A 144,179-nucleotide genomic window follows, 5' to 3' on the forward strand; every position below is an offset into this window, starting at 1 on the left:
AATATCGTGATATCAAGAATAATGTGACCTGTGGCGAGTTGTAAGTTGTGGAATTAATTCCTCTTCAATCCCGAGGGTCCCTGGGAGCCAACTAGCCCACCAGGTACCTCCAGTATGCACCAGGGAGCTGTGTTTCAGAGAAGTGTTCAGAGGCCACGCCCCTTTTTACAACACTCTGCAATGCAGCTCAGTGGTGCTTACTGGAAGTACCTGGTGGGCTAGTTGGCCCCCAGGGGACCTCAGGTTTGAAGAGGAATGAATTCCCCAACTTAAAACGCGCCACAGGGCGTGTTTGCACACATGTCACCTCAGGCCCCTCCCTTCACCACTGTGCAAACGCGCCCCATGGCGCGTTTTAAGTTGGGGAATTAACTCCCCTTGAATCCTGAGGGTCCCTGGGGTGCAACTAGCCCACCAGGTACCTCCATTAAGCGCCAAAGAGCCACTTTGCAGAGAGGTGTAAAAAGGGGCGTGGCCTCTGAACACCTCTCTGCAACATAGCTCACTGGCGCATACTGAAGGTTCCTGGTGGGCTAGTTGGCCCCCAGGGACCCCCAGTATTCAAGGGGAATTAGTTCCCCATCTGCAAACGCGCCCGGGGGCGTGTTTGCAGAATGCTGCAGGGAGGGGGCGGGGCCTCCGGTAGGATGCCGGTCTTTTTTTTTTTTTAAGAAGGGGGGCTGTGTGGCCCCCCTTCTTTTCCTATTTTACTGGCCCTGGGGACCCCATCCCCCATGGCCTGACCCCAATTTTCTTTTTTTTAAATAAATTGGAAGGAGGCCGCGTGGCCTCCCTCCCGAGGCCATATTTGGCCCCGGGGACACCCATCCCCCAGGGCATGGCCATTTTTTTCTTCTTAATTTATCTGGAGGGGTCTGCGTTGCCCCCCTCCTCAGGCCATATTTTTTTTGTTTGTTATTTGAGGAGAGGGGCCGCGTGGACCCCTCCCGGGCCACTTCTGGCCCCGGGACACCATATCCTGGGACCGGCCCTATCTTTTGGGGACCGTAGGGGGGTCCCCAATCCCCCCACGGTCCCGCCGGCTCCCCACATCCTGCGGGAACCGGCATTGCTTTTCCACATGGGACGCTGCTAAGATGCAGCTCCCCGTGTGGAAAAGCAATCAGCTTTGGTTTTTGGAAGAGAGAGCAGGTTGCCTGCTCTCTATTCCAAAAACCAAAGCAGAGTTTGCTATGGCAGGGCAGGAGCTGCAAGACTCCCGCCCTGCCATAGCAAACTGCAGTGTCCCGAGGTGGGCACCCTGGGACACTGCAGGAGCCGGCCCTGGGGGGTGGCAGTCCCCAGTGCCATCGAGGGCTCCAGGAGGGGGGCTGCACGGCCCCCCTTGCACCATTTACAAAGCCCTGGGTAGGTGGTGGTCCCCGGGGCATGTGGGGGGCTTGAGCCCCCCCACACAGGTTTGTTTCTTTTTTTTAAAAAAATAAGCCCTGGGGGTGGCGGTCCAGGGGCTGCGGGGGGCCATGTGCCCCCCGCAAATATTTTAGAAAAGCCCCGGGGGTGACTGTCCTCAGGGCTTGGGGGTGCCTTTGGGCCCCCCACTCATTTTATTCAAAAACCCAGGGGTGGCGGACCCCGGGGCTGTGGGGCCCCTTTGGGCCCCCCATTACAATATAAAGATTGCCCCCTGGACTTGGCCCATCCGGGGGCTAAATAATAACGAAGCGCGGAAGCCTGCGCTTCCTTTTTTTTTTTGCGGACAGATCCGCAGATCCTCCTCGCATCCCGCGATTTGAAAAAAAAAAAAATTGGGGGGCCCTGGGGCCGCTTGTGGGACCCCCTGTGCAGGCCTAGGGGGTCAGGGTGTTTCTACCCTGCCCCCTTTTCATGTTTTGCCTGTTTGTTTATCTCTTTTCTTGTGCCTCGGTTCTACTGAGGCACAAGATGGCTGCAAACACTTCCTGATTTGGAGTGTTGACAGCCAATTAGCATGAAGCTCGTGATCGGGAGGGTGCGCGGATCCTCCATGCCTCTAGATATCACTATATTTATTTCTTAATTTCTCAAGAACTACTGAACGGATTGACACCATTTTTAACAAGGTCGCTTTCTGAGCCAAGCAGTACCTTTTTGCCAAATTTGGTGTAATTCCGTTTAGCAGTTTTTGCTATAACCGTGCCTAAAGTTTCCTACGGGAAAATGATTTTTTGACCACTATTTTTTTAATATCTAAGGAACTACTGAACGGATTTACACCATTTGAAAAAGTGGCGCTTTCTGAGCCAAGGGCTAACTTTTAGCAAAATGTGGTGTAATTCCGTTCAGCAGTTCGGGCTGTAGCCGTGTCTAAAACTTCCTATGGGAAATAACATGGGGAAAACGCATTTTGGGACCCCCATTTTTCTCGGCCCCTGCTTGATGAATCACCCCCAAACTTTCAGTATAGGAGCTGACCGGAACGGGCCATTAGTTTGGAAACTTTCACGAAGATTCGTCTACCGGCGCCAAAGTTATTCGGAATAGAATGATACTGTTTTCCTATGGATAATAGGTCCTAATATATGTGTGTGTGTATTACCTACTGGCAGTCGCCAGTAGGTAGTTATAGTTAGGACCTATTTTCCATACAAAATCAGCAACATTCTATTTGGAATAACGTTGGCACCGATTGACGAATCTTCGCGAAATTTTCCAAACTTTTGGCCAGCTCCGGTCTGCTCCTATCCTGAATATTTCACGGTGATTCGTCAAGCGGGGGAAGAGCAAAAAGGGGGGTCCCAAAACGTGTTTTCCCCATGCATTTTCCCATAGGATCTGTTGACGCAGCAACAGCCCAAACTGCTGAACGGAATTACACCAAATTTGGCAAAGAGGTAGTCCTCAGTTCAGACTCGTGCCTTTTGCTTAAATGGTGTAAATCCATTCAGTAGTTCCTGAGAAATTAGAGTTAAAAAGATATATATATCTGGGCGGAGCCTAACGACACATCTCATTGTGAGATCTGATTGGCTGTCAGTACTTCATCAAAGAAGTGTTGGCAGCCATCTTGGGACCAATATACATGATAGCACCTCATTAAAAAGCATTGCAGTTAATAGAAGGTTTTAAGACTTTAGTTACATTATAAATCATTTGTTGATGGTACCATACTCATTTTAGAAATTGTGATGTGTTCTAAGGTGATTTTACCATGTGAAAAAGCCTTCTGCTGTGATATCATGAATCATGTTTGAGAGAAAACTATTTTCTCATGCTTTTCCCACACAGGTTTGGAAGGTGATCTATAAGCTAAACTGAGAGCATATTTTCTGTAAATTCACATTATCTTTCTCAGTCATGTGAGAATGAAGTCTGACATTCTCAGTAAAACATGTACATCCAACAAGGGCAGAGACTGTCAGTGGATTCTTTTGTGTTCTACTGCAGCTTCCCAGAGTGTTCTAAAGAACAACTAGAGCGCTAACAGTCCTACTTATGACAAACGTATTGCACACCTGAAGCCATCTTGATTGGAATAAAGTGGTAACTCTTAGTACACTTAATTTAAAAAGGAATAAAATGAGGGGGTTCATTTTGCCATAGAAGTATGATTAGTGCTGCAGAAAGAAAAATTAGGGCACATTTTGAGTGACTTCTCAAATCCTCTTCTATTTCATAAAAAAATTCTGACATGCAGACTGAAACATGCACTTTCAATACCAGCAGCAGACTTCCCTGGTGAGCAGTAGCTTTACTACAGTGATCTAATAAGCAACTAGAGCGCTAACATTCTGAATTTATGGCAAATGTGTGACACATCTGAATGCCTTCTTGATGGAACCAAAATAAAAAACTGAAAGTATTTCCTACTGAGGAGACTGCAGTAAATGAGGAAATTAGGAAACTTCATAACAAATAAATCTCCCAAGATGGCCACCAGAGACAAAAGAGCCCAAATGCAGCACAAATATCACCCAGATGTAGCCCACATGTAGCCCAATGACAGAAGTGTGCAAAACACTTATTTTTTGTGTATTTGCAGTTTTATATAGTGCAGACTTGTCAGGTATTGGAGTGCATAATTTTGATGCAAATAAGACCCTCTCATATATGTAATTTCTAAAGGAAATGCTCTAGGTATTACAGTTTTGATTACATCAACATGACGTCAGGCGTTCCACACTTTTGTAATCAATATAGAATGTTAGCAATCTAGTTGTTCATTGGGATACAGTTGAGAGGCCGAGGCCAGGGGCACGGACTCTGAAAATTGAAGGCAGGTAGGAGAGTGCAGAGGCAACAATTTGACCACACTGGGCAGGCAGGAAGGGCAGTGGCAGCACAACAGACTATGGAGGGCAGCGGAAAGGGAGGCAGGGGCAACAAACCAACAATACAGGACTGGCAAGAGAGGCTGTGGCAATATAATAGACCATTGTGGGCAGAAGGAAGAGGCAGTGGTAGTACAACCATACATGCCAATAGACCCGTTTCAGCCAGGAAATGTCCAATGTTTTTAAGCACAAATGGGCTTTATTTGATCTGCCTCCTGTCTACAATCTCCTCTTTTTCAATGTAACTCAAAGGGGAAAATCAATACCCCAGTTTTTTTTCAAAATCTCCCTCTTACCAAGTTCAAAATGTTCGCAAGTATGGTACATTGGATCATGGTAGGCAGGAGGAATTGGGGTAGGGACATGGACTCGGATAACAGAGGACAGGAGGGACATGGAGGGGTGCACCAAACTGACCCTACTGGGCAAGCATCAGGGTTTGCAGCAGCACAATACACCACACAGGGAATGCGGGACAGGAGTGCAGCACAACAATCCATAGAAAGCAAAAGGGAGGGGACAGGACCATGCACATGGACAACAGAGAACAGAGGGGAAAGAGGCAATGGTAGCTAGCTGGCCATAATGGACAGACAGGAGAGAAAGCTGCAGCATAACAGACCATAAAGGGCAGGAGGGACGGATCAGGGGCATTACAATGGAACAGACAAGCCAGGAGGGAGGGAATAGGGGTCTGCACATGGAAACAGAGGACTGGGGGCAAGGGGGCAGGGCAGGAGAAGCAAGATGACCATGGAGGTCAGGCAGGTTGGGCACTAGAAATAAGACACACCTTGGAGAGCAACAATGAGACTATGATGGCATACACACAGACCATGGAGGGAAGGTGGGAGGGGGTCAGGGGCAGCTAGCTGACCACACAGGGAAGGTGGGAGGGGCCATGGCAGCACAGAAGACCATGCATGACAAGCGGGAGCGTTAGTGGCAGCACAACGGCTATGATGGGCAAGAAGGAGGGTGCAGGGGCATGCACAAAGGACCATGGAGGATAGAAGGGAGGGTCAGGACCTGGACACAGACAAGAGAGCTCAGGGGAAGGGGCCTCACAACAGACCGCGCGAGGCAGGCAGGAGGAGCAGTTGCAGCACAACAGACCAGAAAGGGCAGAAGTGTGTGGCAGTAAAATGGACCATGGAGGACAGGAGGAAGGGGATGGGGCATGGCATGTGGACATGCAGGGTGGAGGTGGCAGGGACAGGTTACAGTCATTGGACAATGCTAGGCAGGTGGGAGGGTGAGTGGCAGCTCAACAGAACACTCAGAGTAGATAGGAGTGGCAGGTCCATGGAACATGGTGGGCAAAAAGGATGGAGCAGGGGCATGCACAAAGACATCGGAGGACAGGGGGAAGGAGAATAGGGGCAGCAAGCTAAGCACAGAGGCTAAGCAGGAGGTCAATGATGGGCCATAGAATTGGGCAATGGAGGGCAGGAGGAGTGGACTGGTACATCATGCTAAATGGAGGGCAGTGGCAGCACATCAGACCATGCATGGCAGGAGGGAGGAGGCTAGTCCATGGATTCAGACAACAGAGGATAGGGAGGAGGTGGATGGGGCAGCAAGCTAACTGTTCAGAGAAGGTGGGTATTAGGAACTTTATTGTTTTTAAAATGTGTGTCTGTGCAAACTACTTAAAATATGAACAAGTATGCACCATAATCTCACTTTTATTCAGGAAGAAGAGGACTTTTGTGACTGTGACTCCGAGCTCACTTGGCAAAAACCCCCCCTGACCCTCCACCCCATCGCAAAATGTAATGTTCGTGAAAAGGGTAGGTGGACTCAGTGTTATATAGAACATAGTCCTGAGAGCACGATTGAAAATGAAAACTAGATATAGAATATGGTATAAACTATGCACCAAAAAGTGTAATATAAGATGAACCGGGCGTGAAATATAATATGCAATACATTGTGCGCAATGACAGATTCTTTGGAGAGCGCGAGATAGAACAGGCACTAGCGCGTGCTATGCGATATGCGCCTTGAAGTGTAATATGCACAGGGCAGTGTTGTGTAACCTAACTAGTCTCTAAAGTTGTAATATAAAATATGTGCTGGGGAGTGTAACGTGCATATGCACTGTGACAAAGATATGGATCCCAGATTGTAATATGTATGGCATAGCGCTGTGCGTTATAACATAGGCATCGAGGAAGGCATGTTAGATGGGGCAATATAACCCGTGCGAAGGCAAGTGTGGCATGACATATTCACGGGGTGGTGTTACAGTGCACATGGGCTAGAGAGTGTCATAGCATACGCACTAGCTGGTGGAATACAACACAGAGGTGTGTGGCACTCGGCAGGCACTGGTGGGTGTAACACAGCATTGGGCTCTGCCAGGAGCACGCTGTGACTCTCAAGTGAGGTTTGTCTCCTTTCCAGAGAGTAAAATAAAAAGTATTACACATTCGGCGGTGGATGTGTGTTTTACTAACCGTGAGGGGGGATTCTTGCATAGTTTGGTCGAATTTTTGTCGAATCCCCTTTGAATGGCTTGGTATGCGTGTGTATTAAATGTGCCCGTCAATAGCTACCCATGTTTGTATAAATAAACGACAAGGATGTCTACTTGGAGAGTACCCACTGGCGGGGACGCCGGGATTAGGCACGGTAGGGCGTCGGACACGTCAGAGCTTCACTAGCGGTGTAAATACATTCCACGTGGATTCATTGTATGCATAGTCGCCTTTTAATGAATATCACACAAATCGTCATGGTGATAGGTACATACGGTTTGTCCAGCATGTCCTAATTGGTTCTATAAATATATTTTTTTTAAAACATAATAAAAAACAAAGGCCGGGGAATGGGGTCCCCGGGGACATAAGTGGCCTGAGGATGGGGGCAACGCAGCCCCCCTAATAAAGAATTTAAAAAAAAAAAAGGCCATGACCCGGGGGTTGGGGTCCCCAGGGCCGATTAAGGCCTTGGGAGGGCCAAATGTATTTTTTTCAACAAAAAAAATTAGGGTGCAGAAAAGAAGGGGGGCCACACAGCCTTCCTTCTTAAAAAAGTAAAATAAATACAAGACTGGCATCGCGCCGGAGGCCACGCCCCCTCCTTGCAGCACTCTGCAAACACGCCCCCTGGCCAGTTGTAAGTTGGGGAATTAATTCCCCTTCAATACTGAGGGTCCCTGTGGGCCTACTAGCCCAACAGGTATCTCCAGTATGCGCCAGGGAGCTGCGTTGCAGACAGGTGTTCTGAGGCCACACCCCTTTTTACACCTCTATGCAACGTTGCTCTGTGGCACTTACTGGAGGTACCTAGTTGGCTAGTTTGACCCTAGGGACCCTTAGTATTCAAGGGGACTTAATCTCTCAACTTAGAACGGTCACAGGGCGCGTTTAAACAGTGGTGAAGAGAGGGGACAGAGCCTGAGGTGATGTGTGCAAACACACCCTGTAGCGCGTTTTAAGTTGGGGAAATAATTCCCTTTCAATCCTGATGGATCCTGGGGGCCAACTAGCCCACCAAGTGCTTCCAGTAAGCGCCACTGCGCTGCGTTGCAGAGAGGTGGTGCAGGCCATGCCCCTTTTTACACGTCTCTGCAATGGCGCTTACTGGACGTACTTAGTGGGCTATTTTGCACCTAGGGACCCTCAGGATTCAAGGGGACTTAATCTCCCAACTAAAAATGGCCACAGGGCGTGTTTACACTGTGGGGAATGGAAGGGACGGGGCATGAGGTATGTGTGCAAACACACCCTATGGCACGTTTTAAGTTGGGGAAATAATTCCCCTACAATCCTGAGGGCCCCTGGGGGCTAACTAGCCCACCAGGCGCTTCCAGTAAGCGCCACTGAGCTGCGTTGCAGAGAGGTGGTCCAGGCCGTACCACTTTTTACACCTCTCTGCAACGCAGCTCTGTGGCGCTTACTGGAGGTACCTAGTGGGCTAGTTGGACCCTATGGACCCTCAGGATTCAAGTGGACTTAATCTCCCAACTTAAAACGGCCACAGGGCGTGTTTACACAGTGGGGAAGGGAGGGGACGGGGCCTGAGGTAATGGGTGCAAACACGCCCTGTGGCTCGTTTTAAGTTGGGGAAATAATTCACCTTCAATCCTGAGGGACCCTGGGGACCAACTAGCCCACCAGGTGCTTCCAGTAAGCGCCACAGAGCTGCGTTGCAGAGAGGTGGTCTAGGCCATGTCCCTTTTTACATCTCTCTGCAACGCAGCTCTGTGATGCTTACTGGAGGTACCTAGTGGTCTAGTTGGACCCTAGGGACTCTCAGGATTCAAGTGGACTTAATCTCCCAACTTAAAACGGCCACAGGGCGTGTTTACACAGTGGGGAAGGGAGGGGACGGGGCCTGAGGTTGTAGTAAGGACTCCCTTAATACGTACATACATTGTTAAGTTAGCATAACCACGTTAGAAGTTAGAAAGCCATCTTGCTGCTTTTGCACACGACACTGCGTTCACATGTTATTGCTTAAACAAACTGCTGACTCGAGTTTTGCCTCACACGAGAGCAATCTGTTGTTACCATCCCGAGCTCTGCGAAGCGACCTTGGTCTGCACACGATGTGACAAACAGTCTGAGTTGTTAGACAATGCATGTTTTCCACTCTAGGTTGATCGACCCACTATTTAGTCATAACACACGAGCAGCTGCACATACCTGAAAGTTGGTGCTTTTAATATCACGGACATCATGTTTATTATTCAGACCGAAGACGAGCCTTCCTGCGAGAAGACTCCTGATGCTCCTGTGATGTGATTTCACTAAGCTGATCTTTGAGGTATGGGGTCCCCTATTCAAGCCTAAGAGACCTTCTGTTAGTCTAATAATAATATTAGCTTCTTAGTAAAGGGAAGGTGGTAGTATCCACTGTCATTATAACATGATCACCCCTTTTATATTCTATGGAATTGTAACTATGCTGATGGTTTTGATTTTAATCATTTGTCTGCTTGTATTAGCCAAAGTACTGCATATTAGGACACGTGGTCTATAAAAATAAACTCTTTTTATTTTCACCGTGTCTCTGTTGATTCTTGTTGTGGACTGATGTGAGAATAATATACGAACAGGTATTTCCGATTCCCACCATTCCTGAGTATGTACTGAGTCGCTTGTTCTGGGTTGTCTTTTCATTGGGACCGCCGAGCTAAATCTCGGATAACGAATGGGACACTTATGCTAGCCGGATACTGGGTTCTGGGTTCTGAGGTGAGTTTCTGGTACACCACAACTCACTGAGGTCCTGGGGTTCTACGCATAGTTCTGTGTATAAGCAGAATCCCTGCAACATGGCGCACCTAACGTTTGGTCTATGAGTTGAAACGCCTTAGTAGTGCTCGCGTTTGTCCACAACACCCTCATTCTTGTTTCCGGATAACAAGTCTGACGGATTTAAACCTACCTAGGTCTATTGATATAGGTTCTTTCAAGCTTGATAATTAAAAAGGTTATTGAACCCTTGTGCTACTGATAGTTTCGAGTGTGTGTTGTCCTAATGTCGGTGGATATTGCGGCGCATAGCCGTGCAGCTCTGAAATGTCATTTGACGCAGTATGGGGTGCCGGACACTGGTATGAACGTCATCTTTGTGGTGGGAGCCGATGCGGCTCATCCCTATGAGTTGTTCTACTCTTGGGTGACGATTCCGGCGGTGGGGGATGATGACACCTTTCATTCTTACACTGCCGCTGCCGTGCCAGCGAACTATACGCCGTATAGGACACAGGAAATACCAATATCTGCTTGGCAGCATCTTATTTGGTTTAATGGCGCCCTTCCCCATGTGGTTATACCGCCGAGAATGGGCCCTTTATCAATTGCAGGGGCCACTTGGCCGGTACTAGCCGGATTTACGCCTCATCCCCGTTACCTCACGGTGACGGTAGCTGAGTTGCGTGTACTACACACTGCCCTAATTACGGTATATAGGGCGTTGGTGCAGTACGTGTCGCGCAATATGCAGGCGGGGGCACCTGCTGTTGCGGGGCAGCCTACTGATCATCACGCGGTGGTCATTAGTCCTGTTATGGTTAATTCTGTTATGGGCAAGCGCCCCCAAAATAGGGATGATTTCCCCTTTTGGCTTGCTGAAAAATTTGACCAAATAGAAGCGGTTTACCCGAATACTACTCCTGTGGAGAAACACAGGATCCTCACCATTAGTTTGCCTAAAGACTTGGTCCCCCACATAGATGATTGTGTAAATTGGGGCAAGGTCTTTGCAGCGACGTACGCGCAGTGCTTTGGCACTCCGTCTATGTTGCAGCTGCCCTCCGTTATCAAAAGGGTTCAAGAGAACCATGGTGCGGAGTCTGCGATAGAGTTAGGGATGCGGCTCCTCGGTCAATTTGACCTGGTGGCTACCATGATAATTGGAAACCTAAAGGGTGATGCTTTGCATTTCCAGGTTCGTAATGAACTGAAGCGAGTTGCTGAGGAGGACAAACCGCAGGAATTTGCAAAAATAATCGCAGAGGCATATCGGGATTTGGGTCGTAGCTCTTTAGGGGTTAAGCCTGTCATAAAGAATCCCGATCTAAAACAGCAGGGTAAGGCAGAAACGTCTGGTAAGGACGAACGACCCATTTTTCCAAAACAAAAATGGCAGTTTAAACAACAGGGCAAGCAGCAGCAACAGAAACAGGGCTCTCGGCCTGCCTCTCCCGTACAGTCAATTAGTGAATGCACTTATGATCTGCGCGATCGTGCTGCTATAAAGTCTCCTGATAGATTTCAGGTTTCTGAACAGCGCTCTCCTCGTTCTTCACAGGAAACATCGGCTACACAGTCCGGTGGCGGAGGCGGTGGCAAAGGTCGGGGTGCTCCACAACAGCGTGAACAACCCCGACAGACTGAGGGTAAAGGCAAGCAGGACGAATTTGCACGACAAAGACCCCCGTTTCAGAAGAAGAAAGTGGCGGCTCTGACGGCAAGGTATGCCTCAGATAGTGCGGACACAGCTTCGGAACCGGACATGGGCGCTGACGCTCCTGGACAGCGCAGCGGAAATTACCATAGTCCGTCAAGCTCTGTGTCCATTTCTGGCGGTGACAGCAACTGATATCTCGGTTACTGTTGAAACAGCTGACACCAGAGTGGCTCCCCCTGACAGACTTTATGAAATAGTCTTATTAATTGAGGGTGACATACAACGTACAATAAAAGGGATTTTTTAGGATAATCTGACCACCACCTATGATATCCTCCTAGCGGAGGCAGATTGGCCCCCAGCTTTCATTTTAGAGGCTCCTAGAGGGGAGGAAGTAATCCTCCCGTCCTTTGCGCACACAGTGCCTAAGGACCAAGCTGAAGTGTATGCTGGGGAGTTGGCGCTTGCGCTTGCGCCGGCGGTGTATCGTACTCAGGTGGGATGGGACAGATTGTCCCCCTGCCATGAGATTCCATTACGGTCTATGCCCCAGCCTCAACCTCAATATCCTATGCGTCGTGAAGCGAGACCCCACGTCGCGGCAATACTTGAACAATTGGAATATCAGGGTGTTATTGAAACATGTGTGTCCCCTATGAATAACCCTTTATTCACTGTAACGAAGCCTGACGGCTCGTACCGTTTAGTTTTGGATTACCGGCACCTAAACTCCCATTGCCGGACCTGCGCGGTACAAAATACACATAGCTCGGCTTTGGTCGACAGTCTCGTGCGTAAAAGATTTAAAACGACACTTGACATTTCCAATGGCTTTTTTAGCCACAACCTGTCCACACTGAGTAGCCAGTGGACAGCGTTTACTTCGGGCGGCAAACAAAAACAGTTTACAAGATTAGCCATGGGTTACAAAAATAGCCCTGGCGTCTTTTCTGCTCGCGTGGTTTCTCTATTAGAAAGAATAGACCCCGACGCATACTCCTATGTTGACGATATCTATCTTACGGATGATGAGCTGATGCCGCATCTGTCTCGAGTCGACAATATTATCGTGAGTTTTGCTGACTATGGCTACAAATTCAATTTTGCGAAGTCACACATCGCAGAATATACGGTGTTGTTTTTGGGCTACGAGCTCAACAATGAAGGTAAGGGGTTAGCCCCCCACTTTCTGGAGAAGTGTGCACGCTTAAGTGCTCCTACGACACTGAAGAAATTACAATCTCTGCTGAGTTTTCTGAATTTCGGCCGTACGTACATTCCTGATTATGCCCAGCGTATCAAGCCGCTTTACGCCTTGGTACAACCTTCGTTTTCGAAGTCTAGCTGGCAGCTAGAACACTCTGCAATTTTACAGTCTTTACAGGCTGACCTTCTTGCTTCACAATACTTGCTGACACGTGATAACCGCACTAACCTGGTAATAAGAATTGTACCAGGCGCCGTGGGGTTCACGTATTTGACGTTTAATGAGGGCGACACAGTCCCCATTGCGTACAAATCCCACTTGTACACCTCTGCTGAATTACGTTTTTCCACGGTCGAAAAAGTTCTGACTGCTGTGCAGATGGCGATCCTCAAGGAACGCGCACTGTCGCATGGGAAACAGATTCTGGTGGTAACACCATATCCTGCTTTAGAGGCAGTGACTAAAGCAAGTGTACCGAATTCTAAAGCTTTGCATCCACGGTGGATACAATGGGCCACAACACTGACGTCGCCAGATGTCACTTACATCTTTGATGCCTCATTACAGACTCAAGAGTACTTGCAGTATGAATTCGTTCATCCGGCACCTCTGTCTTTGCGCCCGCTCGAAGAATACCATTGTGTCATATACACTGACGGGTCTGCGCAACCCGCTATTGGATCGAAGCACGCTTATTCAGCGGCTTGCGCAATTGTCGTAGGTACATTCGTAAATGGTGAATTCCAATCTGATGCAGTGCATACGCAGTCATTGGGTGATTGTACCGCGCAATTAGCGGAGCTCCGGGCTCTGGTGCTTGCACTGGAGTTTGCTGATCCCCGAGTCACTACTCTTATAGTGAGTGACTCCTTCTACTGTGTCCAGTCCTACAATGACAATTTACACTTCTGGTCTCAGAATGAGTATCGAGACACTAAAGGTAGCACAATTAAGCATAAAACGCTTTGGGTTCGAGTGGCAGGGCCCGATTCACAGAACTAACTAAAGACAAAATCCTAAACTTACTACTTTTGGTATTCACAGAAGTTAGGATTTTGTCTTAAGTTTGTCTTAAGACAAACTTAAGACATACTTAAGACAGACTTAAGACAAACTTAAGACAAACTTAAGACAGACTTAAGACAAACTTAAGACAAAGTTAAGACAGACTTAAGACAGACTTAAGACAGACTTAAGACAGACTTAAGTTAGGATTTTGTCTTAAGTCTGTCTTAAGTCTGTCTTAAGTCTGTCTTAAGTTTGTCTTAAGTCTGTCTTAAGTCTGTCTTAAGTCTGTCTTAAGTTTGTCTTAAGTTTGTCTTAAGACTGTCTTAAGTTTGTCTTAAGACAAGCTTAAGACAAAATCCTAACTTCTGTGAATACCAAAAGTAGTAAGTTTAGGATTTTGTCTTAAGTTAGTTCTGTGAATCGGGCCCGCAGACTTTAAAGAACGTCTCCCTCTCGTGAGTGTTATTCACACTCTGGGTCACCAACGACTTGGTGTCCATGCTGTCGGCAACAGCTTAGCTGACGAGGCAGCGAAAACAGCAGTGGCTACATACTTAGTGGCAGCAGTTACACGATCCAAAAGTAAGATTGATGATGACATCTTGGCAGCTATTGCTGCTACAGAGAAGGGAGGAGATTACCCGAAGGGTTTTCCCTCTCGTTATATTTATCATTTAAGTCCTGATAACGTCCCATTAGTGAGGATTAACGACGTTGGTGACAGAATTATTCCCAACGCGGACTGCAGACCAGCACTGATCCTAGCTGCGCACGAGGGGTTGGCGTCAGCCCACGCCGGTGTGTCAGCTACAATATCTCTGCTACAACAACGTTACTGGTGGTTTGGTTTATATAAACAAGCGCGCGCTTATGTTCTTGATTGTGACATTTGCCAACAGATTAAACCTTCTACTGTTGCGCGCCCACCACAGACACAGCTGTACATCTCTAATAAGCCATTTGGTTGTGTTTATTTAGATCACTGCGGTCCTTTTTCTTCTGATACTGCGTACAAGTACATCTTGGTTGCAGTGGATTCGTGCACACGTTTTCTATGGGTATGGCCACAAAGGAGTGCTGACTCGCGGACTGTCATCAGGGATTTGCGTGTCTTTGTGGGAACTTTTGCGTGTGGTACCTTCCATTCTGATCAGGGCCCTGCGTTCGCCTCTAAGGCTTACAAGGAGGCTATGAAAAATTTGGGGGTCCTTGTCAAATTTTCGTCTCCCTACCGACCTGAGGGTAATAGTGTGGTGGAGCGAATGAACCGTGACTTAAAGCAATCATTGACAGCCCGTGTTTTAGGCACAGGCCGGAACTGGCTAGCCCATTTGTATAACGTCCAACGTGCACTTAATAATCTCCCTAGAAGGTCTCTGGGTGGGCGGACCCCGTACATGATGCTCTTCGGAATCAGAATGTTTGTTCCAGACCTTGATGGTCTAGACATTGCGGCGTCGACCGCACCCTTTGACGTAGATGATCACTGTGCTGTTTTGCAGACTCTACAAGAAGCCAGAGACTCTCTTTCGAAAGAACATTTGCCCTCCACATCTGAAGCAGAGGTTCAGATTCCGGTAGTCGGCTGGCTACCCCGAGTTGAAGATCTGGTCCGTGAGAAGGTGGAGAACAAGAAGGAGTTCGGCCCCTCTTATCGTGCACCGGTTCCAGTGCTTGGAGTGCAGGGTACAAGAACAGTCATTTTACCTCCACTTCCTGGTCGCAAAGAAAACAGGTACATCTCTATTGACAATGTCAAACTTCAGCGAGTGGCCGATACTTCTTAGTATGACTCCGGCAGTTTCATGCCAGACGATGCAAGGACATTCAATGTTGGTTCCTGCTTCTACCACCTTGTCTGATGTTGCCATCGAGATGCATTCAGTTACTGATCCCTTGCTGTTACCACCGGCTGGTGGTTTGCCCGAAGAGACTGAGAATGCTTATCCTACACGTGGACCCTCGCCTGTTTTACAATCTACAGCGCTTGGCCAGTCCCGTTTTTCCTTTGACACTAACTCTTTGCCCTCAACTCCCCCATCAAACATTGCTGTTTTTGTAAGTTGGTTTAAGAAACATTTTTTGATAGCCCCTTGGACATACATCTGGTTGATGCTTTTTGGTATTTTTTTGTTCATGTCCATTGGATTTGTTGTAGTTTTCTTCCGTTTGGTGGATGGCCATTATCTCAAAGAGAGATCGACAATTAGACTTATCAATGGAACTTTGGCCCCCCACTCCTCATCCCACATCATGAAAAGGGACCAGACTTTTGTGAATATTACTGCCTGGCCCGTCATGGATGGAATCGCATGGGATGCAGTTAAATTTCAAATTCATGGGCCTACAGAGGTCATTAATGTGCCTAATGTATTTCGTGTTTCTATGGGTGATGTAGTTAAACAGAACATACGTTCTGATGATTGGGATGTGCACGCCATTGAAGCACTGTTTTCAGATTTGAAATATTATGCCGCCTTTGATGCTGAGGATTTGTATGAAAATGCGGCTAATTATGCGGAACAGTATTGTTTTCAACATTATGGCAATCATTTCCTGCATAAATCGAATTCGTTTAGAAATTTTGTGAATTTTACCCAGTGGGAACATTGTCCCACCCCCTCGTTTGGCAGTTCACATACATTAGTTGATAAGTTTACTTATTTTACTGATTTCGGTGTTTCAGCCCCGGCATCCTTTTATTTTAAAGTTAAGCCTGAGTCTGCCTCCAAGGTTAGACTGACACACACCAAATTGCTATATTCTAAGTCCTTTATGGATGAGTTGTCAATCAAAGGTTATGATCTATGGAAGGCTACTATTGATCTTAAGTCGGTTTGGGGTTCCAAACCGTGGCAGGTTCAGGGAACTGAAGCTTTACACCGTGCCTGTCTAGTACCAAATCATATGTTGTTTTTAAATGCAACCATCTTCCAAACCACCTGTTTCGGATTGGCCACTTCTAAAAAACTAAATTCGCCTTCTGTGCCAGATCTGGGTGCTTACCCAAATTGGAATAATCACACAGATCTGTCCCTTCCTGCTTTGCAGTTATTAGTTTCTAATTCATCTTTCAATATTTCGAAATTTAATAGTGAGGGATGGTTAATTTGGCAAAGCAGTTCTGATACCTGTCAACGTCGTTTTCTAGGACTGAAACCGGGGTATACTCAAGATCGCGTGGACCCCCGGTTTGAGTCGTCACATACAGTAACTACATACTCTGTAGGGAAATTATGTCAGTCCTGGCTGCGACATTCCACCTTGGCATCTGTCAAAGTTCATTTATCAAAGTTACATGACAAAATAGATTTGAATGATTTTGTTAAAGGTCCTGTGGGTGGCAGATCCAAGAGATGGGCGTATGCTATTTACAACGAAGTATGGAAACTGTCGCAAATTGAGGCAGCTTCAAGATTGAGAGCTATTGATCAGGCTAATATGGAAAAAGTATTAGCAGTTATTGATAACAGCATTAACACTATTTCTTCTCGCATTTATACATTAGATAATATTGTTTCTTCAATTGTGGATATTGTGCAGGATGATATGTCTGTGTTGTATCATGGTCAAAACCAGTTGCGTTCTGTTATGCAGTTTGCATGGACATTACAAACATTGAAGGCAGGGAAGGTCCCTTGGGACTATCTGAATACAACATCGTTATTTCTTCCCTTTAACCTTACTGACAAACAGCAGTTCATGTCCATGAAGGATGCTACAACTTCCTTGCTCCATATTGAAAAATTGGAGCCGTTACCTTTCTCTGTAGCGGAAGTCGACTCCGCTGTGTGGCTCTTACACGGATTGATAACTCTACCGTTCGCACTTTTTAAGTTTACCTCTTGTATGAAACACTATGCTCTGGGTAGATATGAACAGCTGGGTACCGCTTTCATACATGAAGTCTGGTCCCTCCCCTTTACGTATAGATGTACAAGGGACGGTACTGAGGTTTATCTGAAGGGTGAAGAATGTACAACGTCACCTGATCATTCTGTTGTATGTAGGCACATTCAATTGCACGGAGCTTGTAATGTACACGCTCCGAATTTGGCCTGCGTCCTCAAAGGTATCCCGGTACCAGTGATTACGTCATCTTTCACGCTGCTTGCAAACGGTAGTTATTTAATTTTAAACAATGAAGCTTGCTGCGGGATGTTAGTAGGGATCCCGTATATAGTAACTGTATCACAGAGGGTTGTCTGCTGCAATAACGTCCTGTTTCCACCCCCGCATGGGAGGCTGGATGCTTCCATCTGGCCTTCGATTCCAACCTTGAAAGCAGAGTTCAACAAGATGAGCAGAATAAGAGCGCTATTGTCCCAAAAGGAGGTGCCATTGACTTCCTCCCGGGAAACATTTGTCCTTCACGTAGCAAATACGCGCACTGAGGTACAGGCGCTTTTGAATACTGACCTCCCCCTGCATTTTGGAGCTTTGATCCAAACAATTTTCAATGCCTCGTCCACAACTGGCCTGGCTCATTTTTTTAAACTTGTGGGCTCGGGCCTCGTGACCTCTTTCCAAACTATTTTTGGTGTGATTCCGGCATTTTTTCATTCTGTTTTCTCAAGCGTCTTTGGAGGTGTCCCGTTAATTCTGGCGCTAGTGGCAGGTGTGCTGCTTTTACTTTTCATCTTGCGGAATGGCTGCTCTTTCTGTGCCACACGACAGCCTGTCCCGCCTGCAGCTTCTTCGTGACAGGATGCTTGATTACTATGGTGTCCTGCCGTTGGCGACTTTGAGCCTGGCATATGGATTATCCTTCCGGTATTCCTACTTCACCTGCGTGCAACCTGTCTTCCACTGCCTAGATTGTCCCTTTGAATGGCCTATGGATTTGTGCTTATCCAACATGGTGTCTCCGGACCCGGATTATGATCGACTGATGAGGCCCTTAGTGTCTCACGAGTCTGCCTGTTCTGGTGTTCGGATTATGGCCTGCGGTGCGGCGCATGGTATCCTGGGTAATTGGGACATCGTGAGAGCGGCATATGACTTCTTGGATATGAGTTATTTGGAAGTACACGCTGGTTGCCCTCTAATGGTGCTAGAGGCTCCGCTAATAGAAGAACACGTATGTTCCTTTTCTTTACTTAACTGGATGGCTGAAACCTTCAGTGGCCGTGCCAATGATTTTCTGCTGGAAGCAGTGGCCACATATGCTGCATATACTTTCATGGATTGAGTGAACTATCGTCCACTGTGTTTTCCTCACGTGTCTTGAACTGTCCCTGTACGTCTGCACTTCTGCCCGGTGAGGCGTTTTTTCATTTTTTCACCCCCCACGACACGTTTGAGGTTTTTTTTTTTGGTTTTTTCCTTCCATTTTTGGTTTTTTCCTATTCGGACTTTGCCTGAACTGATCAGTGTTTTTTAAATTGGATACGCCTTGTTCTGCTCTGTCGCGCTTGAACTCTGCGTTCTCTCTTTTCTTGCATACTAAGTAGTGCTTCGATCAAGGGGGCATGTAGTAAGGACTCCCTTAATACGTACATACATTGTTAAGTTAGCATAACCACGTTAGAAGTTAGAAAGCCATCTTGCTGCTTTTGCACACGACACTGCGTTCACATGTTATTGCTTAAACAAACTGCTGACTCGAGTTTTGCCTCACACGAGAGCAATCTGTTGTTACCATCCCGAGCTCTGCGAAGCGACCTTGGTCTGCACACGATCTGACAAACAGTCTGAGTTGTTAGACAATGCATGTTTTCCACTCTAGGTTGATCGACCCACTATTTAGTCATAACACACGAGCAGCTGCACATACCTGAAAGTTGGTGCTTTTAATATCACGGACATCATGTTTATTATTCAGACCGAAGACGAGCCTTCCTGCGAGAAGACTCCTGATGCTCCTGTGATGTGATTTCACTAAGCTGATCTTTGAGGTATGGGGTCCCCTATTCAAGCCTAAGAGACCTTCTGTTAGTCTAATAATAATATTAGCTTCTTAGTAAAGGGAAGGTGGTAGTATCCACTGTCATTATAACATGATCACCCCTTTTATATTCTATGGAATTGTAACTATGCTGATGGTTTTGATTTTAATGATTTGTCTGCTTGTATTAGCAAAAGTACTGCATATTAGGACACGTGGTCTATAAAAATAAACTCTTTTTATTTTCACCGTGTCTCTGTTGATTCTTGTTGTGGACTGATGTGAGAATAATATACGAACAGGTATTTCCGATTCCCACCATTCCTGAGTATGTACTGAGTCGCTTGTTCTGGGTTGTCTTTTCATTGGGACCGCCGAGCTAAATCTCGGATAACGAATGGGACACTTATGCTAGCCGGATACTGGGTTCTGGGTTCTGAGGTGAGTTTCTGGTACACCACAACTCACTGAGGTCCTGGGGTTCTACGCATAGTTCTGTGTATAAGCAGAATCCCTGCAACAAGGTGACGTGTGCAAACACTCCCTGTGGCGCATTTTAAGAGGTAGTTTTAATCCCCCCTGCCCTATTATATACTAGGGGCTTACAGAGGAGGTCATGCTAATCACAGGGGGACCCCAACGCATAGTGTTCCCTAGGTGCTTTCACTGTATTCTGAGTGTCTTTTAACATAGCACTGGCTCTAGGACTGGTTAGTCAGACTCAGTTACCACCAGTATCCGTCTGAAAAAGTTGAGGGTACAGGATGATTTTGCAACAAGGCTTCTTTCTGCTCTTCTGTTTGCTCTTTCTGCACGTTATCCTTCTTCCTGCACTTTTCTTTGTCTTTGAGGACTTCTGTTGCTTCTTTCTGCACTTCTTTTTTTTCTTTCTGTGTGTTTTTTCTTCTTCACATGCCTATCTCTGTAGGCATAGTTGGAAATTAGCATTTAAAAAACCTTTGAAATTCACTGAAAAAACCATATGTTTCAGGCACGTTATAGTTAGGAATTAGCATTTAAAAAACCTTAGAAATTCACTGAAAAAACCATAGGTTTCAGGGGCGTTATAGATAGCTGGACTTTTCACTCGTACAAAACCATTGAAAATCCCCCATTATAGTTAGTTCAGCTAACTATAACTCGCGCACCCGCAATGCACTGCTGATGACGTCACATATTACATCACTCATGACATGGTCAGTGACATCACTGATGACATATCAAAAGACATCACTGATGACATCACTGATGACATCATCCAGTGAATGTGTGTTTTTCTGAAAATTAAATATGTTTTAAATATGCATATCGCAAGGTCGATGGAAGAATAAATGGGCATATAAGTGTCTAAATGGATGATTTGTTTTTGAAAAATTGATTGTATAACTGACTGATTAAGTGTATCTTAGTGAACACATGGCTTAGTGAGTAATATTTAAATATATAAATATCTGTATCAGTCTCTCACTTTGTGTATAAGTGGCTGCATGCGTTGGTGAGTAGCTACATGAGTGTCTATATAGGTTATTAGTTGGTTTTTTGAGTATCAGTCAGTGTCTGAGTGTCTGTATGGTTCGGTGGCGGGTATTACCTAGTGCATAGGTGCATGAATGAGTGACTCACTGTTTGTGTGTGTTGAAGACAGCATGTGTGCAGGACTGTATGGGTGGATGAGTGTGTGCATGGGTGTGTTAGTGAGTGAATGACTGTCTCAATAGTGTCTTTATGAGTAACTACATATGCAAAATGTAATTTTTTTAAATGATTGTTTATGTGCAGGAAGGGACACCTTCCTGTACATAAACAATCACCAGAGGTGATTTCTAGAGGTTGGCGGCAAATTCCGTTCCGCTTGCGGAAATTGCGAAATTTCGGCATTTTCACGTTCTGCGCAGAACGCGAAAATGTCGAAACGTCCGCGATCCGCGGCGGAACGGAATTCAGGGGGCATGAGGTATTTTTAAACCTCACCAGGAAGTACTTGCATTAGCCCAAGTGTCCACTTCTCTGACTCCCACCCTCCCTCCCTCCCTCCCTCCCTCTCGCCATATTCGTAACCCCCGAGGCAGCCTCTGACAGCAATGAAAGCAGTTTTTCCATAGAACAGCCTTCACGTTATGCATTGCAAACCTGCCAGCCGCATAATGTAAGGTTTTTATGAGGTGTTTTGCATGCATTAGAAGTGCTTTACATTTGTAGAGTAACAACCTAGGCAATTCTTGTAAACAACAATAGTCAATATTTTCCTTTTTGTAGACAGACCAGTTTAAACAGTGAGACGAAACGGAAAATAAGATTGTGATTCTTTTTTAATTAGAAGTTCTATATACATTCACAATTAAAAACAATTTTATTCTATACATAATAAAAGAATTATAACAGATGTTAAAATAAATAACGGGTTACATAAAGATAAAAGATAAACAAGTGTAGTGGCACAGATTTTTATAGTTCGACGCGCGTTTCGGCGCAGTTTACGCCTTCGTCAGGAAAACTAAGGCCACAATTCCTGTAATAAAAAAACAAATAAACAGATTCTAAATAATGTTTCGTCACTGTTTTTTACAATTTTTACAATTTCTCTCATTAATTGGGTTTAACATCTCTTAGGTCTGACTTGATAATTCAGGATGATAGATATAAGGTATGCCTTCAGTCACATGGTTATAATTATGTATGATCATAGACAAAAAAAAGAAGTGCTTTACATACATGACACATTAAGTAGGGCGTGCTTTTATCTTGACCTAACCACACTCTGCCAACTTAACTTTAGAATCTCACCTTCAGGTGAGAATGTCTAGATACAAGGGCGGCGCTTTCAGTATCGGATATGGTTTGTCAGTCCCTCCCTTTCCGCCAATAAAGGGCGAGTCCAGCCTGCCAGCGTTCTGAAGTTATCCAGAGTAATCAGCGTCTCAGTATATCAACACGTAATAGGGATTTGTCTGGGCCATAGTCATCATTAGTGCAGCAAGTTTAGTAAACTCTGGGGGCCAGGACTTGGAAAGGATCACAGAGATGCAATTGTGGTTGTCTTTTACAAATCCATCAGTATTAGGATGTGTTACGGCCCATGTTACACTTGATACTGAATTGAGTCCCAAAAAGGTCAGAAATGCCACATGCCACATGTTTGCGTATTCCTTATGTCAGTCTTACACGTCGTAGGAGAAGGAGGGACATGTCGGTTGTGAATATGTATGTAAAGGCATCATGTGACCGCCTCAATAACCCTGCAGGTTAACTAAGATGGCTGATGCGGTTTGCAGGAGTGCATTGCAAGTTGGAAATGTGTCAGGCTACCCATGGAACGCCCCATTCACGCAAAGTGCCACGTGTAAAGGGCCCGTATTTACAAGGACCGGAAAAGCCAAGCAGGGTGGCAGGAAAAGGCACAAAAAGTGACACACTGGCGGCGCAAATATTTTGGCAGGGTTCAGTGAAAGTCTGATTTTTGCAGTGGGGTTTTCCCTAAGTGTGTACATAATTATGACAACATGCGTATAGATGGGAGCATTTATGAAGATAAGTCGCCACGCTTTATATTATTACTGTAGTAACTTACATTATATGTTTTAAATGATGACCTCTCGCAACATGATATTTTCAGACTCTCTTTGCTCTGAGCTCTTGCTTGAGAGAACTTTTCACACGATCAAAGACTAAAGACCTGATTTATAGTCAAATTAAAATATAAAATCTCTTGATTTCTGGATGAATTTTAAATACTTGAGATAAAACCAGTTAGATTGTTCTGCACCATACAGCCTGAGTAGTTGAGTAAACTTTGCCCAGCAAGTTCTTCAACAGAGAATCCTTCATTTAAACTTTTCTATTTTTCAAAATACTTTTTCTCCACTGCAAACATTAATGAACATTTACTAGAAACATTTTTTATTGCAGTCCTTTAACATATCAATATTTTTTTGGGGTGGTACAGTATGGTTGCTCTATTTTGAATTAACCTTCTTTGTCTCTCGATATGTACTTGACTGTATATTGCATCTCTTGCTACTTCCTCTGACGTATAACCGTTGATTTTGGCCAAGTGAGCTACTGGTAGGTTAGGAAATGTCAGTTCGAATGTAATTATGAATACTTGAGTCCAGGTGTTGGGGCGCTTGATTACTCACCTATATATTTCTATAACATAAAATAACATGTTTTAAGATGGCTGCCATATTTTAAATGTAAAACTGGATCATGCACTACAATGAGAGATGATTGTCCTTTGTTAATGTCTATGCCCATACATTGCTGTCCTTTTGTATTTAAATGAACTTTATATGTGGCTCAGGCATCGTGAACAAGGCTGTGAGGTAATGTTTGAAACGCGTTGAGAAGTTTTGAAAATAACTAAGCCAGATAACTAACCTACAGAGTGCTGATTCCGCTTTCATTTGGATGATGAGAGAGAAAGCGCTTTTTCGATATATATACCATGTGATCAAGGCCTTTGGAAGGCCGAAACGCGTAATGGCGGTTGGTGCGGGGCACAAAATTAAATAAAACAAAAGCACCACTAATTTGGGTCTGAATCGTCTTTTTCGACAAAAAGAAAGGTGTGTGAGACGAGCAATCGGGAAGCAGCGGATACACACCTGCTCCTCACTATGGCTGAACTCAACAACGTCGAGATCAATTCCTCAAACGAACCTAATGACACACGATCCACACAGGACAGGCTCTCAACCCTCATCAATGTCGATTCTTGTGCCGGACTCAGCCCATTCAAAGGGAAATCGAACTTTACCCCCATGATGCCAAAAGACGCCGTAGACATCTTCCAGGAGATGGTCACCAACGATTTGAAAAACCTCTACAGGACGATTAGCCACAAAAAAGCTAAAATTAATCAACAAGAGCTACAATACAAAAATTTAATAACCAAACTCAACAACAACACGAACGTAATAATCTGCACGTCCGACAAAGGAGGTAACGTAGTCTTATGGCCGAAGAATGAATATGAGACCGAAGCTAGAAGACAACTCTCTGATGGCAGCTGTTACGAGAAAACAAATATCAAGAGCTATAACACCGCCAAAGAATCATTAAGAAAGATGTTGCATGCCTATAAGAGACAGGGATTGATCTCAAACAATGAATTCAATTTCTTACATAAAGAATTCCCCACAATCCCTACACTTCGTCTCATACCAAAAATTCATAAAGGAGTGAGGCCGGTTCCTGGCAGACCCATTATTTCGGCCATTGACAGCATCAGTGAAAACACCAGTAGGTATGTGGATTATTTTTTACAGCCTCTAGTCCAGAATGTATCTACCTATATCAAAGACACAGGTGATTTCATTAGAAAATTGAACAATGTCAAATGGCAAGAGGGATTTCTACTAGTGACTCTAGATATAGAGTCACTATATACAAGCATTAATCATGTCACCGGTATGGCTGCCACCAAACACTATCTGGAGCACAGGCCAATCAAATTTCATCAACACAACGCTATGCTTTTGGAATTAATTGACTGGGCCTTACACAATAACTATTTCATGTTTGGCAATGATCTATATTCCCAAAAGAGGGGAGTCGCCATGGGAGCTTGCTTCTCCCCCAGTTATGCCTGTCTACATGTGGGCTGGTGGGAGGAGCAGGTTCTCATGGGTACATATGCGGACATCTTTGATTCTCAAATTGTCACTTGGTATAGATTTATTGATGAAGTTTTTATGGTCTGGAACGGGGATTTTAACAGTGTGATGAATTTTATTGAGGTTTTAAATAACAACACTTTTAATCTCAAATTCACCTCGCACGTTGACACCAACTTAGTTGAGTTCCTTGACACTAAGGTCATGATCATTGACAACAAAATTGAGACAACACTCTATAGAAAACCCACTGCTGGCAATTCCATCTTGCACGCCAGCAGTGCCCATCCCCAGCATCTCATAAAAAGTATCCCCTATGGGGAACTCCTCCGCATTAAGCGCATTTGCAGTTCATCTGAGGAGAGAACTAGATGCTCAGAAGAAGCTATAATGAGGATGAGGGAAAGAGGGTACTCTGGGAAGATCTTGAGGGATGCCTACAAAAAAGTGCAGAGTCTGCCTAGAGATGCATTACTAATTGACAAATCGAGCATACCCATTTTGAATACACCAGATCTAGGGTCAGATGATCCATTCCCGGATGCCCCACGTCTGATCATGACTTACAACAAACAACACCACAGAATCAGGGCCATTATTAACAAAAACTGGCCCATTCTGCTCACTGATGGTGTTCTGGCCCCTATGCTACCCCCTAAATCTATAATCACATTCAGAAGGGCCAGGACTATGAAGGGAGATCTCATGAAATCAAGCAAGGACAAACCCTCAAACAGTGCATGGCTCAAACCGAAAAATGTTTTTTTTAAGTGCACAAGCTGTAGGGCCTGCAAATTCGGTCAAAACACCACTGAATATTTTGTTCCCTTCAGTCCCAGTGCCAGACAAATCAAGGGCCACTACACCTGTAGATCAGAATTCGTGGTGTATGTTCTCAAGTGTACATGTGGCTTAAATTACATCGGTAGTACTAAACTCCAAGCCCATGTCAGAATCCTCCAGCACTTGAGAGCCATCGTCAATAATGATTCTAGCTATCCCGTAGCGCGACATTTTAAAAGGTGCCACAACAATGACTTAGGTTGTCTTAAATACTTTGTGGTTGATAACGTCCCTGCATTTCGCAGAGGGGGCAACAGAGAAAAAACCCTAAGACAACTCGAAACAAGGTATATCCTTGAGTTCGACAGTAAGGCACCCACGGGACTTAACAATACCGAAGACTTATACAACTGTATCTGAAAATAGCTATACTAATATTTACCAGTTTCACAATTTGACTCATGATGATGCCCATTGATATTCTATTTTTATTTATGTGATCAATTGTTCCCTGTTTCCAGTCCTTTTATCTCTTTTATCTCTTTTATCTTTCTATTTTTATCTCTCTGTTTTTGGTTGTTAGATACATCTTTCCTGATACTGGTGTCTTCGGCATTTCCAATTGAACTCCCATACAATTTGGCTTTTGCAGTATTTACCGCAATGTATTTGGGACCATCGCTACCGAAGACACGCTAACTCAACATCTGGTTGATTACATTTGCTTATTGAAATGAGTTTTTTGTAATTGAATTTATATATGATGTTCTTTGTAGTATACTTCAATATTCTGTTTATTTCACATTTATCAATACTTTCTCCTTCTGGCTTTTAGTCTTTTTTTCATCCTTTCATCTCATTCTTCACACATTTTTGCACTCAGTTCACTTTAAAAACAGGTATTTATATACCGAAAAAAACAAATACGAATTCGACCGACATATTTGTTACCAGTATAGTAGCCTCTCTGGTTTATGAACAGAAGGATGCGTTGTACTCCTATTTTTAATAATCATGAATAGGGTCAACTTTGCCTCAACAACTAGGTCTGGGTTTTATTATATCATATATATTTCTGTATTTAGATATGGTCATTTTATGCACATACCTTATATGACTAGTTGCATTGTGCACTTTATTGCGTATTTTGCACATAGAAATTCTTGCGATCTGCATTTTAATCCAATTTGCTAGATTTTGCACAATAAGTATCTGCATTTTATAAGAACTCATATTCATGTATTTGTACACGTGCGCAACAATTTATCATGACAAGTGATAACTTCTGTTTTTAATTGAAAAACGATTAATCCAGATTTCTTTTATGTCGTTTCACACCACTCACCATGTGATCACTTAGTGCTGTATATATAAGGATGTTCAGTATGGTTGTTATTCTATGTGATCAAGGCCACCTGCTGGCCGAAACGCGTAATGGCATGTCACGCCGATGCTGACTCTGAATAAATCTCTTTGAAGCACGACTAGGTGTCCGTATGCTTTCTCCTCGCCTGCCTGGAAGTGGATGAATGCACCAACTACAACAGTAATGATTGGATCACACACAGAGATTCAATATTAAAAAAGAATCAATAATTTATGCAGCAGTAAGATAGGGACAGTAGATGTGAAATAATACAGAAATAATTCCATCGTAAAAGAACAACAACTTGTGGTATAATGACACATAATCAATAGATCTGAAATAATACACAAAAGATTATATCATAAACGCTCCATCAGTTCTAGTGCACTCACATAAACACATCAAAAGCATTCAGCATGTGCACAGCCACCGATAATGTGTGCTGTAGACAGGCCGTACTAGGAGTAATATCTGTTGCCATCAACACTGCATCATCTGCAATATCGATTCAATCTGAATTATGAACACTGCTGTCTGCAGTGTAGGCCATAGAGAGCGGTCACAAAGACCCACAGGTACGTAAAGTGACTTCACCTACCCAGTTTGTCATCAGCGAAGCAACAAAAGAGAGTGTGCAAAGCCTGCAATGATACATATGCATGGTGCAGACAGTACACACTGGAGCAATGTCTTTTCCTACAGGACTACCTCATCTACAATAGCGACTCAATCTCAGTTGTGAACACTGCTGTCTACAGTGTAGGCCAGAGTGAGCGATCACAAGGGCCCACAGCCACATGGCATTCACTTGACCTCTACAGTTTGCAATACACAAACTAAAAAAAAACGTGTGCAGAACCTGAAATGATGCACATGAGTGGTGCAGACAGAGCGCACTGGTGCAATGTCTTTTCCTACAGGACTGCATCATCTACAATCCTGTCTCAATGTCAAATGTGAACACTAAAGTCTGCAGTATAGACCAGAAAGAGCGTTCAGCAAGGACCCACAGTCACGTAGCATTAAATTAATTAAAAGCAGTAATCACACACTCAACCATCAATACTTTTTCTCACTCCCTCTTTATAAAATAAAACAATATAAATTACAGAGAACTCTACAATGAATAAATCAAAACAATTCGAATTGGGATTTCATCTCTCCACAGTCTACACTATTTACTGTCCTTTGGACTTCCAAGATAAATTTGGTCATTTCACTAAACCTATAACTGATATAAAAAAACTTCTTGAAGCAAGTATACTAAAACAATATTGTGTATGTTTCAATAGACGTTCTAATTACTTAACTACTGGATTCTGTAATTAAACAATCACCACACAATCTAAATTGTGAACCCTGCGAACTGCAGTCTACACCAAATCCAGTAGTCATTCACAACTCACAGCCACAAACCGTTGGATTCGGAAGCACAGAGTTGGTTGCACCTGATCAGAGGGGGTACACAAAAATCATCACAGACTTTAACTTATGACATCCTCAATCATAGAATCAAGACCCCATTTCACTGTTTGCACCTGCTGTACCACAGTATACTCCACCGACTACTGTCAACCAAGCCCAATAATCATGTGCAGCAGTTAGCTATGGAATCACAGACTGCACCTCAACACACAAACTTCTGAAAAAAGCAAGCAGCAGGTAATATCGGACATCATCTATTGTGGGATCAAGACACCGTTCCACAGTTGGGACCTAAAGTTGGATGAACCTGATTGAAGAGAGTACCTTCATCGCCACTCTCAAATGCAGTTCTAATATCGTCCATTGTGGAGTCCACACACTGTTCTACTTTTGGAACCTAGAGTTGGTTGCAGGTGGTAGAAGGGAATACCTCTATCTCCACTCTCAGATACAGTTCTAACATCACCCATTGTGGGATCAACATACCATTCCACTGTTGGGACCTAGAGTTGCTTGCACCTCATCGGAGGGGGTACACAGAAATCATTTATTTATTTTATTTATTTAATGCTATTTATAGAGCGCGTACAATTACCCTTAGGCGTCTCGGCGCTGAAATTGCATAGAGGTTTCGCCCTGGAAGAGAAATGCGGAGATGGAAATCACTGATTGAACAGCCAAGTCTTCAAGTTTTTTCTGAACTGAAACTGTAACTTCTAACATCCTCAATCATATAATTAAGACCCCATTTCACTGTTTGGATCTGCTCCACCATGGTGTATTTCAGCAATACCAGTCAACTAAGCCCAGTTACCATGTGCAGCACTTAACTACAGAAGCACAGAATCTGATGCACCTCAACAGACAGAGTTCTGTGAAAAACCAGCAACAGGTAATATCGGACATCGTCCATTGTGTGATCAAGACACCATTCCACTGTTGGTACCTAGAGTTGGTTGCGCCTCATCAGAAGCTATACACAAAAATCATCACACACTTTAACTTCTGACATCCTCAATCATGGAATTAAGACCTTGTTTCACTGTTCGAACATACTGTACCGCTGTGTACTCCAGCAACTGCAATAAACCATGCCTAATAATCATGTGCAGCAGTTAACTATAGAAGCAAAGAGTCTAATCCACCTCAACGGAAGGAGTTCTGTAAAAAGTAAGCAGAATGTAATATCGGACATCTTCCAATGTGGAATCAAGACAACGTTTCACTGTTGCAACCTTGAGTTGGTTCCACCTGGTCAAAGGGAGTACCTTCATCTCCACTCTCAGATGCAGTTCTAACATCATCCATTATGGCATCAAGATACCGTTCCACTGTTGGGACCCAGAGTTGGTTGCAGCTGGTCAAAGGGAGTACCTCCATCTCCACTCGCAGATGCAGTTTTAACATCGTCCATTGTGGGATCAAGACACCGTTCCACTGTTCGGACTTAGAGTTGGTTGCACCTGTTGGGAGGGGATACACCGAAATCATCACAGATTTTAACTTCTGACATCCTCAATCATAGAATCAAGACCCTGTTTCATTGTTCAGACCTGCTGTACCGCGCTATAGTCCAGCAACTACAGTCAATGAAGCCTAATAATCCTGTACAGCAGTTAGCTACGGAAGCACAGAGTGTGATGCACCTCAACGGAGGGAGTTCTGTGAAAAGCAAGCAGCAGGTATTATCGTACATCATCCATTATGGGATCAAGACACCGTTCCACTGTTGGGACCCAAAGTTGGTTGCAGCTGGTCGAAGCGAGTACCTTCATCTCCACTCTCAGATACAGTTCTAACATCGTCCGCTATGGTATCAAAACATCGTTCCACTGTCGGTACCTGTCGTACTACTGTGTTACTATTATACAGAGCACTCCACACTCCTGGGCCTCAGGCTAGGCTCAGTGTGCCTGTGTCGCTGTAGCTAGCGTTAATCTCAGGAGCCTTCCGAGCCTGCAGACCTCGGCCAAGGACCTTCTGCCGGCACATGGTCGGCCCTCTTTCACATACAGCGGTGTCGAAAGGTGTACGGTGGGGCATATATGTGTCACAGTGGCCATGACAGTTTCTGAGTACCAGCAGGCTGAGAGCATCATTCACGCACCCATCTTCGCTCACAGCATCAGCCTTGTGGCGGCGTAAGCTGCGCAGACCTGGCAGACACGTTCGCCAAGCCGGAAGAGAACCACATCCAAAGAAACGTGCCTTTTATTCATACCCCTACGCTAGCCTTGTGTACGGTGAGCCAGTCCACTTCCCTAAACATCTGGGGGGGAGGCACGTACGCACTACCATTCTGGAATCTTCCCTACTGACTGTACTATCATGGTTGCGTCCACTGTCCACTTCACTCAATAGACCATCAGTGTATGTTGACATGTACATGTCTGTGCTCTGCATACTTAAGTCTGTCCGGGACATCCCCTCCAGACTTTGCATTGTATACTTTTATAATGAGAATTACTTTCCACCTTCGCACATACTTTGCTCTCATCTCTCCCCGCATTCTGCATAGTGAGGCAGAGGTGCCATGCCATGTTTAGTTTGTATACATGGCTAGCCATGATTCCCACAGTATGTAGTGTCATTGAGTCTGCTACGTGCACATGTTGTTTGTCATGTTGAATATCATTATATGAGGTAGCGCGTTTATTCACGAGCAGTGGATTATTCCATTTACATATCGCTGTCTTAAAGAGCATACAAACATTTTTCTCACAGGTTAATAGTGCGACCACAATGGTAGTCATTCATTACTATCCAAGAATGTCCAACTACACGGTGCTTCTAAGCTTACAACCCCCTATCTTGCGTCCTTTCTTAAAAGGACGCCAACTCCCACAATCACACTAACATTCACACAGCTTTCTAACAACAGTTATCTGCTTCTCAATAATATACACTCATACAGAATATGAGCTTGCATACACCATGTCCTTACTGTTTCAAACACAGTAACTTCCTGTGGCAATATCTATTCCCACCCACACAAACTAGCTCCCAAACTTCAACTTGGCCTTCAATTCCTAGTTTGAAAACACATTTCAAGAAACAAACCAAACTAAAAGCACCTTTGTTCAGAACAGAAGTCTCCCTCACTTCTGCAAAAGAAATTTCTCGACTGCAGATACCACAAACTTCAAATAAAATACACTCCCTTTTAAATACCAACTGCCAATTACACTTTGTGAATTGTTACACAATTTTCAACACATGTCACACTCAAGGTCTGGCACACTTTTTTAACACGGTCTCCTACAGCCTTCTAACACGCTTTCAAACTGTTCTTCTTTTAATACCAGACTACATTCAGACATTCTTTCAATCATCTCTGGAATAACAGGAACAGTGCCCATTATTCTCACCCTCTTTGCGGCCATCCTACTACTAATTCTACTTCTAGAAATGGCTACTCTCTCTATGGTAACAACTATGTCCGACAGAATACGCCTCTACGCCAAGCTACATCAATACTGTAAAAAAACAGAAAAACTTTTCGGCTGCCTGCCTCTATCAATTATCGGAGCTAGCTACAACATAACATTTATCAACACTTATGCAATATGCGTACAACCATCGTTTGATTGCAAAACTTGCCCATTCGACTGGTGAATGGATGTATGCCTTGCCAACATCTCAACAATCGCTCCAGATATCCAGCAGGTAATGGAGGATCTTGAAAACCATGAACGGGATTGTTCTGGCAGTGGAGCAATGGCGAATGCAATGCAAAAAGGAATCGCAGTGCAATTGGATTCCTGCACAGCCGCGAAAGATCTCCTGCAATGTGCGACCTTTCACAACATCGCAGATTGCCTGCCCATTCAAATTACTGCTCCAACATTCGAGGAACATTACTGTCCCTTCGAGGATATGAATTGGATCGCTTCGCTTTTCTCACACAATGGCAACAATAGCCTCTTGGAACATTATGCATCTCAAGCAGCTGAAGAACTTCTGGACTGGAATCTGCAAGACTTGTAAGAAACTCGCATTATTGTTGAATGGATTTTTTTCCATCTTTTTTTACTTTTTCCTTTAAATTTTTTATAATACACTTCAATCCTAGTACTTTGATATAATTACTTTCTAAGTATACTCAGACATTTGAACTCTATCCTCATTATTCCCCCTTACGTCTACAGTCTAACCAGGAATCGGTGATGTATGGCCTATGCAAATACTCTATTTACTTTCAAAATTAACCTAAACCCCACACCCATTTAGAAACCACATCTATTCTTTGTGCACACAGCTCTCTGCCTGCCTGTTATTCACAAAGCCCTTTCACACAATTTTACTCAAAGTCAGCCTCTGCTCAGAACCTCACGATAAAAATGTAAAAAGACGACTTTGTTTAGGAACTGGTTGGCACAGTGTGGTAATCGTAAACTACCTTTATTTTCATTATACAATGTATTTATTCATGTCTAATAGCTGCTCTGTAGGTCACATAGAACTGTAACAAATAATGTGCAATTCACTGATGCAGGAGCTTCGATTTGACTACAGCAGAAGCAATTGGAGTTTGTCTAAGCTTGATGCCTAAGCTCTCTACACAAGAATTTTTTGAAACAGCTGAAGACAATAATGTACAGTTTGACTACAAAGGTACCGAATGTGCTTCTCAGAAGCGAAATGTTTGTATTCATCCTCAAAGTTCCAATGTGGGTAGAACTAGTACCAATTCTGACATGCACTACATTGAATCTACTGTACAACAGATTGCTAACTATTCTACTGTTGTTAATTTTCAGTTACAAAAAAGCACTGCCAAGGTACATAAAAAGTTTGATGACTACATTTTGCAATTTCATTTTTCTTTCTTTCTTTTCTTAAATGATACATGTGGTAATCGTATCCTACCTTTCTTTTCTTTATAGAATGTAGAGTCATTCAAGTGTAACAGCTATTGTTTATTTCACATGCAACTGTAACATGTAATATACAATTTACCGATGCCGGAGCTTATGTTTGAATACAGCAGAAGTGGTTCTACTTTGAATCAGCTGGATACCCTAGCTCTTGCACCAGTGGGTCCAATTATGTCACTTAAATAAAGACACTTCTATATAATTTTCAAACTCCATCCCTTTATTACACACAACCACTTTCTTAGACACAACTCATTTTACCATTTTCCTTCTCTGGCATTGCAACATTCTGCATTATATTCTTCACAATTATTCCTTCATTCCTGTTTCCCAAAACACTACCTTTGACTCTTCAGACCAATAGGGATGAGTAGTTCATTTCACACTCCCTGTATAGAATAAACGCACACTAACACTACTTACACAGGTATACTACAGCGGCCAGTATCCTACAGCACCCACAGCACATCACTTCACAGTAATAAACTCACGACTTACCCTCACAGTTTCATCCCAGAGTCTTCATACCAATACCACTAAGTACTTTGCTTCCCACTCCCGCTATACTCTAAACGCATACTAACACCACCTGCACAGATATGCTACAGCGCCCACTATGCTACAGGGCTCAGAGCACATCACTTTACAGCACTCAGCTCACAGTTTAGACGCACGGTTTCATTCAGAGTGTACCGGCACCTCACCTTAGCACCATCTCACAGTGGGCAAAACATCACTTTCACACCAGTAGGGATAAATAATTAGCTTCACACTCTCTCTTTAGCACACCCTACCCACCCTACAAACCTCACAGCGCTCCTACCCTCATCTTTCCCACTTTTTTCCCCTTACTTGCTTCAACAGAATCACAAAATGGCGACCAACACTTCCTAGTTGCAACCGCTCACATCGCTCGCAGCCAATCACCACCAAGCTCATGCTCGCAACGCCTCAGCCAATAAGATGGCAGAATTCCCAAATATCGCTATCTGTAAATTTCGATATTTCTCAAAAACTACTGAACGGATTTACAACAAATTAATAAAAGCGTGCTTTCTAGACCAAGACCCTTCTCCCTTCCAAATTTGGGGTAATTCCATTCACCCGTTCGACCTGCAGCCTTGTCTAAAGTTTCCTATGGAAATTAACATTGAAAAAACACGTTTTAGGACCTCCCTTTTTTTTCGGCCCCCTCTTCACAAATCACCCCCAAACTTTCAACATAGGAGCTGATCTCAACAAAAAATTAGTTTTGAAAATTTCTCGAAGATTCGTCAATCGGCGCCAAAGTTATTGGGAATAGAATGTTGCCATTTTCCTATGGTAACTAGTCCTAACTATAACTACCTACTGGCGACCGCCAGAAGGTAATATATATATATATAATATAAGAATACGCCATTGCAAAGCAGGAGACAAAGGGCATCCTTATAATGCACAGCAGCAAGATCCCTTCCTTGGAAAATACATATGGCAGAGTAAGTGGCTTAATAGTGCAGAAATCTATGTGGATGCGGCTACTAACATATTCAATTGAAGAGAAAAGAAGTTTTCATTATTTATATTTGAGGAATGTACTGAGACAACCAAATGTAGTCAAAGCCACTGTCAGATAACCACACTCTTACCTGTTCAGATGCGTGGTTGTGGTTCCGCAGAGACGCAATGAGCCGACTTCTCTGATTCCTATACTATAACTTATGATTTACATAATCCACTAAAGTTAAGTGATAGAAACTGGAGAGGAGGGCCGGATACTGGACGTTTAATGATGGTTTCTTGCTGTCGACCTGCGAGGCAACAAGGAACAAGACTAAGTAAAATTATAGGAGATTTTTGTGCCTTTTATAACTGATAACTGTGTGATTGATTTTACTATAAACTTATTTAAGGCCTACCTGTGATCAGAATCTGAAAGACCTAACGTCCGAGTATGTCTTGATGTACTGGTTAGCGGAGCAGGAGTAGGATGTATGTGTGTCTTTGCTTCTTTTTATAAGATTCTTCAAAGCTTTTAAAAAGAAAGTAAAAACACCAATATGAGTCACTATTCACCCCAAAAAATTATGTCCTTTTTTATATGACCACATATAACAGTTTATAGTTGACAATTAAACTTAAACTTACATGCGTTTCTTGTTGTGCCCTTTCTTGCATCCTGCTCCTATAGAAATTAGGATATAAGAAAACTATACAGCACACATCCTAATGTTATTCTAAAAACATTCCTTCTGTTTTTAGTAGTCCATGACCAAACTCTTTACATTGTTTTCTAAAGAAACACTGATGCGTATAAACCTAGTACTTGTACATCAACTGTTTAGAGTCCAAACAGGGTAAAGTCCTTTTTTGCAAGAATTACTTGCAGTCGCTATGCTTTTTAAAAAGGTTCCAAAAATTAGTCATTAATTTTAAGACAATGTTCCTTTCTTGCGTAGGGCGCCAAAAGTAATCTTGTACTTAGCTTTTTGTTTTGTTTTGCAGGTCCTGATGTCACCGTGGAGAACCGAAGATTCAACACGTGGAGTCAAGATCACTGCCGAAGTTGATCACGCAGCTTTCCAGGAATGTAGGAGAGAACATACACGAGCTCCACCTCAGCAAAACAAATGGAAGGCTAAGCGCCTTCTAGAACAGAAGTGGTCTTTTATACTCAGACCACACCCGAGCTTCCTCACGCTCTTTCACAATATTACGTGAAGACGCATGCGGCCAGATTTTCTCGCCTCCGGTAATGATCAGTAGCTCTGCCGGGACCACGATAATACCAGCATATTTTTCAGTCTGTGTCAAACGCGCTTCTTTTCTTCATAGTATGAAGAAGTTTTCACATCAAAAGAAGCAACCAAGTAACAAGATTATCTGCCTATCATTGTTACAATTATATGACATCTCTATTTGTTGCAATCAGCCATATTTACCAAATGTGTGGAAACATATACATTCCTAGAAACACCTTTACTGAATATACATCTTACACAAAAGCTACGGAGTGCTGGTGCATGGGATAGGGGTGGGTTTTTCTATAAATTAAACTCCAATTGATACTACAAGAATATCAATGCGTCTGGATGTGTTTTCAGGATACGCACTTTGCCCTAATCATGACAGCCACAGTCTGTACTGTGGAAGGGACAGGCTAGAGTTTAGAGATGTAATTACTCACTACACATCACACCATAAGGTTATTTAACGTGACAGCCACAAACCGTAAAGTAAGCACAGACATTCATGCTCTAGGGCAGCAAAAGGACACACATTTCTAAAGAACAGTATGCTTAGTAAAATTTACCTTTCCTCGCCAGCTTTGTTTATTCTTGCATTTGCCTGTGGTTGCAACCTTTGGTCAGTTTTGCGAATGAAACGATTACCTCCTCGTCCATTTTCCTCACCACAGTCAGCATACCAGCCTCCTATCCCTCCAATATGTCTTACTCCATCATCCACCATTGAAATAAAATGAACAGCCCCCCACAAAACACCCTGTAACCAAAGCTGCAGGAAAGATGAAACCTCAACACAAAACACTGCAGGAAGAGGATGGGGTGGGAAAGTATACTGTGGCGAGGAGGACCAGGACTAGTACTCGGAGCAGTGAATATTACCAGTAAGTTACCGGGGAATGTACTCAGGGGCTGCTCCTCCGCTAAGGCAGAGGATCATCGCCCCATTGCTCTTTGAGCAGGAAAAAAAACCCGATAATAACACAGTTATTATCATTATAATTTTCTCAGGTTCAGGGCTGGGTTAAGGTGGGCGGGGCTAGAGGCACAAGGGAGGAGTGGTTTGCACACTTCAAGTGCCCATGACTGCTTGGCTGGCAACCTCGGGCCGGCCAAACAGACATCCGCACTTTGAATGTTCCCCACCAGGCTGCTTTACACAGCCTGGTGGGGAACATGCCCAGGCCTTGAGTTCCCATCTGAGTGCCAATTCAAGGCACTCAGACCAATCACAACGCTGAATTGCAGCGTTGTGATTGGCTTAAGGGAACCTGTGTGCTTTCTGGTTCCAGGACTCACCAGAAGCTGAAGGGAGACGCGGCCCGCAGAAGAGGCAAGTGAACACATACAATGAGCAGTAGTACATGTTATTCCTGGCTTTACTAGCATGGTCTCTGTGTCATTGCATGAAGGTTAATGGGACTATTATTAACCACAATACATACTTGCTCCTTCCATTTTTTATCACGTTTCCCTACAAGCCATCTTGATCTTAGTGGCAAAATTGGTAAACAGGACTGTCATACATTACGTATGTATTTATCATAACTATTACAACATGAATCACAGCCACCCACAATAGGACAACATGTTATATGCACACAGAACACAAAAGTAATAACACTTTTTTAAATGCACAGTAGAACGTTGGAATGTTGAGAGTTCCACTGAAGACCAATGGAATGGCTGAGGACCCATAATGGCTTGAACAGTCCTTCTGTTCATTATTTGTCTTTCTTTTACTCCTTTTTAAAATTGAGACTATTCTAACCCCAGTAGGGTGTATGTGCTAATGGTTTATAGTTCTGCCTCGGGGTTCTACAGTGGATCACGGTTAAGGGTGATTAACAACCATTATTGCACCCTGCTGCAGGCTATTTATGTTAAACGATATTTAATAGGAAATAATGTTAATATGCTATTTGTTTTTATATAATACTTTTTCATCTAGTAATATTTTATGAAAATCCTTAGACCAAGTACTAGCATAGTGTTCATGATTTATAAAAAGAGAGGTTGTCAAGACTTTACCAAACTGAAAGGAGTTATGATTATGGACTGATTCACAAAGTAGAATTTAGTTGAAAACACCTCTATTTACCTAACAGAGACTTAAAGGAACCCTGGGACGTCAATGCAGAACACTCAAAGCTGGTGAAATGTTGCCATATGCCTTGCTTTTTTACTACGTTCCAGCACTGAGACATGCCACCAAGGGAAGTGGCATGATTGGGAATACCCAGGTAGGCAGTATTCCCATAATTAAGCAACTGAGGATATCTTTTTACTTAAATACCATGCGGGGGAAAACATTAGGAAAAGCAAGATTTTTATTCAGCTGACTAAGGTGACAAAAGGGGTGACTGATGACAGATACTATCACTGGTAAATGCAGAATTCACCCAAATTTTTTTGATCCTTCTGACTGAGATAGGAGCAGCACATTGTCTTGATTATTTACCAGTAATCCTCATTACTCTTAATCCTACTCGTCCTTGACCCAGTCATCACATATGAGATATATTCCACTCACAGGAAACAAAACAGGAAACGCTTGATGGCTCCACCCACCCTCCTAAAATGGTAGTCTATAATAACTTAGCCAGCACAAAGCACTTACTGGCATACCAAGCACAACAAAGGCTAGACACAGGGAGGGTGGGTGGGAAATATGACTGGGTTAAGGACGAGTAGGACTAAGAGTAATGAGGATTACCGGTAAGTAATCAGGACATTATCTCTAAGTCCCTCGTCCTCGACCCAGTCATCACAGATGAGGTATACCAAAGCAGCCCCCAAAAAGTGAAGGCCTTTGCAACACTGGCAGAAAACAAACCAGGCAACACACAGGAGAGAAGCACACCACAGTGAAATCTTTAATGGCATAAATGAATCAACGAGGAGCAGCCGGCTACACAGCACGCAAAACACCACACCTAAAATTCAAACGGTCATTCAGAGCGCAATTCAACCTGTAATGCTTTATACAGCTAGATTCAGAAGTCCAAGTCCCCGCACCACAACAGATCTCATCCAAAGACACTCCATGAAAGACAGCCCAGGAAGCCGAGTTACCCCTCAAGGACCAGGCCTGCACACTCAAAGGACACGGCAAACCAGAGCCCAGATAAGCCAAGGAAATAGTGGACTTGATCCAACGACCCTGGGTCAGCCAAGATGCAGCCTTTCCAAGGGCAGCCAGTACAAAAATAACAAACAGTTAAAAGAAGTGACCCGACTAGGGCCACCCGGGTCACTCGGAACCACCTCTCAGCTTTCCATACAAATGAAGTCAGACAGTAGAGAATACAAACCAAGTATATTTATTCAGATAAACTCAAGTGGAGCCCAGTCTGCCCAGTCTCTATGGATTGCTGCAGAGGGACTGACATCAGCAAACATGGTGATACATTATGCACGATTCAGAACCAATGAAGGCAACAAATGATCTTCAGGAGAAGAAGGGGAAGGGCAGAAAGAAGGCAACACCAACTCCTGAGATGTATGAAATGTAGAACGTATTTTAGGCAGAAAACCAGGATCCAAATGCAAAATCACAGCATCCTCCACAGACATAAAATAAAGTGGAGAACAGCGCAAAGCAGAAAGCTCCCCTAACCTCCGAGGTGATGGGCACCAGGAAAGCCATCCTAAAAGAAAAGAACTTGACATCAACAGACAACAAAGGCTCAAAAGAAGAGGACTGCAGAGCATGCAGGCCCAGAAAAAGATCCCAGGCAGACACCTAAGAATGGACAACAGGATAGGAGAGAGAAAGGCTCAAGTACAGATCAATAAGTAGAGGACAGACCATGATCAGAGCACCTGATATTGAAAGAAGACCAATGTTTAGAATAGGAAGACAAAGTGGACCTCCTACGCGAGGCCTGCTGCACAGAAATAATGTGTCCAGGCAAACCCCCGCCACCTAGCACCTGCCGTTCAACCTCCAGACCGCAAAGGTGAGAGGGACTAGCAGGAGAGGAGAGGAAGACCTCAGAGGAGGTGGGCATCTTGGCATGATCCAAGGAGGACCCACTACGAGACTCAACAACAACAGGAACCAAGCCCTCCAGGGGCCAGTGGGGCAACACAGCACCCACCCTCTGGACTTTCAACAGGAATGCAGGGATGAGGGGAAAGGGAGGGAAGGCACACAGCAACAAATGGGGCCATGTGAGGTATAAGTCCTCCACACCATATGCTCCCTGCTATGGAATCTGGGAACAAAAGAGGGTCAGGAGAACATTGGTCCTGGAAGGAAACAAATCCATCTTGGGAGTCCCGAACTGCTGGCAAATCAAACTGAACCCTCTGGGACACAGACACAAAGTCAGAGAGGACAGAAACCTGTGACCCAGGGTATCCGCCACCATGTTGTCCAAGTCCTGGATGTGCAGAGCCGCAATAGCTTGCAGATGAAGCTCCGCCCAACCTGCAATAGCACAGGCCAAAACGTTCAAAGACTGGCTGTGAGTACTGCCCTGATGATTTACGTAAGTGACAGTCACAGTGTTGGGGGATCGCACCAGAACATTGCAACCTAACAGAGCATCCTGGAAGTATCGAAGGCCCCATTCCACACCAGACAGTTCCTTCCAATTGGACGAACGGCATGGCTCAGATTCCTGCCAACGAGCCTGCATGGTCCACTGACCCAGAGTCACACCCCAACCCAACGCGCTGGCATCTGTCGTCAGAACGACTGGCAGAGAAGGATGCAAACACATGACTCGGGAGAGATTGGAAGAGTCTATCCAACACTTCAGGCTGATCACCACCTCCGGACACACAGGAACTTCAAATGAGAAGTCCTGAACAGGGAAAGGAATAAAGAGGTGAAGATGCCACAGCAAGGGGTGCTGATTCAACCTGGCCCAAGGAACAGTAAACACTCAGGCTGTCATGTGCCCCTGTACCTCCATCCAATGAAGCAGGGAAGCCAAAGTCCGTGATGACAGCGCCCCCAACAACGACTGCAGGCAAAGACTCCTGGAAGGAGGCAGGAACAATTTGCCCAGAACGGAGTCAAAGTACACCCCTATAAACGACTGCCTGGTGGCAGGATGAAGATGGCATTTTGGAAAATTCAGGAGAAAACCGTGGCCCTCTAGCGCATGAATGGTCAATTCCAGATGCTGAGACATCAGCAGGGCAGAGTGAACTTGCAGAAGCCAATCATCCAGGTAGGGAACCACAGACACCCTCAGGAGGTGAAGGTGAGCCACAAAGAGAGCCACCACTTTAGTAAAGACCCTGGGTGAGAAACGCAGGCCAAAAGGGAGGACACAAAACTGCCAATGACGACCACCCCCAGGCAAAACCTCAGAAATCACTGGAACCCCAAGGCCACAGGCACATGCAGATACACATCCTGAAGGTCCAAGGTAGACATCCCCCCGCTGGCCTGAATCAACAGGATCATACGCTGCAGGGTCTCTATCTTGAAGGGTATCCTTCAGAAAAACTTGTTCAGGGGACAGAGGTTGATCACGATCTGGAAGCCTCCTTTGACCATTGGCACCAGAAAGATGAGCAATTTTTTTCCCTGGCCCCACTCTGATCAAGGAACATCGCCGCGACACCTTCTTCAGAATCGGATTCCTCACACTGCAAGACACAGGGGAGAGACAGGAACTGGATCTGATAACCTCAGTCCAGGGCATCCAGTACCCACTGGTCCATCGTCATGAGACGCCATGCCACCAGGAAATGGTGCAGTCTCCCACCAACCTCTGGCAACACTCCAGCAGGACCGCAGTGGAATGCAGCAAAGTCAGGAACACTGATTCCCAGGACCAGCATCGGGAGGAGACTTCCTCTAACTTCCCCTAGAATCCCTACCCAGGGCCCTTCTGGTTCCTGAAGGAATTCCTCTGCAGTCAAATAGGCTGCCAAAAACACTTAGCCGAGGAAAAAAATACCTCCTTATGCCGTTGCTGATGCCAAAAAGAAAAGGAATGTTTCCGTTCTTTGAACACCCAGTGCAACTGCTCCTCAAGGTCTTTACCAAAAAGACAAGGACCAGCAAACAACAAGTGCAAAGCCATGGACCACTGATCAGCATCAGTGTTCCAACCCTTCAGCCATAAATTACATCTGACAGCAATGGAAGTACCACAAGACAGAGCAGAAGCACGAAAAGAGTCAAATGAAATGTCAGAGAGAAACTCTGGCTGACGTTCCATGGATTACAACAATTCAGGGCAATGTCAACCATCCTCCATAGTGGAGAACAAGGACTTGAATTCGGACAACAAAGACTGCGCGAAGTAAGCACCATACACCCCAGAATGGATGAGGCGATGTGTCCCCGCATAGGTCTTCTTCAAAGAAGAGTCAATCTTTTTATCCACACCGTCCTTGAGAACAACGGGCCCGATTCACAGAACTAACTTAAGACAAAATCCTAAACTTACTACCATTTTGGTATTCACAGAAGGCACTTACTCATTTTGGTATTCACAGAAGGCACTTACTCATTTCGGTATTCACAGAAGTTAGGAGTCCTAACTTTAGGACTCCTAAATGAATTTGGATTTTTCTCAATTTAGTAGTCCTAAGTTTAGATTTAGGACTACTAAATTGAGAAAAATCCTAATTTGAAGACTTTCGGTATTCACAGAAGGCATTTAGGAGTCCTAAAGTTAGGAGTCCTAACTTTACTACTACTAAACTGAGAAAAATCCTAATTTTAAGGCTTTCGGTAGTCACAGAAGGCATTTAGGAGTCCTAAAGTTAGGAGTCCTAAATTTAGGACTACTAAATTGAGAAAAATCCTAATTTTAAGAATTTCGGTATTCACAGAAGGCATTTAGGAGTCCTAAAGTTAGGAGTCCTAACTATACTACTACTAAACTGAGAAAAATCCTAATTTTAAGGCTTTCGGTAGTCACAGAAGGCATTTAGGAGTCCTAAAGTTAGGAGTCCTAACTTCTGTGAATACCGAAATGAGTAAGTGCCTTCTGTGAATACCAAAATGAGTAAGTGCCTTCTGTGAATACCAAAATGGTAGTAAGTTTAGGATTTTGTCTTAAGTTAGTTCTGTGAATCGGGCCCATTATCTTCAGCCATGGATGGACGCCCCACCAGACTGGCCACAATAGAGTCAATATGACCGACTCCGGAATAGTATCCTCCATGTCGTACAAGGAGTACAGCTTAGATATGAAACGAGGCATCATTATGCAGTCGGGATCCTTCTACTCTTTCAAAAGAACGTCTATTGCAAAAGGATGAATGTGCAATGCTGTAGTGGACTGCTTCTAAAACTGGGGCAAAACCATATCCCTGGACGTGCTTGTAACCTCCTCATCAGGGAAACCCATGGTATCACTCACATGGAAAATAATTTCCAGCAACATATCCTTAGATATATTTCCCCTTAAGGTTCTCAGAACTCAGGGAAGAACCATCAGAAGACTCCGAGCTGGAAATATCCGAGTAGAGGTCATGCTCCCATCCAGAGCAAACACCAGCCACCTTTTTAGAGGACTTTATAGCAGACAAATTCTCCAAAATCAGTTTCTTCAGTCGTGCATCATCACACCCTTTACACTTCTTCAAAGGAGGTGCTGAATCCACACTGCGGAAGTGGGCGAAGAATCAGGAGTGCAATGTCTGCATTTCTGTCTATGCTTCCCCATACTGAATCATAAGTAAATGACAGAACAAACAACAAAATGAACCCACTTAAATACATTTTCCCCTTACAGAAAGCAGAAAAAAACCTCCAGTATCCAGCCCCAGTACGCACTGTGACAGGGAGATACAAAAACTTGCTGTCAGTCACTGCGCAGCATGAAAGGAATGCAGAGGCGTGGTCACAGAACGACACGCCGCAGCCTAAGCTAGCTAAGGAAGAGCGGACAATCTGGCCACTGAAGGCCACACCATACGGGTAGGGGCTCAAGCCACACTGCACACAGAGGTGGGCCCAGTCAGAAATGCACGAGGCCTGGTGCAATCAGAAAGTCGAAGCCGGCCAGTCCCACGAGCCACTCAGGAACACGTCGGCACCCCCACAGTCCTCAAAGAAATAGAACCGTGGGAGGTGTCGGCAGGACTTTCACATAGCGCACTTCAATCAATCAATCAATCATAGCATTTATAAAGTGAACTACTCACCCGTGAGGGTCTCAAGGCGCTGGGGGGGGCACGAAGCTGCTACTGCTCAAAAAGCCAGGTCTTGAGGAGTCTTCTGAAGGTCAGGAAGTCTTGGGTTTGCCGTAAGTGGATGGGGAGGGTGTTCCAGGTCTTGGCGGCGCGGTGGGAGAACGATCTGCTGCCGGAGATCACTCTTTGGATGCGGGGGACTGTGGCGAGGGCGAGGTCGGCAGAGTGAAGCTGGTGGGTGGGGATGTAGAAGCTGAGTCGTCTGTTGAGGTATGCTGGTCCGGTGTTGTGGAGTGCCTTGTGTGCGTGGGTGATGAGCTTGAAGGTTATCCTCTTGTTGACGGGGAGCCAGTGCAGGTTTCTCAGGTGGGGTGTGATGTGGCTGCGGAGAGGGATGTCGAGGATCAGGAGTGCAGAGGCGTTCTCAATGCATTGAAGTCGTTTCAGGAATTTGGCCGAGGCTCCTGCTTAGAGGGCGTTTCCGTAGTCCAACCTTCTGTTGACGAGGGCCTGGGTGACCGCTATTCTCGTTTCAGTGGGGATCCACTTGTAGATCTAGCAGAGCATGCGGAGGGTGTTGAAGCAGGAGGAAGAGATGGCTTTGACCTGCTTTGTCATGGAGAGGGTGGAGTCGAGGATGACCCCTAGATTGCGTGCGTGGTCGGTGGGTGTTGGAGCTGTTCCCAGTGCTGTCGGCCACCAGGACTTGTCCCAGGCCGTGGGGGTGGATCCGAGGATGAGGACTTCCGTCTGTCCGAATTCAGCTTCAGTCAGCTCTTCTTCATCCACTCGGCGACGGCTTTCATTCCTTCGTGGAGGTTGGTTTTAGCGATGTGGTGGTCCTTGGTGAGGGAGAGGATCAGCTGGGTGTCATCGGCGTAAGAGATGATGTTGAGGTCGTGCAGTCGGGCGACGTGGGCGAGCGGTAGCATGTAGATGTTAAACAGTGTTGGGCTGAGGGATGAGTCCTGGGGTATGACGCAGATGATCTTGGTGGCTTCGGAGCGGAAGTGGGAGGCGGACGCTCTGTGTTCTGCCGGAGAGGAAGGAGGTGGTCCAGTCCAGGGCCTTCTCTTGGATCCCGGCGTCGTGGAGGCTTGTGCGCAGTGTGCGGTGGCAGACCACGTTGAAGGCGGCTGACAGGTCCAGGAGGATGAGGGCCACGGTTTCTCCATTGTCTAGCAGGGCCCTGATGTCATCGGTGGCGGCGAAGAGGGCAATTTCGGTGCTGTGGAACCCAGACTGGGACGTGTCCAGAATGCTGTTCTCCTCGAGGTAGCGGTCAGTTGTTTGGTGACGGTCTTTCTCGATGACCTTCGCTGGCAACGGGAGCAGGGAGATGGGCCGGAAGTCCTTGAGTCCCTTGAGGTCCACCTTGGGTTTCTTGAGTAAGGCGTTGATCTCGGCGTGTTTCCAGCTCTCCGGGAAGGTTGCTATATCGAAGGAAATGTTGATGCCTTTCCGGAGATGGGGTGCGATGGTGGTGCTGGCTTTGTTGAAGATGTGGTGTGGGCATGGGTCTGACGGGGATCTGGAGTGGATTGTGTTCATGATTTTGATGGTGTTGTCATCGTTTATGTTGGTCCAGGAGAGCAAGCGGCCGGGACGGACAGTGGTCGTGGGGACGGAGGTCTCAGTGGTTGTCGGGGCAGTCGAGGTGTTGAAGCTGTCATGGATGTCTGCGATCTTGCGATGGAAGAGGGTGGCAAGCAAGTCGCAAATGTCTTGCGAAGGTGGGATGTCGTTGGTGTTGGAGCCGGGGTTGGAGAGTTCCTTCACGATGTTGAAGAGCTCTTTGCTGTTGTGTGCATTGTTGTCGAGGTGGTCTTTGAAGGACTTCACCACAGGTTGCGGCTGCTGGAATGTGGAGAAGGACGTGTTGGCAAAGCGTTACAACAAACAGAAAGCATCATAAAAGGAGAAAGAGAAGGCTAATGGGGACCAACCAAGTCGAGCAAGACAAGCATCTAGCAGCAATTCACAGAGTCCTGGAGGCCTCAAACCGTGTCCCAACCCCAGCCGCTCCCACAACAGTCTAAAGGCACTCCCAGAGCCCAGCAGAAGGAGAAGCCAGGAGGTAACACGATGGAGCTAAGAGTCCGGCAATTACCTCAGCGTCCCCTGTCATGTCCACCGACAGGAAACAAAACAGGAAGTGCTTTGCGCTGGCTATGGTATTATAGCCCCTGGCAGGAGGGAAGGTGGATCCATCAAGCTTTTCCTGTTTTGTTTCTTGTCAGTGGACTATACCTCATATGTGATGAGTGGGTAGAGGACAAGGGGCGTAGAGGTAATGGGCTGTCGAAGACGTCTAAAACAGATTACCACAAAGTTTAACGGGTCGATGTCCAGAGTTTCTTGGAATTATTCTTTTCTATTATCTAGTCCATTCTTCCCATTTACTCAAATTAATCTGTTTAAAATAATGACAGCATAGGAAATAAAATATACGTCTGTACAGAAAAAGCCTTCCGATGTGTACATTAAATTATGTAAATCAGATATTGTACAAGTTTATTCGCAGTGTTAAAACACAAACACTCTTTTGTATGAATTCACAAAACAATACCCTTACTCTTGCTTTCACAGGGATTCACTATAGTCAATTTGATTTCTTAATATCTCCTGATGACACAAATCCGCCGACTTGTGTTTTACTACTTTATTTTACTCAAGGCAGTGAACTATAACATAGCAAAATCTATTTAAAATGATGTGGATAAATAAACTTGGGAGGCAGATTTTCTAAAAAAAGTCACCCAATGCAGCGCAGCCCCCGCGAGGCTGTGCCGCGTTGCACACCAGGACGAGAGCAGGAGAGGGCCATATCTTCAGAGATATGGCTCTCTCCTCCCCTTTCCCTTGTGCCGGCACTGATTCCAGCGGCTGTGCGCCATGCACACACCTTAGCGCTGTAGCGCTACGGTGTGTAGCGCTACAGCGCTACACACCGTAGAGTGTGTAGCGTGTAGTGTGTAGTGTGTAGAGTGAATAGAGTTAAAATACACATCTTCATCACTGAAGTTGAGAACCTGCCAAAAGGACTTTGATGTTCTACAACTAACCAATTTCCTCCTTATCTGCTCTCTCTACACTGGTATTCTCACTTGACCTATGAAAGAAACTATTTACCTACTTTTGCAAGAAAAACATCACTAAGAGAGACTACATTATGATGTCTCACACTTCAAAGGAACAAAGCAGTGCAGGGGAAGGGAACAATAATATATGACCTGTGATTTTTGGTATGATGCTGTTAAGGATTTGATGCTGTTAGAGATTTTAAGTGTGATGTGTTAAAGATTTTTGGTGTGATGCTGTTAAATCATTCGGTCCCTCCTGCATCAGGCAATTCATGGCAGAAGCTAGAAATCACATAAACAGAACATGACCTGCGACAGCACAGCTTACAAACAAGGAGCAGTGGCTGGCGTTTCCATGAGCTGTGCTGTGTGCAGTTCTTGCTCTATCTTGCAGTGCCTCGAAGCTGGAACATGCACTGTAAACAGCACGATATAGATGTTTAGGTGCGTTCTTAGCTGTTCTTAAAACTGGAGGGCAGGTGGACATTGTTGAAGGGGTCTTCAGACACAGAAATAGAACCTAGCACCTATTTTAAGAAATTTCACGCTCAACAGGGAATGATCTATCTTGACAGGTGTATGACTTGATGAATGAACTGAAGACCACTCTTTGGAATGAGGAAGCAGCTAGATTTAAAGAGCAGAGTCTCGCTCGAGTTTTTGTGAGTCCACTTTATTAGTTATTTAGAATGTGAGAAAGAGGAAGCGGATCCCTGTACATGATCTGTGATTTCCGTGGAGAGCACAGTTATGACCAGCATACTTTTCTTTGATTGGATTGGATAACCCCAAACTCGCCCCCAAACCATCTCATTTGGTGGGAGTTAAGTGAAAGCGCTTTCTCCACAGCGAAAAATTGTTTTTTCCCTCGGATAAAAATAAATTAAAAAGTGTGTGTTTGTGGATAGAGTTCCCTTTCCTTTCTGTGGAACTCCACACTAAGGGTTTCTAAGGACCTCGTGACCAGTGTCACATGACAGTCCCAGGAGTACACCCAGTAACTGCATGTGGTTCAGCCTTCTAGGCACACTCCTAGGAAAGTTAATGAATAGAATAAATCGTAAAGGTATGTAAATGACTGCCTGTTTATTTATATTTTTTCCTGAATAAACTCGTCCGTAAAAATCTCCAGTGCTCCTCCCTCTGTTGAGTTCCCTTTATCTCTTTCTCTCCCATGTCAGATTGTAATGGCTTCCGAAAACCATGGGTGAATGATTCCGCTTATTATTTATTTCTGCTCCGGGCCTACAAGAGACAGCGGTGGTTGTGTGGTAGCTGTGATTTTTGCGCATGAATATTTCAGGTGGTGCTGGCAGACGAGGACCTGCTGTAGCGCTCATCTTCCCAACGGCACTAATTAAAAAGCAATAATGTTGCACTTGAGAAATGTTTGCCTCTTACCATTCTTTTTACTACTGAGCTCAACACTGAATTCGAGTCACAAGCAGAACCCTTTTTTTCTTACTTTGTATTTTGTGTCTCATACACTTGTCACTCCTAAATTGTTACTCCTATGAGCAATTACCCCAAAACAAATGCCAGAGTATATCCTTTGCATGGTTCTTTAATGAAGAATTATTCAGATAATGTTTCCTAAGATTTCCTCGAAATTTGGCACCCTTTTTCATTACACTATTTGGCAGAATTTATATTCTTCATTATATTCGATGTGTAACTGTGTTCTGAATTTAGAGATGTGTGCCGGCCCAGCAGACGTCTCTTATCCTTTGCAGGAAAGCTATCATGTACTTCTCAACGTTTCAAAAGTTTGACAGACAGTAGCTTGTCAAACTTTTAACATTTTATTGTTTTTTCAAAAACAAAATCCCAAAGCAGGAATTTGTTTTTGAAAAAACAAAAAATAATGAGCTCCCACTCCATGAGAGATTTCTTCCATGATGTGGTGGCCATTTAAACATTTTTACTGTCCATTACTGCCATGTTTTTCACAGCAGTAAGGAAAAATAAAAAATGACCATTCAGCTGCCCGCTCTAAATTGGGTGAGAAGTCGAATGGCCAAACCTCTGACGCCCTTAATTCATCGGGCTTATGAAGCGGAAATTTCATATTGTTTATTGAGGTGCATCACAATCATGTGCAGTGCGCACTCGCATATAATCTTGCAAAAATATGAAACATGAAGTGCTAAATTTGGAATGTATTAACAATTTTGTGACATGTGTTAGGCTATCGACAAGTAGCATGGAGAATTAGTGTGGAAAATGAATGTCATTGGCGTAAACATTAATAGGGCAAACTCGTGTTGTGAAACTGACAACTACTCATGAACTAAATGTGTTTATTATTTATGACTTTTAATACGTAGGTAAATGTACTAATTGAAATTGCATTAATGTTTATGTGCATTCATAAAGCTTAATGTTATATCCTGAGTTTTACTTAATTGTAATTAGCCTAGGTCTTCCTAGCTGCTCAGCCAGAGTGAGAGATGGTTACGGAATGTTGGTGTGACTGTGATGAATGGAATGCCTGGGTGCCTGTGTGGGTGAGTGATGACAGTTGGAGATGGGCTGAGCAGCTAGGCAGGCTGCTCCTGGTGGGGCCGTGATATGGGCTGTTACATGGGCTGACATAGAGGCTGTAACAAGGGCCTAAGATAGGCTAATGATGAAGCTGGTACGTGGCTGAACCTTGTCTGAAGTGATCTGGAACTGGAACTAATAAAGAAGGCTTTGAAACCTACAACATGGCTACAAGCGTCATCCTGTACAGATTACAACATATTAATTTTGCAAAAACGACATATCATAATATAACATGCATCAACATTACCCATCCTCCCTCATGAAGAGTATTATAACAATTTACAACGCACCTAACACTGCGTACTTTGGGGAAGACATAACACTGTCTAACTAGCAGTGACCCCTCCTTCTTTCCCCTGAACATACAAAATACACGTAGTGAAAGGTGAACACACCACGACAAACACCCGAGGCCATAAACAGACATCAAGGGTGAACCGACACTACAAATACATGTGTACCACAATATGGACCACATAGAGGGTACACAACAGTGAGGCGCAGGGCGACTTACACACGACCACAACTGAAGCGCAGGGCGACTTACACAGGACAACACGTGATGCACAAGGCGACTTACACACACAACAACATCTGAAGCGCAGGGCGACTTACACAGGACAACATGTGACGCGCAGGGCGACTTACACACATACAACATCTGAAGCGCAGAGCGACTTACACAGAACAACACGTGAAGCGGAGGACGACTTACACACAACACAAAGAAGTGGGGAAACCACCCACCAAAACCAGAACCACCCTCATGTAAGAGAGAAACAGTGACATACACAAACAATGTACCCTTGTACATACATCAGGAATAACACCCACTGGTAAAAAGATGATAATCCATATACCTACCCCCATGTAGAGGACACTAACTGGGACTAAAACCCAACCTCACCCCTATCCCTAAGGGATAAACTGTGATGACCACCCACCATGAGACTAAGACGTCCCAACAAATCATCAACGCAAAACTGTGGCATTACAACAAAATAGAACACTGTGCCCTACACCGGTGAGCGATTTCTCACCCGAGCTGTAATTCTGCATATCACCAAACCCAAAGCAAATCTAATACACCATATATTTTAAATACCACATCGAAATAAAAGAACATGCCCCTCCTAAAAACTCATGTGTCCTTATGCGACACACCGGAAGTAAATACCTAACCCGAGAAGCAAAACTCATAAATATATATCAGACAAAAAGAACAATACTCCAAAATGAATGCTAAATATGTGAACACCGGAACACCCCCATGCTGCACTAGACCTTGCTATAAAGTCTTTTTACATTACACATATCCAGGTTTTTTTCCCAATAACACAGCATCGTTGACAAATCCCTCGAAACAGTCTCTTCTTGTTTTGAGCATCAAAACATCCTTTGAAAGCGCCACAACCCGTTTAAAGAATGAAGAACACTGTGTTGAAACCGGACACTCCACACGCTGGATTCCGTAACCACCCAGAATCTGTCAGCTGAATAGATAATAGATGAATGTACCTTTAGTTTGCTGGAGACGAAAAATCTGCTTTAAAGCTGACACTCGTAAACAAGTCCACGCCGCAGTAACAATCTTCTTGACTAAAGTCAATGACATGTTCCTCGTGTTGTACCCAGACGTCATCAAGTCTCAATATAACTTTATTCAGGTAAGCATGGACAGCGTGGTTGGCAACATGGTTGGCAGGCGACCACAAGATGGCGGCACGCTGTTTTACGTGCTTGCAGAGTGGCATAGGGTGCGTCCGTGCACTAAAACGTCACAAAGCAGGAAAACGCCATGAACAGCCAAGACATCAGAGGGCTCCATCGTGACACAGAATTGAGGCACGTCAGGAAAATAACGGCAAGTGTGTGCGTGCTGACTGAGCCTCATGTGCGCGCGCTGTCTGTGGCTCGCGCTTCTCTATTTTCCTATTACACACCACTTAACTGCCTCAAGCGATGCACATCCAACCCAAAAAAATTTGACTCACCAGAGATGACACACTCTGAGAACACACCTGCATCGATCTCCTCTCCCGTGCAGCAAACAAAAATATTGCAGATTGATTGCAGACTACCTGACAGGATTTTTAAACCTTCACAGTGCAATCGTCTGAAACATCGTGTGTGTGAAACTTCTTCTCTCATATTGAGCAAGCGAAACACCATAGATGTACTTCCTTTCGCACTAGAGTCCCAGGCAACCAAAAATGAATGCCAGATTCAATTCTGTGGATTAGCAGTATGGTTCAGCTCCATAAGACCTCCTTTTGGTTGTTGCCTTGTACAACTCCACATAGTAAAAACAGCTCAATCCAGGGCAAACACCACACCGCTCCTGTGTAACATCTGTGAATCCACTTCACTGAGTTGGGCTCACAACTCACATCTTGAACAGCCACTCTCCTTTACTTCACTGAGTTGGACCACAACTCACATCTTGAACAGCCACCGGATACATCCATACGGCAGATTTAAAAGGAAGTGGTAGGGTGACAAGCAGTCATTTCACACCCTAACATACAGACCATACCTTTGGTCAAGTCCATGGAGTAAGATCAGGCAGAACACAGATTGGGGCTGTCCGATGACTGGACACTGGTGGGGCCAGCTTGCCTTTTACTCCATACTGTTACATGTACATTTCTTCTTTTTTACTTTGTAGTTTCGCTGGTTCTCACAGTTTCTTTGTAGTTGCGCTGGTTCTCACAGTTTCTTTGTGGTTCCTTGGTTTCTGTTCAGTCCTTAAGTACGCTTGGGTCCAGGCCCGCTCGTCACCAAAATTAATATGGCGACGGATGACGCTTGTAGCCATGTTGTAGGTTTCAAAGCCTTCTTTATTAGTTCCAGTTCCAGATCACTTCAGACAAGGTTCAGCCACGTACCAGCTTCATCATTAGCCTATCTTAGGCCCTTGTTACAGCCTCTATGTCAGCCCATGTAACAGCCCATATCACGGCCCCACCAGGAGCAGCCTGCCTAGCTGCTCAGCCCATCTCCAACTGTCATCACTCACCCACACAGGCACCCAGGCATTCCATTCATCACAGTCACACCAACATTCCGTAACCATCTCTCACTCTGGCTGAGCAGCTAGGAAGACCTAGGCTAATTACAATTAAGTAAAACTCAGGATATAACACTTACATAGTGCATTCTTAGCTGAAAATCGTAGGCCTGAAATACCAGTCCCTGAAAACTCTCATTTTATAATTAGAAGTTGAATTTCAAGTGTCCTGTGGAATCTGTTCTTTCTCACGCTTTGCATTGCAGGTGAAGAAGCACTCTTTTCGGCAGAATAATGTCTTTGTTTTACTAGCTATTATTCAGCTGTTCAGTATCATTATAATTTGTTGTATTTCTATACCCTTGTGTTCAGGTGTCTCTATGTTCAGTTATTTTTGGCTTTGTGATAAACGAACTAACCTTAAGGAGAGAAGAAGTTACAATCGTGTAACTTGAGTCGATAAAGGAATGCTGTTACGATTCACACAGGAGAAGGTCTAGGAATAAAGGACAAATTGTTGCAAGGAAGGTACACTGCGACTTCGTGGAAAAATACATTCAGGACCGTACCAAGAGTGGATGACGCATTGTGGGAACTCTACCTATGGATAACTGCTGTGGAATCTGTTCTTTCTCATGTTTTGCATTGCAGGTGAAAAAGCGCTCCTTTTGGCAGAATAATGTATTTGTTTTACTAGCTAGGCAAGGAGAGAAGAAGGAATAATTGTGTGAATTGAGTTGATAAAGGAAGGCTGTTACGATTCACACAGGAGAAGGTCTGGGAACCAAGACAAATTGATGCCAGGAAGGTACAGGGCGACATTGTAGAAAAATACATTAAGGACCATACCCAGAGAGGATGGTGTTAGCACATTGCATTGTGGGAGCTCTACCTGTCGATAAGTGGCTACTGGAATTAGGGAAAGTGCCCACTTTTTCTTTGCCTTTAGAAAGTGAGCATCTCAATTGAGCTCTATCTTTGTGATGGTGGCTTTATGCTACTGACCCATTGATGGTGAAGAGGCTTCTTAAGACAACTCCATGCACTGACACCTTTTTTTCCTTTCAATAGAAAATTCATAAATGGGGATGTCACCTTAGTGTTAGGGAAGGGGTAGAGTTCATGTTTTTTACTCATCATCCCTCGATACAGGGAAATTTGGACTCATGATTCGTGATTTTCTGTATCTTACCTCTTGAATTGATTATTTTGCTTATGCTGCACCATCTAAATTGGATGCGCCGATTTGGCTTTATGCTAATTCCGTTGTGTTTCTATACCCTTGTGTTGAGGTGTCTCTATGTCCAATTATTTTTGGCTTTGTAATAAATGAACTAACCTTAAGTAGTAGTCGGTGAGTTATTATGTATCAAAGGGAGTTATCGGCTAATTGACTATTTTATAACAGCTTTTTTCCCCCTTACGCTTACATGTTACAAAAAAGAACCATCGGAGTGTGTCTCTGGACAGGTCTAGAACTATTGGGCACAGCCCTTTCGGTTGATAGCAGAGGATGGTTCACACATGAAGCAAGGGGAGAATTTGTAAGTGATCTACAATAGGTGGAACTTAGAACCCCAAAGCCCCGAACTTGAGCCCAATGATTGACAGGAGGTGTTGAAATCGGGCAGAGACTGATGGAGTTTGATGGTGCGGTGAGATTAGCGGCGAAAGGAGGAGTGAGTATTGATAGGATGTATGCAGTAGGTTAGATTGCGGGAATGATTTGATTGTGTGATGTCTTGTGGAGTTGGAGTGTCGAGTGAGTGTGGTTTTGGGCGGGACATGGTCCAAAGATTAAGATTTGAGTTGCAGGTCCCAAAGTGGCCTAAGATCCCGGGATATATAAAAAGGTGTAGAAGACACCGAGATTGTGATTGTCTGACCAAAGAATTGCGGATTTGTCGCGAGAAGTCATTGGCAGTTCCACCTAAGACAGGGAACTGTGTGAATGGAATGTATGGGAATCATCTAGTGGACCTTGTGTACAGAGGCTAACTATACTGATTCAGGTGATTCCACACTGGTCAAGGTTCGCAACAAATGGGCGTTCTTTGAGTGATTGAAATCTATAGATCTTTTAGAATGGCATACAATTACGGATTGAATGCATATGGAGATATTAAAAAGGAGGCTGAGCTGCTGTGAGGAGTTGGTGTAACACTGCGCTGGGATTGATCGGTAGTCATCAGGAAGTTTGTGGTTGAGAAAGATTGTTCCATCATAATCAATTGAACAAGTTACATTTCTGAAATCATGCAGTGCTTTAGGGTGCTTCGGGATCTCTTCAGAGATGATGAAGGGTTTGTTACTCGAGTGGGCGAAGAGGCGTCACCTGAGGATACTCCAGCACACTATATGACGACAAAAGTTGTGCTCCACACTATAATTTGGCTCCAAAATTGGCATAAAATCACAGAGAAGGATGGCGAATTGTCATTCCCATGCTTTGATTCATTCTGGTTGGATGTATTGAATCAGTTTAGAGGAACAATGTTTGTGCTGCAACCTTTGCCTAGATCCACACAGTTTGAGGTGTTAGATGCCTGGAGGTGCGCAGCTCATGCTAAGCAGAGAGAGCAATACTAGGGGAGGATGAAGAAAGCTATGAAGGCGTATCAGGATGCACAGTGGGATGCGAGGCTTAAGAGGGGGAGAGTAAAGTGAATACCAATGAGGGAAAGAGGTTGTACGCACCGCTGATAGGAGAGGGATGACCACCAGATAGGGGTAAAAGGACAAATGGAAGGGAGAGTAGTGACAATGAAGACAGCTTGTTGGATGGGTTGTTAGCTGAGCATCCTCTACCTTATAGTCCACAATCGGGTGAAGATGGACACAACTAGGAAAAAGTGTTGAGAATGCGGAGAGTGTAGCAGCTCTAGTGGGTCCTGATCCAGGAGTTGTAGGAAGGATATCAGCAGGAGTAGGGGGGACGGGAGTGTCTGCCTTGGGAGGTATGGGACCGAATAGTGTCATACAGCTTCATGGTTGCCAGAAGCTCTTACAGTACTGGTTACCATTGGCCCTGTCGTTCCTGTTTATGACCCAGGCTTAGTGGGATGCTTTAGTCAGAGACAACCCATACATGTCGAAGGGACTGTGTTGGACTTGGTCCTTTTTGCAGGGTCATCTCTGAACTTTTTGCCTTCCTCCAGTATTTTGTCTGACCTGTTGTTGGCTGTTTTATGACTCTGGGTACTTTACCACTGCTGATCAGTGCTAAAGTGCATATGCTCTCCCTATTGTAAATTGATGTTGATTGGATTCCATGATTGGCTTATATGGTTTGCTGTCAGACCCCAGTAAAGTGCTCCAGGAGGGCCCAGGGCTTGTAAATCCAAATTCGGCTAGTGGGCTTGCAGCACTGGTTGTGCCACCCACAGAAGCAGCCTTGTAAAATGTGTCCAAGGTCTGCCATTGCAGAACCTGCGTGCAGTCTGGTACTGTCATGCTGACTGGGCAAGTGCACCCACTTGCCAGTCCCTAAACCTTCCCTTTACTTCATGTGAGTTACCCCTATGGTAGGCCCAAGGGCAGGGTGCATTGTAAGCATAAGATAGGACAAGCCCTGATGTGTGTGGCATGTCTTAATAGTGAATTACAGCCATTTTCGTTTTTCACTATTGCAAGGCTACCTGTTCTCATAGGCCAGAATGGGCTATTAGAATTGTTACATTCTATGATCTAACAGACCCAGGGAACTTGGTAGAAATTCGAGTTTAGTATGCCTGAACTCAGAATAATACAATACATCTTTTAGTAAAGTTTATTTTAATATTCTGTGTTTGCAAATACCACTTTTAGAAAACTGGTATTTGCTTGCCTAACCATTTCAGCCAACCTCTGCTATGATATGTATCTGCTGTCTGGTTTCTGTGAGTGACAGGGCTGGGGGATTCCAGAGGGCAGGGCTAGGTAGCCTGGCGGTGAATAGAGAGATTTACATCCAGATGGGTGGGAAGAGGGCACCTGGACTCTGAATAGGGCTGTGCTCTGCCACCACAATGCTGGCTCCACCTCCTGTGGAGCGTCTGATGTCTCTGCCCTGCACCCTGAATGGAAAGTCAGAGACATGTAAACAAAGTGCTCAGGAACTGGTTCTGGCTGGGCAAAGGCCCCTCTACCCCAGAGGAACAAAGGAATTAGGGGTATAAGTATTGGGACCCTGCTCTCAAGAAATTAGATCCTGCTTGACAAGAAGGAGGAGAAGGAACTGGGAACGCTGTAAGGAGGAGTACTGTCCCTGACCTGGGGGATTGGCCTGCAGTGGTTGCCTTGCTGCTGTAGGAGAGGAGAAAGACTACAAAAAGACTTTTCTTCAACTTGTGCTTAAAGATCTCCAAGGGCTTCTGAGTGAGCTTGCCCCCTGAACGAAGTCCCAGGACCAGTGGACTTCATCCGCCTCGCAATCCGCTGCTGGAAACGCTGTTTTTAGCATTTGCCGAGGCCGGGAGCTGTGTGCACCTCGTACCTCCAATTTGTGTCCAGCAATGCACCGTACCCCGCCTGTCTGCCTCAATCAACGCGTCCTTCGATCCGTAGATCGCACCGTGACTGGCCGACTTCGCCGCGTACAAATGCTTCGCTTCATCGAGTCATCTAGGTTGGTACGACTCGCACCCTGCCGCTGAAGTTCAAGGCTGCCGCTCGCATCGAAAGGGGGAGTACGCACCATATGTCCGCCTCGCACCGCAGCCAAAGACTGAAAGCCGCGGCTCCTACTGTACAGCTCGTACACCGCTCGCGTCCAGGACCCTCCGCCTCGCTCCCCGCGGCCCCCGCTCTACGCCTCACACCGATGACTGCACCGAGCCGGGGCTCCCACCGTAAAAGGGCTGACAACGCTTCTGGAACACCTTCGTTTTACACCGCCTCATCCGTGCCGGACTCATCGAATTAAGGTACTTTGTACAACTTGCCCTGCATTTGTGTGCGCATCGGACCGGAGCGTCTGCTGCGCCGGTTTGACTCTTTCTGGGCATTTTCATCACCGTGAGAGCCGGACAAAGGGTACGAATCGCACAGAACTCTAAAACCAAGAATTTTAACAAGAACTCTTCATTGCTAACAGTAGTATGGTCATTTCTGTTGTTGGTTGGTCTTGTGCTAAGTCTTTACATAAAAGATAACTATTTTTGATATATATCTAGTGCGGTGTCTATTTGTGGTGTTGTCACTGAGTTACTGTATATGTTCACAAATGCTTAACCTATAACGCCTCTGAAATAAGTCTTGTCTGCTCGCGCCAAGCTACCTCGAGGGTGATCAGGGGTTATTTTAAGAGGGTGATCCCCTTATCCTGACTAGAGGAGAGGGTCCCTGCTTGTCACAAGCACCTACCTGTGCCAACCAGAGACCCCCAAATCTAACAGACTGTATTGGAAAGAACAGGGGGCACAAATGAGAATGGCCCTTCCTTAGTTCCTATGGAATCTGGTACCCCTTTAGCAACTACCACTGTTCCTTCTGGAGTCCGTATTGGCCCCAGTACCATACGGACTATACCCATGGTAAGCACTAATTCAGATCTGCGAATGTGAGAGACTCCGGTGAGAGGACCAGTGGAGCGACTCTAGAAGCAAGCACAAGTCAGAGATCCTCCGATTATCAGCATGTGCTAGAATTTGTGGATTTAAAGTCGTGGTTGAGAGACCATAATAACTGCAAGTAGAGTCAGAATGGTAGGTTGAGTCAAGTAACCACCAAGGCTGTAATGATGGTGAAGTTAGTGGATTTGATGAGAGTGAAGACTGAACTACAGGAAATAATCTACCCTGAGGCAGAATAGAGACCTATGATCCAGACAAGTTAGGTTGTTGTAGCTAAGGTTGTTACCTGAAGGGCAAGACAGGCACATGAGAAGTTTTCGGGATTGACTTAGAGATATGGAGCACGCTGGTCCCGAATGAAGACACTACAGGGAAATCATAGGCTTACTTACAGTGACAAAGAGTTAGATGAAAAGAGAGTGAATGGGTTGAAGATGCACATCCGAGAGTTGGTAATAGGAAGAGGGGCTTGGATGATGCTGGATAAGTGGGAGGAGAGATGGTCAAAGAAGAATGTCCCAGGAATTATACAGGTATCATCAGTTGCAGGTCAACGGGACAGTGAAGAGGAAGAGGTGTCCCTATAAACCCAAAGACTGGGGTAGATGTTGCGACTCTGAAGAAGACCACTGCCTGTCATTTGTGTCACAAGATCAGGTATTGGAAGCATGAGTGCTGCCTTAATCCTGTGAACCAGGAGCAGGGAGGGAAACTTGTACCGGTGGCAGTCGGAGTGAATCAGTTACCGAAGTGACTAGGCCAAGATCATTTAATGCAGGAGGAAATCAAAACCAGTTAGTACAGGTGCCTCAGCCTTTGAGAATCTCTGCAGGGCAATCAAGCCCATCATCAGATGCCTTTAATGGAAGCGCTGGATGGATTTGATCCAGATCCATCCTGATGAGGGTGCCTGAGAGGGGAGGAAGACTGTACACTTGGCACAGTCTTAGAGGTAAAGCAGAGTGGGCCATTCTTAGATGCTGATGTGGATGGTTATCCCATTGCATTCTTGATTGATGCTGTCACTACCCGTTCTACTGTGAGATCTGCAGTATTCCCAAACCTGCTCCTCTCGGGAAAATTGATCCAAGTTGTAGAATTTGAAACAAAAGAATGAGGAACCCTTTGTCAGAAGAGGTGCCGGTGAAAATTGGAACCTTTCAGGATCACCATCAGTTTGTGGAGTCCAGTGTGTGTGCTATGCTGTGACTTGTTGTGCAAACTGAATTGTATCATCTACTGCACACCAAAATTAATTTAATTTCAGAATAATGATGAGGACATTGCCTTCAAATTGGCTAATCAAAATCTTTGTATTGCCATGTTTCCTTTATTGACAGTGGAAGACATGCCGCTGGATTTGAGACACCATCTCTCCAGTGGTATGGCACTTCTCATGGGAAGAAATCAGTCTGATTCAATGAGTCGAGCCAGTCCCCATACAGGTCAAGCCAAATGCAGAGTTTCCGGGAACACTTCAATACAATTTCACCCCAGAAACAGTGCAGGGATTTCACCTGTAATTGAATCCATAATTGTGCAGGGCATCCTAAAATAGGTCATGGGAAGTCCATGCATTTCTCCTATTATGGAATTGCAGAAATCAAGTGGGAAATATCGCATTGTCTTGGACCTTAGAAAAGTCGATAACATAGTGATTCCATGTTGTTCCGTGATGCCAAATCCATCCGTAATCCTATTTCAGATTCCTTGCGAAGCTGCATGGTTCACTGTGATTGACCTCAGCCAGGCATTTTTCTCCATCTAAATTGCATGAGGAAAGCCAATTTTTATTTGCATTCTGTCTGGAAATTGTGTCTTAACGTGGTGTCATATCCCTCAAGGGTATACTGAAAGTCCATCCATTTTCAATCAGGTCTTGAAGAAGACTCTTGAGAGCTGGATTCTGCCCCAAAACTCAGTGCTGGCATAATATATCGATGACCTTCTCATCACATCTGAAATGAGAGAGGCTTGTAGGGACGATAATATCGCCTTACTGAACCATCTGTCTGACAGTGGGCATAAGGTGTCTCTGAGTAAGATTCAGTACTGCCTGAATGAAGTAGAGTATTTGGGTCATCGAATTGAAAAAGGAAAGAAGAAGGTGTCACCAGAAAGAGTGGAGGAGATCATGAAAATGAATCCGCCCAGTACCCAGAAAGAGGTCAGAATGTTCTTGGTAATGTTTGGCTACTGTTGACAGTTGATTCCTAATTTCTGTTTGATGGAGAAGCCTTTGCAGATGCTGACCCACAAGGATGTGTGTGATCTGGTGCCTTGGGATTGCAACTGTCTACTTGCCTTCCTGGAGTTGTGAGAGTGCCTGTGACATACTGCAGCTTTAGGAATGCCTGGTTACAACAAAGAATTCTCACTGTTTTGCTATGAACGAGAGGGGTATGCTCTATCTGTATTCATCCAAACACTTGGAGGTGCCAGTATACCAGTGACCTACTTCTCAGCTACGTTAGTTCCTGTAGCTTCAGCATTGCCCGAATGCCTTAAATCCGTTGCTGCAACAGATATCAGTATCGAACGATGTGAAAGCATTGTGATGGGACCTCCTCTTACAGTATATGTACCACATTCAGTTTAGCATTTGAGATGATAACCTAATGCAGCATTTGACCAATAACAGGTTGAAAAGATGGGAGCATGTGTTGCTTGCTGCTGAGAATGTCACTTTGAAGTGGTGCTCTGTGCTAAACCCTGCCACTGTGTTGCCTGTTCCAAATGCTGATGGGGAAACATGTGAGGACTATGACAGTCTGAATGTCACTGAGCTTTGCAAGAAGTCTAGACCTGACCTTGTTGGTGAGCCATTGTCTGATCCCGATCAAGTCATTTTTGTTGATGGTTCATGCTTAAGAGACAATGAAGGAAATTTGAGAGCACTGTTTGCTGCCTGTACCATGTGTGGAGTGGTGGAAGCTGCTTTTTCACAGGGAATACACTCCTCACAGGGGGCTGAAGTTATTGCCTTGACCCGAGCATGTTGAGTTTCTGAACAGATCCGAGTTACCATCTATACAGATAGCCAGTATGGTTTAGTGTGGTTCATGACTTTGGACAGCTATTGTCACTGAGAGGGTTTCTAATGTCATCAGGTTTCCCGATATGGATTCAGGAGTATATGAGACAACTATTGGAAGCTCTACAATTGCTAAGAGAAGTGGCTGTCATTAAATACACAGCCCATGCAAGAGGAAATTATTTTGTTGCCACCGGAAATACTTATGCAGATGAAGTTGCAAAATACAGTGCTATCTATGCATGTGGTTTAAATTGGGAATAAACTGGCCAGAGTACAGAGCAGACTTAATTCAGCAAGATGCTAGCTATTGCTGAAATGTGGGATGAAGTGAGAAAGTTGCAATTGGAGGCCACAGACAAGGAACAAGTGGGTTGGATCAGAGCAGGTTGTGAGAAAGGAAAGTATGACATTTGGGTGTCGGCTGATGGCAGGGCGGTATTCCCAGACTGTTTGTTACATCCAATGGCAAGGCAGATTCATGGAGCAGCTCATAAAGGAAGGGACGTGATGGTGAGGTTGTTCAGACAGACTTGGTTTAATCTGAGGTTTCAAGTGATTGCAGAAGCTGTGTGTCATTGGTGTGTCATGTGTCAATAAATGAATGCTTTGAGTCACATTGGCAGATCGGGGGTCCCTTTAGTGGGATCCAAATGGATTTTGATGAGATGTATGTGTGTAATGGTATGAGATACATTCTGGTTTTCATGTGCATCTATTCTCGATGGGTGGAAGCCTACCCAACTAGAAAGTGTGATAGCCTCACAGAAGCTAAGCTATTGTTGAGGGAACTCATTCCTAGATTCGGAAATCCAACTACATATGAATCGGATAGAGGTACACACTTCCACAATGAAGTTATGAAATTGATGTGTACCTCTTTGAGCGTGCATCAGAGACTGCATTTTAGTTACAGGCTAGAGGTATCTGGCCTGGTGGAGTAGGTCAATGGTAACCTAACAGCGAGGTTGGCTAAAGTGTGTACTTTGACATTATTGAAATGGCCTGATTTATTGCCTTTGGTGCTAATGAGTCTGTGTAGCATTCCTGACTGGAGAACTGAGTTGTCGCCACATGAGATACTCATGGAAAGAGCAATACATTTACCTGCTGTGCCTGCCACTGCATTAATGAACATCACAGATGATTTGGTACTTGACTACTGCAAAGGATCAGCTGACTGGCTCATTCTGTGTCTCATCAGGTTGAAGCAGCGACTGCACAGACCTCAAAAGATCTCTGCCATGACCTGAACCCAGGAGATTTGGTTCTCATCATAAAACAGGTGAGTAAAAACTGTCTTGACTTTCGTTGGTGTGAGTCACATCCATTGATACTGGTGAAAAACACTGCTGTGAAGTCAATCAATCAATCAGTGACACTTATAGAGCGCGCTACATACCCGTAGGGTCTCAAGGCGCTGGGGGAGGGGGGTGCCGCTACTGCTCGAACAGCCAGGTCTTCAGCTTCTTCCTGAAGGAGAGGTGGTCTTGGGTCAGGCGCAGGTCGGCCGGGAGGGAGTTCCAGGTCTTGGCGGCCAGGTAGGAGAAGGACCTTCCTCCTGTAGTCGCTCTTTGGATGCGGGGGACGGCGGCGAGGGCGTGGTTGGCTGATCGGAGGTGGCGTTTGGGAGCGTAGAAGTTGATCCGGCTGTTGAGGTAGCTCGGGCCTTGGTCGTGTAGGGCTTTGTGTGCGTGGGTGAGGAGGCGGAAGGTGATTCTTTTGTTGACGGGGAGCCAGTGAAGGTCTCTCAGATGTCCAGAGATGTGGCTGGTTCGTGGGATGTCGAGGATGAGTCTGGCTGAGGCGTTCTGGATCCGCTGGAGTCTCTTCTGGAGCTTGGCGGTGGTACCGGCGTAGAGGGCGTTGCCGTAGTCCAGTCGGCTGGTGACGAGGGCCTGGGTGACGGTCTTCCTGGTCTCGGTGGGGATCCACCAGAAGATCTTCCGTAGCATGCGTAGGATGTTGAAGCACGCCGAGGAGACGTTGTTGACTTGCCTGGTCATGGAGAGGGAGGAGTCCAGGATGAAGCCCAGGTTGCGTGCATGGTCTGTCAGTTTGGGTGCGGTGCCCAGGGCGGGAGGCCACCAGGAGTCGTCCCAGGCGGAGGGTGAAGAGCCCAGGATGAGGACCTCCGTCTTGTCAGAGTTCAGTTTCAGGCGGCTGGTCGTCATCCACTCGGCTACCTCTTTCATCCCTTCGTGTAGGTTGGCTCTGGCGGTGGCGGGGTCGTTGGTCAGGGAGAGGATCAGCTGGGTGTCGTCGGCGTAGGAGATTATGCTGAGGTTGTGTTGGCGTGCGATGGCCGCGAGGGGGCTCATGTAGACGTTGAAGAGGGTGGGGCTCAGAGAGGATCCTTGAGGGACGCCGCAGATGACTTCGGAGGCCTCTGACTTGTACGGTGGTAGGCGGACTCTCTGAGTTCTTCCGTCGAGGAAGGAGATGATCCATTCCAGCGCCTTGTCCTGGATTCCGATGTTGCTGAGGCGCTGTACTAGGGTGCGGTGGCAGACAGTGTCGAATGCCGCGGAGAGGTCTAGGAGGATGAGGGCCGCTGTTTCTCCGTTGTCCATCAGGGCTCGGATGTCATCGGTGGCGGCGATGAGGGCGGTCTTGGTGCTGTGATTGGCTCGGTAGCCGGACTGTGAGGGGTCGAGGGATCCATTCGTCTCGAGGAAGGCGGCCATCTGCTTGTTGACGGTCTTCTCGATGACTTTGGCTGGAAACGGGAGGAGCGAGATGGGGCGGTAGTTCTTGAGTTCGGTGGGGTCTGCTGTTGGTTTTTTGAGTAGAGCGTTGAGTTCGGCGTGCTTCCAGCTCTCAGGGAAGGTGGCGGTGTCGAAGGATGTGTTGATGATGTCTCGCTGGTGGGGTGCGATGACAGCGTCGGCCTTGTTGAAGACGTGGTGAGGGCAGGGGTCGGTTGGTGATCCGGAGTGGATGGAGTTCATCGTGCGGATGGTGTCTTCGGTGCTGATCGGGGTCCAGGCGTGGAGGGTGGTGGTGGGGGGTGGTTGTTCGGTCATGGTGTGCGTTGGTTGGTTGTTGAAGCTGTTGTGTATGTCCGCGATCTTGTTGTGGAAGTATGAAGCGAGGGAGTTGCAGAGGTCTTGCGATGGGGTGATGTCGTTGTTTCCTGCGCTGGGGTTGGATAGCTCTTTCACGATGTTGAAGAGTTCCTTGCTGTTGTGTGCGTTGTTGTCCAGCCGGTCCTTGAATGCAGTTTTCTTGGCGGCGCGGATCAGCTGGTGGTGCTTCCGAGTGGCCCGCTTGAGGGTGGTCCTGTTGTCCGGTGTAGGTTCCCTTCTCCAGACTTTCTCGAGGGCTCGGCAGTTCTTCTTGGAGCTCTTGAGTTCGTCGGTGAACCACGGGGCTTTCTTGCTGCCGGGTCTGCTGGGCGGGGTCCTCAGCGGGGCGAGCTCGTCCGCGCAGTTGCTGATCCACTTCGTGAGGTTGTCGGCGGCCTGGCTGGGGTTCGCTGAGCTGGCAGGAGGGTGCTGGCTCAGGGAGGTGGCGAGCTGGTCTGCTGTGATCTTGTTCCAGCTTCTGCGGGCGGCCTGTTGCTGGTGGTGGTGGGTCGTCGTTCTCTTGAAGGTGAAGTGGACGCAGCTGTGGTCCGTCCATTGAAGCTCTGTGGCGTGGCTGAAGTTGATGTCTGTGCTGGAGGAGAAGACTGCGTCGAGTGTGTGTCCGGCGAGGTGGGTGGGGGTGGACACCAGCTGCTTGAGTCCAAGATTGGCGAGGTTGTCGAGCAGGGTGCTGGTGTTGCGGTCGTTGTTGTTCTCCAGATGGAAGTTGAGGTCTCCCAGGAGGATGTAGTCAGCGGAGGGGAGGGCATGCGGGCTGACGAAGTCGGCGATGTCCTCGCTGAATGGGGTGCGTGGTCCCGGGGGTCGGTAGATCAGGGTGCCTCTGAGGGTGGTGTTCGGGTTGGTGTGGATCTGGAAATGCAGGTGTTCGGCGCTGGTCAGGGTGTCGTCGGTGCTGGTCGTGAGACGGATGGTGTTCCTGTGGATGATGGCGATGCCTCCTCCCATCTGGTTGGCGTTGCGGTCCCTCCGGACGATCTTGTAGCCCTCTGGGATGGCGATGGCGATGTCGGGAGCTGAAGATGCGTTCATCCAGGTCTCCGTGAGGAAGGCAACATCAGGGGCTGTGGCGTCTAGGAGGTTCCAGAGTTCGATGGCGTGTCTGTGGACGGAGCGGGTGTTGAGCAGGATGCACTTGAGGTGGGTGCTGCTGGTGTTTGACTTGGCGGGTGCTGGTGCGAGGCAGGTCCGGATGCAGGTGAATTTGCAGGCGTGGCAGCTGAAAGGTCCGTGGGTGCGTCGTGGTGTGGCTTGGTGGCATTCTGGGAGTCGGCCGGTGTTGAGTGCGATGAGGGTGGCGGCGGAGTACGTCAGGCGGGTAGGTCGGGGTCTTCGTGGGCCAGGGGTCCTGGCGCTGGGCGCGGTCCGGTCGCGGACGGGCGCAGATTGGCTTACCTTTGGCGCGCCTTCGGCGCACAATCGGCGCGCCCGCTGCGCGTGACCGCTGCGCGATCGCACGGTCGCCATTTAAGGCGAAGTGCGCGGGTGGGCGGAGCAGCTGGGAGGCGGGAGCGGGGAGGGAACAGAAGAGAAAAGGGGTGGGGCAAATGGCAGTGGCGGGACGCGGGAAGTGTGGCTGAGTGCCAAACTGGGTCCATGCTTCTCACACCCGATGAGTCACAGGTCCCTCTGACAAAACAGCTTATCTACCAGAAGTATTTTCAACCGTGATCGAGAGGTCATGGGAGGGGACGGTACCTGAAGAGGCTGGATACACACCAAGTCAATCTGAGGGGGGTCAAGCTACACTAGACCCTGGTACAGACTCTAGGAGACAGTAACATTGTGAGTGACAGTCTGACTCAGTGGAAGAGAATGGTGTGACAATTGGTCATGTGCAGGGAAGGATGAAAGATGCTGCAGGTGAACCGTGGCCTGTGAGAAAGAGGACGAGAAATCTGACACTTGCATCTGAAAGGGAACTTACTCCAAAAGATGAATCTTCAGAGTCTGATCTGAGTGAAACTGAGCAAAACACAGAAGGAGCGAGAACGTTCAGGAGAGCTCAAGTGCCGCGTCGGAGATATTCCTCTCCCGAGTGGACTTACTTGGTTACAAATGCTGGGAAGAGCGAGGTCTGAGATCTCAATACTGATTGTCGAGATATTGCTGAGAGTTCCTAGAATTGAAGCTAAAGCACTTCTGTCGCTCATGGTTCCTTTTCCACCAAGGCTAAGTGGCTTATGTACTCTGAGTCTGGAAGACATCAAATTACCAAGCTTTGGAGCACCACAGTCTCCTCAAGAGATTGCAGCACTAAGAGCTGAACTGTTACAACATGTTATAGAGGAAAATGTCTCTAACTTAATTAGGGATGTGAACTGAACTTTGAACTGTAAATAGTTTGCTTGATGAAGATAACCTAGGCCGAGTGAAAGAAGAATAAATATAGGGTTCTGTACAGTAGAAAATAAAGAGGGCTAAGGATGTCTTCCAAGTTGTGTAAATACTGTAAGCCAGGGACTATTGAAAGAACTTACCAAGATTTCAAAAGTTGCTTTAGAACTTTTTTATATGTGAAGGAAGCAGAGAAAAGAGACTCTGTGTGTTGAACCTCTTTTGAACTGTGATCCGAGCAACTCAAAAATGGACTCTGGAAATTGGAATCGTAGGCACAAATGCATTTTAGGTGCACTCATTGTAGGAATAATTATAGTAATAGCTGTAGTCATTGCAGACTGAATTTTAAGTGCACATACAAGTGAGGAACATGGAGTGGGGAAATAGGGGACATAAACATCTACCACTGCTGCCTCAAAAGAAGGTACACTAGGATAGGAGAAAAGCTTAATAGAGCAAACTAGTTACTTTCATTATCTAGATTTATCAAAGGGTGATTATACATTGAATGCTTATGCTAAATTGCTGTATGAGTGCGTTGACACTATGGATATGAGAGATTACTATGTGCATCAAGGGTTACTGAGTGAATAGCATTAAATCTATCCCTACTTTAACACTAAAGTGGCATCCCTTCTTAAGCATCTTCAGGAATGAGGATAGAGAGTGTCAGCGTGTGGAGTCATCCTAAGAAGTCTCCCCACAGGCAATGGCTCCTGCAGCATAAAGCTACGAGTCAGAGCTTGTTCTAAGAAGCTCTCTCTCCAAAGGAAAAAGAGAAGTGTGGTACTTTCCTTACTCCCAACAACAGATTATTCATAGGTAATATTCCCAGAATCCAGTTCGAGTCATGCCTTTTGCTCTGGGTACAATCCTAAAGGTGTTTTTTCATGGGACAACGGTATTCTTTCCTTGATACATTTTGTCCTTGGTTCCCAGGCCTTCTCCTCTGTGAAACATAGCGACCTTCCTTAATCGAATCAAGCCACAAGATTGAAAGTTCTTTACTCCTTGCCTGCCTAGTAAAACAAAGGCATCGTTTTAACTAACAGAAGCGCTTCTTTCACCTGCAACACAAAACATGAGAAAGAACAAATTCCATAGCACACATACAATTCAAACTGTTAATTCTAAAGCGAGAGTTTCCAGGGAATTGCCTTTTAGGCCTACAAAATTCAGCTAACATAAGAAAGCATCATCTGAGCTTTACAAATTTCATGGAAAATAAGGCGCTTTCAATAAATGCCTTTACCTACTGCTAGTAACATTCATTTTCTACGTTAAATCTACATGTTACTTTCAATGACCTAAAACACATCACATTCTCTTCAGCACATTTCACGAATCTAACACTTTGCGTTAATACAACAAATGATTATATGTAGGAGTGCTCTACGTGTGATTATGATGCACCCCTGCAAATGAAATAAGATCTCTGAACTGTCAGTTCCCCCTCTGATTATGTTGAGTCATCACAAAACACTCCATAATCCCTGCAGAGTAGATCGATCTAAACAGATGTCGTAGCTAATCTCCTCTGTCTGAACTCCTCCAATGGCTTAAAATTCTTGTAATGACTGTCCTACAGTCTTTCTACCTTTCTCTCTCTTTCCCTTCAAAAGTTCTCCACTTGCTTCACCTTGTGCCACTTGTATGCCTCTAATCCCCCTTTACCAAGATAATAACACAGATTACAACGATTATGATTGGCTTCAGAATGTATCCAAGAATTCTCATTCTTAGGTTTGCAAACCAACTTTAAGCTGCACCAAATCCCTGTCCAACCTTATCCCAAATTCCCTCAGCTGCCGGATCATGTATTTCATGATGTATTTCAGTGATATTGGATATATTTCCCTCAGATCTTTACTTCTATCAGGGAAATAAGTACAACTGCTGGACCTTCAGCATCCAACAGACTCTGCTTTCATTTGCCAGTAGCACATCTAATGCAAGACAGTTTTGCATCACCATCACTCTTATCGAAACCATCTCCCAATCTATGAGTAGTAATGACTGAGCTGTGTTAACTGACAACTTATTCACAATAGTAGAAAACTTCCTGATCTTGATGTCATTTAGAACCACTCCCAAACTAGGTATCATTGCTTCAACCATGTCTCCCACGACCTCACCAGCACTCAGTCCACAAGTTTCTATATGGTTTAATTTTCCTACCAAACATTCCAAATCTTCCACATGAAAGATCTTTGGAAACACAACTGCCACATAACAGGTACCATACCAATTGTTCAGAAGCCAAACATATGCATTCTTCCCACACACTAAATTGACTCTTGGCACCACTTGTACTGATTCTTGAAGAAACGTCTTCCAAGGACTATTGACTAGAAAGATATGGTCACACACACTCTGTCCCACAAATATAGTGTCATAATGACTCTGAACTTGACGTGTGCAAAGTTTGCTTCATTGTTCCCAATGTAAAGCTATAGGACCATAGCTTTCTTTAGCCTATTGAGCTAACTCCTCTTTGGTCCATTCAAAATGTCTGTCCTGATTGTTAAACTTAACAACTAATTTGTTGTGTCTGTCTTCTATTTGATCTGTAAATTTCTTTTATATGTCTGTTAATATGCAGGTTAGGTTATGTCTATGTGCATACGCAGTATCTAATGTTACTGTGGGTGTTAAATATTTTCCCATTCTTTCTTCTTGCTTATAATAACCTTACTTGTTCAAATGTTTATAAACAGGCATTTCTGAGAATACCACATCATAATTTGAGAAGTAGTACTCGTAATGACCTTTTTCCATAAAACATGCCAAGGAGCAAACTACAACTAATGCCATACATTAGGGGTAAGTGATGATGTCTAATACCTTCCTCGACGATGTATGCAAATGTGTACACACGTAGCAGTCCCTCACTTCCATAGTGTTAACATTCATAAACAACTTAGCATAAGCATTCAGCTTATAATCACATTTAGACAAATCTACATGAAGAAAGCCACTAGTCTGCTCTATTAAGCCTCTTTTCAGATCCTAATGTGCCCTCCTTTGAGGCAGAAGTGGTAGGTGTGAATGTTCCTAGTACCCCCACCCCATGTTCTTCAATCGTGTGTGTGCTTAGAATTGACTTGGTGAGGACTACAGCTATGACTATTATTACTCCTACAATGAGTGTACCTATAATACATTGGTGACTACGATTTGAATTTCCAGACTCCATTTTCAAAGGTGACTCGGATTACAGCTTATACGAGGATCAACACAAAGAGTCTCTTTTTGCTGCCTCTTATTCACATGTAACAAAGTCTTTCAGCAGCCCTTTCTTTAAATCCCTAAGAAGTTCTTTTCAACAGTCTTTTGCACAATGTTTATAGAGCTAGTCTTCTTTCTTCTAACTGAAAGTCCCTAGTTTTATTATTTTTCCACTCAGGCCTAGGTTTTATCTTTCAAGCAACTTATTTATAGGCCTGGGTGGCAAATTCCGTTCCGCTCGTGGAATTTGCGGAATTTGGGTAATTTGATTTCGCGTTCCGCAGAGAACGCGGGATTGCAAAAAATTCCGCGATCTGACGCTTCGTGAAATGTTTTGCTTGTTCGCACTTTCAAAATGCGTGTTCGCAAGATATTTCCCCCAGAGCACACAAACAGCATTCGCAAACAGGAAAAAAGCATTGCGAACGGGTGGAACAAGCAATTCCACGTGTTCGTGGAACTCTGCGTGCTTGCGGAGATTTTTTACCGTTTCACGGAGTTTTGCGTAGTGCGACTACGCAAATTCCACCCAGCCCTTTTTATTTACAGTTCAAGAGTTCAATTTACATCCTTTATGAGATCAGAACCAATCTCCTAAATGATTACAATTAATTGGTCCATACTCAAGACCGTGCACAACAATTTCATGACTTCGTAATGAAAGTGCATTCCTCTACTCGACTCCAATGTAGTTGGAAATCTGAATCTTCGAGTGAGATCCCTCAACAATAACTTTGCTACTGTGATACTGTCACACCTTCTAGTTGAATAAGCCTCCACCCATCTAGAAAAGATGCACACAACAGCCAAGATGTATCTCAACCAATTACACACAGGCATCTCAACAAAATCCATTTAGATCGGATTGAAGGGACCCCCTGATCTTCCAATGAGGCTCAATGCAACAACAGTCCTTTTCCCAGCTTTCATTTGTTGGCAAGTAACACACCGTTGGCACAATGCTTCTGCAATCATGCGAAAACTTGGATAGAACCAAGTCTGCCGGAACAATCTCACCACCACATCCCTTCCTATGTGAGCTGCTCCATGAATCTGCCTTGCCATTGGGTGTAACGAACAATCAGGTAACACTGCCATGTCATCAGCTGATGCCCATATGTCATATTCTGCCATCTCACAACCTGCTCTGATCCAACCCGCTTGTTCCTTGTCTGTGGCTCCCATTTGCAAACGTCTAACTTCATCTCATGTGTCTGCAACAGCTAGCATCATGCTGAGTTCGGTCTTCTCTGTACTCTTGCCAATATATTCCTCATTAAAAACACATGTATGTGTGACACAGAAACGAGCAACTTCGTCTGCATATATTTTTCCTTTGGTAACAAAGTTATCTCCTCTTCCATGGGCTGTGCACTTAACGTCAGCCGCCTCTCTTGGTAATTGAAATGCTTCCAACAGTTGTCTCACATATTTCCCGTTACTTATTGGAGAACCTGATTACGTTAGGAACCCTAACTGCGACCATAGCTGTCCAAAGTCATGGACCACACCGAAACTGTACTGTCCATCAGTATAAATGGTGACTCAGGTCTGCTCGGAAACAAGGCATGCGATGGTAAGGGCAATGATTTTGGTCACTTGTGCGGAGTGTACTCCCTGTAAACAAGCAGCCTCCACCACTCAAGAGATGGTACAGACAGCAAACGCTGCTCTCAAATTACCTGCATTGTCTCTCAGGCATGAACAAAAAGGCCTCGGTCAGGAGCAGACAATGGCTCATCGACAATGCTAGGTTTTGGTTTTGTCCAAAGCTCAGTGACATCTAGACAGTCATGGTCTTTACAATGTTCCTCATCAGCTCTAGGAACAGGTAACAAGTTAGCAGAATTCAACACAGAACATCAAAAACAGGGTTACATTCTCAGCAGGAAGCAACACCTGCTCGTGTCTTGTTAACCTGTAATTCGTCAAATGCTACATTTTGGCTCTCATTATCAGGAGTTCAACTGAGTGTGGTACATATTATGTAAGAGGATGATCCATCGCAATGCTCTCACTAAGTTCAGTACTGACACCAGTTGTAGCAACTGATTTGAGACATACGGGAAAAGCTGAAGCTACAGGATCTAATGTAGCTGAGAAATAGGCCACTGGTCAACTGGCATCTCCATGTTTCTGTGTAAGTACAGAAAGAGCACGACCCTCTTGTTTGTGACAAAATAATGAGAATGCTTTGTTGTAATCAGGCATTCCTAAAGCTGGAGCGCGACAGGGGAACTCTCTCAGCCCCATGAAGACAAGCAAACAGTTGTTATCCAAAGGTAGCAGATCACACACATCCTTGTGGGTCAGCATCTGCCAAGGCTTTCCCATCAAGGAAAAATTAGGAATCCACTGTCTGCAGTTGCCAACCATTCCCAAGAACATTCTTACCTCTTTCTGTGTACTGGGCGCATTCTTTTTCATGATCGCCTCCATTCATTCAGGCGACACCTTCTTCTTGCCTTTTTAATTTAATGACCTAAATATTCTACTTCGTTCAGACAGTACTGAAGCTTACTCGGAGACACCTTATGCCCATTATAGGCAAGATAGTTCAGTAAGGCAATAGTATCATCCCTGCTAGCTTTCCACATTTCAGACGCAATTAGGAGGTTGTCTATGTACTGGACTAGCACGTAATTCCGGGGCAAAATAAACTCTCAAGGTTCTTTTTCAAGACTTGGTTGACTATGGATGGACTTTCAGTATACACTTGAAGGATATGACACCACGTTAAGAAATGATTCTCCAGATGAAAAGCAAATAAAATTGGCTCTCCTCATGCAATGGGATGGAGAAAAATGCCTGACAAAGGTCAATCACTGTGAACCACTCAACCTCGCAAGGAATCTGAAACAGGATCACAGAAGGATTTGGTACCATGGGACAACATGGAATCACTATGTAATTGACTTTTCAAAGGTCCTAAACAATGAGATATGTCCCACTCCGTTTCTGCAATTCCATGATAGGCAAATTGCATGGACTTCCCATGATCATGACCATGACCATGAGTTACCGGATCCCTCTCTGGCTCAACAGCAGGCCACTCAATAGCTATTTTACAAGCAGACTACAGATCACTAGGAACCACAATTTAGAACAAGGTATTTAAGTCAATCCACAACACCTTTGAGATCTTAACAAAGAGATCAACTTGTTTATAACACAGCAGGTTTCTCCTTCAACCTGGGAAAATAATTTGTGAATGCTGCTAGGTCACCTCTACTCCAAGGAACATGCACATATCCTCCGCTAGATGCCTCCCATAACTGATGTGCCTCAACTCCCTGCATCCTCCCTCCTTGGAGATAGTATTTCTCCCGGGGCCTTTCTCACACTCTTCTTCAACCATCTCTCCTCCCACCTATCCAACATATTCCAAACCCTTATTCCTATGACCAACTCCCGGATGTGCCTCTTCAACCACATCATTCTCTATTTTTACAGCTCCTGATCACTGCAAGTGAACCTATAATTCCAATGCAAAGTTTTTTTTCAAGACAAGTCCACTCCATACCTTTGTGCTAATTCTGACATCTTCTCAAGTGCTTGTCTTGCCCTTCGGGTCACATCCTTTGTTACAAACAACAGGTCATCTGGCTCATAGGTCTATATCCCATCCAAAGGTAAATTCCCACTGATGATCGCGTCTACCTCAGCCTTCAGTCTCACCACATCCAATAGTTTCGCCTTCACTGCAGCGTTGATGGTACAGTGACTCGATGTATTACTCTAACCCTCCTTGCGGTCATTATGGTCTCGCAACCAGGATTCCAAGTCTGCAACATCTAAGACATGTTGATTTCCAGATGCTCCCTGGCTTGTGCTTGCTACTCACATCACAATGCTTGGTCCTCTCACTGATGTTTTCCACATCCGTGAATCTGAACTGGTATTCACCATGTGTATAGACCGTATAGTATTAGACCCAATGCTTACTTCAGGGGGATCAGCAGTAGCCGCCAAAGGGGTACTGGATGCACTAAAAATGGACAGTTCCCGTTTGTGTTCCCTGTTCTTCCCAATCCAGTCCCTTCAGCATGCATGAGCTGTGTCTGACCAAGGTTTTCCACTAAGCTTGGATCATACGCAGGAACAACAGGACCAATAGTAGCTGGCACCTTAATAGCTTCCTGTAACTGTGAAGCAGTGTTAGCTCCATTCTATACCTCGCGCAGTGGACACTCCTGCCCCCCTACTCCTGTAGATATCCTTCCAACAACTGCTCTACTAGGACCCACTTGAGCTGTTGCACTTCCCATGCTTTCAGTACTTCCCAAGTCTGGTTCCCCATCCCCTGATTGTGCGCAATAAGTTGGGGGATGCTCAGACAACACCCCATCCAACAATCTGTCTTCATTGTTACTCCTCCCTCTCCTACCAGCACCGGGTATAACCTTTCTCCTTCTATGGTATCCACTCTCCATATCGTAAGCTGTGCATCCCACTGTGCATCCTGATATGCCCTCACAGTTTTCCTTATTCTCCCTTGGCATTTCTACCTCTGTTTAGCATGAGCTGTACGCATCTATGCATCTAATGCATCAAACTGTGTTCGTTTAGGTAAAGGTCGTAACGCAAATATTGCTCCCCTTAACTGATCCAGTACATCCAGCCGAACTGAACCAAAACTTGGCAAGGACAATTCACCCTCCTTTTCAGTGATCTTATGCCTAGTGTGAAGTCCAACTTTTGTCACCATATAATGTGCTGGAGTATCCTTGGGGGGCACCTCTTTATCCACTCGAGTAACAATCCCTTCATCATCCCTGAACAGATCTCGCAATACCCTAAAACATCGCATGATTTCAAATAGCAATTTTTCGTTTCAAAGATTACGACTAACAATCTCTTTCAACTACAACTTTCCGATGATTACCATACAATCCCAGCACGGTATTACACCAACTGACCTATCACAGCATGGCACACTCTGAAGTCACTCTCAGTTCTCGCAGCAGTTCACCCTCCTTCACAATTTCTCGGTACACATTCACTCACACAGTCATTTTAAAATCGGTAATTGTCTGCCGTCTAAAAGATCGATAGAATTCAATCATCCAAGAACATTCACTCACTGTGTCCCTAGACCGGAGCAGGTCACCTGAATCAGTATAGATCACCCCAGTACACAAGGTCCACTTAGATGATTCCCATGCATTCAATTCACACAAAGTTCCCTTTCTTAGGTGGAACCGCTGATGAAGTCTCATGACAATTCCTTAAATTTTCGTTCAGACAATCACAATCTCGGTGTCTTCTACACCTTTAATATATCCCGGGACCTTAGGCCACTCCGGGAGCTGCAACTCATTCAATCTTTGGACCACCTCCGGCCCGAAACCATAGTCACTCGACTCTCACTCCAACTCTGCAAGACATCACACAATCAAATAGTTTCCGCAATCTAACATATAACATACACCCTATTAATACTCACTCCTCCATCCGCTGCTGATCTTGCCACACCATCAAATTCTGCCAGTCTCCCCCAAATTATGTCAACTTCTGTTCTCAATTATTGGGCTCTATTTCGGGGTTTTGGGGTTCTAAGTTGTACTTGCTCTAGACTGATTCTAGATTCTTCCCTTACTTCATGAGCGAACCATCCTGCACTGCTTCCAACTGAAAGGGCTGGGTCCATAAGTTCTAGACCTGTTCTAGATTCACAATTTGATGGTTCTTTTTTGCAGCATGAGAGTGTAAAGGGGAGAACGGTAATTATGGTGACCAATCAACAAATTAATAATTTTCTTGGACACACGACTATGTAAGGTTAGTTTGTTTATTACAAAGCAAAGAATAACTGAAAAAACAGACACCTCAATACGAGGGTTTAGAAATACATCGGAATTAGCATTAGGCCAAATATCTAGTTTAGATTATGCAACATGAATAATACTATTAATTCAAGAAGCAGAATGCAAATGACCAGAAAGTATTAGTCCAGGTTTCCCTGCATCGAGGGTTGGTGAGAAAAAAGCATTATATCCAAACTCTATCACTAAAGTGGCATCCCTACCTAAGCATCTTCAGAAAAGAGGATTGAAGGTTACAGCATGTGGAGTCTTCCTAAGAAGTCTCTCCACAATCAACAGGTCATGTAGTATGAAGCTACCGAGACAGAGCTTGTTGTAAGATGCTCTTTCTCTGAATGCAATAGAGAAATGGGGCACTTTCCCTACTCTCAACAAAACATTATTCGGAGGTATTATTCCCAGAATCCAGTTCAAGTCACTCCATCTGCTCCGGGTACAATACTGAAGGTGTTTTTCCACAGGACTGCTGTATTTTTTTCCTTGTTACATCTTGTCCTTGATTCCACGGCCTTCTCCTGTGTGAAACAAAATGACCTTCCTTTATCGACTCAAGCCACACAATTGTAAGTTCTTCTCTCCTTGCCGGACTAGTAAAACAAAAACATTATTCTAACTAACAGGCACACTTCTTTCACCTGTAAAACAAAACGTGAGAGAGAACAAATTCCACAGCACACATGAAATTCAAACTGCTAATTCTAAAGCAAGATTTTCCAGGGAACTGTATTTCAGGCCTACAAAATTCTGCTAAAATAAGAAAGCATCATATGTGCTTTACGAATTTGCATGGGTGATAAGGCACTTTCAATTAATGCATTTACCTTGATGAAAAATGATGCAATTAATAAACACATTTCATACACGATTAATTGTCAGATGCACATCACAATTTCTTCACATTACCGTTTTCTACTAGTTACATTCATTTTCTACGTTAAATCTCCATGTTACTTTCAATGACCATAAACACATCACATTTTCTCTTTAGCACGTTTCACGATTCTAATACTTTGCATTAATACAACAAATGATTATATGCAGGTGCGCTCTACGCGTGATTATGATGCAACATTATTAATGAGATAAGACCAGTCTACTCTGCAGGGATGTTTTGGAATGTTTTATGATGACAACGCCATCAGAGGGGGAAACTGATAAAGCGGACAAATCATATTGTTTGTTGACGTGCAGCAGAATAATGTGTAGAGCGCACCCGCATATAATCTTGCAAAAAATATGAAACATGAAGTGTTAGATTTGGAATGTAGTAACAATTTTGTGACATATGTTAGGCTATTGACAAGTAGCATGGAGAATTAGCGTGGAAAATGAATGTAATTAGTGGAAACATTAACAGGGAGAACTCGTGTTGTGAAACTGACAATTACTCATGTACTAAATGTGTTTATTATTTATGACATTTCATACGTAGGTAAATGCATTAGCTGAAATTGCATTAATGTTTATGGGAATTTGTAAAGCTTACATGGTGCATTCGTATGTTAGCTGATTCGTAGGCCTGAAATACCACTCCCTGAAATCTCTCATTTTAGAATTAGTAGTGTATATTCATGTGTGCTGTGGAATCTGTTCTTTCTCATGTTTTGCAATGCAGGTGAAAAAGCGCTCCTTTGGGCAGAATAATGTCTTTGTTTTACTAGCTAAGCATGGAGAGAAGAAGTAATAATCATGTGAATTGAGTTGATAAAGGAAGGCCGTTACGATTCACACAGGAGAAGGTCTGGAACCAAGGACAAATTGATGCAAGGAAGGTACAGGGCGACATTGTGGAAAAATACAATAAGGACCGTACCCAGAGAGGATGGCGTTAGCACATTGCATTGTGGGAACTCTACCTGTGGATAACTGGCTACTGGAATTAGGGAAAGTGCCCACTTCTTTTTTGCCTTCAGAGAGAGAACATCTCAATCAAGCTCTATCTTTGTGATGGTGGCTTTATGCTACTTGACCCATTGATGGTGAAGAGACTTTTTAGGAGACTCCATTTGCTGACACCTTTTTCCCCGCTCAAAAGACAATGCTTACATAGGGATGTCACCTTAGTGTTAGAGTAGGGATGGAATTGATGCTTTTTACTCATCAACCCTTGATGCAGGGAAATGTGGACTAATGCTTTGTGATTTCCGTATCTTACTTCTTGAATTAATTGTTTTGCATATGCTGCACCGTCTAAATTGGATGCGCCGATTTGGCTTCATGGTAATTCCTTCTATACCCTCGTGTTGAGGTGTCTCTATGTCCAATTATTTTTGGCTTTGTAATAAACTAACCTTAAGTAGTATTCCATGAGTTGTTATGTATGGAAGGAGTTATTGGCTAATTGCCTGTTTTATAATGACTTTTCTCCCTGATACGCTTACATGCTGCAAAAAAGAACCATCGTAGTGTGTCTCTAGAGCAGGTCTAGAACTAATGGGCCCAACTTTTTCAGGGCCTTTGAAGGAGTATGGTGATGATGATGGAGTAGTGTCCAAGCTGACATACCTAAGGTTTCCACATCTGTAAATTGAGAGGGCCAACCTTCAGTTTGACCCTCTCCACCAAATGCTAAATTAGAATCAACATTCTTCAATGTTCTGAAAACACTGTGTTTTTTATAAATGTTCGTCCTTCCACCTCACAAGTATGCTTTTTTTTGACCTGGCACTGTGGAATGTCAGCCACAGCAAGTGTCTAGTTAACCTTCCCTTCTAAGCTTCCAGGGCGATTCCTACCCTTAGAGTACTCCTTCCATAGTTAATGCCACATATTGTTGTCATTAATATTGCGATTATAATAATATTAACCCATGCTTGCATCATAGTCTAAAAGGTAAAATCACTGATGAAAACACAACATCCAAGCCAGTGATTTCATTTTAGCCTTGACTAAGATTAGTCACTGAGGGATAAGCAATGCAGGAGACGGCTTTGCAGGATTTGCTCTCATGTTGGGCATGCAGGAGCAGTTTGGCAAAAGGTCAGGAGGCGAAAGGGAAGGGGAGAAAGATTAAAACCCCGCCATCTTTTCTAATGTCCGCGAGCTACTGTTTTCAGTGAAGAAACCCGCCATTATAAGACCGACAAATTGCCTTGAAAGCTCCTTTATTCCTCGTATAGGTTTACACGCTCACAAACATAATGATATGAAAATATGGCTCAACCGTTGCTGTTGTTAGCATTTTCGCGCAGTTCAGTGTGTTTCTTGGACGTCACCTCTCGTCAGGTAATTGGTCTCCTCTTTTTTCTCCTAACTCATTTCACGCCTCACTGGCCACATTCATATGAAACACTTCCATGCCGGTCTGTTAGGGTTTCACAGACGAGTCATTCATAGCAGGAGGCCTTTACGGTTTGTAAACAAGGTATCATCAAGACACGTGGAATAGGAAAGCTGGAAAAAGGGTTGTCTGCTGGTTTGTATGAGCCTGTTGTGTTTTCTGAGTCAACGTTAAGATGTAAAAATAGATGTCCAGCACCAGAAATATATGAGAAATGCCAGAAATTAGTTAATTGCTAGTGTGTTTCTTTTATCTGTGTACGACTCTCCAATTTCCTAAGCTGGAAGCAGTAAAGTTCGATTTGGCTGTGAATTGAAGGGAACGTCGCTTGTCTCCTCCTCCTTTACTGTTCTGTCGACAGGCAAGAGTAAGGTCATGGAATTTATGTATTGGAATCAGCTTGTTGCAACCACTGGGTGTTTATTAATTGGAACCAGTGCTACTCATGTTTTGACAGCCATTTTGGAGGTCAACAAGAAATGAGCTAAGGCTTCAGGTGATTTGCAATATATTTTCAATTTATAAATTAATTGGTAAACAACGATTTTTGACCATGCTCAGTAGATACGCAAAACAGAACACCAAAGAGTAGGTGGTGAGATTCAGAGAATATCACAGATCAGGCCATAAAAGAAAAATGCCCATTGGGAGGGAAACTAAGGGAGTGTAGATATAGCGGTGTAGATATAGCACAAGAAAGTGCTGAGGAAAGATATTCATCTTTCCTACTGAAATCAGCAGAAAGATCCAAAAGTATAATGTAGTAAGACTGGTTATCTGCGCTTCAGATGCATTTGACACTAAGGGGCTCATTAAGATGGCGGACGAACTTAAGTCCATCCGTCATTGTCACAGGACTTGGGACCGGACGCCTATATAGTGGTGGTCCCGCCCATGGAATTTCAATGCAACCGCCACCGTGGCGGTCACATTGGGCAAGTTTACCATTGCGACAGGTGCTGCAGGCTGCAGCACCTGCCGCAATGGTGAAAATGCAGGTTTTGCACTTCCCTGCACTACTTAGAAGTAGGGGTGAGCGGAATGTGCGTAATCGCGTTACGCAAATCTCCGCGAAACGGTAAAAAATCTCCGCGAACACGCAGAAATTCCGCGAACACGCGGAATTGCTTGTTCGCAATACTTTTTTCCTGTTCGCGATCGCTGTTTGCATGCTCGGGGTGAAATATCTCGCGAACACGCATATTGAGAACGCGAACAAGCCAAAAATTTCGCGAAGTCGCGGAACGCAGATTTTTGGTCAATTTCATGTTCTCCGCGGAACGCGAAATTACCCAAATTCCGCAAATTCCGCGAGCGGAACGGATTTTACCACCCAGGCCTACTTAGAAGGCATTGTGTTGTGCCTGATACATGGTGCAGCGAAATGTAGGTGCCTCCCCAAGTGCAGAAGGAAAGTACCCCTGCTGAAGGGGGGCCCGCAACTGGCCCACGATGTCAATCTCCTCCAGCCTTTGAATGGCGGGTGAACTGCCATTCAAGGCTGGCAGAGCTGAAACATCCTAATATGGCGGACGGTGCCTGCTAGGTACCGCCACAATTGTGGGTATGCGTTCCGGTTCGACTGGCAATCATAACGATTGCCTTTGTCGGACCTGTGGCAGCAAACCGCCCTACATCCTAATTTGGCGGGTAGAGAATGGCTGCATGCTGGCAGGGAATCCGCCACCGGCAGGCTGCTGGTGGCAGATTTACCACTATCATAAGGAGCCCCTAAATTATTGTTTTTAGAGATGGCATCTTTTTGCACGGTTTCCTATGTCTTTTTGCCTCTGACCTCCTGTTTTTGACTAGGTGCTGGATTTCGTTTTTGCAGGTTGAAGGACTTTGGACACTTTAAAACTGCTGACCAGTGCTAAAGTGAAAGTACTTCCTATCTAAAATGTAATGGTATTTGGTTTCTCCACGTTTGGACTATTTGATTCACTAATAAGTCCTTAATACTGTGCACCAGGTGTGCCCAGGGCCTAGAAGCGAAATGCTACTAGTGGGTCTGCAGTACTAATTGTGCCACCCACATGAGTAGCCCTGCAATCATGCCACTGCAGAGCCTATGTGTGCATTTTTTAGCAGCCATTTCGACCTGGCAAGTGCACCCCCTTGCAAGACCCAAACCTTCACTTTTATTACATATAGTACCCCTAAGGTAGGCCCGTTGCAGTCCCATGGGCAGGGTGCAGTGTCTTCAAAAGGTAGGACATACACTGGTGAGTTTTACATGTCCTGCTAGTAAAAAACTGCTGAATTCCTTTTACGTTACCAGAAGGTCTATCCCTCTCGTAGGTTAGCATTGGAGCTGCCTTGTAACATCTTACAAGTGCATCTTCCAATTGGGAGCTCATAGAAAATTGCAGGTTACTGTCTCTGGACTAGCAATTTAATAATACAACTTTTAGCGAAGCTGGTTTTTAAATTGCAGGTCTGAAAATTGCACTTTTATAAAGTTGGCATTTTCATACTTTAACCATTCTGTGCCTCTGCCTGTTTCTAAATACACGTCTGGGTTGGAAGACTGTTGGGCTTTGTGAATTCACTCTGGACAGGCACACACAAAGGGAGCTGCGGTGTGCCCGGCATATCCTGATGGGCCATCGCCAGGCTGATAGGTCTTCCTGAGCTAGAGTGGTGGGAGGAGTGACACTTTCACCTAAATATGGATGTGCCTGTCCCCTAACAAAGCAGTCTCTACCCCCTGTAGTGTGCACTGCAATGACTTTCCTTCGAAGTTTGCCTACTTCAAAGGCTGAAATTGGTGTAAGTATTGGTCCTCTGATACAAGATACTCAGAACACTTCTGGATTGAGGACATTCTTCCAGGAAGAAGAGCTTTCAGGAGTGACTGACACTTTGTGGTTTGCTTTGCTGGTCTGGCCTCAATGGCAGCTCCTCTGCCAAGATGGACGAACATTACTCCACTGCTATTTAAGCAGCACAAAAAAATAAAAGGACGTTATTCTTATTTTATTTTTCTATGCTGAACTCGGAGCCAGGTTGTTGCAGGGCTCACTCTGCTCTGATGCCAGAGCAGACTGAGGAGTCGTTTGCACTCCTCTAAGTGCGCATGACGTTTGCACAACCCCATGGAGAACATGCCCAGGCTTCCAGGTACTGCCTGAGCAGCCAAACAGGCAGCTCAGTCCAACCATGATGCGGTTCATGCTGCGCCATGATTGGCTGGGAGAGTACAGGAGCCTGAGTACTTCCGGTACTACCAGCCATCTGCTGCTCATCCTCTAAGAGGGCGGAGGAGAGGCGGTGCAGTGGCAAAGGGTATGTTTATTTTTTTAATTTTTATTTATCCATCCACTCCCCCCACCCCACCACCCTGTTCTGAGGCAGCTGCCACTGGCCAGCCTCCAGCCGCTAACTCTGACCTGGGAGTGAGAGGACTGGACTTTGCATTCAGAATCTTGCTTTCAAAGTTTCTTGAGTTGAGCTTGCCTCTTGTTGGAAGTCTGAAGGTTATCAAAGACTTCAATAACAACATCTGCGCTTTCCTGCTGAGAGCGCTACTTTGTCAAAAGGTGCCAATTCCAGTTCCTGGACCCTTGGAAGGTTGTTTGCTGTAGTCAACAAGAAAAAAACAACACATCGACTTCAAATGTAAATTTCGAGCCTGTGCCACTCTCCAATACCGTGCCACTGCGGCACTGGAGCCGTGGCCCCGGCTCGATACACCAGCCACGGCTTGCAACGCAGACCTCAACGCCGCCTCGGCATCTCTGAAGAACTGCCATAGAGGAAGTGCAAAGTACCACTTCACCAAAGTCAGAGGGGCCTGACTCAGACTTCACCACTGCACCAGTGGCCCCAAGGTGTAACATCGATCTGTCAAAATTGAAGGCACGTTGTTTGACTCTCGACACTTTATTGACGCCGTACCACCAACGGAACTGACACTTCGCTGCCAACGCCGCAAAACCATCCCTGTGCCTTTCAATATCCCGAGCACCGAGCTGCTAACAATCTGCACTGTCAGTAAGGAACCGACACTGGTCATAGTTTCCAAAGTAGTAACTGTGGTCTGTACGACTCCGTACCCAGCCCGCGCTCCATCAAAGTCGACCCTGAACATTGAGGTTCGACTTTGTCAATTAGGTCGCTATTGCCCCGATTGGAGCTATTGGGTTTCTAAGTGCTAGAACTGAATTTAATCATTGAGAATTCATAATTTGACTTCTGTATATTGGATTTTTGTTGTTTTGGTCTTCTTTTATTCAGATTAATATTGGCTATTTTCCTAAACTATTGTGAAGTACCTTTGTGGTATTTTCACTGTGTTACTGTGTGTGTTTACAAATACTTTACACATTTCCTCTGAGCCTGACTTCTCTCGTCAAGCTACCATGGGGGTGAGCAAAGGATATTCTGAGGTTGTAACCATACTTACCCCAACTAGAGTGAGCATCCCTGCTTGGACGGTGTGGAAACCACTGCCAACTAAAGACACAATTTCTTACAAGTGTTTTGCGTGCCATAAGTGCCTCGCAAAAAATAGGAATTAAAGTGTGTCTGACTCTGACGTGTTGCAGATAAAACCTGCAACAATAAGAGGATGGATGGAATGATTACATTAGTCTCAGCCACCGGCAATCTGTTGTAGTATAAATCCTGGCATGTCAAGTAAAGTTCCACTGTTGATACCAACAATTTACTACTACTTTGAGGGTACTCTCCTAGAACCCCCACAGGGTATAAGAAATTGAATTATACCTCAAAGGTTTTGTGAAATTTCTGTGTGGAATATATTCTGTAGGGAGTCCGTTTTGTTGGCCACCCCTTACCAACACAATGGCCATGTTTAAATATAGCACACATTCCATCACCAAAGTGATGGAGGGGATACCTCTGGAGCACTGGCGGAGGATGGAATGGCCTCTGCCGTAAAACCTGAACCTAAACCAGGATAAGACAGATGTGGGGGCGTTTCTTTAGTCAATGTATACAGCAGCTGTGTCAGAAACCTCTAGGCTTTGACCCATGACAAAGTGTGCATCCTTTGCTCATCGTTTGATAGCATGGCCTGTGCCACGAAGTAAACCTTAGAAGAAAGCTTATTATCTGTTATTTGTAATAACCTAATCTTTTCAGTTATAAGATTTGGTTAGGGAAATCCATAATATCAACACAAAATACATTTATACATCGTCAAAATACACAGTATTCAAATAAATATAAAAGGCATCTCCCATTTAGTGTTTTACATTGCTACTGAAGTTGCGTCTCTTTTCTTGGATAATTACACGTATCATAATAATTGTTTCATCGTAGCTCGTTTTCATCATCCATCTCAAAGCCCTCCAAATTTAATTTGCAGCACAAAAGTGAGCTGACGCAGCTGCACTATCTTTGCACAGGTGCATCCCCTCTCTTTAACATATCACACAGCTTGACAACAAGGACTTAAGTCATCAAATAAAAAATTCGTACACGAAAAAAAAATGTCAAATCTTGATTCTACCCCCACCACAAAGTATAGTCTTATACTCCATCAACATCCTTGATCTCTTTCCAAAGCTGGGTAGAAATCCTAAGGGGAGATTGCCTAGCCTTCATTTTCGAAATACCTTCTCTTCCATTGTTATCATCTTCCTAACATTTATTCTTCTCTTCTCTTTAGAGAGCTCGCCAAGACCTTATGCCAAATGAGGATTTATGAGAAAGGAAGGGGCTTGCCATTTTTTTCCAGACGTAATCCCTGTTAAAGTTTTGGTAGTCATCAACGCACCGCAAAGAGGTTACAGGACAGCAGAGATTCTCAGCAGGCTTTCCTTCTTGAAACCTGGTCTGATGCGAGAGAACTTACAAAGCAAAGATCCAAGCAGAAGCAGGATTCCCTCTAGCTTTCTTTCTTTGAGCTGGGTGTGGGAAGTTTTACCTATAGGGCATACTAGTGAGTTATTGATGGCAACTTCTAATGCAAGGCTACTAATATTTCCAGGCACAACCAGCCTACTTTTTCCACAGTTTGAGGTTCCATGAATCCTGAACCCGTTCAATAAAGGTTGTCGTATCGTGACGATTTTGGTATCAGCGAACCGCAAATAACGAGTGCGGTATGCATGAGTGTTTTCATCATATTACACCGATGGATTCACTGTGTATTTGACGATTTAGTCTGAACCCTTGGGTTTCATATTGTGCATAGCAGCCATTTTGTGGTTGCCCTCACATAGGCTGATGACTACAGGATGACTGTGGCCAAACAAGTCTCTAGGGACACATACACTTTAGCTTGAGTTCGTGTTGGCTCCTGTTTGACCTGAGTGAACTGACCCTGTTGCCCGAGGCTAAACTTGTTGAGCCAGTTCCTTGTTAGGCAGCTGGTTAGATAGAGATCAAAGAGCAGGACATTGCTGATTTTATGACACACGCACACACCCCTCTATCTTGCTTTTCATCTGTTTCTGTTCCTTCCTTTATGGCCTAATTATCGACTTGGGTTGAGGTCTTTTATGATGGGCCCGTCCGGCCTGTTCGAGCAAGAACGCTGGATTTCACCTTGTCATTTTTGGTGGGCTGGACAACTGAAAGTGGGTTTGTCGTTATGTGATACCTCTGTAACGTCATCTTCTGATTGGTCAGTTTGTAAGTAATTGATGCTAGCCAGGAATGTGATTTTTGGCATAAAATACGATGCTCCGCTCTATGAATTTGAGCAGTCTCCTGAGAACATACATCGTGTTGTACTTCTAGGACCTCTATTACTGGCTGCAGCTAATAAATTTGATCTTTGACGTCACCAAGGAGAATCCCGTGTCTCTGTACTCTAAGACAGGTGGACCCGAAGACTTTGGGCGTGCCCCCTGCGCCACTGGGTTTAAATCCCGGTTCTTCAGTTGGCACCCAACGTGGGGCGACTTCAGCGGTACCGGTCCAAACCTGAAGATCGTGAGGAGCTTCGTGTGAAAATTCTGGAGGGAGGCCTACCACTTTATCGACCCCTGTATGTCGTTGTGGTCCGAAAGTCTTTGCTGCGAAGTTCCCCGCTTTCCGACGGCTACGAAGGACTGCTGCCCTGACTGTCGCCCTGTCTTGGAGCCCTTTGATGATTTGCAAAGCGAGACGATAGACGGGTCTTCTGGCGACATCATCGATATTTCAGTTAAGTATGAGTGGAGCGTCTCCCAGTCCTTAGTTTGTTTTGGTATCCTTCGGGATCGCTTTGATTTGGTACCTGCAGGCCCCAAAGCCGAGGGACTCGTGTATTCACGAGGCTATCATTTTGATATTCCCTTGAAGTTTGCAGCTAGACTAGTGAGCGAAGATGCCTGGTCTTAGCAGACTTGGAAAGATATTTTGTTATGGTTGTAATAGGGATTCCCGATTGGAGGACTTGTGTCCGGTGCCTCCGATTGGAACTCCGACTTACGAGCTCTATTTAAAACATGGCGTGGGCCCCATCACGTATAATGATGTATGGATTGGGTATACTAGGAAGGATGGTGTCCTAAAATGGCCCCAATATGGTAGTTATGACACAGAGATTTTAGATAATTTAGAAGTCAGACTCTTCAAAAAGAAAGCCCGGCCGGCAATGTTTGACTCTTTCCGCCTTTGGCGAAAGGAAGTCAAACAGAAGGAAATTCAGCTAGCGAAATGAAATAAGCGTGAACGAGGTATGTCAATGGTGCAAGCTGCTATACAGTTTAGGGATAATGAAGAAGAACAAGAAAGCGAACGTTTAGGCAACGTAAATTAGCGGTAGACAAATGTTATCCAGCTTTGCCGCCTCAACAGCAAGAGGAAAAGAAAGATCTTGTGAAAGATCCTTTAATGTCGCATCTATTAAGTTCGCCACCCCCTTATGTTCAGAGTGCTACCGCTCCTCCGCCACTTGTAGTTGCGCAACCCCCGGTTGCTTTGCCTCTAGTGGTTCCTCAACAGCCAGCTCTTCTTCCACTGGCTACTACTGCTTTGGCGCAACCTTCTCAAAGGCCGCTGACTTTGCTACCTCCTTTGTCTGCTACTCCTCTACCTGTGTTGTCTGTTCCTTCTGTTACTGTTCCGACTTTGGTTTCTTCCCATTCTGCTTTGTCTCCTATCCTTTTGTCGCCTTCTCCTTCTGCTCGACGGAGAATGACTGATGCGGTTGCTAGTCTCTTTTCTCCTCTGTTGGGTTCATTGGGTATGTCTCCTGTTGTAGAGCGTAAGCAATTGCATAGTCAATTGCCTGGTCCTGATGAACGGACAGTGCTGGATCACTTGGCGCGTAAATGGGTTACCTATCCTTCGCACTATGATCTTGAGGGTGTTATGGGTGTTTTCCATCAATGGGAAGCACCGAAACAAAGATATGTATTTGATATGATGTGTTCTTTCCTTCATGAACAATGGGGAGATAGTGAGGTAGGACAGACTCCGCCTGAGTTGTTCCGTGTGCAGTCCGAGTTTGCGAAAGGAACTATAGTGGGTTTTGATGTTGAAAGAGCTGTCGCGACATTGTTGTCGTTTAGGAGTGAGTCTCCTTCTAGGTCATTATTTGAGCCTGATTCTTCAGTTAGGAGAAAGGCGCGTCAATATCCGATGCGTGAGGTTCCTCCAGTTTGGAGATCTGGTGATGCGCAAGCTAATCCACCTGTTCTGCCACATTTCCAGCGAGTTTGGGTACATGTTCCATGGAAGCGTGCCGAAGTCTTAGCTCTAAAGCAGACTCTGCCTGATCCACGTAAAAATCCTGCGGGGTTTTATAAGGAGCTATCTCAAACTGCGGGTTCATGTATTATGAATCTGGCTGATATAGATATGTTGTTTGGAAATGTTGTTCCACAGCCTACATGGGGTAAGATTCGTCATACGGATCATGCGCAGGAATTAGGTGATACATGGAATAACCTTAGAACTGCAGATGAAAGACAAGTAGGTGGTGCTAAACCCGAGGATGCGACTGCTGACCTCCCTGGTAGAATTATTGATTATATGAAGACTTTGATGCCTGCTCTGCGTGTCAATTGGGACAAGTTGTCTGCATGCAAGCAGAAGAAAGACGAAACTGTGTCCGACTTTTTCACTAGATTTGAAGAGACATTTGTAGACCACAGTGGTCAAGACATGAGTACAGAAGGTGGTCAACGGTTGTTCGTTGACAAGTTTGTGCATAATTTGCTTCCCGAGTTGTGCCATAGGTTGAAGGATTCTGAGAGTGCTTGGGCCGTTTCTTCGTCAGCACAGATATTGGCTACTGCCCAGTACTATGAGAATAGAAATAAGGATGAGATAGAGAAAGCAGATAAAAAGACTAAAGAATTGAAGACTAAGGTTCTTTTGCAGCAAGCATATCCGCCTCGCAATACCCAGCGTGATTATCAGCAACCCCAACAATATCAGAGAAACTCGCAAAGGTTCGAGTCTTCTCAACAGCGTTTTCCTGTAGGCCCTAATCAGTGTGCTTATTGCAAAGAAGAGGGTCACTTCAAGAATAGTTGTCCTATTTTGTTACAGCGTACGAATGGTGCTTCTGGTGTGAGAGGTCGAGGTGTTCAACAAGCTCCGCGAGGTAGAGGACGTGGTATGTCTCAGATTGCGCGTTCCTTGCCTCCACAGAATTCGATGAATTGTTTTGATCAGCAGAATGGTGCTTCTGGTAGGACGGCTCAGTACTATGCGGATGATTATTACGTTGAAGGTGAGAATATGGAAGGTAATGATTGTTAGGACAGCCACAGACAAAGAGAGGGAGTTGTTTCAGTTCCAGTAGATCAGAGTGGACCTTATGTTGAAGTGATTGCATCAGGTGTGTCAGAGTCTTTTCTGTTGGATACTGGTGCTGCGAAGAGTTCTATCATGCACTCTAAACTCCCTGGCGCACCTTTGTCTGGCTTAACGAATGTTTCAGTAGGTTTTTCTGGCGCCCCGGTTAGTAATCCGATTTCTAGTCCTTTGTCTCTTTCTGTTGGACCTTGTGAATTCGAAGCACCCCTCATTCTGACGACAGGTTGTGGTGAGAACTTGTTGGGATTGGACTTGTTGAAGAGATTGTATGCGACGCTTTATTGTTCTCCTTCAGGAGTACAGCTTACATTGGGAAAGAGAGTGATCTCTCCGATGTATTTGTCTAAAGATCGACTTCCAGTTGAATTGTCTTCTCTCCCTGATTCTCTTTGGGCTACTGGTCCTAATGATGTGGGACTTTTGGAGATTCCGCCATATGTTGTGATGTTGAAGGCGAATGCTAGATTGCCACGCATTCCACAGTATCGTATCTCAAGTGATGGTGAAAGAGCACTTTTGGCGATCATCTATGATCTGATTGAGAAAGGTGTGATTGAGGAAACGAGAGGTAATGTGTGTAATAGTCCGGTTTTGCCTGTTCTGAAAAGAACGGATTCTTCACAGCCTCCTGTATATAGGTTTGTGATCGATCTTCGTGAGGTGAATAAGATCGCTGTTCCACAATTTCCTGTTGTGCCTGATATCACCGCTTTACTGACTTTGATTCCGGCTACAGCCACGTGGTGTTCGGTGATTGATTTGAAGAATGCTTTCTTCAGCATCCCGATTGCCGTGGAGATTAGAGATATCTTTGGCTTCTCTTTAGGAGGCCGAAGTTTCCGGTTTAAACATGCTCCTCAAGGCTATTGTGAGAGTCCATTGATCTATAGTCAAGCTTTGAAGACACAACTTGATTTGTTGGTTTTACCTGATGGTGCTGCTCTTATTCAGTATGTTGACGATCTGTTAGTTGCTGCTGACAATGAAGAGATTTGTAGAGAGGCTACTCTGTCGTTGTTACGTCACTTGTCTGATTTCCATCATGAGGTTTCTCTTTCAAAGTTGCAGTATTCTCGACAAGAAGTTACCTACTTAGGTCACCTCTTATTGAAGGAGGGAAGAAGATTGACCCCAGAAAGAATTCAAGCGATTGCGAAAATGGATGTGCCTAGGACACAGAGAGAAGTGCGTGCGTTTCGGGGTATTACATCATACTGTAGACAGTGGATTCCTAATTTTTCATTGCTTGCGAAGCCTTTGATAACTCTTACTTCGAATCCTATTCCTTGGACTGACGAATGTCAGAAGAGTTTTTCAGAATTGCGTGATGCTCTGTTTTCGGCTCCTGTGTTGGGTACTCCCGATTACAGTAAGCCTTTCACATTGTATGTCCACGAGAGAGAGGGATGTGCATTGTCAGTTTTGACTCAACAGTTTGGCGATAAGCAACGTCCATGTGCTTATTTTTTGTCGACTTTGGATCCGGTAGCTAGAGCGTTGCCGAGTTGTTTGAGAGCTACAGCGGCAGCGGCTGTTTCAATCCGACAGTCTGCTGGTTTGGTGATGGACAATACACTGACTGTGATGGTTCCACATGCAGTGGATACCTTGTTGAACCGTACCAAGACACAGCACTTAACTAGTGCTCGGTTGTCAGGTTACGAATTGACCTTGTTAGCAAGTCATGTGCATATAAAGAGATGTAACACGTTGAATCCAGCCACGTTGTTGCCGATTTCAACTGAGACAGATGATACCGAACAGCATGATTGTTTCCTTAGGACTGAGGAACAAACGAAAGGGAGGATAGACCTTAGGGACACTCCTCTTGCAGAATGTGATGGTACTTTATGGGTTGATGGTTCGTGCTTCAAGCTTCCGAATGGTGATACGACTGCGGCATATGCTGTTACGACTTTTCATACGATTGTTAAAGCTGCACGTATCCCACATATTTCAGCGCAAGCGGCAGAGTTGATTGCATTGACAAGAGCGTGTGTGTTGTCGAAAGGGAAAAGAGTGACTGTGTACACTGACAGCCAGTATGCGTTCGGTGTTGCTCATAGCTTTGGACGATTGTGGAGAGAACGTGGGTTTCTGACTTCGCATGGGACCAAGATCCAACATGATCAATTGGTGAATGAACTTCTTGAATCTCTTACTTTGCCGTTGCAAGTTGCGATCGTGAAATGCAGTGCACATAAGAGAGTCACGGATGATGTTGGTCGTGGTATTGCGTTTGCAGCTGAGGTCGCGAAAGAGACTGCGAGAGATGTGATGAGTCGAATGTATGTTGCGGGTACGGCAAGATGGGTTCCAGATAGAAGTATGTGTGAAGATACGATTGAGAGTGTGAAATCCATCCAAGCCGAAGCTACAGAGAAAGAGTTGAATGAATGGAGAGAAAGCAAGGGTAAATTGGACTCGAATGGTTGTTTGGTTGAGTTGTCAGAGCATCAGCGATGGTTGTTGCCTGATGCGTATGTACTTCCAGTGGTTACGATGGCACATGGAATGGCTCATATCAGTGTGAAAGGGATTTGTAAGTTGTTGGTTCCAGCATGGCAAAATGCTGGAATTCTTAAGTGTGCAGAGAATTTGGTCAAGAACTGTATGGTTTGTTTGATGTACAGTCCTGGTAAGGGAACTCCAACTCCAGCTGGTCATTTTGCTCCTCCAACGTATCCGTTTGAGGCTTTGCAGCTAGATTTCATCCACATGGAGAGGTGCAACAACCTGAAATATGTCTTAGTGGTCGTTTGCTCTTTTTCTAGATGGGTGGAAGCCTATCCTTTGAAGGACAATACTGCCTTGTCCATAGCTAAAGCCCTTATTAAGGAATTTTTTCCTAGGTATGGTTTGCCGAGAATGGTCTTGAGTGACAATGGGAGTGAATTTGTGGGTCAAGTGATGAAGAGAGTGTGTGATGGGTTAGGAATCCGGCAGAAGTTCCACGCTGCAAATCATCCCCAGTCAGCTGGTCTAGTTGAGTGCTACAATGGCACGTTAAAATTGAAATTGGGCAAAATTCAAGCGAGCTCTGGTCTACAATGGCCTGATCCTTTGCCGTTAGCCCTTCTGTCCACAAGAATGACTGTGCATTCGCGAATGGGTCTGAGTCCTTATGAGGTTGTGTTTGGTCGCCCGGCAAATATTTGGGGAGTGCCGCGGCCGACAAAATTTAGTGAGATAGAGCACCCTGTATTGCTTGACTACCTGTACGAATTGACGGCTAAATTGCGTGGTTTGCATCAACAGGTTCATAATACCTTGCCACAGGCTTCTGAAGATCCAGGGCATGCCATTGAACCTGGCGCGTGGGTGCTCGTGAAGAATTTTCAGCGAACCAAGAACGAGCAGCCCCGCTGGACAGGACCTTACCTGGTGTTGTTATCTACCCGTTCTGCAGTACGAGTGCACGGTAAAAAGAACTGGATTCACGGCGTACATTGTAAGAGGGCCCTTTGCCTCTGCCGTACAATAGGTGGGTCCAAAAAGGACTTCCTGATTCTGAGACTGAGACCGTGCATCGTTTTCTGCCTTTCAGCGATGCCCGTTTGATTGGAACAAACACGGAGCAAGAAAGTGACGATCTTCTTCAAGAAGCTGTGCCTCCATTGAACCGTTTGAACACTGTTGAACCTGAGCTACTTTTCCGAGAACAGACATTGCCTGGCAAAGAGCGTTATAATTTGCGACCGAGCGTCGCGGGACAAATAAAAAATTAAGTTCTTTCTTTGCTATTTTATTGTTAGCTCTCCTCCGAGAAACTATTTAGATTTTTGTTTTTCGAACCGCCACCCGGGTTCAGCTGTAGGGTCGCGGGGCCAAGTCTTTGGAAGTGCAAGCCGAAGACGTTAGGTCAACGGTTCTGGTTGGTCTAAGGGCGTTCCCTGGACCGACAGGCGCATTCCTTAGCACGGAACACCTATCCGCCGCGAGCAGCACGATTAGAGGATGGAGTTTTTCGGGATGGAGAGACCTGCTAAAAGAATGAGCTTCAAGAGCAAAATGTGTATAGTAATAAGTGGAAAACGTGTTTTAATATTATGTCTGTTTATGCTGTTTAGTTTAATGATGGTTTTAATTGGATATGTGACATTCTCTTTTCAAGTGACATTTATGCCCACCACGCAACCTATGCCTCCTCCTACTGTTTCTTCGCATTCTTTTCACCCTCTGCCCGAACATGAGTCCATTAGGAGAATAGAATTCGCTAATAATTCCTTTGTTCAGCTTCTGCACCAGCACCAGCTAGTAGTGAACACAACTAATTGTTGGGTGTGTGGCCTTATGCCCCATACTACCGATAAAGGTATTCCTTACCTGGTCTTGCCATTTAGCTACAATGGTTCTGTGTGGGCATAGAGAACAATGTTCATTTATGCCCGTGAAGTTAACCCCCTATGTTCTGTGAAGGATTATCCGAAGAATAGTGCTCTGGTCAAGGGTATAGTCGATATGGAGTTAGTCTGAGTGGGAACCAGCGAGCGAAAAGATCCTCTCCGATTTGGATTTGGATAGTACCCCATCAGGGTCATTACTGTCTGCAAGGTAATGGCAAGAATCCGAGAGCTCAGTTAATGAAGAGTGTTTGCACTGAGACGTATGTTTTTGCGTCCCAGACTTCCCCATCGTTTCTAGCAGCTAAGGGTACCTACTTCATTTGCCATGACAGAGCGTATACATGGTTGCCCCCTGATTTTTCGGGCACATGTTTTGTCTCCTTCTTGTTGCCTCCTACATTTACAGCTGCGGCAGATTACCACAAGATGAGAGTTGTTTGAGGTGTCTTCAGTAAGGAAGATACCGCAGGACAAGAATTAGGAAATATATTTGGAGGGTTTTCTGCCGTTTTGGGGACCTATGGTTAACAGCAGGAACATACGGCAATTGACGAGAGTGGTTGAGTCCACCATAGTCGAAACTGCCGGTGCCCTTAGTAACTTGACTGCTGAGCTCCAGTCGGATCGCCTTATGACTCTTCAGAACAGAGTTGCGTTAGATGTCATACTTGCAGATAGAGGAGGGGTATGTAAATTGATTCAATTGAGCTGCTGCGTTTTCATTCCAGACAACGCTCCGACAGTTTTCCAAGCCATTTCCAAGCTACATAAGATCTCTGAGTCTGTACATGTGGACGAAGGAGATTGGTCGTTAATGGGATGGTTCTGGGGATTGTTATCCACCTGGGGATGGAAGATTCTGATGGTCATTGGGATGATATTAGCTATCCTTTTCCTGTTCTGTCTTTGTGTACAGTGTGCTCCTGCTATATGTGGCCTTTGTGCTGCTTCGTGTTTCGAGGAGACCTGTCCAGAGAGAGTTACTAAGTACTAGGATGATGCTACAGCAACATCTTGATGATTTGATGAATATAGACCTGGATTAAGATTGACGTGAGTTTAGGTTATTGCCTATGTAAGGGCAAAAGGAGGGTCTGAGGTTCCGTGAATCCTGAACCCATTCAATAAAGGTTGTCGTATCGTGACGATTTTGGTATCAGCGAACCGCAAATAACGAGTGCGGTATGCATGAGTGTTTTCATCATATTAGACCGATGGATTCACTGTGTATTGGACGATTTAGTCTGAACCCTTGTGTTTCATATTGTGCATAGCAGCCATTTTGTGGTTGCCCTCACATAGGCTGATGACTACAGGATGACTGTGGCCAAACAAGTCTCTAGGGACACATACACTTTAGCTTGAGTTCGTGTTGGCTCCTGTTTGACCTGAGTGAATTGATCCTGTTGCCCGAGGCTAAACTTGTTGAGCCAGTTCCTTGTTAGGCAGCTAGTTAGATAGAGATCAAAGAGCAGGACATTGCTGATTTTATGACACACGCACACACCCCTCTATCTTGCTTTTCATCTGATTCTGTTCCTTCCTTTATGGCCTAATTATCGACTTGGGTTGAGGTCTTTTATGATGGGCCCGTCCGGCCTTTTCGAGCAAGAACGCTGGATTTCGCCTTGTCATTTTTGGTGGGCTGGACAACTGAAAGTGGGTTTGTCGTTATGTGGTACCTCTGTAACGTCATCTTCTGATTGGTCAGTTTGTAAGTAATTGATGCTAGCCAGGAATGTGATCTTTGGCATAAAATACGATGCTCCGCTCTATGAATTTGAGCAGTCTCCTGAGAACATACACCGTGTTGTACTTCTAGGACCTCTGTTACTGGCTGCAGCTAATAAATTTGATCTTTGACGTCACCAAGGAGAATCCCGTGTCTTTGTACTCTAAGACAGGTGGACCCGAAGACTTTGGGCGTGCTCCCTGCGCCGCTGGGTTTAAATCCCGGTTCTTCAAGTTCCTGAATTGTTTTGTAAACTATCAGACAAAAGCTTGCTCTGGGGGTCTTTCAAGATGTCAAAATATCAGAGCTCGTGCACAGAGCACATAATCCTCACCTGGGTCTGTCCTAGATGAGAGCATTTTCCCTGAAACCCAACCATAGCTGGTTCTAATGTCAGGATTACCAGCTGTAGGACAGAAAGATTGAATGGGGCCAGAGCAGCTTCAAAGGCCTCCCTGATACATCCGCCATAATAATAAGTTCAGTAAATGTCTATGTTTTCTAGAAGAAGCTGAAGATATCTGTAGTATTATCTTATCACGACTTCGTCACGTATCAGAGGTAGGGGGGGGTGGGCGGGAGGGGGGAGGATGCAGGGTGAAGCGGGTATAAAAAAATAAAATAAAAACGTTCCTTCTCGCCGCTTCCTTGCAGCGTCTCTCCTCCGTAGTCCTCTCTCGCTCTGCCACAGGAAGCACACCCAGGCTCCCAGTTAGTCAATCACAGCGCTGCCTTAGCAGCGTTGTGATTGGTCTGAGCACTATGTTTTGTCGCTCAGATGGTGACTGGAGGCCTGGGCATGTTCTCCATGTATGGAGAACATGTGAAGCGCGCAAGACTGTTTTGGGCAGCCTGAGAGGGCCGGCCAAGCAGTCATTGCGCACTTAAGAGGATGCTGCCTACCACTCCTCCCCTGCCCCAACCCCCTCACGCAAAGCTGCATAAGTAGGAGAAAATAAAATGATAAAAAAACACAGTTGACATCATTTTATTATCCCTTTGTTTCACTGCAAAAAAAGCAGTAGGACGACGCTCCTCTGCCTTGGCGGAGGAGCCGCCACTGTTTGTAGGTGACTCAGCCAATGTCTAAACCAGGTTTACGGCCTATGCTCGCAGCAGCTTCCATGGCAGGACTGAAGGAAACGCTATTATAATCACACATCAGATGTTTTCCATCTTTTCCGGAAATTCTCCAGGAAGCCTATAATATGGGTTCTAACAGACTCAGGGTAATAGGGACTGTTGACCAAAATGTGTGTTACTCATTCTCTAGAATGTTGCACTCTTCTCAATTCCTTCATTCACAAGGGTCTAATCAGACCTCCGCTGTTGGGCATGTTGTCTGTGGGTTCCCAGAAAGGCTCCAACCCGGAAATCACAATTCACCACGAAGGCATTCCTAAAGGGACAACACCAATCTTTTCACAACATTACTGATGGTTCGTTACAGGCGGTCAGACCCTACAGTCGAGTTTACGGTCCAGGTAAAACTGACTCATAACCATTACTTGTCTGGTAACTTAAAGATGAGCAGTTGCAAATGTTTTTTTTTCTTGTGTGTGTTACATAGCGGGAACTCGACCCGAAGGTATCAGAGCACTTTACCTCAGCTCCAGTTGCATTACACAAGGAAATTAAGCGATTTGCCCAGAATCACAAGATGTTGAATCCCTGACTAGACTCGAACCCGGTTCCCCAGCTTCGAGGTCGACCACTCTTGCCCTTAGGCCACATCTTCTTGCTTACATGACACGCACAAATATTTTCATTGTAAAGGCTGATCCAACAGTAATTCGGAGAATTACGTATAATAGGTTTGATGTGATAAATGCACAAAGGTATTCTCTTTTTAAAAACTGACATGGAGTTGTATAATTACTCCAAAGTAAATTTCTACATTTTCAGCTTAGGGCAGTTTATTTAAACTTGAAGCCAAGCGGAGGTGCTTCGAGGATTTCTTCTATGGAAGTATATGGCAGGACATTCCTCCCTTGCTACCTTATGACGTTCAGTGTGGATGGCAACAATAACTTGGAAAAGATAAAATTCCCAACCTGGAAAAGAACCATGAGTCCAAGAATGTCTACTCCATTCGAAATGATAAACATAGCACTGGGATTGTAGTTGTTTTCAGAGCTGCATGTGGTATATATGCGGTAACAATGATGGAAATATATATATATGTGTATATATATATATATATATTCACTGAAAAAACCATAGGTTTCAGGGGTGTTATAGTTAGCTGGACTTTTCACTTGTACAAAACCATTGAAATTCCCCCGTTATAGTTAGTTCAGCTAACTATAACTCGCGCGCCCGCAATGCACTGCTGATGACGTCACATATTACATCACTCATGACATGGTCAGTGACATCACTCATGACATCACTGATGACATCTCAAATGACATCACTGATGACATCACTGATGACATCATCCAGTGAATGTGTGTTTTTCTGAAAATTAAATATGTTTTATATATGTATATCTCAAGGTCGATGGAAGAATAAATGGGTATATAAGTGTCTAAATGGATGATTTGTTTTTGAAAAATTGATTGTGTAACTGACTGATTAAGTGTATCATATTGAATACATGGCTTAGTGAGTAATGTTTAAATATGTAAATATCTGTATCAGTCTCTCACTTTGTGTATAAGTGGCTGCATGGGTTGGTGAGTAGCTACATGGGTGTCTATATAGGTTATTAGTTGGTTTTTTGAGTATCAGTCTGAGGGTCTGCATGGTTCGGTGGGGGGTATTACGTAGTGCATAGGTGCATGAATGAGTGACTCACTGTTTGTATGTGTTGAACACAGCATGGGTGCAGGACTGTATGGGTGGATGAGTGTGTGTATGGGTGTGTTAGTGAGTGAATGACTGCCTCAATAGTGTCTTTATGAGTAACTACATATGTTTTAAACTAGTATTTGTAACTATTGGTGTATATAAGTGAGTATATGTTAGAGTGAGATATTGAAAGAGTTCCTGTATGAATAAGTATGTGTTTCTATAAGTGATTGTTTAAAAGACTAAGTATGTGTAAGTTTCCGTAGAAGTAAGTGTGGTGGTGTGTGTATAACTGTATATGCAAGTAAATGTATGTTTGATTCTTTATTAGCATGAGTGACTATGTGTGTGAGTAACTCTATGGATGAGTGGCATTGTGTAACAGGATGTATAAGTGTATGAGTACATATGATGAGTGAGTACATGTATGAGTGACTGTATAGGACTGTTGGTGAATGAGTGGATGTGTATGTGGATCTTGGAATTACCGAAGAGGTTGTTGTAACTGGTATTGGTATGTCCATTGTTTTGAAAATTTTAATCTCTATTTTTGAATGTGTGTATCAAAGGTTATATTAGGGTGAGAGGAGGTCTGCCACTCTATCACAAGGATGATGCCATCAGTGATGTCATCAGTGATGTCATTTGAGATGTCATCAGTGATGTCATGAGTGATGTCACTGACCATGTCATGAGTGATGTAATATGTGACGTCATCAGCAGTGCATTGCGGGCGCGCGAGTTATAGTTAGCTGAACTAACTATAACGGGGGAATTTCAATGGTTTTGTACAAGTGAAAAGTCCAGCTAACTATAACACCCCTGAAACCTATGGTTTTTTCAGTGAATTTCTGAGGTTTTTTAAATGCTAATTCCTAACTATAACGTGCCTGAAACCTATGGTTTTTTCTGTGAATTTCAAAGGTTTTTTAAATGCTAATTTCTAACTATGCCTACAGAGATAGGACATGTGAAGAAAGAAGAAAAAATGCACAGAAAGAAACAAAAGAAGTGCAGAAAGAAGCAACAGGAGTCCTCAAATACGAAGATAAGTGCAGGAAGAAGGATAACGCGCAGAAAGAACAAAAAGAAGATCAGAAAGAAGCATGGTTGCAAAATCATCCTGTACCCTCAACTTTTTCAGATGGATACTGGTGGTAACTGAGTCTGACTAACCAGTCCTAGAGCCAGTGCTCTGTTAAAAGACACTTAGAATACAGTGAAAACACCTACATACACTAGGGAACATTATGTGTTGGGGTCCCCCTGTGATTAGCCTGACCTCCTCTGTAAGCCCCTAGTATATAATAGGGCATGGGGATTAAAACTACCTCTTAAAACAGGCCACAGGGCGTTTTTGCACACGTTAACTCAGGTCCCGTCCCCTCCCTTCACCACTGTGTAAACACACCCTGTGTCCGTTTTTAGTTGGGAGATTTAGTTCATTTGAATCCTGAGGGTCCCTAGGGTCCAACTAGCCCACTAGGTACCTCCAGTAAGTGCCACAGAGCTGCGTTGCAGAGAGGTGTAAAAAGTGGCACGACCTGGACCACCTCTCTGCAATGCAGCTCAGTGGCACTTACTGGAAGCACTTGGTGGGCTAGTTAGCCCCCAGGGGCCCTCAGTATTGAAGGGAAATTATATCCCCAATTTAAAACGTGCCATAGTGCGTGTTTGCACACGTCACCTTAGGCCCCGTCCCCTCCCTTCACCACTGTGTAAACGCGCCCTGTGGCTGTTCTAAGTTGAGAGATTAAGTCCCCTTGAATCCTAAGGGTCCCTAGGGTCACACTAGACCACTAGGTACCTCCAGTAAGCGCCACAGAGCTGCATTGCAGAGAGGTGGAAAAAGGAGCTTGGCCTCAGAACACCTGTCTGCAGCGCAGCTCCCTGGCGCATACTGGAGATGCCTGTTGGGGGCGCGTTTGCAGAGTGCTGCACGGAGGGGGCATGGCCTCCGGCACGATGCCAGTCTTTTATTTATTTGAATTTTTTAAGAAGGGGGGCTGTGTGGTTCCCCTTCTTATTCTAATTTATTGGCCCTGATGACCCCATCCCCCAGGGCCTGTCTCCTAATTATATTTTTTTGACCCCAATCCCCAGGGCTGGCCACTGTTTTTTATTATTTTAAAAATATATATATTTATAGACACACCTAGGACATGCTGGACAAACCGTACGTACCTATCACCATGACGATTTGCGTGATATTCATTAAAAGGCGACTATGCATGCAATGAATCCACGTGGAATGTATTTACACCACTAGTGAAGCTCTGACATGTCTGATGCCCTACCGTGCCTAATCTCGGTAGACACCCTTGTCGTTTATTTATACAAACATGGGAAGCTATTGACGGGCACATTTAATACACATGCACACCAAGCCATTCAAAGGGGATTCGACAAAAATTCGACCAAAACTGCAAGAAACCCCCCTCACGGTTAATAAAACACACATCCACTGCCGGATGTGTAATACTTTTTATTTTACTCTCTGGAAAGGGGACGAACATCACTTGAGAGTCACAGCGTGCTCCTGACAGAGCCCAATGCTGTGTTACACCAACCATTGCCTGCCGAGTGCCACACACCTCTGTGTTGTATTCCACTAGCTAGTGCATATGTTATGACACTCTCTAGCCCATGTGCACTGTAACACCACCCCGTGAATATGTCATGCCACACTTGTTTTCGCACGGGTTATATTGCCCCATCTAACGTGCCTTCCTCGATGCCTATGTTATAACGCACAGTGCTATGCCATACATATTACAATCTGGGATCCGTATCTTTGTCACAGTGCATATGCAACATTACACTCCCCAGCACATATTTTATATTACAACTTTAGAGACTAGTTAGGTTACACAACACTGCCCTGTGCATATTACACTCCAAGGCGCATATCGCATAGCACGCGCTAGTGCCTGTGCTATCTCCCGCTCTCCAATGAATCTGTCATTGCGCACAATGTATTGCATATTATATTTCACGCCTGGTTCATCTTATATCACACTTTTTGGTGCATAGTTTATACCATACACTATATCTAGTTTTCATTTTCAATCGTGCTCTAAGGACTATGTTCTATATAACACTGTGTTCACCTACCCTTTTCACGGGCATTACATTTTGCGATATGGGGTGGAGGGTCAGGGGGTGTTTCTGCAAAGTGAGCCCGGAGTCACAGTCACAAACGTCCTCTTCTTCCTGAATAAAAGTGAGATTATGCTGCATACTTGTTCATATTTTAAGTAGTTCGCACAGACACAATGTTTTAAAAACACTAACGTTCCTAATACCCGCCTTCTCTGAACAGTTAGCTTGCTGCCCCATCCCCCTCCTCCCTATCCTCTGTTGTGTGAATCCATGGACTAGCCTCCTCCCTCCTGCCATGCATGGTCTGATGTGCTGCCACTGCCCTCAATTTAGTATGATGTACCAGTCCACTCCTCCTGCCCTCCATTGCCCAATTCTATGCCCCATCATTGACCTCCTGCTTAAACTCTGTGCTTAGCTTGCTGCCCCTATTCTCCTTCCCCCTGCCCTCCGATGTCTTTGTGCATGCCCCTGCTCCATCCTTTTTGCCCACCATGTCCCATGGACCTGCCACTCCTATCTACTCTGAGTGTTCTGTTGAGCTGCCACTCCCCTCTCACCTGCCTAGCACTGTCAGATGACTGTAACCTGTCCCTGCCACCTCCACCCTGCTTGTCCACATGCCATGCCCCTATCTTCTTCCTCCTCTCCTACATGGTCCATTGTACTGCCACACCCTTCTGCCCTCCCTGGTCTGTTGTGCTGCAACTGCTCCTCCTGCCTGCCCCGTGTGGTCTGTTGTGAGGCCCCTTCCCCTGATCTTTCTTGTCTGTGCACAGGTCCTGACCCTCCCTTCTATCCTCCATCGTCCTTTGTGCATGCCCCTGCATCCTCCTTCTTGCCCATCATAGCCATTGTACTGCCACTGACCCTCCTGCTTGCCATGCATGGTCTTCTGTGCTTCCATGGCCCCTCCCACCTTCCCTGTGTGGTCAGTTAGCTGCCCCTGACCCCCTCCCACCTTCCCTCCATGGTCTGTGTGTATGTCATCACAGTCTCACTGTTACTCTTCATGGTGTGTCTTGCTTCTAGTGCCCATCCTGCCTGACCTCCATGGCTATCTTGCTGCTCCTGCCCTGCCCCCTTGCCCCCAGCCCTCTGTTTACATGAGCAGACCCCTACTCCCTCCCTCCTGGCTTGTCTGTTCCATTGTAATGCCCCTGATCCGTCCCTCCTGCCCTTTATGGTCTGTTATGCTGCAGCTTTCTCTCCTGTCTGTCCATTATGGTCAGCTAGCTACCATTGCCTCTTGCCCCTCTGTTCTCTGTTGTCCATGTGCATGGTCCTGTCCCCTCCCTCTTGCTTTCTATGGATTGTTGTGCTGCACTCCCGTCCTGCATGCCCTGTGTGGTGTATTGTGCTGCTGCAAACCCTGATGCCTGCCCTGCAGGGTCAGTTTGGTGCACCTCTCCATGTCCCTCCTGTCCTCTGTTATCCAAGTCCATGTCCCTATCCCATTTCCTTCCATGATCAAATGTACCATACTTGCGAACATTTTGAACTTGGTAAGAGGGAGATTTTGAAAAAAACTGGGGTATTGATTTTCCCCTTTGAGTTACATTGAAAAAGAGGATATTGTAGACAGGAGACAGATCAAATAAAGCCCATTTGAGCTTAAAAACATTGGACGTTTCCTGGCTGAATCGGGTCTGTTGGCATGTCTGGTTGTACTACCATTCCCTCTTCCTTCTGCCCACAATGGTCTATTACATTGCCACAGCCTTGAAGGAGGGTAGATTTTGTATCACAGGGGGCCCCTGGCCCGTTCTGTCCACACCTGAAGTATGAGACCCTTGTCCTTGCCCTGCCAGCCGCATTTGTAGGCCGTATTAAATTGACCAGCGGGTCCTGTGTTGCTATATAATTATCCTGAGACATCCTTACCACTCAGCCAGCATAAAACCCCTGGGTAGGCCCTTCTGTTCAATATGTAGGCCTCTTTGTTAAATTGACCATAGCTCTGCAATTTTAGTGTATAGCAGTCTGAAGGCAGGTCTGCGAGGCCTTCTGCTCTAAACTAGTAGCCCCCACCCTACCCGAGTGCTCCGTGCTCGGTATCAAAGTTCAACATCCCTCTGAAGCTGTCGACGTACAGTAGGCTGCATCCTGGACTGGTACTTGCTTCCTGGGCAGGTTTCCCGCTTTTAAGGAAGTGGCAACCGCAGAGCGTCAAGTTAGGAGAACTGAGGAGATTTTATACATGAATATATTGAATTCCCGTACAATACCCATTATTTTCTGCTTGCTCTATGGAACTTACGATAAGCGATTGGCCTGAGAGACTGACCTTTTCACCCAGTCCATTGTCAGCATTAAGTGGGTAAATGACGAAATGTCTGGTAAAATCTGCAGACGAAGCTTTTGGGTAGCATACGTAGGTAGATGTAGCGTGCAAAGGAGCCCACAAAATGATAAAAGGGAGCACCCACAGATATCGACGGACTACCTCGCCGTCTGTATGTAGGTTAACAGGCTGTGCAGGTTTTCCCCAAGAGCTGGGAGCTCTTGTCTTCCTTTGCTTAAAATGTCTTGCTCTGCTTTGCTTGAAGTATCTTATTCTATTTTACCTATATGAAATGTCATGTTATGTTTAACCATTGTTCTCTTTACTTTTGCATTTAAAAGATTTTGTATTGTAATTGCAGGAATGCTTGCTCTAAGAGTAAACGTGAGTGTTCCTAGGTAACATTTTCCTTGGTGTAACTTGTTTCTCTTGATGCATTTATAGATGTGTTTTCTCTCTCTCTCTGTCAGTACATTAATTGAGATACAGAGAATATCATGACAGCTGTATGATTATCTGGATTCTGTATTTTGTACTTTATGTCTCTATTCTGCGGTTTCTTTGAAGTTGCATCTTCTCATTAAACTGCCATTGTATTCTGCCTCCAATTCCATGTCTCATATGTCTGTTTTCTTCATTTTTGGAGCAAGCGTTCCTAGGCACCCCGGCTCAAATTAAGGTGCCCCTTTTGTCCCTGACTCACTCTCCTGCTCAGTTCTGTGGTGGCTCCTGGGGCTCTGGGGACCGCCCCTAGCTTCCTTGACCCGTAATAGATCTTCCCTCCAACAGCCTCTCTTGCAAGTCCTGTATTGTTGGTTTGTTGCCCCTGCCCCCCTTTCCACTGCCCTCCATAGTCTGTTGTGCTTCCATGGCCCTTCCTGCCTGCTCAGTGTGGTTAAATTGTTGCCTTTGCACCCTCCTACCTGCCTTCAATTTTCAAAGTCCGTGCCCCTGGCCTCTGCCTCTCAACAGTATCCTAATGAACAACTAGATTGCTAACATTCTATATTTATTACAAAAGTGTGGAACGCCTGACATCATCTTGATGTAATCAAAACTGTAATACCTAGAGCATTTCCTTTAGAAATTACATATATGAGAGGGTCTTATTGGCATCAAAATTATGGTTAGTGCTCTAAAAGACTAAAATAAGGACATATTTTCTGAGTTTTCAAATAGCGACAAAGCACTTTAAAATTATTTGTAATCTTTATGTTTTTTTATCCAGTTGACCACTTGATTAAATGTTGCACTTAGGGGAGAGGATGTGGTGTTACTTCCAGAACTGCAGACTTTGCAACTGGGGAACCAGGTTGAAGTTTCTGCTTCAGCTCGACATTCTGTGATTCTGGTCAAATCACTTAGTCTCCCCATGTCTACAACCAAAATGAATGTGTTCTTGTGTGATGTAACCAATGCTCATGTAAAGCACTCCAATACCTGACAAGTCTGCACTATATAACACTGCAAAAACACAAAATAATAAGTGTTTTGCACACTTCTGTCATTGGGCTATATTTGGGCTATATCTGGGTGATTTTGGGCTACATTTGGGCTCTTTTGTCTCCGGTGGCCATCTTGGGAGATTTATTTCTTATGAAGTTTCCTAATTTCCTCATGTACTGCAGTCTCCTCAGTAGGAAATGCTTTCAGTTTTTTACTTTGATTCCATCATGAAGGTATTCAGATATGTCACACATTTGCCATACATTCTGAATGTTAGCACTCTAGTTGCTCATTAGATCACTGTAGTAAAACTACTGTACACCATGGAAGTCTGCTCCTGGTATTAAAAGTGCATGTTTCAGTCTGCATGTCAGAATTTTTTTATGAAATAGAAGAGGATTTGAGAAGTCACTCAAAATGTGCCCTCATTGTCTTTCTTCAGCATTAATCATAATTTCTATGGCAAAATGAACCCCCTCATTGTGTTCCTTTTTAAATTAAATGTTTTAAGTGTTACCAGTTTATTCCAATCAAGATGGCTTCAGGTGTGCCATACTTTTGTCATAATGAAGACAGTAAGCGCTCTAGTTGTTTTTAAGAACATTCTTGGACATTCTGTCATTGGGCTATACTTGGGCTACATCTGGGTGATATTTGGGCTACATTTGGGCTCTTTTGTCTCTGGTGGCCATCTTGGGAGACTTATTTGTTATGAAGTTTCCTAATTTCCTCATTTACTGCAGTCTCCTCAGTAGGAAATACTTTCAGTTTTTTACTTTGATTCCATCAAGAAGGCATTCAGATGTGTCACACATTTGCCATAGAATGTTAGCACTCTTTTTGCTCATTAGATCACTGTAGTAAAGCTACTGCTCACCAGGGAAAACTGCTGCTGGTATTGAAAGTGCATGTTTCAGTCTGCATGTCAGATTTTTTTAATGAAATAGAAGAGGATTTGAGAAGTCACTCAAAATGTGCCCTAATTTCTCTTTCTGCAGCACTAATCATACTTTTTATGGAAAAATGAACCCCCTCATTTTGTTCCTTTTTAAATTAAATGTTTTAAGAGTTACCACTTTAATCCAAGCAAGATGGCTTCAGGTGTGCCATACGTTTATCATAAGTAGGACGGTTAGCGCTCTAGTAGTTCTTTGGAACACTCTGGGAAGCTGCAGTAGAACACAAAGGAATCAACTGACAGTCTCTGCCCTTGTTGGATGTACATGTTTTACTGAGAATGTCAGACTTCATTCTCACATGACTGAGAAAGATAATGTGAATTTACAGAAAATAAGCTCTCAGTTTAGCTTATAGATCACCTTCCAAACCTCTGTGGTAAAAGCATGAGAAAATATTTTTCTCTCAATCATGATATCCCAGCAGAAGGCTTTTTCACATGGTGAAATCACCTTAGAACATACCACAATTCCTAAAATGAGTATGGTACCATCAACAAATGATTTATAATGTAACTTAAGTCTTAAAACCTTCTATTAACTGCAATGCTTTTTAATGAGGTGCTATCATGTATATTGGTCCCAAGATGGCTGCCAACACTTCTTGGATGAAGTGTTGACAGCCAATCAGATCTCAGGATGAGATGTGTGGCTAGGCTCCGCCCACATATATATATGCTTTTAAATGCTATTTTCTCAGGAAATACTGAACAGATGTACACCAGACCTGCAAAAGGCACTTCCTTGACCTTATGGCTACCTCTCTGCCAAATCTCAAGTAACTCTGTTCAGCCGTTCAGGCTGTAGCTGTGTCTAAAGGTCCTATGGAAAAATGCATGGGGAAAACGTGTTTTGGGACCCCCCTTTTTTCTCAGCCCCCGCTTGACGAATCCCCCCGAGACTTTTAGGGTAGGAGCGGAGCGTAGCGCCCCACCTATTTTGAAAATTTCGCGAGGATTCGTCGACCGGCGCCAAAGTTATTCCAAATAGAATGTTGCGGATTTCCTATGGAAACAGGGTCCTAACTATAACTACCTACTGGCGACCGCCAGTAGGTAATGTATATATATATATATATATATATATATATATATATAGTTTTTTGTTTTTTTTGCCGATTTATATAGGGCAAACTCGACCGAAGGTATCAGAGCTCTTTACATGAGCACCAGCTGCGTTACACAAGGACACATTCATTTTTTGGTAGGCACGGGGATATTAAACGATTCGCCCAGAATCACAGGATGTTGAACCGACACCAAGGCTCAAAATGGTTCACCAGCTCCAAAGTCGGCAGCTCTGGCTGAAAGGCCACATCCTATATATATATGTATATAGAAGTATGTGAAAAGAAAGCATCTGCTATTAGGGTGCTATTGAAGGAGTTTCATTGTGCATGAAAACTTTGACTTTGTTGTGAATGTGGTGCCTTCAACAAGACTGTGAAGCTTTTCATTTATTCATTCATTTACGATTGGTGCCAACTATTTTTAATTGTATTTTGCTATGGTAATGTGTTCTTTTGCAATTCTGCCTTTTCTTCATTTTCAGATGTACTTTGCATTGGATTTCACACGATATTTCAAGGATTTTTTTTTTCAGTTTCCAAATCAAAAGAGTACAGGGACAGTTTGGGGAGTAATTGTACCTCCTGTTGAGATCTGTATGCATCAAGAAGTCTGCAACTAGTAAGGCACAGTCTAATATATTATGCAGCCTGAATAGTGAGCTCTTGTGCAAAGGCCACTGCACTCAACATGTCCTTGTGGCCCATCTTCCCTATAGCAGAAATAAGAAAAGCATGTCTTTCAGTTACACATTGTTCGGTCAGACCTGGACTCCTATGCTACAACAGTCCAACAAAGAATGCCAAGATGCGGATAGAATCCAATTTCTACTTAAAAGTTGTAAAAATCCAAATAATTATCACATTTTTCATTGAGGAAAGATGTCCCAATCTGTGAATCTTTTAGTCTACTGCAATGGGCAAATACAGATGCAATTTCAATCTGTTTGTGAATATCATTATTTAAAATAATGTAGATTGCATAAAATAAACATTAAAATAGGCATAAAATAGACACTAATCTTCTAACGGCATAGTCCCACACCACAAGCCTAAAGGAGTACATTTTGCTATTACAACCCCAAAAATATGGGGAAGTACAGCTGTGGCTGGACTACCAGATGCTCCTGGTGAGGTAATGGGAGAATTATGAAGAATCGGAGCTTCAGTGCATTTAATGAATTGCAATGTATGAGGAACTGCTTTGCATCAAAAGTGCCCTTCATTATTACACATTAAGGGGCTCGTTACGATGGTGTAACGATCACCACCGATCGTTACGCCATCGTAATGAGGATGGCGTATTAGGATGGCGGTGGGTATCGCGGCAGACGCAAAGTTCGTCTGCCGCTTTTCTGCCGGTGGCAATCGTTACGATTGCCTGCCAGGTGGAGCTAGGCCACTAATATGGTGGCAGTGCCTAGCAGGCACCATTCGCCATAGTAGGATGAGGGTGATGTATAGGCCTTTTCATGGCAGCATTGGCTGGCGGGGATTGGTTTTCTGTGTGGGGGAAGTGAGGGGGTGCATTGGGGGCTACGCATAGTACCCCCCTGCAGTTCACTGCACCAAGTGGCAGGCACCGGGTGGTGCCTGCCACGTGGTGCAGGGAAATGCTGTGCATGCTCTTTTACCACTGCGGATGGTGCTGCAGCCAGCAGCACCATCCACAATGGTAAAAGGCCAGGATAGGCCCGCGGGTATGGCAGGCGCATCCTATGGGCTGGTGGGATCGCCGCACGTCTGGCGGGTGGTCCAGCACCATTATGATGGCGGATGGACTGATGTCCGCCCGCCACCATAATGAGCCCCTAAGTTCTTTAGCTCATACATGTTTTAAAACTGAAATAACCATTTTTGTTTTGTATGGCAATGCAGCAGATTCTTAAAGTTTTAATCAAGAATTTTGTGCCAGCCTGACTTTAAAATGACTGCCATATTATGGTGTCCCAGATAAAAACAGCCTCACCTCAATATTGCTTTTGCCTGAAGTCTCACGAGATCTATTACAATATTTCCTGACACTTTGGCTCTGGGCTGTTTAACCCTACATGAACTCGAGTCTGTCCCTGAGTAGATATCCTGTAAATATGTTTAATTTCTTCCAGTTTCCGCTTCTCATTTCTCCAACCCAACCCACCCTCTTTCCCTTGTGCATCACCTGCTCTTAGTCCCGTTCCTACCCTCTCTCTTGCCCCTGGTGCAGCACCGTGTATTATGGCGGGTACAGCTTTCTTTGTCATCAAACAAACAAGTGACTTCTATGAACAGCAGGGAGAAATGAGCCTTGCATCTACTTTGGGCAGTATGGAAGTGTCAGGTTTTATCTTTCATTTTTAAATATCTAATTATTTTTGAATTTTAAGGTAAGGGTAGCAGTTTAGTTGGATGGAAATCACAATATTTTATCATTTGAAATGACCATTCTGATTGAACATGGTCACTGATAGCTCTTCCTGTAGTCTCCTATTTTAACAGCAGGCATTTTACCTTTGAAAGATAAAGATGGACAAATCCTTCCTTACATAACTGTAGTGTTTGCTGTCAGTCTGCTCTCTATCTCCATCAATCTGCTTCTTGTTCAGGTGCTGCTGTCTGTGTCCTCCGTTAGCATCTGACAAAAATGTACCAGTCCTCATCACTGCTTCAACAAAATTCCACGAAAAACACTTCTAAACACTCCAGGATTGGCTGGATCACTGAACATTTTTGACTGGTGCCATTTCATGTTCTTGGTGGTAAGTTAAGACTGCGCTTGCTCCAAACCCATTTTATTACTGTTTTATGAAAGGAGCATTCTGCGAGTTAGATGACAAAACTTTTTTTGACTGGTGCTATTAAGGTAGTGCCTGCTCTTAACATCTTTTATCACTGTATGATGAAAGCCAGATTCTGGTGGTGGTCATGCATGATAAGAAAGTTTGTGCACATTTGCTGTGTGGCATTTTATTGTAATAATGAAGTACCCTGTATTTTGTGCTACTGTGTTTTGTGCTGCATTATTGTAATGAGATGTATTTTGTACAGAGGTTGTTTTGACTATTTTGCTATGGTGTACCCTGTTTTGTTTTGTGTTGGTATATTCTTTGTGGATGGTTCACTTTAGATATGTCTACAAATGCTGCTACATTTCCAGCAAAAAGCAACCCAAAGCTGTTAGAAAAAGGGTTGTTGGTCGATTGGGTGTGAGCCCTTGTTAGGCAACTGCCACACTACTTTGCAGGGTGAACCACAAAAAGTAACTAAATTCACCTGCGCTTAACCTTGGGAAGCTTGGCACAAAAAGCCGTAAGGCTCAAATTAAAGGCAATGTGTAAAGTATTTAAGCAGCCTACAAACAGTAATAAAGTGAAAAGACAAGGCAAGAAAAATCTCAAACTAATTTAGACAAATAGAGTAAATTTAAAACAATTATTTGTCACCAAAATGACAAAAATCTAATCAGCAGTACCGCAGTAAGGAATTTTTTAAGTTTTTAGTAAAAACTAGCACATAAAAGATCAGAGCACCAACCGCAGACATCTAGTTACGAGAGACCAGGTCAAAGGACGAAAACTATGGCTGGAGCACAGTTAAGAAATAAGAAGTGGACTTAGAAACTTAGAAACATTCTTGAGAAACATGTTCTGGGAAGGAACAGTTCAGCGGGGCAAGGCTACAGGAGTTGTCCAAAGAGGGAGAGTCATCGCTGGATAGCCTTGGGTAGAAGCTGCAGTGGAGTTTTCTACGTTCGGACTTAGTTACTGAAATGGAAGTTGAAAAACTCCAGCGGCTAGCAGCAAAGGGCTGTAGCCAAAGACAGCGCCACAAGTTTGGTTACCCCTTTGATGAAGGACTGTGGATACAGATTTGCTGCTGAGGAAAAGAACGTAAGGGATGAAGCTTCAAAGTCAATCCAACCGGCAATGCACCTTGGGCGGGTACGCAAGCAGGTTGGTCTCAGTCTCTTCCTAGTTCTCAGAGCAATGTTTTGTCCAACATTTGGATTTTGGCTATCTGGGAACATTTAGCATCAATTCCAAGGGTCCAGGACTAGCAGAGCGCCACTTGGAGGGCCACGACTCGCTCAATCTGTGTCTATGTGCAGGTTCAAGATGGAGGAAGTCTTTTTTGTCCCTGTGACTCTGAACATGAGGCCAGCAAACTGCCCTTTTGAGTCTCTTTAGCATTCCTAAGAAAGTTGAAGATCCAGTCCTTGTTCCCAAGCAGAAGGTGGCAGAGCAGCAGGACAAACAGAGCAGTAATCCAGCAGGCCAGAAGTCTTATGGTGCAGCAGTCCAGAAGCGTGGCAGTCCTTCCAGCAGCACAGCATTCCACGTTTATACCCTGGTAGCCTGGTTCTGGAAGGTGGAAGAAGATTCTAGATAGTGGATTTTAAGTCAAAGGACTTCCTGTGTGCCCTGGCTCCAAACTGGCTACAGTAGCAATGTGGGATTGTCAGATCTTTTGTGTGAAGGCAGAGAACAGGCTATTAAGCTGCAAGTGGGGCTGTGCTCAGCTCACCCCCATCCTGCCAACAGATGGTCCACTGAGGCACACCTAAACCCTCTATTGTGTGACTGTCTGGGGGAAATTCACTAAGGGCCCGATTCTGATGCGGTTAGGAAATCTTCCTGATCAAATCGGTTTGGAAATGGTTTCCGACCGACTCGGATCAGGAGAGTCCTACCAACTGAGTATGATGCATCCCGATGCTTCCAGATACATTTTGGTAGGACTTCCATTGACTTCTATGGAAGCCTAAGTTCCTAACCTCATCGTAATCTGGCCCTCGGTCGGGAAGCAACGTTCCCGATCCAATTCGGACAAAGCAAATGCCGTTAGGAGGCCTTGCTAACTGCATCGTAATCGGGCCCTAGGTGAGAATGATTTCCTAAACCGCATCGGAATTGGGCCCTAAGTCTAACTTTCAGTTACACCCAGCCATGTGATCCAGGCCAGGCTATAGGCACAAAAGGGCTGGGGAAAGAAAAATACAACTTTCGAAAAGCACAAAAAGAACAATTGATGGACAGAATGCTAATCAATGTCAAACATTCACCCCAGTACAGAGATCTGGGCCTAAATCCCTTGTTTGTTTTCTCCCCATGCCATTCCAGTTTAAACCCAGCCATATGCAAATCAGTCTTAACCCTTTCCCCTATGTAAACAATCCAGCCCTAACTGCCAGGCCGGGTCCTCCCTGGGGCAGAAACAAGCATCCTGTGACCGGTTTTAGGGCATCACCCCATATCAACTAGGCTAGCTTGACTCCAGTGGCATGAAGAGCATGGGACTCACCCATCCCACTCGGGTGACAAATGCAAAAAGAACAATTGATGGACAGAATGCTGATGAATGTCAAACATTCACCCCAGTACAGTGCTCTTGGCATAAATACATCGTTTTGTTTGCTCCCCAAGTCATTACAGTTTAAACCCAGTTATATGCAAATCGGTCTTGACCCTGTTCCCTACGGGAACAGTCTAGCCTGAACTGCCAGGCCAGGTCCTCCCTGGACCGGACATGAGTATCCTGGGAAAGGCTTGCGGGGCATCACCCCTCATCAGCCCGGCTAGCTTGACTCCAGTTTCATAAAGTGCCATTTTTAAAATTGTGACCAAAAACCTGACTTTACCAGTAAATAGGTCTCTTCATACCAATTCCAAAGACACTAAAAATGAAATAGCTATGAGCTCCCATTTGGAAATTTCAGCTTATTAAATATAGTTAAGAATCCCTAATGTTTTACTCTAGGAGGGGTCGGCCTCACAATAGTGTAAAATACATTTAGGAGTTTTTAACTACCAGTTCGTATAATAAAACTTAAAAGTACATGTCCAACCTTTTAGTTACAAAGCACTATGAGATACATAGGACCTACCTTAAGGGTGAGCTATATGGAAAAAGGGGAGTTTAAGGCTTGGCAAGGGAGTTCTAATGCCAATTTGACATGGCAATTTGAAACTGCTTACAGGTTGCAGGTTCCGGCCTGGAACATGCTTTAAGATGCTAATTAAGTGCTACTGAAGTAGGTGGCACAATAAGTGCTGCAGGCCACTCTCAAAGGAACTTCAATTAAATATGCTGATTGGGTATTAGCTAATGTACCCATGTGTAAGGGAAGTGAGTACACACACTCTAGCACTGGTTAGCAGTGGTAGAGTGCACAAGGCCATCAAAATATAAGTCCAGCAAAAATTGAGGAGGTGAGGCAAAATGTTTGGAGAAAGACTACACTAAGACAGACAGGTCTAATATATGCCTTTAAAGATCCTGTGACAAGCAACCATTTACCACTGTCAAAGGTGATCAAATAGTGTTGCTCCATCTCTTCACCTACATAAGACACCAGTCAGCCCAAAACTGTGGCAGAGACTGTGTCTTAACTTAGCACTCACAATGTTCGCTTTAAGTCATACAGTTCAAAATGGTCCAATAAACATAGCTGCTATTGTTAAACCATATACAGATTTTAAATTTTTTTTGTAATTCAAAGTTGTAATCCACCGCATTTTTGGTTTCATAATAAGCTTTCTTAAAGAACGGGCTTCTTTTTAGTTATTGATATTATTAAATGTGTTTTTGAAATAAGAACTGATAGTTTTTTTTCACATCTTTCGCATGTGAAGTTAATCTAAAGCAGCTGACATGCAGCATTTTAGTGTTGGATTAACATATTAAATGTGTGTCAGTGTGTGTGTATTTGTGTGTGTGAGGAATGTGTTCAGTTTTCTACCCTGAAACTAGTAACAAAAAAACTTTTCATTCTCTGTGCATTGATTTTGCCTTTGTTTCTGAGTCACTAAACTGCAAGTACTTTATTGACCTCTAACTTCACAAATGCTTTATAGTATTGATTCTCTGCAGTCGATGGTGATTATAAGCTGCTAAAAGTGTTTCTTATACTGAAAGGCTAGTCATTGGTGTGTTTCTATACTGTTGCTTCCGCTTTATGAAACCGGCAATGACAAAGGCCATAATTCTAAACTTGTGGTAAAATCATGCAAACAATCTGCGCATGTCTGTTTGCATGTGGTACCAGATTAAAGCCAGACCAATTGACTTTGCAAGTGCTTCTTACTTTTTAAATATTCACTGCTTGTTCTTCTTTTCACTACAAAAAAATAACAAAAAGTAGTTGGGTTTTTAAAATTGGATTACTCGATGATGTCATCAGGAATCAAAGAGTGGCTGACATCGCTTACACTTCACTTGACAATTTGCTTAATATTCTCAATATTTGCCCAATTTTCCTCTTCATATCTATAGCAGTGTAGAAGCCACGTTCGGTGGTGATACCAAATGCAGCAGATCTGTAGGCCCTGTTAAGTTAGCATGACAAACTTTGCACACTTGCATATACCATGCTCTATAGAAATAACTTCAGTAACGCAAGGCTTGCTCATAAACAGATACGTGACAGGAGAAGATGCTCGCTTCAGCACGTACACTTGCACATCACATTTCTCAATCATGTCTTTGGACATCTCTATTGTGTTGCAACCATTATCTGGAAAAGCACCAGACTTATAGCTTGCATTATAGTGGAAAGTCCCAAAAGCAGATTTGGGTCACGCAGCCAGCAACAGCACTTGTTCGGTCCATAAATGGTATGCAACCATTTAGGCCCTCGCTAATTGGTCAGACGAACTACGCTTAATTTGCTCAACGGATGATATGATGCTGCATCCTTTGTGGTTTGGGCCTATAAAAACTGTCCAGCACGTCACCTCTGTGGGCACTCAGTATTTAGGCTGGTACCCCCATGCTGCACGTTCTCTTGTTGGTGGTTTCTCCAATAAACGCTCTTGTTTCACCCTTGACTGAGAACTGTTTGTGTGGATTCATTTCTTGCCTTTATTTCAGATTCCACATTTGGTGGAGAATGCAGCTTCCAGAACATTGACGATTTCGCTGACTGGTGGCCTGGACTCCAGCTTCCTTCAGGGTTCGGAGACCTGACGTTCAAGGACCTTTTTTACTTTGTCTTCCTCTCTCCTCCGCCTCCCTTGGAACGCTGGGGGCCTGCCTGCCAGTAAGTTGACTTCGCCTTGCCTCTGCCCTCCTCTGCTCTCTCTTCGTTCCCTGTCTTGTTCTCATGTCAAGGGTTGTTTGCTTATGCCCTGGCGGCATCTCTCGGGCCTGTGTTACTGACTGGTCGGACACACACATGGCCATCATTGCGCCTATACTTATCACTTTCTTCTGCGTTCTTTTTGTGGCCCTCGTGATTTATGTTTCAGTTTGTCATCATTCGCGTGAGGACTGCGCTCCTGTTTAGTGTTTGCTCATCGTTATTTGAAATTGATAGTTTCTCTCTCTCTCTCTCTTCTCATGCCGGGCGTGGTTTTGATCTCTGACACTGCTGCTGCCCTCTGCCAGAATATTTTACATGTGCATCTTTGCCCTCTGACACAGTTTCTGGTCCGGACACCCTCCCCACCGGGCCGGTGACAGCGCCCTTCTGCAAGTTCCCAGCCCGCGGTGACTCCCCGGTGCCCAGCAGCTCCTGCCTTACGGTGCATCACGGAGGGCGACCTACTGCATCCCCTGTCTTGCTGGCAGAGAGTCTTCGGCCGATGGGGGTGGTGGACGACCAAGGATTTTTTCCTTTGACTGCAACAGAGGTCGGTACGCTTTGCCAGACTCAACAGACGCCGGTAAGTCATCTTTGGGAGTTACATACTCCAGTCTGGGTGGTAGCGGGTAGCTCCTCGTTTTAGAGTTGTAGCGGTTGAGCTCCCCAGGTTTTGGGTGGTGGCAGGTAGTCCCTCGTTTTAGAGTTGTGACAGTTGGCTCCCCAGGTTCAGGTGATGGCGGTTTCGCGCCCCTGACAGCACGCTTCCTGTTGGTACAGGTACGATATTGTGGAGGCTGCGGTCCAGGTACTGCCCCTCTTGTGGTTGCAACAGTTTCTCTCTTTGGCGCCTGTTCCCAAGGTCCCGGTACTCCGGTATAAGTCCCATTGACCAGCCCCAGCACCCCTGGACCCGGGTACCCAGTGCGGTGCTGCCCCTTGCTGGACACCTGAGGCGGTCTCCAGCTGTGCCTAGGGGATTCCCTAGGCACAGAGGGGGGGGAGTATCGCATGACCTGTTTGTTGTCCTTAATATCTTTTGATGTTGTTTATATTTGTGGGTGCTGCCCCATGGGTTGTTTTAGGTCATTTTGCAGGCTGCTGTAGATTACATAGATCTGTCATATATATTATAACGCTCCCTTTAGGGTTAGAGACCACCGCTGGTCCCTGTCAGAGATAATTCCTCCTTTGGGTATAACGACGCTGACATAACTGACACCTTGATGCTGCTAATATTTCTGACTGCCCCATATCACCAGTCCGGTACGCCAACGCCCAACATATAACATAGAACACCAAATTACTCCCCTGGGCTTAATATAAACTACGTACACATATATTCAGCACACCACATCTTCCACAGCGCGGCGCGTTTGTTTTTATGTTTGCCTGCGTTGCATGTAGAGTTCACCACTTGCACTATCTAGCACATTGCCTAAAGGACTCCAATTCCGCCTAGCCGCCCCTTCCGCCAGCTCATGGGATAACGGAAGATTGCAAGGAGGCGGAATTACTATCTTTCTTCCCCAACCTTTTCTGTCACCTTCCCCTTCGTTCATGGGACGCCAGTAACAAGCACCCAGAACTTTCTTCCTAAACACTTTCTGTCACCTTCCCCTTCGTTCATGGGACGCCAGTAATAAGCACCCAGAACTATTTTTCTTCCTTAATCGTGACGGCTTGGGTGAACTTGAAGTGAATGCTCTGTCCGGCTGCCTGACGAACGGCTCCCTTGCTATCTCACCAGCTGGAGAGTGGCTGCAAAGTGTATGCTTATGTACGTTAATAAAATGTTGGGGGTGTTTGTTCTGTGTCCAGCGCGAAGCCCCCACCCATCTGTCTGGTGTGTCTGCCCTGTCCCTGTTTAACGTCTACACTTGACGCATTCCACACTGACCTTGCACCATGGGGACATCACTAGGAAAAAGTAAACTGGATACCGCCCAGCCAGCACCCCCGAAAGATTCCCAGGCGTACCATATGGCCCTAAGCCAAGGACTTCACTCTATACTATATGTACACAAATGGCATGACCTGACTGCTAGGAGACAAGACTTACAATTCCCACGCCACGGAACGTACGACATAAAAAAATTACTATATTTGAGGCAAATGTTGAAACTTAAGGGTAAAAAGATACGCCCAGTGGAATGGGAATGCTACCATAGCTGGGACCTCGTAGTACGTGACAGACGTGCAACAAATGACGTAAAGTCCAAGGTTCACAAAGAACTGATAGAAGTGAAAAATAGGGTGTTGAATGAAATAAGCAAAACAAAAATAAAAGAGGATTGGAGGAAGACACAATTATATATTGTAGGGGTATACCCATGTATACCATTAGCAACGGATAATCAAACAGCAAAAGAAGATCAGGGGGAAGAAGACACAATACTAGAAGACTTATTGTTGGGGCGGATGCGACCAACGTCAGCATCACACTCAGCTCCCACGGACGAACCTCCTGAGCTATCAAAGGAGCAGCAGGCAGGCGCCATAGACTTAACGCATAAGCTTATCAATGAGGAAGTTACCAAAATACACTTGGACGCCATCCAAAACATTGCGGTTTTGCAGCTGATGAGGACGGAAGCAGTCCTCGCAGCCAGAAAATACAGTAAACAGAAAAAACAGTTGCTGTCTCAATGTACAAAGGAAGGCATAACACAACCGAAACTGATAGACCATAAATGGCAGCAACAATTCGACGACGAATCAGGAGACTACGCTAGACCCCTACCCAGGTGGCAGGCCCTGGTGTGGGACCTGTGCACCTACATATTACAAACAAAGCATGACACAAAATTGCTCGAACAGGCGGCCGAAGGCCCTTCACAGGCGCAGCAGGCCGCACCCTCGGGCAGACGTCACAGTCTAGGAGACATACACTCACCACAAACACATAGAAGAGTACTGAAATCAGACACAAAGAAATGTCAGGATTTACTACAGAAAATGGTGGAGAACAAATTAACGGTAGCTGCCCTCATACCACAGTACAACAGACAATATCTAACAGAAGTACTGTCACTAGCGCGCGCTCAATTACTGGACAAAGGCGCACACGTACACAACCTATATATACAGAAGGGAAAGGCAGCATACACAGGTACTACAGGAATAGTCCCCCAACTACCTCCACAATATGAGTGGGACACGGCACAGTTCGGTTTCACGGACTCAGACTTGCAGACATATACAGAGGACGAACTGAAAGACAAACTACAGTATGCAGTGCACAAGCTGCAACAGTGGAAACAGCTGATACAGACGTTTGCCGTGTTAGAAGTAGCACAGTCCCTCTCCCCTCAGATAGAGACCCCAGCGCCATCCACAGCTGCTACACACACACTGGTAATGCCCCTCAGGGAAATACCCGGTGGCTCACAGGACGAATTAGCGTATGTCCATGTCCCCTGGTCCAGACAAGACATTATGTGTTTTACCAAGGACTTCCCGAAGCTTAGAGATGAACCAAGGAAATGGTACACCGAACTAGATAGGATGGCGGGCTTGGGAGGACTCTTATGGCGAGACTTTGATGTCCTGTTCAATATAATAGTTCCAAAGGACCTGTGGGAGGACTGTAAAAAGCATGTGGACTGGCCCACGGGGGAACCAGCAAGAGGGAAGGGAGGGGCACCAGGAGATGAAGTAAATGACAAGTATAAAGAAGTAGTAAAATATTTACAAAACAAAATACCAGAAGACAAGGTGGACTGGAACAAGATCACACACACCAAGCAAGACAAGGATGAGAGCGTGAACGCGTATTATGACCGCCTGCTACAGGTCTACCAGCAGAATAGTGGGCTGAAAAACCCAATGGGGGAAGCAATGCCAGCTTTCGTCACCACCTTTGTCCAAGGTCTGAGGCCACCCATTAAAACACACCTACAAACTTCTTTTGTTTGCTGGCAGCAAGAGCCTGTAGAAAAGGTGCTAGCAGCGGCACGATACTGCTCTGACTACCAGTTAAACGAACAGTCAATGGAGGCAGAAAAGATAAAAAAGGAAAAAGTAAGACTAATGGTGGCACAGGAAAGATTCTAATCAAACAGGCCAGGAAGAGAGAGGGGCAAGGGTAGGGGTAGGGGCCTAGGTAGGCAACAGAATAACAGATCCACCTCCCTACCACCCCCAGGTACAGCTTGCTTCAACTGCAAGGACCCGAGTCACTGGAAAGCAGATTGCCCCCTATTAAAAAAGAAATACTCAGAAGAACGGGCAAGGCAGAATAGGAGACAAAATGAACAACAATACCAGCACAATGCCCCGCACACAGACTATAGCAACAATGAACAACAGGGATACCAGTCGATAGATACGCCCCCACCACCACAGGACTGGGCTGGGAGGGATGGGTGGGGACAGCAAGACAATTCTTTCCCACCGCCACCACAGAATTTATTTTAGGGGTGCCCGAAAGTGGAAGACTGCATAATTGCTCCAGTAATAGCAGTGGACCAATCAGGTCCATACATACAAGGGACGGTCCAGGGCAAGCCTGTGACCTTCTTGATAGATACAGGAGCGCAAAGATCAATGCTAATGGCATCAGTGATGCCGGAGGCACCACTCTCGGGAACAAAGATTACTGCAGTCGGAATGACAGGACAACCAATAGATGAATTCCTCACACAACCATTACAGCTACTGGTGGGCACAATAACTGTCAACCACCAGTTCATTCTCAGCAGATTCTGCCCAGTAAACTTACTAGGGAGGGATTTACTTTGTAAAATGCAATGCACCATACACTGCTCACCAACGGGGGTATTCCTGGAGAGTAGACCACACGGCCTAATGTTGCAGGCCTTCATGACCTGCACTGACTTCGTCATCCCATCAGAATTGCGGGACAGTGTGCCACCCCAGGTTTGGGCCACCAGCGCAAATGATGTGGGGCAAGTGCTGAATTACCCCCCAGTGCAGGTCACCTTGAAGCCTGGAGCACCCCTCCCGAGAGTACCACAGTACAAAATATCAAAGGAAGGGGAGGAAGGCATAGCACCAGTGATCAAGGACCTCCTAAGGCAGGGAATAATTAGAGAAATACGCTCTAGCCCGTGCAACACGCCCATACTCCCTGTAAAGAAAGCATCCAAGGGCCCAGGTGGAGCCCCTGTATACCGTTTTACACAAGATTTGAGAGAATTGAACAAGATAGTGGTTCCCTCTTTCCCAGTGGTTCCAAACCCAGCAACGATATTGTCTAATATCCCAGTGACAGCAACACACTTCACAGTACTGGATTTGAGTTCAGCCTTCTTCACCATTCCACTGCACCCTAACAGCCAGCCATATTTCTCGTTCTGTTATAGGTCAAAACGATACACATGGTCTCGTCTTCCACATGGTTTTACAGAATCCCCCTCTATCTTTACAAATGCCCTGAAGACAGATCTAGACACCCTAGTGCTAGGAGGCGGCTCAACTCTTGTCCAGTACATAGATGACTTGCTACTGGCTTCCCCTTCAAGAGAGGCTTGCATACAGGACACCATCGCTGTCCTACGCCATCTAGCGATGAAAGGATACAAGGTTTCCCCGAAGAAATTACAGTTCTGCCTCACCGCTGTGAAGTATCTAGGCCATGAACTATCGGAAGGGACAAGGAAACTATTACCGGACAGGATCTCAGCTATTACTCATTTTCCCCGACCACGTACACAAAAGGATGTTAGGGCATTTTTGGGAGTGGCGGGATATTGCCGCCACTGGATCCCAAATTTCTCCCTCATCGCAAAACCATTGCAAGCACTGACACACAAAGAGGTCCCAGACACAGTACCTTGGCCCCCGGATTGTGAGACAGCATTTAACAAGCTAAAGAGCGAACTGAGTGGGGCACCAGCGTTAGGGCTCCCAGACTACAGCAAAGATTTCCACCTGTTCTGTCACGAAAAGGGAGGATGCTCACTGGGAATACTGAGTCAGAAGCATGGATCTTACTACCGCCCAGTGGCATACTACTCAGCCACATTAGACCCCGTGGCTTCTGCTCTCCCGCCTTGCCTCCGAGCGGTGGCGGCAGCAGCACTAGCAGTAGAACAGTCAGAGAACATAGTGCTGGCACACACCATGATGTTGCACGTTTCCCATGCAGTAGACACACTACTGACGTCAACAAAGACCCAGCACCTAACAAATGCCCGCCTCACTAGGTATGAACTTATTCTATTAGCACCACACATAATGATCAGGAGATGTACCACTTTGAATCCAGCATGCCTTTTGCCAACAGAGCATGAGCTGGACGACCTACAATCAGATGATGCCTTTCATGATTGCACCTTAGCAATTGATAGACATACAAAGGTACGCCCAGACCTACGGGACACGCCACTTCCCGATGCACAAAGAGACCTGTTTGTAGATGGGTCATGTCTTAGGGATGGTCAGGGAATATTGCAGGCCTCCTATGCCGTAGGCACAGCCCATAAACTGCTGGAGGGTGGTAGACTAGTAAAAGCTAAAAGCGCACAGGCAGCCGAACTCGTGGCACTCACGAGGGCATGCACATTGGCCAAGGGAACAAGAGCAAACATATACACCGACAGCCAATATGCCTTCGGGGTGGTCCATGACTTTGGCCAGCTCTGGTCAATGAGGGGATTCCTCACATCAGCAGGCCAGCAAATACAACATGCACAATTGATAAGCGACCTCCTCCACGCCCTGCTACTACCTTCAAAGGTGGCTGTAATAAAATGCGCAGCACATACTTCAGCAAAAGACTATGTGTCAAAAGGGAACGCATTCATTGATGGGTAAGCACGGAGAATAGCACTGACCGGCTGTCAACTAGCGATGCTACAAATGAAAAGCCCAAGCAACAACACAGAAGCCACAAATGATACTTTACATTTCGACCCCATACATATTCAGAGCAGAGTAGGGAAAGAAGAAAAAGATGAATGGGCGAAGGGTGGGTGTGTGCAAAACAGGGAGGGACTGTGGACAGGGCCCAATGGAAAAATATGCCTACCTTCATCAATGCTCCCCTCCATGGCACGTCTCTTCCACGGTCCCACACACATTGGAAGGGACGGCATGATCAGACTATTTGCCCAATGCTGGTACAACTGCAAATTCCGCCAGACAGCAGAGAGACTTTGCAGACAGTGCACTGTTTGCGCACAGTACAATACTGGGAAGGGCACGCAAACTGCACCTGGTCATTTCCCCCCTCCCCACGGACCATTTGAAAGCCTCCAAATGGACTTCATTGAAATGCCCCCCACCCACAAGTACAAATACGTGTTAGTGATCGTATGCATGTTCAGTAAATGGACAGAAGCATACCCGACAAAGAACTGTGATGCACATACGGTTGCTAAATGCCTCCTCCAAGAACTAATCCCACGCTTTGGAATACCTGCCCTTTTGAGCTCCGACAAAGGGCCAGCATTCATCTCCCATGTCATAGGGGGAATATGCAAAGGACTTGGGGTAAAACAAAAATTACACTGCGCCTATCACCCCCCTGCTGCGGGCGCAGTGGAAAGAAAGAATGGGGTGTTTAAAAATAAAATTGGGAAAATATGTGCATCAACTGAACTTTCATGGGTAGATGCACTACCACTAGCTCTGCTGGCAATGAGAAGCACACCAGATAGAGTAACGAAGCTCAGCCCCCATGAGATACTGTTTGGCCGTCCCATGAACATTGCAGGCCATATGTCAACAGCCCCACTAGCAGTCACAGATGATTTACTTTTATGTTATTGCAAGAAACTAACTGAGACTTTACGTTATCTTCACCATCAGGTACTGCAGGCTCTCCCAGAGGCAATAACACCACCGCCGCATGACCTGCAGCCTGGCGACTGGATCTGGATAAAGGCCCACACCCGACGGCACTGCCTCCAGCCAAGGTGGAAAGACCCACACCAGGTCATCCTCAGCACAGCAACAGCAGTGAAGTGCAAAGGCCTGACGTCTTGGATCCACAGCTCCCACACCAAGAATGCGGACGGACCAGACAACGAGAAGCAAGCGCCGCCCGCACCACCTGCGGCATCTGAGGCACCTCGCAGGTACAACCTCCGATCAACGACGCAAGACAAAGACAACGGAAGATAAGAGGCAGACACCTGCTCGGGGCAGGCCAGGCCTCCGACGGGCAACAGAAGACACCAGAAAGAAGCTGCAGTTCAAGGGAGTGCCTACTGTCATGTGCTAGTAACCTCTGACAGTACCACATCAAGGCATCAACGTTTTCTTCTAATGGTTGACTGGTGCCTGCACCAATGAAAACTTAGGAGGTGCAGCGCCCGCTAGTTAGAATTGAAGGTGGTGCTCCAGAACTGAACTGTATGCAGAGGCCTACAACAGACGCAAGCAGCGATCAATGACAACAAACAGGTCGGGACGGCTTCGGTCTGTACAAGTGGGAGTTGAAGAGTCACGATTAACAATTCACATCGGGTTGTTGTGTCCTGGACTAGGCGTTGGTGTGCTAGAACTAACTGTGCCAAACCCTCCCCTGTTGAGTGGGCTGAGGGATCTGATTCTGCAGGACATTTCATTCCCCACCTTTGGGCTACAAGCCACAACGCAAGACATTGCCAACACACGCCTTGATATCTTGGACTGCATAATTGAGGAAATAAGAAACATCGGATTGAGCATCACCAAAGACTGTATCTGAACTGATGGGAAACAGAGCAGCAATGCAGAGAGGAAAGAAAAACGAAAGGATATGGCCTTCAGTGCTAGTAGCGGTATTAACACCAGTACCCGCAATAATAGTGACTGCATTAATAATAATATTTGCAAATGAACTTGAAATACCGTTCCTTAACGGCAGGCAAGGAGAGGAGGGGGGCAACAATGTGACTAAGGATGTCGAACTATTTGAGTTTGAAAATGACATGATTCTCGGCAAGGGTGGCAATAAAGAAGAAGGGGACGGGGTACTGTGGGATGAGTACAATGGAAACCAATATGTGGAAATGGTAAAAATGTACGTACACATAATGAATATATCAGGATGTTACGTCTGTACGCACTTACCAACTAACACAGAAAGCGGGATGAGCTACAATGTGTTACCAGTTTCCAAGTATGTGGGGTGTATTCTAATGAGAGATCTGCTCCTCAAACAACACAATATGTCAGTGTCAGTTGCCCCACCACCAGATAGCAGAAAGACAACAAAGCAGGGTAGGAAACCACCTGAGGGAAAGAAAGGGCCCTGCACGAAGATAACACACACCACAAGGGACACAGAAATGTTAGCAACAATAGAGGAGGTTGAAAAAACGGAAGGGTGGAAGAGAAGGATAGGGTGGAACAACCTGGGGGTCATGAAGGAGGAAAAAATGAAGGTACCACGGTTCCAGATAGAACAGCTACGACATGACCCTTCATGTATTCTAAATAACAAAGTAATGCAGATAACAAGACGACCCAAATTGCCCCCGGAGGGAAAAAGCTGCACAATACAAACACTACTGCAGGAAGATGCATGGAAAGACTGCATCGCATTTGGATGCACGATAGTAGAAATGGCACAAGGGGGCAAGGGTCTGCTAGATTGTGAAGACAGGATAAACTAAATTAAGGGAATAGAAGCAATGGGCACCGAAGAGGAGGCGGCAGGACACATATTTGTGGGCAGCAGTAATTGCACACACACAACGCGGCTGTCAAGAATTAGAAATAAGAAAGGGGGTTTATCTCCGGGACTAGTGGGGTACAAGGGGTTGTTTTTCGTGTGTGGCCAGTGGGCTTACTTCTACTTACCACCAGGATGGTACGGTAGCTGCTATCTCACCTCCATCATACCAAAGATGACCCATTTCTCCGACATAGGCCAGATCGCACTCCAAGGTGCATTGCACAAGAGGGTCAGAAGAACACCAGAATGGTTGGACCACGTAATGACAGCCGTAGGGGCACTGGTTCCCCCGGCAGGGCTTATCTACACCACTGAAAGAATACATCAGCTAGCACGCATGATTGAGGATTTAGCTGAAAGTACGGCTGTAGGAATGGGAAACATTACGGAAGTACTCACAGCCATGAGGGCCGTATTGATGCAGAATAGAGTTGCATTAGACATCATTTTGGCAAAAGAGGGTGGCGTCTGCCACGTCCTCCAACAAAAATGCTGTTCATATATACCTGACAACAGCCGCAATATTGATGATGCTATACACCACATCATAGACATTAGAGATGAGGCACACGGCATACACACCGGGAGCATGTGGGAAAAGGTGATAGTGTGGCTCGCAGGCTGGGGCTCATGGATACTGGAAGTAGGCATAGTTATAATAGCAGCACTAATTACCCTGTGTGTAATGTGCCACGTTTGCCCAACATGCTGCACTGCCTTGGTGTCCCGTTTTGCGCATCATGGACACCACAGCAAGTGGCGTGCGCAACATAGACCCGACACGAAGTATGACACAGAGGCGGATGAAGAAGGAGAGGAGCTGGGGATAATAGCATAGGGGATGGTGATTTGGTATCAGATGGGGCAATGTAGAAGCCACGTTCGGTGATGATACCAAATGCAGCAGATCTGTAGGCCCTGTTAAGTTAGCATGACAAACTTTGCACACTTGCATATACCATGCTCTATAGAAATAGCTTCAGTAACGCAAGGCTTGCTCATAAACAGATACGTGACAGGAGAAGATGCTCGCTTCAGCACGTACACTTGCACATCACATTTCTCAATCATGTCTTTGGACATCTCTATTGTGTTGCAACCATTATCTGGAAAAGCACCAGACTTATAGCTTGCATTATAGTGGAAAGTCCCAAAAGCAGATTTGGGTCACGCAGCCAGCAACAGCACTTGTTCGGTCCTTAAATGGTATGCAACCATTTAGGCCCTCGCTAATTGGTCAGACGAACTACGCTTAATTTGCTCAACGGATGATATGATGCTGCATCCTTTGTGGTTTGGGCCTATAAAAACTGTCCAGCACGTCACCTCTGTGGGCACTCAGTATTTAGGCTGGTACCCCCGTGCTGCACGTTCTCTTGTTGGTGGTTTCTCCAGTAAACGCTCTTGTTTCACCCTTGACTGAGAACTGTTTGTGTGGATTCATTTCTTGCCTTTATTTCAGATTCCACAGCAGTACATTGAAATATTATGAAGGAAGGATCTCTTCTACAAGGAGGCCCCGGCTAAACTCCAAGATGTCGTCATAAGCAAACTGATCTGTTATGTCAAAAAGCTTGATCCTTTGGGCTGCATCACAAAACATTTTTGAGTGCCACTTTTAGTGACCTTGGTGGTAAGCTTGGGTTGGCTTCATGAGTAAACTGATGTGTTATGTCAGACTTAAAAACTTGACCCTTTGAGCTGCATCGCAAAACATTTTTGAGTGGCACTTTTAGTGTCCTTGGTGGTAAGCTTGGGTTGGCTTCATGAGTAAACTGATGTCTTATGTCAGACTTAGAAACTTGACCCTTTAAGCTGCATCACAAAACATTTTTGAGTGGCACTGTAAATGTCCTTGGTGGTAAGTTTAGGGAGTGCTTGGTGCCCAAAAAAATGACCACAATATTATGAAAGTAGATTTGTGAGGGTGCGAGTGTACGACAAGCGTGTATGTTCATATTGTTTGTATGGAATTTTGCTGTGGCGGTAATTTCAGTGTGATGTTTTGTGATGTACTATGGTTGTTGGGTTGCACTCTGTTTTCTATGTTTTGTAGGGTTATGCCTTGTTATTGTTTTATTTAAGTTGTTATGTTGCTTTACCTTAATATGTTTTGTTTACTTTTTGTATGTGCACAAATTCTGATATATTTCCAGCTAATAATAGCAAGGTTATTTACCACTGTCTAATTTGGCAAAAGAGCTATTTTCCAGCTCATTATAAATGTAGGACTTCAGTTATCCCAAAACTGTAGAAGTGCCTTAAATTAGTATTTGCAGTGCTGACTTTATGCCCCCTGAGCTTTTATGAATTTCCCCGTCCCAAGTTGGACATCGAAAGAAAGAAATGCGTTAGTGTAGATAAGAGGATTCTATCTTAGAATGACCTCAATTATAAAGCATAAAGCGGAGACACTAGTAAAATTAACAATGTTGGCAATTGATAAAACCATGCTACAGATGCTCTGTAATAGACCATCCCTTCCCCAGATGAGCACAATTCAGAAAAACATATTCCTTGTCAGCAACACACTTGGCATAAAGCTTTCATGAACTGAAGAATGATAATTTTTTTACCATTGCACAGAAAAAACAGCAACATATGTATTCAATCAGCCACAGGCATTTATAAGCAGCCAACAAAAGCCCTCAGGGCTACATTGCCACAGGGTTATTCGTGCCTGTTGCCAAATGGCGGCAAGAACAGTGTCACTCTTATCTTCTTCGTCTTGCAGAATATTTCATTGTTGCTCCTTCCAGCCCAGCACATCCCATTATAAAAGTAATAAGTGACACAAAGCAGCCCATGTTGTTAAGTGCATAGATACTATATTTTTTTTACCAGGGAAAAAAATCATTCACAGTGCTTGTTCATCCTATTTCCTTTGATCAGTTGCTTTTAGGTCACGACAGAGCTGAGGGCCAAATTCACAAACTGCATTTTGAAGTATATAAAGTATTACTTTAGTTCTGGTATTTGGTTAATATAAAATGCAATTAATAAGCCTCCAGACAGAAATCACACCTCTTCTATCTTTTTTCTGTGAGGCCATCTCTTCTGCAGGGGTAGATATCTCTATACAGGTGGGTATAATCTTTAGTAGTAAATGTGGTAGGGATAAGTAAAAAGTGGCTAGAAAATGGGAAATAATTGCAAAAAGTATCAAGGGTTTAGAGAAAATTGAATATGGGTTTATGAAGGAACAGAGATGCTAGCACAAAAGCGCATTCCACAAAAAAGTAAGATAATTGTTATTAACAAAATACACTTTTTATTCTACCACATCTCTAATAGAGACAACACCAATCCAAGTGTTCTCCAGATCAGCTGTGAAGGAAGTCACACATGAAACAGGGCCAATCACTTGCATTGCAACAAACTCTCATGGAAACCTATGGAGATAGCAACGTACACTACAGAAAACAGGTAAAATAAAGGAAAACATTTTTTCTATGATTCTTTTTCTATTGTTTTGGTTTCAAACATATATTTAGTGTAAATTATTTTTACAATGTTTTATTTAGAAAGCTATTAAAATAAATTATAACAAAGCTTACAACGCATGGAACACACCTGGTAATGCAAAGGGAGAGGTAGTAATAATTCAGGGCTGCACCACACATCTAGAGTTTGACCTCATTACAACGCCACCTAATCCCAAGCAGACTAATTACTTCAGAAATTATCTCACATTCCAAACAGCTTTTTAGGTTGTCTGTGTCGGTGAATTTCTTTGTAGCTTTGCCTCTCATTTTGTGGGAGAATTAATGGTGGAAGAGCAGCAAGGTCTGGATAAACATCTTTGGAATGACAAAGGTATCAGTCATTGCCAGATATTGCTTCTCCCTTGAAGTGATCCTTGACTTGTTTGAAGAGTGGGAGAAGGAGCTTGATTCATATACAGTCCACTCACAAGCTATTCCTGCCTTTGTCCAAATGCTGACTGCACTCTTAAATGCCACTTTACCTTTCAAATAGTCATTTAAGATGAGGCATCTAACAGATATGCAGATCCTCATGCTTGTACCAGTTAATTGCAATGCCACAATCATTGAAGGAAAGGCAAAATATGTACAGAGAATTTTGAGCTTTAGCTCATTTCCTTCATGAGTTACAGGCAATAGATTTCAACCATATGGCACTTCAGCCACCTTAACACAGGGCACACCTTCTCTGCAACAAGGATCACTTGCACTTCATCAACTTGGAAGCTGCCGAGGATACCAGTGACTGCTTCAGTGATGTGTAAGCTGCATATCCTGGGAAAGGAGGCAGTCAAAGCAGTTTTTGCAGTATTTAACCACAAATTAAACTGCGATGGATATGTCCACAGTTATAAATGACAATAGAAAAAATTGCAGTTCCACAGCATCAGGATTACCGGATTTAGAAACCTAACCATAGGAAGAACAAGGATTCCACTGAACATGTGTGAAAAACCCTCTTTCCAAAAAGAAAACATAGTTTCTAGAGTTCCCTCAGCCACCAGGGTTACCCCTAGGTGGCATACTTCATCATTGGGGTCCTCCCAATCCGCTGCAGATTGAGGCATGCTGCGACTTGTGAACTACGTAGGAGCACTTCGTTTTTGGAAAATATGTGTGGTGTAGTGATGTGGAGTGGGAAAAATAGATTGAAAAAACCTAGCTAGTGAGCTAATATTTTATTCCTGCTCCTAGTCGGTATGTTTTAAATTCAGGGGTTAATACTCGGGAAAGACCTAACTGTAATGAGAATGGAGTCCCTAGTACTGGGTCGGCATGTTTCAAGCTTTCCCCTAAAGCTCTTCTTCAGGACCACACGAGGGCCAGCCCTGTGCGTACCACTCCTAAAGAATCCTGTGGATAGGAAACAATGGGGTGTACACCTAATAGGTGTTCACCTGATACTTAATACATGTGGTTGTACACTGACACTCTGTACCTGTAGGAAATGAAGCAATAGGAAAATTAAAAAGCCTGCCTACCAGCCAAGCTGGCAGGCCCTTTATATATGCGGCGTCGTATCTCGATCAATGTACTCCTCTATAAAGGGTGAACTTAACAGCTATTTTGTGCGTTCATCTATGGTAGAAGAAATCAATCACACACGATGTCTTTGTTATGAAAAGTGGTTATGTAAAAATTGCAGATTAACCCTTCGCTGCTGCGGACATTCCGCTGCAGCGCTGGGGGGGGCAGGGGGGCAGCGCGGTGGGCCTGTGCTCATGACGGAGCCGCTCCGTCATGAGCCACAGTTGAGCTGTGCTCATGACGGAACGGTTCCGTCATGACTCCACCCATTTGCGTCGTCGCCCCGCACAGGCGGTGAAACAGCGCCGCGCAGGCGGAGCGGCCGCCAACAGGATTGTCATGACGGAACCGTTCCGTCATGAGCACACGCCAACCGTGGCTCATGACGGAACGGTTCCGTCATGAGCGGGGAAGGGGTTAAAAGCACTCCTGAAAAAAGACGCCACGTGACATACAACATATAACAAAAACATAGTATTACATATCAATGACGCATACTTTTGTTTAGGCAGAAATATGCCTCATGATCTGCAGGGGTGGAGGGGCTTGTAGCCACACCCTAAAATGATAATGGGGACATAGAGATGGTCATTAGAGTTTCCTAAAGGTAAATGAGATAGGAACCGGGGAGAAAATTCCCGGTGCCTTGGCTTATCCTGGAAGGAAATAATAAGGTTTCTTTTTTCCTTCCAGGATAAGCCAAGGCACTTATAAGGCAAACCCATGTCAGTAGCTCCTTCAACATGTCTCAGGCCTGCCATTGCAGAGCCTCTGTGTGCGATTTGAAACTGCCATGTAGACCTGGAAAGTTAAGTTGCCAGTGGCCAGTTCCAAACCTTCCTTTTTCGTATATATAAGTCACCCCTAATGTAGGCCCTGCCCAAGGGCAAGATGCAGTATGTTTAAAAAGAAGAACATGTATGTTTTAAATTTTATATGTCCTAGTAGTGAAAGGCCTATCTCTTCCATAGGTTAACCTGAAGGATTTCCTTATTACATCTTATATGTATATTTCCTATTGGAAAGAGATGAGACCCCCAAGTTTGGTGTCTCTGGAATCACAATTTAAAACGTATGGTGAAGTTAGATTTTAAATTTTAAAATGCCACTTTTAGACTGTTAGAATGTTCGTACCTTAACCATTTGGTGCCTTTTGCCTGTCTCTGAATCCTTGGAAGGATGGGTGGTAGGAGCTGAAACTTACACCTGGATAGGCTGTGTCCTGCCCCAAACACAAAGAGCGGCATACCCCCCCCCCTGCAGTGAGTCTGGAGCCAGGTCAGGAAGGGTGTGGGCTCTATGCCCTTCAAAAGCCACTCTTTGAAGTATACCCCACTGTAAATGCACAACTGGGTATAAGTACTGGACCTCTGGCACCACCTACTCAGTACATTGCTGGACCTGCGGATACTCTGCCAGGAAGAAAGACTGCTGTGCTGCTGAAAGGATTACCACTCTGCTGGAATTCTAATCTGCTGGACTCCTGTTCTGCTGTGCTGTTCTGCTGCCCTCTTTGCCTGGGAGTGAGAAGGACTAGACCTGCATCTCTCCAAACCAGAACCAAAGTTACTCCAATGGCTTGCTGGCTTGTCTCCTGTTAGAAATCTCAGGAACATCAAAGTCTTCCAACCATCTACCTACACCACCTGGAATCTATCATCTAAGTGTCTTGCCCAGCCAAGTGGTGCCAATCAAGTCCTGGGCCTTTGAAATTGAGAATAAAGTGCTGCAACTACCAAAATCCATGCATCACCGTTGTCGCGCCTCTCATAACCGGCGCATCTCCATCTACACAACACATTGCCGCTGCTGCAAGGATCGAGGGCACAGCATCCGCTTCCACATCCACACGATGCATCACTTCTGCTACGAACATAGAGGAAATATCATCACTGATAGCACGGGCATCATCTCCGACTTTGCGTGGCTTGGAGCTGACGCATCGCCTGCATCCAAAGGATCATTGCCAATGCATCACCTCCTTTGTCATCGATGTCAACAACGCAACCTAGAACCAAGGTATTGTTTCAGTGGGCCAAGGCTTGTCCCTGTATTTTACCTACACTCCATCGAGGTCGGCCTGAACGTTTGGATTTGATCCAGTGTAGCACAACCACATAGCCCCGGTTGGCGTTGTATGCTTTTAAGCACTACATTTCAATTTAATCTTTTAAAATTCATGACTATACCTATTGGATTTTTGTCATTTTGGTCTTGTTTTGTTTGTTTAATAAAGTGAGCTTTAAAGTTCTAACTGGGTGTGGTATCTTTTTATTTGGTGTTTTCACTATTTTACTGTTTGAATTTTTGCACAAATACTTTACACATTACCTCGTAAGTTAAGCTTGACTGCTCTGTACCAAACTAACAGAGGGTGAGCACAGGTTAATTTAGATCGTATATCTGACTTACCCTGACTAGGGTTGTAATTCCTGCTAGGATGGGTTGCATACCTCTTCCAACTAGAAACCCAATTTCTAACAGCAGCCTAAAGAGCACAAGTGCGACAGGTAAGCAAAAAATTACCATATCTTATTAGATACGATGCTGTTTTTCACTGTCCTTTGACGCAACGTAGTACAGCGCCTTTGGTTGCTGTGCTATGTTGTGACATATTTTGGTAAATTTTCCCTCAATATTTCTCTAATCTATGCACTCCTACCTAAAATATAATGTGCCATCAGTCATGAATTGCTAAAAAAATATTAAAGAATTCACTAACAATTGTGGTCCTTGGGACCATGTAATGGGCTTTGAAAAAGCAATCATTCATACAGCTTTAAAAGTATACCTAGAAACAACATTTCAAGGATGTTATTTATATTTTAATCAAGTCCTACAAATACATCGACAAAAGTCCACCCTAACCATTGACTATGCAATAATCAGACAATTTGCTCTTGAAATTAAAAAACCTAAAGCCTAAAGCCTTGGCACTTGTATCTCTTACTTGGGTAGCAAAGCGCTACAACCTATCCCTGATCTAACAGTTCTAACAGTTCTATAGAACCTATGAAGAAAAATGAACATCCATTTTAGATTACTTTGAAGACACCAGGCTTGGCCACAAACAAAGTTCTAGACACAGGTACCAACCGAGGTGCCCATATGCCATAGTGAACTGTCTATGACAACACATTAATCCAAAGAGCTAAAAGAAACATTGCACTGGAAGGGTGACATAGTTCCTCCCAATGGACCTTAAAAGGAGCCACACTCCTCTGTATTCATTAATTTCAAAACAAAAAAAGGAACAGTGTTTCCAGGAGCTTGGCCAAAAACCATCCCATCTGAAATGTATGGCAGCTTACAAATCCTCCATAAGCATTTTCTTCTGCATCAAAAACATGCAATCCACTTGCTCTTAAGAAAGCAGAAATTAAACACAAATATGTACAATCATTCTAGCTATCAAACTAAATCAAGTACCCCTGCAGCATTTCTTTTTAGATTTATTATTCAAAATGTACTTTACTGTTTGGGTGCTGGAACCAGAAATCCCAATATACTGATAGCAATCAATTTAACATTGAACAAAATCCCAACAAAAAAAGTCATCCATAAAGGAAACATACAATGTACAAGGATTTCCTACAAAACTTGAAAAAGTACTTTTTTTAAAAGCATCAAGAAAACCAAATAAGAAAAAGTTCATAAAAGTTGGATATTATACATTTCAAAACCTTTTTCTTTTAAATAAAATAGAGTATATTGTCTATGATAAAGTATTATCTGTAAAGCAATCAACTCTACCTGGAAGAGATAAACATACACTTCTATCAACAAAACAAATGAATTTTAAGATCACAAAAGCAATTTCTATACTCTACCAACATATGATCAATAGGCCTGTTTCTGCTGATTCTTTTTTTTAGCCTTAGGGCTATTTTATTACACATAGGACACCCCTAAGGTAAGCCCTAGGTAGCCCATAGGACAGGGTGCTGTGTAAGTTAAAGGTAGGGTGTGTACTTTTATGTTTTGCATGTCCTGGTAGTTAAAAAAACCAAACTAAATTAGTGTTTCACTATTTTAAGGCATACTACTCTCAATGGTTATCATTGGGAATGCCTTAATAAACTTTTAGGCTGTACTTCCTGATTAGTAAACAGTAGCTGGGTCATGTTGTATATCTTTGGAACGATAATGATAAATCCTATTGACTGGTAAAGATGAATTTAACATTACTGTTTTAGAAATACCACTTTTAGATAGTGGACACTTCTCTGCTCGCACTTCTCTGGGTGACTGCGGCCTTTCGCCAACACAAGTCTGGGGTCGGTGACAGCTTCACTATGCGCATTCCCTTGAGACAGCCACAGGAAGGTTGCGTATGTCTCAGCACTCATCTGTATTCTCCATTCTGATGGCCCTTCCTTGGCAAGAAGTGAGAGAGGAGCTAACTCTTGTAACTGAATAGGTAATGTCCTGTCACCACACAAAGGGCGTATTACCCCCTTCTGGAGCCAGGACTGGGAAGAAAAGACTTCTGTACACTTCAAAGACCCTTCTTTGAAGTCACCCAGCTTCAAAGGCACAACTCCCCCACTTCAAAGGAACAACTGAGTATAAATACTGGGGCTCTGCCCCACCAAATCTGTGCTGCATCAAGAACTGGCACTGTGCTGGACCTTTCTGCTGTGTTGCCCTGTTGCCTACTGCTCTGTGACCCTGCTGAGGGAGAGCTGGACTCTCTCTTACAACCCCAGCATTCTCCAAAGGCTTGTTGGTTTTCCTCCTGTTGTTGAGACTCAGGGAAAGAAAGTCTCTACCTCTGCTCTTGTGCATGTCTAACTGGAAGTTGGCCCAGACACTTGCTTTAGAGGCACTGACGTATCCGCTGACTGCGTGAGCAGAAATCAACAGATCTTTCCTGGGGCAGGAGAAAAACCTGACACATCACATTGTAACCGCTGTAGCACTTGCAGAATCCAACGCACAGAACAGTGCACCGCCGCCACAGCAGTCTACAGAGATCGATGCATCCTTTGACTGTGTGGTAAAACTCGCCACATCGCACTTCAGAACCAAGGCATTTCAGCTTGGCACTTCATCTTTGGGTTCGACTCATCGCCATCACTGCGTGGAGAAGAACAATGCATCAGCTCAACAGCAACGCATCGCTCTTCTACACCCCACATCTCGCTGTTGCAGCCAGCATCAAGGTACTCTGTTCACTGGGCCTGCATTGCTCCTGATCCCCTCATGCGCTCCATCGGGGTCATCTTTAACTGTTGATTATGGCCCGGTCCGGCATGACCAGATATCCCCCATAGGCGCTTATTGCTTCTAAGCTCTAGAAGTCTTTTTATTCTTTAAAAATTCATAACTCAACTTCTACTTATTGGATTTTTGTCATTGTGGTCTTGATTTAGTTATATCATTATTGTCTATTTTTTAAACTAGTGTGTAATCATTTTGCAGTGATTTCATTGTGTTAGTGTGTGTGTCCCACAATTGCTTTACACATTGCCTCTTTAGATAAGCCCGACTGCTCTGTGCCAAACTACCAGGACAGTGAGCACAAGTTATCTCTAAGTGGGTATCTGGCTTAATGTGACTCTAGTGGCGGTCCCTACTTGGAAAGTGTGCATACGTCTGCCAACTAGGGACCCCATTACTAACATGCCGCCAACAATGTTCTTATTGTATGGTATTATGATTTGTTTGGGAGATAATCCGGTAAACAATGTCCTTTTCTTAGACAAAGGTTCATTTGAAGGAAATTAGTTTCTTTCCACTTATTACCTTGGGTGGAATGCAGAGTATTACTATTGTAGAAGTATTTTGAAAATGATCTTCTGCAAGAGCTTTGAAAACAACAGAGATATTGTATCATAGTTTACATGTAGGAGTTGTCTTGCTGCTGCATTTTTAATTTAGAGTAGACATCTCATAGTTCAATTTGATTCACCATTGTACAAACCATTGATATACTCCAACCATGAATTGGCAATGCATGGATCCTTTGTGGGAAACTCAGATGCAAGAATAAGTGCTGCAGTGGATTTTGTTACGTTGTTAACTTGAGTGTTCGTGAATAGATTCTTACTCTTTCAGACGTTGTTGGTGGTGCTCCTGCTTCATTATACCCGTTTTTCAAATGATTGTAGTTTTCCCAGTCTTTGTGAGGCATCATTTCATTTTTTATGTGTTGGGTTTAAGGAGTTTTTTATCATCCAGTGGTCAGTGCCTCTGATGCAATCATCTTATTTTTAATATTCAAGATCATTAGGATTTTCCAGTTTAAGGATTATATGGGTATTGTCCACATAGTTATAACATATGACTTGAAAAAAGTTGATTGGATGTGGGAATGAGATGATATATACAATAAAAAAGTATGCCATGGTGAATAAGCTTTGATGTAGTCTTGCTATGATAATGTACGATTTCGAGGTGAACGACAGGCACTCAAATAACGCTTGATCTTTCCATAAGGCAGCAGAAGATTGATTCAATACTTTTTCCTTCAATGACAGATTCCTTTATTCTATGTAAAATGGCATTTCATGCTGGTTTGTGAGGAGGCTACTGATGGATCAAGAAGTAGTAGTGCTGCAATCCCATTTTAATCTTCTATTGTTTTCTAATCCTCCCATGTGGAGACGATGGTTGATTCAGTACCTTTCCCAGGAAGCAAGCCAGTTTCCTGGTTTGACAATATTCTTCTCAAGGAACTGTTCACCGATTTTTTTTCTGACAATCAAAGCATTTGATATTAACCTGTTTTAGTTTTGTGATAGTATGTTTGATGCCTTGAGATCTGCCCTAAATGTACCTCTTAATGAGATGTACATCATATTAATTTCCGGAATTCCAGTCAATTTGACAATAGTAGTTTTTTAACTGTTAGAAGTGGGCATGGTCTCATGGGGAACTGGTGTTTACAAGGTAATGTAGTTACATAATAGTAAATGTATTAAAGATGGTTAAAGTGGGGTTATTTTCCTTTGGATTGGTTCCTTTATACTGGTGTCGGGTTGAAAACTGATTGTTGTGTTCAGTTGATATATTTTGAATATTTTTACTTTGGTAACTAAGTGATTTGTCATTAGGTCACAGAAATAATGTGCCTCCGGCATTGACACAGAGGTGCATTGCATATTGCAATTTTCTGACTGTATTTTATAAAGTTCCTTGTGGGGAACTTAGAGCTAGAGAGTCAGTTTGTTGACTGAATTCTTTTTGCTTTTTTGTTTAGTGATTTATAAAAAAAATTATGTTTGTAGGCATATTTTGTCGTGTTAGCTCTTTGATTTGTCCCCGTGCCATTTACATTGAAGGGTGCACATTTACATTTTACCGTTTTTATTTATTCATTCACCCATGGTGCTTTTCATTTTCTTTTTGTTGGATGGAACATTGTAAGAGGATTATTCAGTTGACAATCATTTTACCCATTCATACAGATTTTCTACTGTTAATCTCTTCAAGGTTTAAGCTAGCCGCAATGTCATCTTTTAACTTTTCCATTTTGAGTTTGTTTCATTGTCTGTAGGTTGTCAGGCGAGAGAGTTGTGACCGAATATCACTCCCATGGAAAAGATGAGTTGATGATTGATCCAGATAAGAGATGATTGTGTACCCAGATGTTCAAGTCATCAAGGATTCAGAGGTTAAGATATTTGATGACTGTCCAATGTGGCCCAGGAAAGGTAACTGTGAAACCTCCACTATTCAGCGGTGACCTGTAAAGCAGTATAAATATGCAGATGAAAATAGAGGTAGGGTTGAATCTTATTAGAAGTGACTCACAAGCAGACAGACAAATGTCTTTCATTTTGGTACCTACAATCTATTTCTTTCAAAATCATCACAAGTCCCCTGCCGCTTTTCCCATGGTGATTCTGTGTATGTTATCTGCACTCTTGGGGTAATGCCTCATGAAGCAGGGGTCCTGTGTGTTCTCCTAGCCACACATCAGTTATGGAAGTTAGGTCCTGTCTTGTATGCAGCATGGGGGTTTGCTCAGCACCTTGAGACCCTCACGAGTGAGTAGCCGCACTATACAAACTCCTGATTGATTGATTGATTGATTGTCCTCTGTGAATGATATCATCGATGTCATGTAGAATCTATGTATTCTGAAGGTTCAACCTGTCAGTTGAAATAGTCCTTATTGCTGGGGCTGAGGTGATAACATCATGCCCCTTGTGGGTGTTTCACCACTGCTTGAATATGTGTAACTATCATGAATAAACCTACAGACGCCTACATACGATCATTAACTTTTCGTCATCCCAACAACACACAAGTCTAAATATGAGGGAATTTAAAGTCCCAGCTTTTCAGAAATTGAAAGTTTATCACCTGACAGAAGCAAAATGTGCTAACTAAACTCTAAACACCTTATTTACACCTTAGCAGGCTGTACTCGGTTCCACCAGGGGAGCTGAGGGATGCACTCTGTTGCCTGGTGGAGATCTCTGATGCCAGAGCAGCTCCTTTGAAAACAATGAAGATCCGCTGTGCAAGCACAATATTCAGTGCACCCCGCAACAAAGTTTTTTGTTTTACAAAAACAAACTCCCAAAATTGACAGGTGGTGGTGTTTAACGAGCATGTGGGGATCATTTCTTTGTTTTCCTGTTTCAGGGCTACCAGGCTTTACCTGGCAGTCCAGACAGGAAAAAAACATACCAAAATGCCTGCCCTAATTAGGGAGGGTGATCTTAGACCTGGACAGGTAACCTGAGGTTCATGGGGCTATCTTTTAGGGCCGGACTGGGAACTCAAAGCAGCCCTGGCGGTTTTCTCAGGCCAGCCCCTGGGGAAGCGCTGCCGGGCTCCGGGAGGCTGGAAACGCTTCTGCTTTTGCTACTGGGGACCGATATTAGGTTCAGTGACTAAATATCGAGGGACAGAATATAGACTGCCCAAAATATCGACTCCAAAATATTGAGGGACTGAATATAGAATGCCTATCTACAAACAGGTAAGTACTAAAATATCGAGTACAAAATATAAAATGTTAAACTATAGTTAACTAAAATATCGATTTTTTTGCTTTAATATATATTTACTTAATAATATTATACAATAATTATTAATCTTAATTATAAAATATTTAGAACATTATTAAAAATATATTGACATATATATATAAATAAACATATAATCTAAATATAAAAATAAATAATATATCATTATTAAAACAATTAAAGTAATAATTTTTATGTTAATTAATAATGAGTGCAACAGTAGGGGTAAAAATTACTATTCCCACTCCAGAAAGTGCAACAGTAGGGAAAGCGTTGGATAGCGTATGGGTAAAATGTACTATTCCCACTCCAGTGAGTGCAACAGTAGGGAAAGCGTTGGATAGCGTAGGGGTAAAAATTACTATTCCCACTCCAGAGAGTGCAACAGTAGGGAAAGCGTTGGATAGCGTATGGGTAAAATGTACTATTCCCACTCCAGTGAGTGCAACAGTAGGGAAAGCGTTGGATAGCGTAGGGGTAAAAATTACTATTCCCACTCCAGAGAGTGCAACAGTAGAGAAAACGTTGGATAGCGAGAGGGTAAAAATTACTGTTACCACTCCAGAGAGTGCAACAGTAGGGAAAGCGTTGGATAGCATAGGGGTAAAAATTACTATTCCCACTCCAGAGAGTGCAACAGTAGGGAAAGCGTTGGGTAGCGGGAGGGTAAAAATTATTATTCCTACTCCAGAGAGTGCAACAGTAGGGAAAGCGTTGGATAGCGTAGAGGTAAAAATTACTATTCCCACTCCAGTGAGTACAACAGTAGGGAAAGCGTTGGATAGCGTAGGGGTAAAAATTACTATTCCCACTCCAGAGAGTGCAACAGTAGGGAAAGTAATGATTTAATATTTAAATAAAAATTAATTAATTCATTACCAATTACTAACTAATTACCAATTAATTATTTATCAATACATATAAATAAAAATACATATTTACTTAATTACAATTAAATTACTTCCCACCCTATTCCCCTATAAACCCACAACCCCCTACAGAACTAAAACGCAAAATTAAATTATCAATAATTATTAATTCATAAAAACTAATATTTAATTTATTATAATATAATTACTTCCCACCCTATTCCCCTATAAACCAACAACCCGCCACGGAATTAAATAACGCAAACATTTCATAACATAACATTCATTACTTTAAAAATATTAAACATACATTAGAAAATTAATATATATTTTTAACACATATACTAACATACATAACACTAAAAAAAAGATCGATATTATGGAAAACGATATTTTAAATTTGATATTATAGCAATCGATAATTCTTAGCTTAATTTTGATATTCTGACCTATGATATTTTGGTGATTTGATATTCTGTCCACTCTATATTTTAAATTCGATATTCTGGGCAGTCGATATTTCTGAATCGATATTTAGGGTGTTCACCCCGATACTGCAGCACCTCTGCAAAACCAGGCCCCACCACTCCAAAACCGGCCCCACCGCTCCAAAACTGGCCCCCACCCTTCCATGCTTCCCAGGGAAACACCCGATGCCCGGTCCGGCCAGTCCGGCCCTGCTATCTGTCTAAGGCTTCCAAAGGTACAGCCACTGGAGGCCACACCATCAGTATCATGCCAATTCACCTGAGTCCAAATAGAGCAGTCAAACCTAGCGTTTGGCGGCCATGGGACTCCTCAACATATGTGTATACTGTCTGCAAAAATCTGTATAAGGCCATAATTCGGGTCTTAACTGTTATTTTCATAGAGGGTTCAAATTACGGAGTGGCGTTTGTTTGTGTTGCTGTGCATCTAGCGCTAGGTTTGATTCTTCATTTGTGCCCCCTTAGTAGCTCAAAATAACATCTGTCAACTGTGCATCCCTGTAGTGGGTTTAAACGGGATGTATAAACATTTTTTTTATTGATGCCTCATCACTAGTATCAGAGACCACAAAGGCTAAGCCAGGCCCTACTACAAGAATGAAAAGTCGCCCTGCAGAAAAAAGAAACCCCACCTTAAAAAACAAAAACCTTATTCAAGTGTATGGCTAAACTTTGCCAGCTGGCTGGTTTAGCCTTTGTGATACAATGGATACAATGCAGTAAAACCAACTGTGATGGCATTTTGACCGCACATAATGTGATGAGTCTCGGAAAATAGATTTAGAAAGCAATTTAGGATACTTTTTTTAATGTGCTGTCAGGATTGTTCCAGCATACGGGATGAATGTAAAGAAATACATATTATTGCAAAAAAGCAAAAAAAACTCTTATTCAAAAAAACATGTCGATTGCACTTGCATGCACCAGGCATACTGTATCAATACATTAATATAAAAATTAGTCAAGTCAAGCATGCAGTTGAACAAAGCTGGTTTCATTAATGTGCAGGCTTTTAACTCTGTACAAAAACAATATATATCACAACTAGAAGAATAAAAGAGCACGATTAAAAGTGTATTGAGGCAGAAGAGATCGGTGTATGCACAATATTTCTGCGAGCAATTCGAAAGTTTATTAACCTCATCTTTGCTACATAGTCCCTGAAAATAAAATTACTTTGCGAAATATCTTCTGTTAAACACATATGACAAAAACACAAGGGCATGATCACGACCCGGCTGCTGAAAGACACGTAGAAATCACATGAACGGTAATTTTGCGATTGGACAAGTGCACAGAATAATGATCCATTTTAATGTGCGCAAACCACATATATGTCCTGTTTGGTCCGGCGATCTCTCCAAGGTTTCGCTAGCCTCAAAACTTGGGAGCAAATACTATGGATTTATGCTCCCAAAAGAGAGGTTCATCGAAGAATAGGCTTTGCGGCCAGCTCCTGATCGAACATTAAGCTTTCATTATAAGGGACTTGCACGTAGCACGTAGGGAAGCGCTGCCGGGCTCCGGGAGGCTGGAAACGCTTCTGCTTTTGCTACTGGGGACCGATATTAGGTTCAGTGACTAAATATCGAGGGACAGAATATAGACTGCCCAAAATATCGACTCCAAAATATCGAGGGACTGAATATAGAATGCCTATCTACAAACAGGTAAGTACTAAAATATCGAGTACAAAATATAAAATGTTAAACTATAGTTAACTAAAATATCGATTTTTTTGCTTTAATATATATTTACTTAATAATATTATACAATAATTATTAATCTTAATTATAAAATATTTAGAACATTATTAAAAATATATTGACATATATATATAAATAAACATATAATCTAAATATAAAAATAAATAATATATCATTATTAAAACAATTAAAGTAATAATTTTTATGTTAATTAATAATGAGTGCAACAGTAGGGGTAAAAATTACTATTCCCACTCCAGAAAGTGCAACAGTAGGGAAAGCGTTGGATAGCGTATGGGTAAAATGTACTATTCCCACTCCAGTGAGTGCAACAGTAGGGAAAGCGTTGGATAGCGTAGGGGTAAAAATTACTATTCCCACTCCAGAGAGTGCAACAGTAGGGAAAGCGTTGGATAGCGTATGGGTAAAATGTACTATTCCCACTCCAGTGAGTGCAACAGTAGGGAAAGCGTTGGATAGCGTAGGGGTAACAATATATATCACAACTAGAAGAATAAAAGAGCACGATTAAAAGTGTATTGAGGCAGAAGAGATCGGTGTATGCACAATATTTCTGCGAGCAATTCGAAAGTTTATTAACCTCATCTTTGCTACATAGTCCCTGAAAATAAAATTACTTTGCGAAATATCTTCTGTTAAACACATATGACAAAAACACAAGGGCATGATCACGACCCGGCTGCTGAAAGACACGTAGAAATCACATGAACGGTAATTTTGCGATTGGACAAGTGCACAGAATAATGATCCATTTTAATGTGCGCAAACCACATATATGTCCTGTTTGGTCCGGCGATCTCTCCAAGGTTTCGCTAGCCTCAAAACTTGGGAGCAAATACTATGGATTTATGCTCCCAAAAGAGAGGTTCATCGAAGAATAGGCTTTGCGGCCAGCTCCTGATCGAACATTAAGCTTTCATTATAAGGGACTTGCACGTAGCAGAGGCGCAACTAGAGCCAAATTTCGGGGGGGCTCAGAAAAAAATTCGGGGGGGGGGCTGAATCTTTAAGCAATAGGCAGAGTGGAGCTGATTTCGGGGGGGGGGGTGATTCTTTAAGCAATAGGCAGAGTGGAGCAGCAGGGGCTCTTAGAAGGGGTGAAACAACAGCGAGGCCTCATTAACATGCAAATGGTCTTTTAAAGACCTGTGAAGTGCTCAGGTGCGGCTGTGTGTGTGCCCGGGAAGCTGTCTCATCCCGGGCTGCCACACACGACGGGGGTGGGGGCTGAAGCCCTTTGAGTCCAATGGGTGTTGCGCGCCTGCGTAGCAGGCACTAAGGTTGCCCCAGGTGACTGTGATTCCGCACCTTGCAGTATGACTCTTTGTTGATTTAACCCCCCATTCTGAGTCAACGACTCAACCAGGCAAGAATAGGGAATAATGTGTGCATGTGGTTTCAAAAATTAACACCTTTCCCCATCACTACCTTTTTTGTTTCTGCGTAAAATTCTTTCAGGTTACCACACTATTCCGGGTGAATAATGTCAGTATGGGGCATGGGTACTCGCAAACATTTCCCCAGGAGCCACAACCTACGGTCTGTGATGTGCCTGAGGGCCGTGTTGATGCCACCATGGTGGGCGTGGGGCTTTGTGGGGAGTAAAGGTGGGCGTAGGGGAAGCAAATCTTATACATAGCATGGCCAGTGAGTCGTGGAGTTATTTTAAGCTTTTCTTTCGATACTGCCCTCTTAATTAAGTAGCTGGTCTCTAGAAGTGTCATAGATTTGGTAATACTGTGCTATTTTGTATCTGACTTGCTATCCCTCTACCGCACCACAGGGTAAGCCTTTCTGCTTGCTATCACTACCTTGGGAGAGGCAAGTGTAAAAAGAAAGTAACCTGATTATTGAAATAGAATTGCACAATGTGAAACCAGAAAATCTAGGATCAATCCCAGCTTCTCCACTTGGCACAATTGTTTGATCCTAGTCAATTGCCTAGCTTCACTTTGCCTAATTTTTCTTCATAATGATAAAAAAGAGCCCATTGAAATACATGTGTCCAGGATATTTGCTGTACAGGCCTCTTGTGTTTGATTTAATAAATAATATAGTTGTCCAACTATAATAACAACCCTGACCACCCAGAGGGTTCCACATGGCAATTGGCTTGCCTCTTAGTTCTCTATTTTCATTGTTCTCATATCTATTCTGATACACTAAGGTGAAACGCATCTGCATGTCAATGAAATACACTTTTTGAATTATGAAGCGACTTGATTATATTTTTACATGTTTGTTGCAAGATGTGTTGAAAAAACTGAATGTGTTCCTAAAGTTAAGTTTTGCAGGGGACTTTATTTGCTTCTTTTCTATTACTTTGGTTTACCTGTAAATAAACACTTTCCTCTTTATTTAAAATTTTTTTTAATGTTAGTGTTTTTTAAGTAAACAGCAGCCCAGTGCCATCATTCAGCTGGGGGCCACCTGAGAAGGTCAGGAGGGCCGCATGCAGCCCCCAGGCCATACTTTGAGTACCACGGGTTTGGGGAATAACTTGGAGTTGAGGTCTTAGAAGACCACAAATAAATCTTTTCCCATTACCAACCTCTTTTAACTAGGCATACATATCCAAGTTGTACTTGGCAGAATTTGTGCAGGAATTTTGCACACCCTAAAAGCCAATTTTAAGCTCAAATTCTGTGCAAATATTAGTCTGAAACATAATGAGTGTCTAAAGAAAGAGGCACTTAGGGCTTATCTGAAAGTGCCCAGAACTGGACCTGCTACCAATCCCGCTTTTAAGAAAAATCTGTCACTCCCCTGTTATGTGTGGGCAGCTTACATTTGCAGAGCTGAGGGGACGGTGTTGCAGCTTTA

Source organism: Triturus cristatus, chromosome 6, assembly GCF_964204655.1.
Source record: "Triturus cristatus chromosome 6, aTriCri1.1, whole genome shotgun sequence".
Taxonomy (NCBI): Eukaryota; Metazoa; Chordata; class Amphibia; order Caudata; family Salamandridae; genus Triturus; species Triturus cristatus.